General features: G+C 47.0%; 1 protein-coding gene across 1 annotated transcript; it reads left to right on the top strand.

Annotated features, from left to right (window-relative positions):
* Window positions 1–32946: 32946 nt before the first annotated feature.
* On the top strand, window positions 32947–99084 carry ZNF512B (zinc finger protein 512B). The gene is given in 18 exon segments (XM_038369805.2): window positions 32947–33193; window positions 45731–45856; window positions 54966–55045; window positions 56701–56767; window positions 56770–56828; window positions 60629–60801; window positions 60990–61243; window positions 62013–62084; window positions 64303–64437; window positions 70946–71070; window positions 72490–72582; window positions 73535–73633; window positions 74893–75063; window positions 76219–76410; window positions 84902–85003; window positions 86312–86374; window positions 91380–91478; window positions 92609–99084. Coding segments are annotated over 17 exon segments (2202 nt in total). The 5' UTR covers window positions 32947–33193; window positions 45731–45732; the 3' UTR covers window positions 92903–99084.
* Window positions 99085–106782: the final 7698 nt, after the last annotated feature.

Here is a 106782-nt window from a genome sequence, read left to right as displayed (position 1 = left end):
TGTGAACATAACAGAGACCATTTAAGTGTCACTGGAAAGCTGGAGATTCTCATGTTTAAGGAATTGAAAAAATTAAACCAGGTTTTGATGTTTTAGCCCAATATGGTGCCTACACCGCAGAGGTGCAGCCTGCAAGCCATCACAGCACTGCAGCTGGCAATATCAGGGGTATCACTGAGGTGCAGCTAGCAGCTGAGAATGTGTGCAAATACCCAACACCCATCTGCCACTTATGCACTCTCCCCAGAGCAGAAATATCATTGCAGACAATAGCATCGCAACAGCTGGGCAAATACTGCAATTTTAACTTCCGCTTGTTAAAATGTTTAAATTAATTTGCTTTGGCTGCGTTTGCCCCTTTTGTGTTTGCTCCCTGTGGATAGTCTAGCAAATGAGTTTACTGGCAGGAATGTTTGGGAATTTCAGCAAATGTTGTTGATTATTCAGAGATCGTGAGTTTCAGGCTCCTATTTACACCAGAAACTTGACCTTTCATTTATCCAGTCAGGGACCAGAAACATACCATGTGACCTGTGCCCAATCAAAACCACTCAGATCACTAGTACTCTCTGTTAACTGCTCAGGGGGCACTAGAGACAAAGAATTATTAGTGGAAATTCAGTGACTAATTCTGATTAACAAATAAGCTTGGGAAAATCACAATCTGTTTGTGGACAATTTGCAATGAGAAAAAGATGTGGAATTAATTATTTGTTATGAATTATTTGCCCAGCCCTAGTAACGACTGTGATCACTTAGAGAGCTCGTGCTTTGCACTCACTGAAGTCAATGATAAAGCTCCCATTGACTCACTCTGGTTTCTCTTCAGATCATATAAATCTTTAGAGGTGCAGTATCAGGGCTTGTGAACATGGAGGTCTAGCAGTGTGGTGTTAAAATACCATATGAAGTTGTCCCCAGTCGATGATGACACTCCGTGAAGCTATATGGTCCATCAAAGTTGGCCAAGAGAGCTGTCATATTTGCTAAAGTAATAGCAACAGCTCACAGAAATCAAAAGAGTCAGACAGCCTTTGAAGTCCCCATTACTCCATACCCACTAGCCATCGGTCAGAAAGGGGACTAACTAGTGATGGGTCCATTAGGAGTGAGGCATATTAATGTCCCCCAAATCCCAGCCAATTTTCAGCTTTACCTCTATTTGCCGTAGAATCCACCTTTTCCCCCTGCGTCTGGGGGAAATTCCATTCTTCACGATGCAATGAAGCCATGAAAAGCGGACTGCTTTGTATGCTCATAGTCATTCTATGAATGTTCACCAAACCCTCTTGCAATATGCAGCAAGGAGCAATCCTGCGTTGGCCAGCAGATGGATTAGACGATCCGACAGCTCCTTTCCAACCTCTAATTTCTGTGACGCTCTGCAGGGCTGTTAAAGAGAAATGCCAGTCAAAGGGCCCGATTCTCCTCTCACACTGGTGTAAATCAGGAGTAGCTCCATTGCAGCCTAATGGAAAGTGCTCAGATACTATGGTGATGGGCAGCAATATAAAACCTTAAGATAAGTTCCATGAGAGGAAAATTGGGCCCTGACCCCACCCTACTGAACAGGTGAGCTCCCTCCAAAAAGACATGGAAGATCTCCAAGCCCTGCATCTTCCCTGAGGTCTTCAGCATGTGAACAGTCAGATCTGTCTGTGCTTCTGCGTCTCTTTGTGTCAGTCACAGCACTGCTGCCCTGCGCAAGGCCAAGCGGAGGATGAAGGGTCTCGTGGAGAGAAAGGGCTTGGAAGCTGTAAGCTCTTTGGGGATATTGTCCATGCAATTTTAATCAAAACGTAGTATTTTTATGTTAATTTGTTAATTCCGTTCTACTCTTGGCTTACACCAGCTCAAGTGCATTGGCCGGTCGGCCGGCCTGGCAGGAAATGGACTGAAGTTTGGGACTTGGGATTTTGACAGGAACTCATGTGTGTGTGGGAGTGGGGAGAGGGCTGCAGGGGTTGATTAGGATCAAGAAGGGAAGCTGTGTGGGGCCGGGATGTGTGTCTCTAGTAGGAAGTACTGCAGGCCCCAGGCTCTTATTAATAATGCACAGAGCAGGATGGCTGGAGCTTCTTGCAGGTCCCAGGCTGATTTGCTTCAATTGCCTGGTTTACTTAGTCACATTAATATTAGCAGCTTCAACAGAATCTTTAGGGGAGCTCGTCTCCCTCTCTGCCCCCCACAGCCACCTGCCGTTGTCTCAGGTCATCCTCGAGGGATGGCAGCCCCCCCGGAGCAGCTGATGACTGCTATGGCTTAGAGATCCAGTACAGGGCATTTTGGTCTCTGCAGTTGACTCCGTACCCCTGCAGCTCAGGATGGAAAATCTGAGCATGGAAGCCGGGGTGCCGCTGCTGAGTCACAACGCCCAGGCATTCAAAGCCCAGAATGGGGAGCCATGCTCCAGCAAGGACTCGGGGTGCTGGGGATGCTCAGTGACCATAGTAAGGGCTCTCCTGGGTCAGCTGGCTGAGAGCCCACATTTGTGGTGTCAGCTGAGATCTAGCAATGCTCCTCAGCACAGTGCAGGTAAAATGGCCAATGAGCTGTTGGGCCAGAGGGGCTCCCCAGCTGCATGCATGGCCGATCTCCTCTGGAGGCAGGTCTTTCTCTCCCTGCCTGTATGGAAGAGATGGAGTGACCCTTCTGGAGCACTATAACCCCTCCCTTGCATGCCCCTCTTGAACCCAACAAGAGAACTAGCTGCCCATCCCTGCGCCATATTTGAATGCCATTTCCCGCTCTGTAAGTGAATGGAGGAGGCCTCCTGCTGCAATTTGAGTCCAACATCACAGGGACAAGAGAGGTTCACACTGAGAGAGCCAGGTGTAGGGAGTGCATCTCTCATACGACCTTTGTCCTGTCCCATGGCCCTACTCTTGCTGTCTCCTAAGTAATGCTGCACGTGATATAATGGCAATCATGGTCTTGGCTGAATGTACTTAAGAGAACCTGGTGAGAAGCAAGGTGCCTGCGAGTTTTCTCTCTTGCTTTGTGGTACCCGATCCTTTTCCTGGGCTTTGAATGTTGTGTGTAGGGTTTGTTAATTTGGTTTTGGTTTCAGCAGGGAGTCAGACTAAGAGATGGACAATAGCTGGAACACTTCTTTTTATACCTGACACAGAGATCAGGAATAAAAACTGGTTCTTACATTGAACAGCTTTGGTTTGGTTAATTGCTTTGCCAGATGGTGCTTCGATCTCAGAGGCAAAATTCTGCTCTCAGTTCCTCCAGGGTGACTCCAGTGATTTCTGTGTTACTCTTCTGTCACCAAGAGGCGTTTATCGTCCTTCAGCTTGGGAGTCGAAGGTCTTATGCTGCTCTGTAGGCAACTCAAGGCTCAGATCAAACCCTGCTCTTCCAACGTGGGGAAATTTGGATGCCGGTCCAAACCAAAACACCACATCCAGGCTCCCCTCTTTCTCAAATGTTGGTTGGGTCCTGATCCCACCCCAGGGGCTCAGTTACTTTCCATTTGTGTTTGATCACCTGCAGTGGGTTGATTGGAAGAAAACCGCCAGCCTCCATTTGTAGAGAGTGGCTTTTCTGCTTGGTTGCTGGCAAAAACAATCTGCAATCTGAATTTCCTTCTCTGCTTACTTTTGACCTTTTCAGAAATGCAGCTGATATTGGCTCCTGCCACCTCTCTAGCACTCCCCAAGGCAACAAGGCTGACTGGGTTGTATTTATTTATTTATTGGTATTCAGCTTCACTCTGTGCAGCCTGAAGATCTCAGCAGAACTTCTCACAGCTGCGGGAACTGTGTTTATTAACAAGCTGCTGGGCAGACACCACCTGAACAGCACACATGTTGCTCTGTGGTGCGTCAGGATCTAGCAGTCAGCAGCCAGCAATGTGCCCTTAGTCATCCCAAGAGACGTCAGTATTTCCTCACCGTGATCCTCGTTTTACAGAGATGAAATTGAGGTGCCTTGGGTCATGCAGGGAGTCAGTTCCCTGTTGTCTCTCTTTCTTCCCACATTGTAATTTATAAAAACCCAATGAAGCTTTTAAACTGAAGATCAAAGCTAAATAAAAACCAAAGCACTGAAATTCTGTGGACAAATGCCCGGGCTCCATTCCCTGTCCACTGGCTTTAGCCTCTAGCACTTTTTCTCATTCTAAATTTAGCTTTCAGCCCCCAAGAAAGCCTCTGGCAGAGGGGGCAGTTCTTTCCTCAAAGCACAGGCTTAGAGAGAGTGGGTTTCTAAGCTGCTCCAATACAGACCGTGGCCAAGCCAGCATCCGAAAGAGAGAAGCATAAAATTGCAGCTTCAGTGTGTGGATAAAGAGCTAACAAAACAAGCTAGAGCTCTGTGAAGTTAGAAAAACACCTCTGAGCTGGGGAATAAGCTGCAATGGAAGGTGTGGAGAGGAAGAGTGTGAAAACATTTCAGCTAAAGGAGTGCAGGGTGGGTGGTGGCAGCCCAGGAGAGTTCAGAGTGCAATTCCTTCTTGAGAACAGAATGGTTTTCCAAACAGAGAGCGCGAGTGATGGAGTTCATGGAGGAGATAAGTGCATAAAAAATTTCAAGTACGTAAAAGTGTGCTACAAGGAGGAGGGAGAAGAATTGTTCTTCTTATACTCTGAGGATAGGACAAGAAGCAACGGGCTTAAATTGCAGCAAGGGAGGTTTAGGTTGGACATTAGGAAAAACTCCCTAACTGTCAGAATGGTTAAGCACTGGAATAAATTGCCTAGAGAGATTGTGGAATCTCCATTATTGGAGATTTTTAACAGCAGGGTGGACAAACACCTGTAAGGGATGGTCTAGATCAGGGGCAAGCAAACTTTTTGGCGTAAGGGCCGCATCAGGTTTCAGAAATTGTATGGAGGGCCGGTTAGGGGAGGCTGTGCCTCCCCAAACAGCCAGGCGTGGCCTGGCCCCTGCCCCCTATCTCCCCCCACACTTCTTGCCCCTGATGCCCCCTCCCCCAGATTCTTGCCCCATCCAACCCCCCCTGTTCCCTGATGGCCCCACAGGGACCCCTACCCCATCCACCCACCCTGTCCCCTGACTGCCCCCATTCAACCCCCCTGCTCCCCGCCCTCTGACTGCTCTGACCCCTATCCACACTCCCACCCCCTGACTACCACCCCAAACTCCCCTGCCCTCTATTCAACGCTCCCTGCCCCCTTACCGTGCTGCCTATAGCACTGGTGGCTAGCAGCGCAGACAGGCTGGGCTCTGCAGCTGCACTGCTCCAGGAGCTCGCCACCCAGAGCATTGCGTGCATTGGCTGACGGTGCAGGGAGCTGAGGCTGCGGGGGAGGGGGAATAGCAGGGGAGGGGCCGGGGGCTAGCCTCCTGGGCCAGGAGTTCAGGGGCTGGGCAGGAGGGTCCCATGAGCCATAGTTTGCCCACCTCTGGTCTAGATAATACTTGGTCCTGCCATGAGTGCAGGGGACTGGACTAGATGACCTCTCGAGGTCCCATCAAGTCCTATGATTCTGCGATAACTGCAGTTCTTGGGCATGCAAGTAGATTTGCTGGACGATGGCCGCATTCTGGAAGAGAGGCCACCGAGGTCAATGTCAGGTGCTGTGTCTGTGCATCTATGCATGTTTGCGTGCACGCACATGGCCAGCAATCAGCAAAAGCAAAGCAAGCAGCTTCCTGTGCTCCTAATCTTTGGGAAAATCTGCCCCCATGTGAAAGCTCCGCAACGCACAGGTAGTCTTATTTCTGTGCCTGATTACCACGGTGATGGGCAACTTTATATCAATACCTAAAATAGATGGATTGATCAGATCTCCCTCTCCAGCATTGGAAGCAGATAACAGGAAGCAACTTGCCAGCAGAGCACAAACACATACATACACAGAGCAAAGGAGTGGAAGCAGGAAACAATTCATGGGCTGAGTTTTCAATCCTGCTGGTATTTAGGAACTTTGAACATTGTAAGGCTGACTGTATACACATGGGCACACAGGTATGTATCCTTGCAGTCCAGGCACCCTGAACTCCACGCAGATCCACGTTTTCCCCATGGTATTTAGCAGAAAAGTTCCCTGGGAAAACAATCACGTTCCCCAACTGCAAAGTGAATTAAATATATACGTTGAATAAAGAAACAGGCCTGCTCTGTCAGGGGTCCGAGTGATTTCTGATCTCTTCCACAGCGTCTCACTCATTCATTTTGAACTCTCTTGCACCCACGTGTGCGCATGCATACCCATACCCACCCTGCCTACTGTCATCTAGCCCCCCACCCCCATCTGGGTATTGCAGACAGACATTGGGAGCCTGGATTTGTCTTAGACACAGTAAACTCAGACACTTCTACACAAGCACCTAAGTCTAAGTCACATCACTTGAGCAATGTGACCATTATCCTATTTGTTTGATCGCTAACGCTACGCTCAGTGCTGTATGAGACAAAAATAAAAACAGTGTCTGCCCCAAAGAAGCTACTCCAGGAAATCCAGAGCGTAAATGACTTCAGGTTCTTTTCTTTTTGTGACTGTTACTGTTACTATGAACATGCAGCTGGTGGGCGTGGCAGAAGAAATGAGTTATTAACAGGGACCTGAATGAGAAGAGGGTGGCGTTTTTGTGAACCAGGCCTGGGAGGTCATTTTCTACCTTGGGGACAACATGGAGAGGGGAATGGAAGAGGGAAGTCCAGGCTGGCATAGTTGGAAGAGCATGGTGGGAAGGCAAATTGAAAAAACCATACAACAGGAGGATAGCATGAGTGGATAGAATCATAAGACTGGAAGGGACCTTAAGAGGTCATCTAGTCCGGTCCCCTGCACTCATGGCAGGACTAAGTACCATCACAGCTGGAGCTGTGAACATCAGACGTGGCTCAGTATTTTCAGCAGCCCAAGGTTTGGAGGGACATAGATCTAGGGGTTTGGGCTCATTACAGAGGTAGCTGGCCTATCCGAACACCACTCCATTCCCCAAAAGGAGTAGGGCTGCTCGGAGGGCTGGGGGCTGGGGGCTGGGATCTGAGAGAACAGCCAAACATTCTGGCAGAGGAAATGGCCAAGGCAGCCTCATGGGGCCTTCCCAAACCCATCTGGGGAGCTCCCGGTTCTGCAGACAGAAACAGCAATTGTGACTAGGTAGTTGTAGTGCTCCAATCAGCCTGCACTGTTTCCGTGATCTCTTGTAACTCTGGCTCAGACTCTTCCTACCCTCCTCCCCAGGGTAACTCCGCTGTGTTTTAATGCTCTGGGTCTCCCCCTGACTGCTGCCCTGGGTTTTTGGACGGCGACATTACCGCTGCGTCTGGCCCGTCTCTCGCTGTCGGTGAGCATTGTATCATTCGCGGGAGATGCTGCGCCTTGATTTGAGAGCTCCTCAGACAGAAAGAGGAGCGACTGCATCGTTGCTGGGTTTGGCTTCAGGCCGCGCTACCAGCTAATCTCAGTCAGTTACCCTCCAAACGCAACCGGGGCAGGTGGCTGCTTGTTTCAAAATGATGCTTTCCCCGTGCGGCCTCTGTGCCTGCGTTGTTTCAGTTTGTGACCCTGGGACAAAGAGCCCGTGGTCAGCACCAGCCAGCTGGAAGCTGGTAGGGAGCAGCGGGGAGACCAGCATGCCCTCCACTTCATGGCACATTGAAAGCTAATGGCCCAGCCCCACTAGGGGTCATTTAGAGACCAGCGTGTCTGTTCTATCCCCTAGGTGGCAGCAGTGCGCTTCCACTCCAGCCATCAGCCTCCGCCCCCACTGCCCTTTATTGCCCCGTGGCAAAGTAGGGTTACTAGATAGCAAGTGTGAAAAACGGGGATTGGGGGGCAATAGGGTCCTATACAAGACAAAGCCCCTGCCGTCGGGTCTCACCCTATGGCAAAGGGCCAGGGGCTTTAACTTCCCCAATCGGTGAGCACGGGGGGTGTGAGGGAGTTCGTTTTATCTGCTCTTGCCTGTAGTTTCTTCCCATCCCGCACCTGGCTGGGTGCATGGTGAGCGCTGTGTGTGTGTGCAGGGGGCGGGCCAGGAGCGCGACGCTGGAAGCCACGCTGGGGCGGGTAGACGCTCACCACGCCCTTAACACGTTCAGCACTGCTGCACCTGGCGGAAAGGTCCCAGTACTGAGGATCCAGGAGGAGCGCGCGGGAGCTAGTGGCTGGGACAGGGCAACTCTTCCCTGGGGCCAGGGGACACCAGGCTGCCTCCAAACAAACATTGACTCCACTCTGCTGTTCAAGCAGAACGCAGCTGGATCAGCCTGGCTGGGGATGTGGGGACAGCTGGCTGAGTTGTTGTGGGTCCATCCTGGCGTATAGTGGCCTGGGTCACCCCAGGTCACGGATCCAGCCAAAAACCAGAGAGATGCAAGGCGGACCAAACATGACCCAGTCACCGCTGAAGGGCAGGCATGTGGCCTTGCAGGACGCAGCACTTCCTGACAGGCAGAGAACTTGACACCAGCGATTTCCCTGCTCTTTCTGGCCTTGATCTTCTAGCACTGATGCCCTCAGGGCTGGGGCCTCCCCAGTGGAAATAAATCCCAGGGGTTTATGCTGGGTCAGCTTCCAAGCTGGCAAATGGTGGCCCTGAGGGAGTGCGATTGTAGCAGGCCCTGCAGGCTCTGCCTCCTGCCGTGCCCAGCTTGCAAAGGGGCTGATGCCCTTCCCCAGCTGGCCAGCACAGGCCATTGCCCCTGGACCTGCTCTGCTGTCCGGAATTAAAACACGCTGCCCCCAGCCCCTTTGAAGGCCGTGGCCAGGTTATAAAGCTCTGTCCCGACAAGCCAGCCGATTACTGGTCCCGAGCAATGAAATGCTATTGCAGGTAAAGCATGGGCCGAGCCTCTACCAGAGCCCTCACTGGGCTCTCTCTGCTCCTAAGGAAGAGTCTCAATACCGGCCCGCCCCAAAGGAGTAGCTGGCAGGTCCCCAGTGTGGCAATCCTGCCTCAGTGCTGGGGGCAGGCACCCCCATTAACAGCCAGGCTCCTTCCTTTTCTGGAGAAGGTGACTGTGGTTGGAACAGCTCTGGCGCCATCTAGAGTCCCCTGGTTTCTATGGCCCCTTGCCGGCTGCTTTCGGGCGTAGATACGGTGAAGGGCTCCTCTGGTCCCTCTGGTGGACCATCTTCTAACAACTGCCAGAGGTCGGGGGCCCATCATGACCCCATAGCACTATCAGCCACCTTTGAAACTGCTGACCACGAGCTGTGGGTCAGTTGACAGCAGAATGCTGGCAGGGTGCCACCCCGTGGCTTCATTCTTGGCTCTCTGGGGACCTCAGTGGGTGATGCTGGGCGATTGCCTGGTCACCGTATGAGGTCGGCGCATGGAGCGCTGCAGGGTTCTGGTCTGTCCATTCCCCATGCCCCCCAGGCACTGTGTGTGCGTGGCCATGCAGGGAGACTGCCAGGTATTCTGCCATGCCCAACGGTATGTCTTCTCTTCGGGCACAGTCTGTGCCACTTTGCTTCTGCCCCAGTGCCTGACTGAGAAGTGGAGATGAGCCTCTGGAGGATTTGATAGGGGCGGTGTCTGTCTGTCCTCTCTACAGAGGGTATTTGTCCATCCTTTTCAAAGAAGGTCTCCAGTTAGGGCCCCTCTGCATCCACACTTGTGGCTGGATTCCCAGGTGGAATCCGCACCCAGATGTCTTTTTCTCTGTCTGTTTGGCCCAGAGCTTATGACCTTCCCTCTCAGATGTGGATTGAAGCAGTTACTCATGGCTGTCACCTCAACATTGAAGCACTGCTCTGCCCTGTGCCTGATGCTACAAGAGATCCTGCATCAGGGCTGCTCAGCCCACACCCTAGATCCTCCCAGAAAACCACTCCCCCTCTTTTATCTCCTGAGGGGGTAACAAGTCAGCAGAACCCTCCTAACCCTCTCCGAGTAGAATCAATGCCTGATAACACAGTGGGCAGTTTCAGGCAAACACTGCCCACCTTGATGCCTGTTTCAAAGCTTCAGAGATACCACCATAGGGTCCTGAGGAGCAATTAGAAATATAACCCCTCACCAGCTATGGCAACTACTGTAACAGCATCATGAATGTAGAGACACTTTCTGCCCTGTTGAATGGCAAGTATATCAGCGCAGCCAGGCATAGACATGTATTCCCAAGGTCCCTGAATCCCCTCTGTGCAAATACTATGTGAATGGAGAGCATGTGCGCACACACACACCCTCCTTCCTTCCACCCCCAACTCCTCAAACCTTCTATATTCTTTTATTTTATATTTTTGGCATGATGCCTCTGCCATTTCTCAGCTTTCCCAGAGCAATAATAATGACTTATATTTATCTAGCGCTTATCTGCCAATAGCATTCCAGGCCCTGCACCAAAACCAACACACAAACCAATGAAAGGCAGATTAATAGGGCTCAAATTCATGCAAGATTAAAAACAGACAACAATTCAAATAAACATAAAGCAACAAAAATCAAATCAAATCAATGCCGTGCGAAGAAAGACTTTGGCAACAGAAAGGCTTTTTTGAAATAGAACATTTAAAGCTCAGCCTAAAGCAAACAGAACTGGAAATGGTAGATATTGGGGGCTGTTTGACTTTGCATTATATCTGATTGACTTTTTCCGCTTTCAGCTATTTTTTGTAATAAGCTGGAAAATGCACCATTGCATCAAATATAATGGCTATCATTTTTTTTTCCCTAAACAATAACAGTCTTGGTGACAACGCTCAGTTATAAATTGTAAAGCTCTCATGCTGGGTTTCTGAGCAAATAAAGCAATGCAATTGCATGTGCAAAATAAATGCCTAATTTGCACACATAGTTACCAAGATTGCCTGGGCAAATTGGGTATCTGCATGCCTTACTTGCCTGCAAATCTGGTTGATTATGTCTCAGATTCAGCAAACACTCACTAGCCAGCAAAACACTTAAGTACTTGCTTAACTTTAGGCACATGCTTCAGTTCCAGTCACTTCAGTGGAGTTTAAGCATGCTGAATGATTTGCTGAATAGGGATGGACATAAGTGTGTACTTAAGGGCTTTGCTGGATCAAGGTCTGTTGGTACCTGGAAGACATTCCCCAGAAGATTAGACACCAGATCAAATTTAAGGTTTGAATACCTAGACTTAAATTAAACAGGTGTTCACAGGAAATGACAACCCCATACTTTACCTAAACAAAACCATTTTCTTTTCATCTGTATTATCCTTCTTGTAAAGGAATTTGTACACATGCAAAAGCAGTGGGGAATGCAAGGCCGCAGGAAATAATATAACAAACTGACAGGCAAGAAACAGTAAAGTCAATATTACAGTATCACATGACAGAACAGGAGAGCCCTCCAATCCCCGCAATGCATAGCATGCATTTGTACCAGACAAGTAATTCTCTTTGGTGGTAAACATTTATATATAAGGAGAATCTTCTCTGGGGAAAAAGCCAATCCCTACTTGCAATCATTTTAAAGGTATTACTTATCAGATGGTGCACACACTGGAAAACCCAAAAGGCAGAAGCACGCATGAAACATGTGCAAATCCACCGTCACCAACAAAAATACTAAATGCAGATACTAAATGCAGATATTGATTTTCTTTAGAGTTCTTGAATACAAGGACAGCTGCAGTTGTGTATCTAAATAACCAGAGCATGGGGCAGGCTTTAATGCTTTTCACCCATAAGCTGATCTCAAAGCCCTTTACAAACTGAGTGAGCATCATTCTCACCATCTCACAGATGGGGGAACTGACAGGCCAGAGCTAGAGTTTGTGTGGAAAAGCTCCAGCTGTACTAATGATCCGATCCAAGTTACACAGTGAAGCACTCATTCCCCTGAAAAACAAAATGTATTCACAGAAGATACAGCATGGGCAGCAGAAGGGCTGGCTTCCCCCACATCACTTGCCAACGTAGGAGTAGGATCTGAAACGTAGGAGTATCCTCTACACTGATGTCTGAAAATGAACATGTGCAGGGTCAACCAAATTCACCAGCCAACATAGCAGAGCGTAGTCAAGTGGAGAGTCGAATACACTTTGCTACCACACAGCCAAACCTCAGTGGCCCCAGCCATAACAATGACAGAACCATATTCATAGATTCATAGATAATAAGGTCAGAAGGGACCATTCTGATCATCTAGTTCGACCTCCTGCACAGTGCAGGCCACAGAATCTCACCCACCCACTCCTATGAAAAACCTCACCTATGTCTGAGCTATTGAAGACCTTAAATCATGGTTTAAAGACTTCAAGGAGCAGAGAAGCCTCCCTCAAGTCAACCATGCCCCTTGCTACAGAGGAAGGCGAAAAACCTCCAGGGCCTCTCCAATCTGCCCTGGAGGAAAATTCCTTCCCAACTCCAAATATGGCGATCAGCTGAACCCTGAGCATATGGGCAAGATTCACCAGCCAGATACCCAGGAAAGAATTTTCTATAGTAACTCAGATCCCATCCATCTAATATCCCATCTCAGGGGATTAGTCCTATTTACCCTGAATATTTAAAGATCAATTACTTACCAAAATCCCATTATCCCATCATACCATCTCCTCCATAAACTTATCAAGTAGAATCTTAAAACCAGATAGATCTTTTGCCCCCACTGCTTCCCTGGGAAGGCTATTCCAAAACTTCACTCCTCTGATGGTTAAAAACCTTCGTCTGATTTCAAGTCTAAACTTCCTGGTGGCCAGTTTATACCCATTTGTTCTTGTGTCCACATTGGTGCTGAGCTGAAATAATTCCTCTCCCTCTCCTGTATTTATCCCTCTGATATATTTATAGAGAGCAATCATATCTCCCCTCAACCTTCTTTTAGTTAGGCTAAACAAGCCAAGCTCCTTAAGTCTCCTTTCATAAGACAAGTTTTCCATTCCTCGGATCATCCTAGTAGCCCTTCTCTGTACCTGCTCCAGTTTGAATTCATCCTTTTTGAACATGGGAGACCAGAACTGCACACAGTATTCTAGGTGAGGTCTCACCAGTGCCTTGTATAACAGTACTAAAACCTCCTTATCCCTATTGGAAATGCCTCTCCTGATGCATCCCAAAACCGCATTAGCTTTTTTCACAGCCATATCACATTGGCAGCTCATAGTCATCCTATGATCAAGCAATACTCCAAGGTCCTTCTCCTCTTCCGTTACTTCTAATTGATGCGTCCCCAACTTATAACTAAAATTCTTGTTATTAATCCCTAAATGCATAACCTTACACTTCTCACTATTAAATTTCATCCTATTACTATTACTCCAGTTTACAAGGTCATCCAGATCCTCCTGTATAATATCCCGATCCTTCTCCGAATTGGCAATACCTCCCAGCTTTGTATCATCTGCAAACTTTATTAGCTCACTCCCACTTTTTGTGCCAAGGTCAGTAATAAAAAGATTAAATAAGATTGGTCCCAAAACCGATCCCTGAGGAACTCCACTGGTAACCTCCCTCCAGCCTGCCAGTTCGCCTTTCAGTAGGACCCTTTGCAGTCTCCCCTTTAACCAATTCCTTATCCACCTTTTGATGTTCATATTGATCCCCATCTTCTCCAATTTAACTAATAATTCCCCATGTGGCACGGTATCAAATGCCTTACTGAAATCTAGGTAAATTAGATCCACTGCATTTCCTTTATCTAAAAAATCTGTTACTTTTTCAAAAAAGGAGATTAGGTTGGTTTGGCACGATCTACCTTTTGTAAAACCATGTTGTATTTTGTCCCATTTACCATTGACTTCAATGTCCTTAACTAATTTCTCCTTCAAAATTTTTTCCAGGACCTTGCATACTACAGATGTCAAACTAACTGGCCTGTAGTTACCCGGATCACTTTTTTTTCCTTTCTTAAATATAGGAACTATATTAGCAATTCTCCAATCATTTGGTACTACTCCTGAGTTTACAGATTCATTAAAAATTCTTGCTAATGGTCTTGCAATTTCAGGTGCCAATTCCTTTAATATTCTTGGATGAAGATTATCTGGGCCCCCCGATTTAGTCCCATTAAGCTGTTTCAGTTTCGCTTCTACCTCAGATATGGTAATGTCTACCTCCATATCCTCATTCCCATTTGTCATGCTACCATTATCCCTAAGATCCTCTTTAGCCTTATTAAAGACTGAGGCAAAGTATTTGTTTAGATACTGGGCCATGCCTAGATTATCTTTAACCTCCACTCCATCCTCAGTGTTAAGCGGCCCCACTTCTTCTTTCTTAGTTTTCTTCTTATTTATATGGCTATAGAACCTTTTACTATTGGTTTTAATTCCCTTTGCAAGGTCCAACTCTACTCGACTTTTAGCCTGTCTCACTTTACCCCTACATGTTCTGACCTCAATTAGGTAGCTTTCCTTGGTGATCCCTCCCATCTTCCACTCCCTGTATGCTTTCTGCTTCTTCTTAATCACCTCTCTAAGATGCTTGCTCATCCAGCTTGGTCTACAACTCCTTCCTATGAATTTTTTCCCCTTTCTTGGGATACAGGCTTCCGATAGCTTCTGCAGCTTTGATTTAAAGTAATCCCAGGCCTCCTCTACCTTTAGATCCATAAATTCTTCAGTCCAATCCACTTCCCTAACTAATTTCCTTAATTTTTGAAAGTCAGCCCTTTTGAAATCAAAAACCCTAGTTGCAGATTTATTTTTGTTAATCCTTCCATTTAGTTTGAACTGAATTAGCTCATGATCACTTGAGCCAAGATTGTCCCCTACAACCATTTCTTCTATGAGGTCCTTGCTACTTACCAAAATTAAATCTAAAATGGCATCCCCTCTAGTCGGTTCAGCAACTACTTGATGAAGGAATCCATCAGCTATCGCATCTAGGAAAATCTGAGCCCTATTATTATTACTAGCACTGGTCCTCCAGTCTATATCTGGGAAGTTAAAGTCTCCCATGATCACGCAGTTTCCATTAGTATTTACTTTATTAAAGACATTAAAAAGGGCTCTATCCATATCCAAATTAGGTCCCGGAGGTCTATAGCACACCCCAAGCACTATCGTAGGAGAGGCTTTACTAGTTTTCTTCCCCAATGTAATTTTTGCCAGACGGACTCTGTCTTATCCATTGCATCGCTTCTTATTTCTTTACATTCTACCTCATCATTGATATACAATGCTACTCCACCACCTTTACCTTTGTTTCTGTCTTTCCTAAACAGCACATACCCTTCAATACCTGTAGTCCAGTCATGACTATTATTCCACCATGTTTCTGTTATCCCTATAATATCTGGTTTCACTTCCTGCACCAGTAGCTGTAGTTCCTCCATTTTGTTACCTAGGCTCCTCGCATTGGTGTATAAACATCTTAATTTTTGCTGTTTGGCCTCGCTCACATTTTGTACCCTATTAGGCACAGTCATTCTACAGCCAGTATAACCTATTAGACTAGTATCCACACCGCCCTCGCTCCTTATATACATTCTCCTACCCATGGCTGTATCCTTTCTTACTTCGTCTTCTTCCCTCTCAATGCTAAAATCTGGCGTGGAGATTTCCTGGACATCTCCCAACCATCTCCCCATAATTCCTAGTTTAAAGCTCTCTTTATCAGTTGTGCCAGCCTTGATCCTAGAAGTCTATTTCCTTCCCTACTCAGATGAAGTCCATCCTGAGAGAACTGTCCTCTGTCCGTGAATGCCTCCTAGTGGCCATACATCCCAAAGCCCTCCTTATAGCACCACTGCCTAAGCCATCTGTTGACAGTCATAATCTTGTCACACCTTTGTTGCCCTTCTCTAGGAACAGGCAGGATCCCGCTAAAGATCACCTGAGCCTCAATTTCCTTAAGCGTCTTCCCCAGCCTAGCATAGTCTCCCTTAATACTTTCCAGCGAGAATCTAGCCGTATCGTTTGTTCCCACATGAAGGATAATTAGGGGATTCTTTCCCGCTCCCTTTAGGATCCTTTTCAACCTCAGCTCTACATCCCGTATCTTAGCACCCGGAAGACAGCATACCCTTCTATTCTCTGGATCAGCTCTAGTTACAGGCCTGTCTATTCTTCTCCATAAAGAGTCCCCGATCACATAGACCTGCCTTTTCCTGGTGACGGTGCTATTCTCCAGTCTCTCCCCTGTTCCCTCTGGCTGCAAGTTCTTTCCATTCCTATTTTCCCTTATAATCCTCTTCAACCCATCCTGTATCCTCCTGGGGCTCATATTTGGTGTAGTCTCCTTTGACTCTTCCGCTTTTCCTATAGGACTAGCCTCTCTTCTCTTCTTCCTTACCCTTCCACCTTCAACAAGTACCTGCTGAGCCCCTTCTTCATTTTTCAACTCTGCAAACCTATTCCTAAGCTCTATTTCTCCTTCACTAGCCCGTCTTTTCCTCTGCCTGGTTTTTTTAGTCACATTCTTCCACTGACCACTTTCCTCACCCAGTCTCCCCTCAAAATTCCCCAGCCCTGCTTCCATCCGTGAGTCTGAGCTTTTCCCTTCAGATACCTCATATCTTTGCTCCATCATCTGCTCAAACCCCTTCCTAAACTCAAATAACCACCACGCATGAGCTGTCAGCAAGGTTGGAATGTGGAATCTACTGCTTGAGCTAAAGGAATAATTCTGTTACCAGTAGCAGTAGTAGGCTGTCATCCTCCAGTACCGTAGCCACTGGAGACAGAAGTAGCACACATTTTGCTGATGCAATACACTCACTCTTAGGCATATGCATGCAGAGACTTTGGCTTTAACTTTAAACTTTAATAATGTGCCTGGCATCCAGTGCTCCTGGGCATGTTGGGTGCACACAGAATTGCCTATTCATGCTTTCATGCACATTATCTTTATTTATTTATTTATTTATTTATTTGCATCATGGTAGCACTGAGTGGCCTCAGTCCGGGGTTGGGTCCCACTGTGTGAGATCTCCACATACAGATACCAAGAGGGCTTGCAGTCACTTTCTGGTGGCCAACACAGCCATTTCTGTAATGCAGCCACTGCCTGACAGTGAATCCACTGAATGCATCCGATGAAAGCTTATGCTCAAATAAATTTGTTAGTCTCTAAGGTGCCACAAGTACTCCTTTTCTTTTTAGTGAGATCTCTGTCTCTCTTTTCTCTTCTTTCATGGCTGTGACTCTGGTGGTTCCATCCTGGTCCCTAGTGGGCATTTCTCCACATCACAGAACTGCCACCCAATTCTGCATACCCGGGGCCCTTCACCTAGATCCAGATTGGAGCATTACAACACTGGAGCAAGGGGATTGCTGCTGGAACTGCAGCAGGGCACCTCGCGTGGCTACAGCTCACGCTGTGCTGGGATCCTGTCAGTCGCATCTGTTCATCAGCAACAACCGTTCGAAGGATCAAGCTGCACCATCCTCCACCTCAGCAATGGGAGCAGTCGTGCCAGTTCAGTGCTGATAGGATGGCTCCATTCTCCTTTACTCATGGCACAACGGGAAGAGGCTTGATAGACATCCATAATGGAGACTAGCCTCCCCAGGGGATTTTACTGGCCTATCTGTCTTAGGGACATGAAACTCCTTGAAATGGATTTCACCGGAAGCCTTACAAGTTATAATGTCCTTGCTGGTATTTCCAGGCCTATCAATCTCAATTCCTTGCTAATGAACTCAGAACGGTGCTGGGATGGATCAGATGCCATTCAGGATGAGATTGATAATATCATTAAGACTTCCTCAAAGGTCCTTTCTTTTTTACCTTGTTAATTAAGCTGGTGCAGGGAGTCCACCACGCAGAATGCATAATGAGGCTTGGCCTGACGAAGGGGGACCCTGCTGTTAATGGGACACAGAGTGTCATCAAACTCATCAACCTGTCTGCGTGGAGGAGATAATAGGCAAGCCTCACCTGGGTGGCTGAATGGAATAGTTTTTTCACAAGGGTGGAGTGGAGTAGGATCTGAGAGGGGAATTGGCTGAAACTTTTGCTCTTTACACAATACAGCAACATGAAACAGCCACATGACACAGAACTGCATTTACTAAACAGATACAAACTTGAAAGGCCAGGTTACGTATGCACTGTTCTCTAGCTGCTTTCTGGAGGCCTCTAAAACCACAGAACCTGGTGAACTCCACTGGAGGGCTCACAAACTATTTAAAACAATACTACCCTATTCCTAGTCGCTGCAGAGGCACCCATAGGCGTCTTACTGTTCTTCTCACAGACCTTAGGCCAGGAGGAATCTTGCTTATCAATGGGGATTTCTCTCAGCCAGGATTAAATTATGCCTCACCTTGTGTGGTGGTGTAAGGATGGAAGTGGGTAAAGGAAGTTTGGCTCTTTGCTTTGCAGCGTTCTGGTTGGGCCCTACAGAATCTTGGCTCTTGCACTCCTGATGCACAAAAACAAAGGGAGTGAGGCCCTGATCCTGCGATGGGACCCAGGCAGCCAGAGCCCTGTGCAAAGCAGGACCCCCTGAATCATGATGCCACGCAGTGAAGAATGCAGTGTTGACTGCCCCTCACATGGCAGAGAGAGGACTGGCTGTAATAAACAAAAAGAGGGTTCTTTATCAAGGTCACTGACCGTGGGCAGGACCCTCTAGTTCCTTCTAGCTAGATTCCCCAAAGAGAAGGGTGGGAGCAGGGGCAAAGTGTTCACCCCCCTCCAACTCCCATGCACACCTTCACCAGCCAGTTTGGAAGGGTGGGCAATGGACTGCTAGCCCCTCAAGTCTTCCTTGGCTGCCATGCCTCTGGGAGCAGCAGCCAGCATACAGAGTAGCCTGATCTCCAACATGAACAAGTCCTAAACCCAGAGGGCTGAATCCTCTGTTGCGCTGAGCCAATGCACAGTGCAATTTAGTGGGTGAGAAATGGTGGTTTTGCTTCCTGTGCAGGCTAGAAAACAGCTACAAAACAGCCCATGCAAATCAGAGCTGCCTCAGGGTTGCTCTAGCTAAAGCCAGCTGAAACAATCCCTAGGATTGTTTTGCTGGTCCAGGATCACTGGAGCTACACAGTGGCTCTACCTCCTCCCACCCCGATGCACTTCCTTCCCACCCTCCCAACATGTGCCTATGGTAGTGTGGAGAGGGCGTGACATGAAATATTCCAAATTAGGATTCTCCCCCCCACTCCTCCCCACCAGTAGAATCTCAGCCACCTATTTAAGAATCTCTTTGCACTGCTCAAGTAGCCAAGGAACCAGCCCACAGTCTTGCAGGGGTAGGGGGGTGTTTTCAGAAGGGGTGTGGGCAAAATGAAGGAGCTCATAGAAATTAGGGACCAAGTGTTTGGGAGGTGTTAAGCTATCTTGATAGTTTTGGAATAAAAATTCCAGTAGATGTGGATGGTGAATTAATGGGCACTTAGTAAGGGGGAAAGTTTCCTTAATTGGAATGCATCGAAGCCGGGATAATTGTTTCATCGAGGTTGGGGTGGTTTTTTTTAAAGGATTTCCTTCAATGTTAGACTCTCATTTTCAGCTCCTAATTGACCATGCTGAGAGATTTCTCCTTTGAACCATTCTGATGAGACTCCCAGAAAGTTAGCAGGTTTGAAGAATGAAGTCGCATGAATAGAAATGAGAGGGGGTCAGGACCGGGAGAGCTCAGCATTCTAGCTAGAGATTTCCATCTAGGTAAAATATAATCAATACACACAGATCAAAACAGGCATCTTTGGGGAGATCCTGATTTCACTGGGATTGCTCACAGGGCAACATAGGGCTTACAGTGGGTCCGGGGGAAACTGAGGGGAATCTGGCATTTCATCTTTACCACCTGCCCTGAGAAATTTCATGGTCACTTAAAAAATGTAAAATAGGATCTGGAAGTCCAGTGGGAAGGACTTGAAATAAGTAATTCAAGTGGGTGGCCATTTATGGGGAGCGTGGTCTCAGCCCCACCTGTGACATGCCTAATTTGCCTTCCCAGATGGGGAAAATGGGTCATGTAGCTCTATCAGACATCTGGGATAACTGCTCGAGAAAGCTGCCAGAAGCAGAAGGCTCCTGCAGGACAACCCTGAGACACTGGGGGAGAAAAGATTTCAGCAGGTAGGACTGGGAGTAGCTTGAAAGACTCCAAGCAGGAGGTCATGGGAGGGGCTTGGTGAAGAGTGGGGTGGGATGAATATATGAACTTTGAGGACTTTATTATGAATGGTCTGTGATAATAAACCAGGGTATTATTGGCCAAGGAAAAAGCCTGTGTGGAGTTCTTAAGGAGCCTTGGGGAGAGGGAAACTGAGGCAAGGCTGCCTCAGGCTACAAGGGAGTACTCTGGCGGCAGGGATCCTGTTACATCAGTCTAGGAAGGACCTTTGTTTGGGGCAAATTCACCCTGTGCAGAGGGCCAACAGAAGACCTCTTCATCATTTAAGTTCCATTTAAGCCCTCATGATAGCATGTATTTTGCCTGTTAAAAGACTTAATCCTAGTTCTCCAGGAAAGCATCAAAGACATCCAGTCTCGTGAGGCTTTACTCATTGGGGGCGAGGGGGGGGCAGAGAAAGGGGCAGAAATTCACATAATTCCTCTCATTCTGGAGACAGGAATACTCCTGAATCAGTAAATGAGCCCTGCATCTGGCCCACAGGAAAGGAACAAACGGGCCGCTGATGACGTCAGGCTGCTGAGGACGAGAGAGAGAGAAAGCAATTCCATTTTACCTAGACTAATTCTAAACCAGGCTAGGAAGTCAAAGGTTCCATGGCCCCTTATGATGCCTGGCAGAGATAAGGGGACTGTGGTGAATGTGTCATCACGGGGCTATGCTATTTTAAGAGCTGTTTTTGATTTACAGTAAAACCTGAAATTTTCCTAGTGTAACTAGGTCAATGGCTCTCAGATAAGGGTAAAGAAAAGGGAAAAGAGGGGAGCTCTGTCTAGCACTTCCAACTAGCACAAGCCACTTGACTAGCACCCATTGATATTTATATTGCTTTTAGGATTATGATCTATAATCCACTGAATAAAAGGTGGGCCCAGGCCTGTATCCTTAACTGCCATAAAGAGATATGGCCACTTCACTCTGCTCTTTGTGGGAGGAGCTGGTTCATCTGGATACACTAGCCCCAAGAGAGGGTAAATATTGTTCTTTAAGACGCTGGATGTAAGTGGTCTATTCTTGGAGTTCATAGGGAATCTGAGGCCAGGTGCCTCCAGGGCCATCTCAGGCCATAAGGGGCTACACTGGGACAGTAGCTGCCTACACCCACATTCTCAGAATTGTTCACAACTGTATATGCAAACATACATGTGAATTTGCAGTCCAATATTTATATTCAGTTACTGATGTGCATACAACTGTAGCAAAGTTTTGCCTGAATAAATAGACACTGAGTTTAAGTCCCACTGAAAATTTGGCCGCTTTACGATTAATCTAAATGTTTTTTTGAGGAGTTCTGTGAAAAAGCAAATCCGTTGGTTGAGATGCAGCACCGTTGCCAGTAGTCCAAGAGGCTGTCGTATGCCAAAGGCACGCACTACGGTGGTGGGATGGGTGTGTATGTGAATGTGTGTATGTACCCAGATTCATGGTGTATATACCCAGTAAATAACACCCAGAGCTGTTTCAGAAATGCAGAGAGTGGCTTCTCCCATTCAGTCCCTGTCTCTGGGACTTACAGCCTCCAGTGAGCTTCTGCTGGCATTTTACTCTGTGAAGAAATTAGCTTTGCCTACCGGCCTGGGTGCTCCTGCTCCCTGCCCCGGTGCCTAACCAGAGCTCCAGAGGAGTAGCTGCTCCCAGTGTTCGGTTACTGGCAGGAACTCTCAGTGCATGCCACAGGACCTCCCAACTGTCACCAAAGATAATGGAGCGCTCGCCATGCAATTCCAATACGGACCTGCACCCTGCTGTTACTGCATGGGTTCATGGCAGGGCCAAGGCAGGCAGCAGACAGAGTGATGGAACTGCCTCCAACCTGTGAACCCTCCCCTCTCCAACCTGCCTGTAAGTTGTCATTCTAGCTACACTACAGCACACATCTTCTCAGCTGAACCACCATACCTGGAAGTGATCTTTTCAGCCAAGAGTGCCAGCCGCCAGACACCAGAGGGTGAAGTCTCAGTGGGAATCCACAGGTGTTCTACACAGTTTCCGGGGAAGGGGGGTAGAGGTGCAGCATGGGGGCACTTGCTAAAGTCAAGGGGAGATTTATTATTGGGAGGCAATGTGTCCTAGTGCCTAGAGTACTGAGACTTAGAAGACCTGGGTTCTATGCCTGGGTCTGCCACTGGTCTGCTGGATGACCTTAGACAAGTCACTTCCCTGCCCTGTGCCTCAGTTTCCCATCTGTAAAATGGGGGGGATAAATAATTTTGTTCAAATATTTCTATGACTTATTTACCTATTGTATTTGAGACAACATTTCTCGAGGAAATATTTTCAAAATATTTCATTTTATTTCAGTAGGGAAAAATAAAGTCAGCTCACTTTCACTTTTTTTTTAAAACTTTCCTCCCCTGGAAAAGGGGGAAGGAAAGTCTAGAAGTGAGGTTAAGGGGGATGTTTGTTTTGTTTCCCTCATCCAAGCCAAACAATTGTTCAGGGCAAGGGAGGGGAATCCAAATTTTTCTTTTTGAAAGATTGTCCAAAATTAAAAATAACTTCCAAGTGATTTTTTGTGTATGTGAAAATGTTCATTTTGGTCAAAAAGACAGTTTCCATTGGAAGACAAAAGTATTTTGGAACACTTTTGACCAGCGGTGGTAAAAACCTTCCCACCACTAAGAGAGAGAACTGCTTCCCCAGGGTAAGGGTGGAACTCTCTTGCTTGGGACCTTCATAATTCAACTGGACAAAGCACTAGGAACCATAGGAGACAAACCTGGAATGTCAGGCTGCTGGACAAGGTGTGGCATAGCAGATCAGTGCATTTCCATCTCCAAGCTCTGTGGCATGCACAGACATAAGAGAGTTTCTTGATGCCTTTGAAACTGGGCTAAATCTATTATGCGTTTAATGAGCACCGGGCAAAGATCACTGCATCATAAATCTTGATTAAACAACCGCACTTCCACCCACCCCCCTTAGAACAGTCAGCACTTGATTTACCGTGGCTGCCGGGAAGCTGTTGAAGGAAGCTCAACAGCACGAGCTTGGCAAACATAATTTATCCTAACAGCTTTGGCTTGATTCATTTATAGGAGAGAGACGGGGCCGTTCGTTTCCAAACAATTATCCAAGCAAAGGGCGGGACCAGCTAACCTTCCCACCAGCCCTCTATAAGTCAGCACTCCCCGACCCACATATCCACGCATGCTGACGCTTGGGTAGGCTAAAGACTCCTGGCCTGCAAGGTGGGCAGAACCCGCTGGGTCACAAGCCCGGAGGCACAGACAGACATTATGTGGCTGACCAAGAGGCTGAGTTTTGTGAGCAGAATCACAATCCTGGCTCCCCATGGACAATGAGGATGGAGCTCCTTGCAGACATGAAGTTTCTCAGGGAAGAGGTGTTTGTTGTTTTTTGGGAGGGGCAGGGAGAAGCTGAGGGAAAAAAAAGTAGCATCTTCAGCATCCCCTGCTGGGATGATGTTTCATATGTGAGTGTGTAAAAGGAAAGCTTAGAGCATCTGCCCCATTTGATAGACAGGTGCCTGTGTGCTAACTATAGGGAATTCCAGATCGCTGCATTCTGGCTCTGCTTCCACTGCCCACTCTCTTTATGCCTTTTGCTGCCGACTGTAGACTTCAGGTGATATTTTCAATGAGTTGTGGTGTGCACTTACTTGGCTTGTGTGGGTAACTGAGTATGCAGTCCCAGCAATTGTGCATGTCAAGTGGGTAACTCTGAGCAGAACCCAGGAACTGCATATGCAAATCAGGTAGCTGTGCATGCTATCGCAGCAATGATTTGTGTAAAACTGGTGGGCAATTGCATACCTATCTTATCTGAAATTCTGTCCCTTTATCATCTTTCATGCTCCCCATAAGCATAGAGCAGCCTCTCTTTTCATATTCATCAAGCTCCATCACTTCTTAGCTTTGTAAAAATGCCTCTAACCACATCTGTCCCACAAAGCATTCCAACTGTAATGCCATGTTCCCCCTTGGGTTTGTTCTGCATTGCACCTTATCATACCAGCTTTAGACTGTAGTTTCTTCAGGGCAAGGGTCTCTATGGATGGTCTATGTCACCTATCATACAGTGCACTGATAATGCCACATAAAGAATAAATAACACGGTGTTTTGATTTCTGGGGCCTCATTTCCCTCTTCAGAGACGAACATTCTCAATTAACCTTCCCCTCTTTTCACTTCTCTGTTTGCATCACAGCCATTTTACTTCCTCGCTCTATCTAAAATTAAATCTGCTCAGGTTTGGGGTTGAGGAGTTTTTTTTGCTTATATTTGCTGAGTGCATGCAGGCACAGGAAAACATCAGCATAATTCATACCACACACAATCATCTTGGCCTCGGTTTGCGATCAAAGGCACATGCTGAGAAATAAGTGCCTTTCATAAGGTCTGAAGATAGCCCGGGTGCTGTTTCACAAACCATTAGTGATTCTCTTTGTTCTGATATCGCACTGCCTCAGCCTAAACCATGAGCAACCTCAAATGTTTCTGAGCTGCTGCTACGACACTGCCAAGCTGCACTATGTTGATTTTTTTTTCTTAAGGATGATAGCAAAAAGTGACTGTTGTTGCTCCATTTGATCACTTGCTACCAGTCTCTCTAATCCCTGTGAACTGGGCTGTTGTGGTGAACAAACTATCATGAGGACTGTTGTGTGCAGGAAACACAAACTCCCTAGAACAAGAAAGTCTGATGTGAGGGACGTGGCTATATGCTTTATGATTGTGTCTGCGCTGTATTGGAGTCTATGCATAACGAAACACCCCAAAGTCCTGGCCTGGGGTAGGCAGCTATCATTAGCACTGGCCCTCTGGCCTGGCTGACGGAGAGAGACTTGGAAGCAGCCTGAACCCGCAGCATCACACAAAATCCGTTACACGGTTAGCGGCACCATTCCTTGAATGACCCATTAAACCAAGGTCCCATTTGTGGCTGTGCAGCCAGACGTTAACTGCTCTGTTACTATTCCCACAGCAGCCACCAAGTGCTGACATTCCAGTGATGTGCTTTAACCTCCAGGCAGGACCTGCCCCTGTTCCCATGAGCCCAATGGGATTTTTGTCATTGACTAAAATAGGAAGTAGGATCAGGGCCATCCTGGTACAGGGCAGCACTGGAGGAGTTGTTGCCTTCTTACGTAGCACTGAAGCAGCTGAAGGTCCTTTTGCACGGAGGAGAACAGATGGCCTCCTGCCCTCATCAGTGGTGTGCATGTCTGTGTGCGCACTTCACGGCCACTTTATTGCCTATCCAGTCCCTGCGCTCCTAGGAGTTATTGTTACTTTGTAAAGTGCCTTGAGAGTGCTGGGGTATGAAAGATGCTCTATAAATCTAAATTCTATTTGATTCCAACAGATTTAATGGGTCTGAAAGAGGCTGTTACAGCCTATTGGGTATTAATATGTGTTTTAAAATTATTCACCGTGTAACAACCTACTTACAGGATAGACGGGGCGGGGAAGGGGGAGAGGAACCGTTCCAGTTTAATGAAGAAATAATACACGTTCCAAAACTGGCTTAACACCTACTTGTGCATGTGAGTAGATTCTGAATTTTCAAAGATTCATCTCTGCATGTTATGAAATAGTTGTTCTGGGCTATTGGGGCATGTTTCAGACTCCAATATGAAAGATATTTCATTTGTTTTTAACTCTTACCCAAGTGTCTTGCCAAGTCAGTCTTGAACTAACTAGAGAAATCTGGAGTTACGGTAAAGACTTGGGGTGTTACTTTGTCCTTAATTCACCCAGTTGTGGAGGGTTGTGTCTTTCACCAGATATTGAGGGCCCAATGTTGTGAGTCATTAGAAGTGGATGGTTTCAGAGTAGCAGTTGTGTTAGTCTGTATTCGCAAAAAGAAAAGGAGTACTTGTGGCACCTTAGAGACTAACAAATGGATTAGAGCATAAGCTTTCGTGAGCTACAGCTCACTTCATCGGATGCATTTGGTGGAGGGTGCTTAGCAGCTGGCAGGAGGGGGTCCTAAGAATGGAATTTAATTTAGGGCGTGGGTGATATACCTCTTACTCTTTGCACAACAAAACGATACGAATAAACCACAGTGGCACAGCTGAGTCCCAAATAACCATGTTTAGTAAGTGCACACAAACATCGGAGGCCTTGCTACATCTGTGCTGCTGCTCTGACTCATTTCTAGTGGCTTCTTGAACACAGTGAGTATCATTAGAGGGCTCATAAACTTTTTAAAGAGATACTACCCTAATCCAGTTGGGGAGAGGGTGGAGTGAGAGAGCTGGATGGGAGAAAACAAAGAAGGGTGAAGTTTGGTGGAAGTTAGGCCATTAAATATGGAATTCATCCAATCCATGTATTTTCTACAATCTGCTATTGGGCTTGTTTTGTTGTGTGCACTTTGAGTTTAAGTAATAGTAAATATTTTTTGTTATGAAAAATAAAAATATAAATTATTTTCAAGATGCATAAAGCACCAGCGCAGAGTTCGGGACACATTTTCCAAAATTGCAGGAATTGAGCGCACCTGTGCAAAACCACCACATTCGTGATGCTGATCTAAAACTATGCATGCAAATTGGGTGCTTCTGGCTTTTTGCAAATTCAGCTACTTCCCTGTTGGCATGTGGAGTTCTCCAGTTTGCTTGGGCAGACACGGGCACTTATGAATTCTGCTTTCAGAGTTTGTGACCCTTTGTCCAGACCCTCACCTGCTGCACACCGGTTTCGCTCCATTTAAGTCAACACAGCTACACCAGCTTTCTCCAACTCAGGAGCTAGAGTCTGAACCCCCAAGTTATTTGTTACTTAAACAAGCAAAATCAATCGCTCTTTACAAAATAAATAAAATAGAGCCAGATCCTCAACTGGTGTAAATCAGCAGAGCTTCTTTATTGACTCACTGGAGCTACAAAAACAGGGTTTCAATGGTGAGTGAGCCCTCTAGTGGTGCACTCTATGTTCTGTGGGTTTTTCAGACGCTGCTAGAAATCAGTTGAGGATTTGGCCCGTATTTTTATAAATAGCTTGAATCAACTGCTGGCCAAAGATGCCAACTTGACAACCCTGGAGACTGGAGTCCTCTTTGTATCCAGAGAATAGCCGGGCAGTAGTGAGGCAAGCTTCCAGAGACTGCCCTGCCAGTGCGTCTCACTCCAGACCCAGCTTGGAGAGGGGAGTTCAGTCTCAGTGCTCCATTCAGTCCTTGGCCTCTCTACGACTACCAACAAGGGAGCAAATTAGCGCTGATGGTAGCAGTGTTCTTGTGACATGGATCTGAGACCCCTTGAGCCATCCACACAGGCCACCAGATGGGGACAGTTTATGGTCAATGCCATGGCAGGCTGCACTGTGCCAAACCTTGCAGGTGGTTTTGTGATGTGAAGCAGAAAGGGCTGGTCTGAGATCACCAAACTTCTTGACACTTGCGAGCTAGAAAGGAATCTCAACTCATCTCCAGCGCTAGCAGAAGGATAGGACTTGAATCAGGGAGGTACTGAGCATTTTATGGGGGGTAATGAGCACTCTCCACTCCGACTGAGTGCTCAACACCTTGCAAGATTGAGTTTGTAGGGCACTGTCCTTCAGAGCCGTGGAGATCCCTCCACTGGGACAAGCCAGGAGTGAGAAAAGCATTCAGAGACATGGGTGTGAAGAGGCATTTGTCCCATATGATGCCTTTTCAGGTCACATAGTTTTAGCTCTCAGCAAAATCCTCCCTTGCCAACAGTTAATAAATGATGAACTGAATGCCCGTGGAACAGCAGGGTTACTAGCTGTTGGCAAAGGTTATCTTTAATATCACTTTAATTTTCCTTTGCCTCGAGATGATAGTGGCTGTTTGTTTTGCCCCTCTCTGACTAATGCCCTTTTCCCTCTTCAAGATCATCAGCATCACTTCTCCATCCTGCCTGGAAATGCAGGAGAGCCACTGCAAGAGGAAGGGAAGTAACCACAGATGTATTTTAGGAGAGAAGAGGATGTGTAAAAATGAAAAGGCTTAAACAGAGCATGGTAAGATGGTCTCTGTGCAAATATTTATCTGATCCTGGCCACGTAATTGCTTTCCTCTTTCCTCGTCGCAGGGTCTGCAAATCAATTTAATTTACATCCTTTGACTGCTTCATCCTCCACTGCGTTGCACCTTCTGTAATCATCTCCTTCTGCCTGAAAAAATGGGTGCAAATTGCCACCATTCTAAATTGGCTGCTTCTCTCACCCAATTTTCATGCAGTGTAAATGGTGACACAAGGTGCAAAGCACTGGAGAATCAGATCCTCTATGTTATGGGCCAGATTTCCCCACTCCAGTTTTATGCAAAAGTAAATCAGGCATGAACCTAGAGTAAGAGGGACTGACTTTTTCTTCTTCTGTATTTATACTCTTAGGCACTAGAATAATACAAATAATAAGAAGAGGCCAAACTCTGATCTTAATCACACAGTGTAAATCCAGAGTAGCTGTTGATTTCAGTGGCGTCACCTCAAACTTACACTCATGCAATGGATCAGAATCTGGGCTGCAGTTCTCACAGCTGATCTCTAACAATGAAGCTGCGAAGCGCCTTCTCCTCCCCCTGGCTGTGCAGGGTGATTTGCCTCGATGAAATCCCCCATGCTGTGTGGCTCTGTTTTTATGTGCATAGGTTATATGCCAATACTCTTTTTTACAAATCCAAGGAGAGGGGGAAGCTAAGCAGTTCCTCGTGGCTCATTCCCCTTTCAGACCTCTAGCGCTCCTCGAGCACCACGTAATTGCTCCATACAGGACCTCCGAGGTTTCCTTCCCTATGGCTCCTGCCGCCCCTCCTGGAAGGCTATTGCACCTGATTACAATTCTCTGCCTGCACACAGCTTCCCAACATCTGTTCTAAATTTGCTGGGGGGATTTCCAAGTTAATTTCTTGCCCTGCTTCCCCTTGTCCCAGCATGGTCTGAAAATAGTATAATATAAAGTCCATCATGGTTACTATTTAAGAGTTAGGTGCCTCAGTCAAACCTGCTGTTTGCTGCTACGAATGCTGTTCTAGGTGGTTGGGCTACCGTGTGCTCATCGCTCAGACGTAGAAAATGTGGAGAGCAAACTTCACGGCACTGAGCAAGGGCTCCACTACATCATGTCTGTAAGGCAATGATGAGGAAGGAGAGCCCATTCCAGCTGGGAGGTACATTCTGTTTCCCTTAGACCTCCAGGCTCCGGCTCTGCAGCCCAGTCGACGGGTGTGTATTTCTCAGGACGGGTGCGCATGGTAGGCCTAGCTGGCAGTGGAGGAACGGGTGGGATAGGAGCGTTTAAGGAGGCAATCTGCACTCGGTTTGCGGCCTTGTCCTGAGGAGGAGTCTCTGAACGTGGTCAAAATGATCCACAGTCCCACTGGGAGCATGAAACTGTCTGACTGTAACAACTTTCCCAGCTTTCCTGACTGAGGCAGCTTCATGCCTCTCTTCACATCCGGCTGCTTGGCTGGGAAGTAAGCTGCCCAAGATATGCCTCATATTATAGCAGGAAGGTGAGCTGGTCCTTCACTTATTGCCCTCTGCTCTAATTATTAGGTATTATTATTATAATACAGTTATATGCTCTGCACAGATGTTAATTAAGCTCTTTCATTAGGATGGAGACAAGAAGGAAACCCACTAGCAGACTCCTGACATGGGATTCCTTAGGTAGGGCTCTCCTCTGCACTTTCCACCTGAAAATGGTGACAGCCCGCCTACTGTAGCCTTGCCCAAAATGAGAACGAAAACTTAACAAATCAAAGATTGTTTTGGTGCCCTTTAAGAGACTATTCACTATGCTGGCATCTGTGTTTTACTGTGATCTTGATGGCCGGCTCCAAGCCAGTCTTAATGCATTATGAGTGGGGCCCTACCAAATTCATGGCCATGAAAAACATGTCACGGACTGTGAAATCTGGTCTTCCCTGTAAAATTTGGTCCTTTGTGTGGTTTTACCCTATACTATATAGATTTCAAAGGGGAGACCAGCGTTTCTCAAATTGGGAGTCCTGACCCAAAAGGGAGTTGCAGGGAAGTCCCAAGGTTATTTTAGGGGGAGATCGCGGTATTGCCACCTTTACTTCTGTGCTGCCTTCAGAGCTGGACAGCTGGAGAGCGGTGGCTGCTGGCCAGGCACAAGCTCAGAAGGCAGCACCCTGCCAGCAGTATCGCAGAAGTAAGGGTGGCAATACCACAACCCCCCCAATCACTTTGCAACCCCCCACAGCTCCTTTTTGGGTCAGGACCCCTACAATACAACACTGTGACATTTCAGATTTAAATAGCTGAAATCATTAAATTTAATGATTTTTAAACTCCTATGACCGTGAAATTGAACAAAATGGACTGTGAATTTGGTAGGGCCCTAATTATGCAAGGTTCTGTTACCTTGCTCAGAAAGTTGCAAGGGCTCAGCTCATACATCTAATTTCCCCACTAACTGGGTTAGGAAAGCAGCTCTTGTTTTAGCTTTCGTGTCATTAACACCCCACTGGCCCATTTCATCTCTGTCATAACTCCACTGGCATCCATGAAGTAGATGCCAGGGATGAATCTGGCTCTAAGTTTTAACACACAGCTGCAGAGTATCTTCTGAGATCTCAGACGGCTCTTCCTACTCGCAGTTGTTAATTTCCACTGCCACCATCAAAAGGCAATGTTGGGGGGGGAGGGTAAGTTAGCTATTCATCTGCACGCCACATTGTGCCAACTTCCCCCAGCGAATGAAAATCCCTCCCTGTCCCGCCCCCCCACCCCACCATCCCCCTGCTGTAAGCTGAGCCTGAGCAATCTTGTCAGGGCCATGAACCATGCAGGAACTTTTCTGAGGCTTTTTTACTTCCAAGGCTTTTTGCAGCAGAAATTGCTAAATTTGGATCCCCTTCCCCATGTGTGCTGCTTGCAGCAAGAGGTGGTGGAAGCGTCTTTATAGAGCCCATGGCTGGGGTAGGTTAGGGTTAGGACACAGGACTCAGAGTCCTGAGTTCTGTTACTGGCTTTGCTAACCTGGAGTTGGGGCAGTCCTTATGAGCATGCGCACACATATGACTTTACTCACGTGAGCAGTTCCTATAAGTATTTTTAGGGTTGGGCCTTATTTTAATCACACGGCGCTGTGCCTCAGTTTCCCCATCTGTAAAATGGGGGTAATAATACTTCTCTCCCTCAGATGGGTGGCATGTGGCTTAATCCACAAATGTTCCTAAATCATGTTGAGAGCCAGGCATGAAGGTTCAGGTATAAATGCAAGGTGTGTGGTACTACCTGGACTGTGACAAAAGGTACTTAAAGGATGGGGTCTGGGACACCGAATGCCTGGGGAAAATCTACCAACCCTTCTGCCAGTCTGCGAGAAAGCTCTTGTCTTAAATGCTAGCCACAAATGCCAATGGCATTTATCCTAAGGAGGAACGAGACTGGAGATTCCCAAATGACAGCTCTCAGATTCTGGGTACAGCTGTAATTTCTATTAATTATCTTTACAGTAACAATCTTTGGCACTTATACAGCACCTGGTATACAGATGGGGAAATCAAGGCACAGTGTACAGATGGGGAAATCAAGGCACAGTATACAGATGGGGAAATCAAGGTAACACATGTTCAAGGTCTGAAGTTTCTTAACTCCCCCTTCCCTGCTCCCTAATCACTTGATATCCCGTTACGCACAGAGAGGTCCTGGGCCTCACCGACCAACCTACCTTCTGACTCCCTTCTAATTAACCCCATCTGTGGGTGACTCTCTCTTTTCAGTACTTGACACTCGGTGAGAAGGAGGACTTTTTTTTCCTCCCCAGAAAATAATCTCAGTTTTGGATGCCAACAGCTGAGCTTGATTTAGCCCTTGCGTGCATTTGCACTAGCAATAATAATCATTGATACCAGCAACATGCTGGCTTGGTTCCATCTTCTTCTGTTCAGAGTTTCGCTGCACTCTTTTCCCACCCCCGCCTCGGGTCAGCTCATGAAGATCTGCTTGCAAGTAATCTGCTCCTGGAGGGCATGATCCTGCACAATGTCCCTGCTGTCCTACTCCAATTGAAGTCAATGAGGCCCTTAGACTTTGAACTCTTTGGAAGAGTGATTCTCCACTGCAGAGCACCTGGCCTACTGACAGTTGGGCAAGGCGGCTGTGAAGGGTTACCCTTCTGATGTGGTGGTATCAGTGGGCACTCCCTTTCCATAGTGTTGTATGAGGCCACAAGCTTCCTGATAGAGAACAATCCAGATCATTGTTTTATATGCTTGCAAAGCACTCTGCGCACACAGGCCCCCCTCCTGCAAATTCTTATCCGTGTGCTTAACTTCCCTCCTTGGGTGCCAGAGAAATACTTGGGACACTATGCCCAGGGGCTGTTTCTCTTTTATTCCTGATATAGAAATTGCCCTTTCATATCTTGCTTATTTAATCCAGATTCCTGGGAGCATATCCCGATTGCTAGAGCTACGTAACGGGTGCGTATGTACCAGGGAGTCCACTTCTGCTGAGGTGGGACCATAAGTGCTGAAACTGGGGGTGCTGTTGCACCCCCCGGCTTGAAGTGGTTTCCATTAAATACAGGGTTTACAGTTTGGTTCAGTGGCTCTCAGCACCCCTGCTATAAAAATGATTTCCGCCCCCCTGGGAGGGACATCCTTAGAATTAACCAGGGTCGGGCACAGCCCCTCTGGGTCTAGCCTCACTAGAGGGAAAAACTATGGGGAGCCACGGTCTGTTTGCACACACACAAGACACACCCCCCGTTGTAAATTAAACCCGGAGTCTGGGAGGACCAGCGTCCCCTTTGCTCCGGGTGGAGGCTGGACTATCCCTTTGATCCAAGGGGACCTGGGTAGAGCCTCCCTCTGCCAGCCGGCACCAGTCCCCTGCGCCCTCGGGCGCCCAGGCAGCGGGTGCCTTGCCCCTCTGCCCCCACGTTTGCAAGAAGAGGGCCCCGAGCGCTGGCCACTTCCCACCTTTGGCCGTTTCCAAGCGCGCTGCTCCGGGGCGCACCTGCCTCCTGCGCCCTGGGCGCATCGCAGGGTGCCCGCGCTCGCCTCTCCAAGCCCCCCCCGTCTCCACCCAGGCGCCCGGGGTGGAGCGGGGGGGACGGGACGAGCCCACTGTCTCCGAGCGGAGGCTTGTTGCAGTATTAAAATAATAACGCGAGAGTTGCAAGTTGCTTCCCTCTTCCCCGACCGTAAAACTGTCAAAGGTAGCCGGGAAGGGGGGCGCGGGGGATCGCGCATGAGCCAGCGCCGCCTCGCCCGCTCCAAGCGCGCGTGTGTGTGTATGTGCGTGCGGGGCCCTGGAGAGCTCGCCACAAGCACCGAGGTAAGGAGGCCCCCCCTTGGCAACCCTCCTCCCCTCCCCCACCCTCCCCCGGCCCTTTTCCACCCTTGGCCCTGCTTTTACTCCGCCCGGTCGCCCCCTCCCCGGGCCCGATCGCCCCCTCCCGAGGATTTTGCTGCTTCCTTTCGCGGCGCGCCTGGGATGCCTCCCCCCCCCTTCTCTCTCCCTCTCCCTCTCTCCTCCTTCTACATAAAAAAGTCGCCTTTTGCTTCACTGCCTTTTCCTCCTCCCCTAATTATTTTTTCCCATGCACAAGAAATAAAAATAGTTTTTTGCCCCCTCCCTTTTGCCAAAAACAAACAAAAAAACCCAACAACCCCACCCCACCCCACCTCCCTTTTTTTTAATGGAGGGTGGACAATACACCCAGGGGCGGAGGAGACGATCGGGGGGGGGGGCTGGGAGTTGCAAGGGGGTATTTCTTTCTGTCTTTATTTGCAGCGTTGGCACTTTCAAGAAGGGGGCTTGGAAGTTGCTCCCCTGCGTCTGACTGCAGCCTCCCCCAACGGGGCTGCGCTCCTTGCCCCACGCGGTGCCAGGTGACATTGACATGGGGCTGCCCACACCTTTGCCTGGGGGAGGGGCCTGCGGCCAGCTAAGCTTCGAAGAATGGGGGGAGTACAGGCAGGTGAGCTCAGCTCACACCTGGGCAGGTCACATGGCAGCCAAGTGGGCAGGGGGAGGGATAGGGCAAGGACACTAAGGGCAGCAGGGCACAGCCGGAGCAAGGCAGGCCAAGGTCATGTGAGCCATGTGACCGCTGGATGGGGAGCCAGGGGGAAGACAGCCAGGTGGGCACTGGGAGGGATAGGTCATGCAAAGGGCAAAGCATGCAGGCAGGTATTGACATGGACAGACAGCAACATGACAGCTAGCTGGGCCTCCCCATAAGGATGGAGCAGATCAGAGACAGTACATCCAGCTGGGCACTCCATGGGCCAGACCAGGGATGTTATATGCACATGGACATTGACATGGGCTGGGCAAGGCGGGGACTTTTCAGCCGGTGGAGCACTCCCAGCAGGGACATGGCAGCTGGCTGGATGTTTTCATAGGACGGGCTCGGTCAGAGACATTACAGCTAAAAAGAAAGGAGTACTTGTGGCACCTTAGAGACTAACCAATTTATTTGAGCATATGCCTTTCGTGAGCTACAGCTTACTTCATCGGATGAACCAATGAAGTAAGCTGTAGCTCACGAAAGCCTATGCTCAAATAAATTGGTTAGTCTCTAAGGTGCCACAAGTACTTCTTTTCTTTTTTGCGAATACAGACTAACACGGCTGCTACTTTGAAACCTGTTATTACAGCTAAATTGTCCCTTCTCTAAAGCCAGCCCAGAGACGTTCTCTCCAGGTTGTCATTGTCGTGGGCAGGCTAGGTCAGATCTGGGATGTTACAGCTTCATGAGGCTGGGGCATAGACTTCTATGCCAGGTGGGCAGTTGGCTAGGGAGGCCAGACATGGCTGTGAATCCCATAAATCAGATTAGGTTAATTCTGTTTAATGTCTTTTAGGTTTCATGCTTTGCCATCAGCTTTGGTGCCAGGGGGCAGGAAGCAATATGTTTGAAACAGAAACTTTAAACCATCAGAAGCTTTTGTGTGCGTGCATGTGCACACATACTCATTGTGATGAAAGACGGGCACATTTATACCCATTTTAACCTGGTTTTAGGTCTGTCCTTTCAAACTGCAGTACTGAATGGTACAAATGTAAAAACTACCAGCCCTTAATTCCAGTGCAGCTTTTGTGTAGCTGTGTTGTTCCTCCACTGCTCGAGGAAAGAAGGGAATTAGTCTGTTAAGTGCCGTGTGCCTATAGAAAGCGTAGGGATATCTGTGTAATACACAGAACGTTTACTGTAAGAAAGTTACCAAAAAGTGGATCAGCACATGATTTGGAGAGAGACTAACAGAAATTGCTGTGGAACTAGTGAACTGCTCAGTCGATTCATCAGAGTGTTGCCCTGGTTCCCATCTAAAGCCAGAAGAAACGATAATCAATACTGATGTGAAAGTGAATTGTCAGAAACTCACAAGAACAACAAACATCAGTTTCGCCCATTGGTTTCTGCTAGCTATTGTTTCTGACTCTCTCCTCGTGCCATTAGCTTCTATATCTCCAGGGCAGGGATCTGTGACCTTTTTGGCACTGTCCTGCCCCTGAGCAACTCCCTGAACATTTGCAGCAGTTATAAACTATTAATAATAAGTAAAGCAAGTGGATATCAGTCTGCTGCACATCAGGCATCTCCTTTGCACCATGGTTAGCACTTTACCTGAGGTTTTGCTGGTATGTCAGGGGAGAGGATTTATTAAATACCTACAGGCCATTAGCATGTGGACTTAATGGGGACTGTTAGGTCGTGGCAGTTAGTAGCTAGTGGGGATCAAGCCAGGAAATGGGGTTAGATAGTAAGGGCCAAATTCAGGTGGCAGTGGATGTAACTACATTAACTTGACCCAGTGTATTTAGTGATGAGCAGAAACTGATGGGTTTTTATGCAGGGCACTGTGTTTCCCTTTTACAGTTAGGTCAAATAAACTCAAATAGCCATAGATTTCCAAGGAGCAACATGCCAACTTCCTAATTGCTACCTTGAAATGCCAATATCTATGTGTCAGCACTGGTCCCCGTGGACCCCAGTGACCTCTACGGCCCCCTACACCAGATCAGTTCACAAGACAGAGAAAAAATTGCCTGAAAAGTTAAGTAACTGTGGGGAACAGGTTTACCTGTGTAAAACACGACGACTTTAATAGGGCATGTGCCAGCTTATGCTAGGGCTGAATATGTCCTCATTAGGAGAGATGCTCTCCAAGCCCCACTTCATGCTGTTGAGAAGGGCTATGGAAGCAATTCATGCTAGCCAGACACTTTTGCATGAAGCCAGTTTGAAAAATATATGTAGATTTTGTCACCTTATACGATTAGATTTTTCAGAGCCCTCTTGTAAATAGTCTCTCCCTCATTTGCTTTCTCCTCACTTCCATCATTGGTTTCTGCATTATCTGAACTCCCCATCCTTCTGAGCTTTTTGAACCTTTGCTCTCCTCTTGTTCCACCTCATTTGGCCATTGTGTTGGTGAGAGATGGTTCATTTTGGAGAAAAATGCATTGCTTTCTCCAGGATAGAATGTGCTCTTTAAAAGCCTTGCTGGCAACTCCTGGCCCAAGCTGCTCAGGAGAGAGCTGGAAACTTGAACTCAGATTCCCTGTGTAGCAGTTCCCTGTGATATCTCTAAATCACAAGGCTGGTCCATCTCTTCTACACTGCAGGGAATCAGCTGGATCAATTTCTTTGTTCCAATGTCATAAACATAACTCCTAGCACTGCTATATTTAAGATCTGTCGATTTTCTCCTCTTCCCCCACATTGTGAATCACAACAGGGTTTCAGCCAAAAGTTAAGGAAAGGATGGAAAGAGGTTGGAAGTAATTGATCAACCTGGTTCCAGCATGTGTCATAAAAGAGCGAGAAGTTTGGTTAAAATATGATGGGCTGATTTCTGCTGTTACCCTGGTGTGGACTCCACTAAATCCATCAAGTTGTACCAGATTTGGTCCCCACGTATATATAAATTGATTGTTATTATTGTAGGCTAAATTAAAAGTAGGAGGAAAGGTTTCAAAAAGCAATTAGGTGGAACATAAATATGCTGGAGAGTTTCTAAGATCCCCCCCTGCCCCTAAACAAGAAAAGTTTGTTTTAAAAGAGCGTGTGCATTAAATGGAGGGAACAAAGTGGCTGGTTTGGTGTACGGGTTAATTTTTTGTTTAAAACCTGTGGTTTAATTTTTGGAAGTGAAGTTTTTCGTGGCATCAATACTCAAACTTCCCCAGGCTCTCATAGTTTAACTGATATTATTATTAGGCGTTTGTTTAAAGCGCCTGATTTTCAAAGGTGCCAAGTACCCACAATTCCTATTGAAGTCAATGGGAGTTTTCAGGTGCTCTTCATCTAAGACCCCCAAATGCCTGGGGGTTGTCCTTGCGTGTTCGTAGTTGCTTCACGTGTCTGGGGGTGAAGCGCCCGCTCTGGCATTCACACCTCACATCTGCAGCCTGACAGGAGACCAGGTGGTTGCAACCTTGGTCCATCTGAGGCTGATGCCTGGAGAATCTTTCATGGGTCCTCCATTTCTTGGGTGAATTTCACTATATGTGCATGATGGGGCTAAGGGTAGAACCAAGGGAGTTCCTGAGTCCCTGGACATAGGCTCAGCCCAAATTTTCTTTACCCCTCTCTTGCGTCTGTGTCCTTACATAGCATGTGTCATTTGAGGCAACAAAGTTCACACAGTGAGAGAACAGAGAAAAGAGCCCAGGAGTTCTGACTCCCAGTCTCCCAATCTAACCACTAGATCACACTGTCTGCCATGTAATGGTTTCAAAGGAAATGTTGCTATCAAGTAAATAATAGACTCTTCACTAAATATTGTCTAAGTATGCACTCGATTTATGCAACAAACACAGGTATTGCATGTCTCATTAAAACGTAATACTGTGGTATACCTGAGCTATCCTAGTCTGGTAAGGAATGTGCAATTTTATGGTTTATCATGTTAGCAGGTTGAGCATAGCCATGTCAGGTTGTCTTCTGCTGGATCTTTGTCGGTACAGTTATTAATAGTAGTATTTATTATTTTGTATTGTTGTAGTGCCTAGAACCCTAGTCGTGATCCAGGACCCCATTGTGTTAGGCTTTGTTCAAATAGAACATACTATTCTGTGTGCATGTATATGTATGTGCAGCCAAATCAATTCAATCACAAAGCAGTTATATATAGACAATGTTCCGGGTTTGATCTGAACTGCGCTGGGTGAATATCTCCACATTCTCTCTTCGTATTTTGAATTTTCTTCCTTTGGTGTTTGCATTTCTGCGTATGAATTTACTGGAAGGAAATTTTCAAGGGAATAGCAGATATTAGAAAATATTTGTGGAATGGAAACTTTTAAATTATTAACATGAGCATTTGCTCTAGAAATGGGATTCTAGCTGTTACGTTCATCGGGTCAAGGAACGGGAACAATATTATGTAACCTATGGGCCCAATCAAAGCTAATCAACATGCTTGAAAGTAGAATATTGAATGCATTGCGTGCAAGAAGTCACTGGGCATACTTTGTGGATCAATTATTTATTAAATCTCTGTGAATAATTATCTCTAATAACCAATACATTTCAGAATAGCAAGCTGCTCACAGACAAGGATGCTCTTTGGTTAAGGCACTGGACTTGGGATCTCTGGTAAATTCCCAGCTCTGCCACAGTCATTCCCCGTTCCTCAGTTTCTCCTCTGTAAAATGAAGATAACAAGGCTTCCTTTCTCCCACCATTTGTCAGTCCTGTCTGCCTGGACTGTAAGATCTTTGGAGAAAGGACTGCCTCAGGGTGTGTGTGCAGTGCCTAGCACCATAAGGCCTTGATGTGGGTTGGGGCCTCCGGACACTGCTGGGCTACAAATAATAACAATTAAGAAATACATCTCAAACAGACAAAGAGGCTAAATGAGCTGAACGAATGATTCCTTCTGTTCAGCTCCAAATGCCAGAGATTTCAGAGTCAAGGCTGCAATTCCTCCTTTTATCTGGAAACTGATTAACCCTGGTGTCTGTGCTCCCGATCAAGCTTTCATCACCAAACACCACACACTGGAGAGTCTCGGCATGTTACCACATCTCCCAGAACAAACCACATGCGCTGCCCTGACCCACACCGGGAATCCCATGAAAGTCACATCGCAGCCTCTTAAAATCCTGCATGACGTCTCTGTGCCTGGGAGTCCTTGCCTAGACTTCAATGGCAAGTCCATGCGTGGAGAGCTTGCAGGAGCAGGTTGATTTGCAGTTGATTTTACAGCCCAGCATCTTTGGAGGCAGAACTCCTGAAATGTCTCCTGCTTTCCAGAATGACACTGCAGTAGAATGTCATGCTGTATCTAGTACATTGGGCAGCACTCCGGGAATGTTTTCTGGTATAATGCGCATGGCACAATATGATGATAATAATCCCAAGCTCTTCCATAGTGCTTTTTACCGGTAGATCTCAAAGCCCTGGATAAAGAAGGCCATTATCATTGTCATCTTTGGAGAAAGAAACACACAATGAGGGAAAGTGACTTACCCAGGGTCACCCAGCAGGCCAATAGCAGAGTTGGGAATAGACCTCGTGAATTCCAGTCTCATGCTCTCGCCACGAGGCCATGCAGCAGCAAGGTCAGGTGCCTATGTGCAAGCTGAATTTCAAATGATTCTGTTCCCTAGACCTTTGCCGTTACTTGGGATGGGACTTGGGTTGAGTCCTTACCACATGATGAGCAATCCAATGAAAATTCTTTTCGCATAACTGCGGGGGAGTTGTGGCAGCTCAGATGGGCCAGTTGCTGAGCTGTGTGTCTTTTGGTGTCTATTTAGGGACAGTGTTGTGTTGATTCTTGTTAATTGAGTTAAGGCAAACGGATACAAAAAAAGAAAAGGAGGACTTGTGGCACCTTAGAGACTAACAAATTTATTTGAGCATAAGCTTTCGTAAGCTACAGCTCACTTCATCGGATGCATTCAGTGGAAAATATAGTGGGGAGATTTATATACACAGAGAACATGAAACATTGGGTGTTACCCTACAGACTGTAACCAGAGTGATCACTTAAGGTGAGCTATTACCAGCAGGAGAGCGGGGGGGGGGGGAACCTTTTCTAGTGATAATCAAGGTGGGCCATTTCCAGCAGTTGAAAAGAACAGTGGGGGGGAATAAACTGAGGAACAGTGTGGGGGGGGAGGGAATAAACATGGGGAAATAGTTTTACTTTGTGTACTGACCCATCCACTCCCAGTCTCTATCCCAGTCCCTAAATTAATTGTATCCAGTTTGCAAATTAATTCCAATTCAGCAGTCTCTCGTTGGAGTCTGTTTTTGAAGTTTTTTTGTTGAAGTATTGCCACTTTTAGGTCTGTAATCGAGTGACCAGAGAGATTGAAGTGTTCCCCAACTGGTTTTTAAATGTTATAATTCTTGACATCTGATTTGTGTCCATTTATTCTTTTATGTAGAGACTGTCCAGTTTGACCAATGTACATGGTAGAGGGGCATTGCTGGCACATGATGGCATATATCACGACAGATGTGCAGGTGAACGAGCCTCTGATGGTGTGGCTGATGTGATTAGGCCCTCTGATGGTGTCCCCTGAATAGATATGTGGACAGAGTTGGCAACGGGCTTTGTTGCAAGGATAGGTTCCTGGGTGTAGTTGTGTGTGTGTGTGGTTGCCGGTGAGTATTTGCTTCAGCTTGGGGGGCTGTCTGTAAGCAAGGACTGGCCTGTCTCCCAAGATCTGTGAGAGTGATGGGTCGTCGTCCTTCAGGATAGGTTGTAGATCCTTGATGATGCGTTGGAGAGGTTTTAGTTGGGGGCTGAAGGTGATGGCTATTGGCGTTCTGTTATTTTCTTTGTTGGGCCTGTCCTGTAATAGGTGAATACTGGATACTCTTCTGGCTCTGTCAATCTGTTTCTTCACTTCAGCAGGTGGATATTGTAGTTGTTGTAAGAATGCTTGATAGATACACAAAAAGGAATTTTGTAGGAAGTTCTGATGTGAAACATCTGATCTGTGATTTTTAATGTTAAATTGTTTGGGGTTTAACTGGAGAACAAACCAGAACTGATTTTGCAGTTCCTTAGCTGTGCCGCTGGTCTGAATGGATGAGCGTAATTGGGTGCACCTTTAACACATGCACGGTCATAGATTCATAGATCTTAAGGCCACCGGGGACCATTATGGTCATCTAGTCTGACCTCCTGCAGGCTTCAGGCCAGGCTGTTGAAACCGGGGCTCCAGGAACGACACGCCAGGGTGAAAGAGTCGTCCACGGCTGTTCAGGTCAGCAAAGCTGCAGGGTTGTCTGGGCCGAGGAGGGGAAGCGGTATCTTTTGGGGAGTCTAGTGCTGATAAAGACGTGGGATTCAGTCCTAACCCAAGGCCACGTCCTGCTCAGAGAGGAATCCTGCAGAGGATGGGAAACTGAGCGTCGCTGCTACATGGGAACGCTTTGTCAGAGGGAATTATGGGGCACTTGAGTCTACCCAGCAGCCTCCCTCCCTCCCTGTCCCGCAGGTGTGTGAAAGCTCCGAGGCTGTGGGGACATGGCTAGGTGGGCTCAGGGAGAGGGCTGCTGTCTTTGGCATCTGGCCCCCTTCATAGCCAGGGGGTTTCCTCACATCAGGTAACGCTGAGCCTGTGACCTTCTCCTCCCTGCTCTGAACCTCTCCCTCCCACCGGGAGGGGGCCACTCAGAAAGGGACCCTGGGAGACAGGCTCTGATGGAAGCCTTGCTGCTACAGAATAAGGGGGAATATGGCACCTCCCCACAAATGCCCCGCTCCTCACAAGTGCCCCAGCTTCTACAGGCTGGTTGGGGGCCAGAGCAGGCAGCAGGCAGCAGCTAGGCATGGAGGGGTGTTGAGTATTTAGAGATGAGGTGGGAGACTGGTGTCAGGGGGCAAGACACAGGGGTGTGTGTTTGGGGATCACTGAGCATTCCTTCCTCTCCTGAACATGCACCCCATCTTTGGCTTGGCCTGTTTGGACTGTAAGCTCTGGGGGGCAGGGAGCATGTGTTCTGTAAAGCACCATGTGCATTTACAGGGCTATAATTTACAGGGCTATAATTTAACTGCAACGCAGACTTGCAGAGTATGAATAATAACCGCAAAGAGCATGTCTGAATTTTTAGGTCCTTGTAACTAAAGGTCTCTCAGCAAGAGTGTGGCTAGTGGATAGAACACTGGACTGAGACTCAGAAGTGATGTGCGTTCTAGTCCTGGCAGTGCAGCTGGCCTGCTGGGTACCTTAGGCAAATCACGTCATCCTTCTGTGCCTCAGTTTCCCCATCTGTAAAATGGGGCTAATGATGCCTCCTTTGTAAAGATCTTTGAAATCTACTGAAGATAAGAGCTAGGTGTTGTTGTTTACAAAACTGCAGCATGCACAGTGGGTCTGATTCTGGTATCACTCCAGTGACTTCAGTGGACTCCTGATGTAAACGTGTGTAACTGAGGGCAGAGTTGGGCCCAGTAAGTACAAAGGGGCCGCTTACCCAAATAAACCCAAGAGCAAACAAACACCTAAGCATAAGTAAATAGTCAATACAAACAAGCAATCCTACAATAAACAACACAAACAAGGAAACGTTTGAAGCGTGATGTCCATCCAGAGAACAAAATATTTGCCCACTAGCTGATGGCACAGAATCACAGTGTCCATTCGTTGTGCCTTGCCTCAATGTCTGTTAATTGTTTGGCAGCATGGCTCTTACGGGCTAGCTGAGAGTGTCTGTATCTAGGTGTGTGTGTGGTGGGATAACATTATATCTGCCTTAAAAATGGCAAAGCCGTTGTGATCCATGCGTGTCAGCTCTGTGAGACATCAAAAGAACACACACATGCACCCCCTGAGAGAGAAAAGTATAAAGTTGTTGATGTTTATATGCCATTAACTTTTATATGCACTGAAGGATCTGTGCTCATGTGAAGACCCCTGTTAGAGACACAGTAGCTTTTGGTAGAGGTTTCTGGACCTGGGCTATTTCTTCTCCTACTTTCAAACGCACATATACACACACACACACCTCTTCATCAGAGCTCTCTACAAATATTAGCAAAAAGAAAAGGAGTACTTGTGGCACCTTAGAGACTAACAAATTTATTAGAGCATAAGCTTTCGTGAGCTACAGCTCACTTCATTTGATGCTAATCAGTCCTCCCCCTGCCCCTGGATAGTGGGTAAATATTATCATCCTTGTCTTGTGACTTGGGAAATTGAGAGGTTAAATTACTTTCCCGTGGCCACACAGTAGGGATGAGTTGGCCACAGAGCCAGGCAGGTTGGGCTCTGTCCGTAGGACTATTTTGCCCCATGTATAAATGTTCATCCTTCAGCCAAGAAAAATAACTAGCTGGGACTCTTCAGAGCCCCTCCTGCTGTTTCTGTGCTCTTCCCATTGAAGTCAATGGTGAAAACTTCTCTGTAGGGCTTAAACTGGAACACGAGGCATCCCTCACAAACTGAGTGTGTGAGCCAAGGAGAGACTGGCCCAGGACAGGGAATTGAACCAGGGTCTGAGGACAATATTGGGAGATATTGTTCAAATCAGTATTTTAAACCTGGGGGTTCTGGAGTCTACCTGTATTACCCATAGTCAGCCTTTTCAAAACTCTTTGTAGCTATGAATTGTCCTGTACTGTATAGTCAAAAGGTGACATGGGGAGGTTTATTGTACTCTGCAAATTTTGCTTTATTTCAGAGTGGAGGCCTGCAAATCTGCATCAGGGCTTCTTGAGGTGCTGGACTGCGTCTGCTTCTGCTGTTTCCTCTTGTTCATTTGCTGCACATATTGTTAGTCTTTTACCCTCAATAAAAAGTGAAAATCTGCAAGACGTTCATGCAGACTACAGACTTGTCCTAGTGGGCAGAGAAGTGGATTGGGAACTGGATGCTAATCCCAGATCTGACTCTAATTCACTGTGAGATCAGGGCCAAGTCAATCACTTTGTCCCTCAGTTTCTCCCATTTGCAAAATGGATATAGTGACCTCCCTGGTTAACGAGTGTAGGCTCACAACTATGCAATGTCGGTTGAGTGTTTAGCGATCCTCAAATGACAGGACTAGGGAAATGCAAAGTGCACAATGTATATAGGTGATTTGGGTAATAGGAAGGGAGAAGGAGACAATCATACACACTGAAGTGCTCTATTGACCCTGCAAGGCATTGTGTCTGGACACCTATTCCTCCAGGGGTGTGAGTTACAGCAGTGGTTCTCAGCCAGGGCTACATGTACCCCGGGGGGATGCAGAGGTCTCCTAAGGAGTACATCAATTCATCCAGATATTTGCCTAGTTTTAGAACAGGCTACATAAAAAACACTAGTGAAGTCGGTACAAACTAAAATTTCATACAGACAGTGACTGGTTTATACTGCTTTATATACGATACACTGAAATGTAAGTACAATATTTATATTCCAATCGATTTATTTATAATTATATGGTAAAAAAGAAAAAGTCAGCAATTGTTCAGTACTAGTGTGGCTGTGACACTTTTTTGTATTTTTATGTCTGTTTTTGTAAGCAAGTAGTTTTAAAATGAGATGAAACTTGGGGGTATGCAAGACAAATCAGACTCCTGGAAGGGGGACCAGAATCTGGAAAGGTTGAGAGCCCCTGAGTTACTGCATTTGGCCATGTCCGGGTGTTATGGAATTGCCGTTTTAACCCTGCACTGCCCATTTATTTGAACTGAGGACCAATCATGCAACCTTTATTCACCTGAGTAAAAGAGGTAGGGTCAAGCCCTTGGGTCCGAGAGATTAATCGGGCATTCTCACTTAGATCCCAGTTGGAAATTGACTTGTGCGTCAGAGGAACAAACTGCCAATGTAAACAGATGAACCAAATTCATCCCTCATTCAGCCCCATTGATTTCAGTTGAATGACATCAGGGATGGGTTTGGCATAGTCTGTTTAATCATCCTTTACAACAGAGGCCGGGCTAATGGGAAAGAGCTATGCTACAATTGACTCCCATCTACTTTGTCTCCACAATGCAGCTAATTATAGAGACGCTGCTTGCCTCTCCAGTCCAGCCTTTAGAGACACCTGCCCCATGCTGCCCTAAAATCACCAGTTACTCAACACTAGCAGATTCATTACATACCTTAAGAGGCTTCCAAGCTATAAAAGCAATAAGGACCTCTGCAGTTAATGACTTCTGGAGGACCCTGTCATCTCTGCTGCGTGGGTGGCCTAGTACACCATGTGTTCCTGCCACTTGTTTTAACCCTCCCTCCCTCTCTCCATTCATTTTATTGTGATGGTTTTACAGTGCGTTTGAAAATACTCCCACTTGGGCTGGAATTGTAACAACCAGCAATTCAAGGACTCATCCTGCTGCCGTTGAAATTGATAGAGTTTCGCTGTCGGCTTCTATGGAAGCAAAATCGGGCTTCTCATGACCATTTTTGATGTTCATTTTTACAGAGAAGCCAAACTGAATTATTAATCTGTGGGATCTAGATAACATTCACAATTCTCAGTTTAGATGGGTTTGCCATTCAAAACAAAAATTGGAAATTTATCGTGGGATCTGTTCATTAAAACTCGCTTTTTTTCCCTTTTGTTGTCTTCTAATGAAGCGGAGAAATAAACAAAGAAAAAAAGCTGTTTGTTCGTTGTTTCTTTGTATGAATCCAGCCCATCATTTCTAATAAAGTCTTTGCTCTTGTATGCGAAGAGGAAACAGGTTTATAATGAAAGCAGCTCCTCAACCATGTCTATAGTATACCTCAACCATAAAACAAATATTTGCAAATGCACCCCGCTTCTTTTTTTAAATGAGAACATTTAGTCCTGTTTCATATTTTTTCCACTCTAGATGCCATTCTTGCTTGCAGTGTATGCTTTCTCTGTGGCAGAGGGTTTGTGTGTTTTTAACATGTGTCTTCTGCTCATTCTAGAGATGGCGGATTCATATTCCTTCAGAGGTGGAAGGAGAGCTGCAGGGTCCAGTAAAACCAGTGCAAGCAAAGAAGGCAGCAGGACAGAGATGAGGGTAAATCCGACTCCTGAGCCCCCCAAGCTGGGTAAGGAATTGTGTTTTCTTTTCTCAAAGCTAAGCGGGTGGAGGAGACGGAGCATGTGGTAGGTCTTGGAACTGCCACTTTCCAAACCAAGGGGAAGGGGACTTGCTTCTCAGCCTGTCAAAACCTGAGTGTGAGGCAAAGATCCAGACTGAGGGACACGCATTTTACATGCAGACCTGGGAAAATTCTGGAGGATTCGCTTAGGTAGCGTGACACTTTCTGCTGCCTCAGTTTCATCTCTATTGCTGATGTAAATGCTTTTCCGCAGTAAAAGCGAGGGGTCCCTAGATCTGTATAGAACGTAGAGAAATTGGGGACGGAAGTGAATGATGTTGCTTGAAATGAGGGACAGTTGAGAGATAGGGAAGAGGACCTCCTGAATGTTGTTTGTCTAACTAGTCTATTGCACCCGAGGTCTCATTTGTCACACGCACACAGCCCAGAATGCTGGGTTTGGAAACATGTGAGGCCAGTGGGATTTTTTTGCTAAGGGTTGTCATTCCGGTGAAAGCTGGGTTTTTTTATCCAGGGATCTATAAACCTGCCATAAGTTTGGGTTACTGTCCTGCAGCTTGCCATCTTGGGGTAAATGCCCTGGCTGTGCAAGACCCAGTCAGGAAGCTCAGCCTCCCCATTAAGTGACCTTTCATCAGCACTGCGTGACTCACATGGCCTCCGCCATCCCATCACCATAAGGGAAGTCTCTGTCATCCCCACAGTGCAGCTCATTCAGACGGCCAAGACCGTGCCCCTAGGCTGTCTGGATACAGCACTCTCGTTTATGTGAATTCTTGGTCCTGATGGCGTGTAATTCTTTTTATGATTATTTATTTATTTGTAATGAGATTTGTCACATGGATAGTTTGTGCCAGTCCACAGAAGAGCCTGAAACTCTCCTCCCCCGGCTGGCAGAATGGAGCGGTGCATTCTCTGATGTCCCCATCTCTTTCCAGGAAAGGCTATTAAAAAGTTCAGTCAACTAGGTGATCTACTGGGCTGAAGTTTCTTGGTGCTTTCGCTCCACATTAAGAATGCAGGCACCTGAAGATAGCTCTTTTCCAAGCAGAAGTCGTTGTTGGCTAATCCAATTTTGGCCCATGGGCCATGATTGCGATGCACAGAATGGGGACTTTGCCTATGCTGATGGCTGGTGGAGGCCACATGAATCATGTGGCAATGATGAACAGTTACTCATTGAGGAAGTTCCCTCTGGGGCACCTGGCATTGGCCACTGTCGGAAGACAGGATGCTAGATGGACCTTTGGTCTGACCCAGGATGGCCATTCTTATGTTGTAAAACTGGCTGCTTACATGGAGCTGGGTGTTTCCAGTGATTTTAGGTGCCCAATTTGAGACACTTTAAAGGGCCCTAGGATGGGTACTCAGCACATTATGAAAATCAGGCCCCCTTAAGATGTCTCAAGTTGGGCCCCCAAAATCAATGGTCACTTGGTAAAATCTTGGCCTAAGTATTACTTTTCCATGTAGGCAATTGCCGTAGTTGCTACAGGGATGTTATTCAATTGCCGGTGGGACGGGAGGTGACGTGCAGGGGAGTGTTCACGAGACACACTCTGGATTAAACAGTGGTCCAGGCGCTGAAAAAGTTTGAGAACTCTTCTTAAACTGAGATGAAAGTCACCCTTGGGGGTAAAGAATGAGACATTCCATTCCACAGGTCAGCGTCCATCCCACCCCAAAACTAGGTGTCAGAGATGCTCTGATGGGCAGCCCAATTGCCTGAGCACTCACAAGTGCATGTAGCTGCAGTGAGGTAGAAAATAATTAATTATGGACATATAATTGCTATCTGAGTGGTGTTACTCCGAGTTAAGTAGACTGAACTAAATCTGTCTAAAGGCTTGTTTGGTTTTTGCTGTATCAGCTCTTGGCAATGTCTTTAAAATAAAATAAAAACACCTTCCATTTTTAATTCCTCCACTTCCTGGTTTAAATGAATGTGATGGAGCGAAAACTTGTAATTACTCCCACTGTGGGAGAGTTCTGTGGGGTGTTAGCTCCTAACAAGGTTAACTTCACAGGTGTGAAATTAAGCTTTGTGCAGATCCAGGGAGAAGTTGCCTCCGCAGTAGTAGCTTTGCTGGCCCTCTCTGGCTTGCTGTCTTTCCAAAGCCCTGTGCCCAGCCTGTCTGTTCTGTGATCCATTTCAAGGAGAGCATGGTTTTCATGCCGTGGGTTTGGTCTTGACCATGAGGGGCTTTGGATACCTACAGAATCTGCACAGAATTCCATGTGCCTTAAAGATACAGTGTTTGACCCTGTCTCTCAGCTTGTTTTAGAAGCTGTACACGGCGTTTCTCTTCACAGCTGCAGGAAAGGAAGAGCAAGGCACTTGCCACAACCTGGATCAGGCAAGCTTGTTATAGCAGCCTCCCTTTTACATGACTATAAACAACCTGGGTTTAACACCCGCAGCGTTGTGCTGCACACTGCATGCCAATAAAGTACATCATCCCGCCACACTAACCACAGCTGGCTTCCCTGCAGCTGTGCTGTGGAGCTGGCAGGTGGTGCAGATGGGTAGCTGTGAGTCCAGATGTTGGCGAAATAAGCAATATATTTTCTTTTCCTCTGGAATAGGCCTCCAATTGCTCCCTCTTCTTGATGAAGAAGCAGTTTGCATCTCTGCCAGTGCTGGATATAGATGAACAAAGATTTAAATAAATAAAAAAGTTTTTAATGTCTTTAAAAGTTTTTAAAAATATAGAGAGGATGAAGTGTCACCAGCCATTCCAAACATGCCAGGCCCCCAACTGGCCTGCTTCTTTTCTTGGGAAACTACAGAGAAAAATGGGGGGGGGGCACACAGTTCTAACTGCTTTGGAATATTTTGAACTGGCAGAGTGTTTTGGAAAAGTAACAGATATTTTTCAAAAAGGACTATCCCTCCTGACAGGGGAGAACAGTGAAGTTGCAGGGTTGCCCGCTTTTGCTGTTTTACAGTGAAACTTGCAATATTAGGTGTTTGGTCTTAAAGTCCCAGCTCCTGGAGTCATGTGATTATGTGAGACTCTCAGCTTTCACTTACAATAAAGTAAAGTTTCAGCCCTCATGGCTGCATAGAAAAGCTTGAGAATATTACCTGTGTGCACCTTACAGTCTCAGAATCCAGAAGGCAAAGAAAAACATGTAACCAACAAACAGCATTTCTAATAAGTGGAAAACTCTTAACAGAACTTTGGTAAGGGTTTTGAAAGGGGACCTGCAAACCTTACTTCAGAACTAAGATGATTTCAAAGCAACCATGCAAAATTCTATTAACCCACTTAATCAGGGCTAGTAATTGTTTTTGATGGGCAAGTGCATAGCATTCATTTTTTTTTCATTATGCTCAATCATCCTGGCAGGGGAAGGGCAGGCAGAGTTTCCATCAGCATGGGTGTGTTTTCATGACAGTTTTGCGAGGTTGTTTATAAAGTTTGGGGCTGAATGGGATAAACAGCAGCAAATACATGGTTGTGAAGTAATCTGGTTTAATGGGTTTCGGTCCCTACTGTCACACCAGCTGGCTCCTGATTGCTCTGACCACTAGACTGCATCATTCTGTTATATTGTAGCTATGGGAGCTGTGCTGGAGCAATGAGGTTATCTTACGGGAGGGGCGGGGGGTCAGATATGTGGCTTTATAAGGCAGAGAGCTCAGCTTTCAGCAGTTATTTTATAGTCCGTAAGGGTTATAACTGTGCCAGAGACTAAAAGCCACATATTATACACACACATCGTTATGGATCAGCGGAACGATGGGTTCATGGCTATCAATGCCAAGCAGAACAGCTGGTATGACTTTAAGGAACTAGAACTAAAATACTAAACAGTCCTATTTTCTAGATGCCTCTTTGCCCCAGGGTATTTGGGGCATACAGCATAAAACTTGAGAGTTAGCTTATTCTGGGGGAAAGTTGTGTAAACTTTTGTAAACGGGTAGCCTTTCATTTAACTGGTAACAGTTGTTCCAAAAAAAGGGAAAAAAAACCCACAACCCACAGATCTAGCTTGTAAATTAGAGCCAGATTTTGAGCCGGAATCTTTGAATTCTCTAGCAGTGCAGAATGTGAGTTTGCAGAGTTTATTCTTAGGTTGTTTTTTCTGTTGATGGTTTTTTGTAGATGTAAATTGTTCTCCACAAGCTGTTTTGTTTACCCTTCAGATGGAGCATTTACTAGCAGGTTTTTTTCCCCTCTCTTTTAATTAAACCCTCTGCATCTAAGCCTGAATCTTCATTTTACTGCTTCTGCTGGCTATTCTGGATATTGCAGAGGGACATCTTTTAGCATAGAAGCCCATAGAATCTCAGGGTTGGAAGGGACCTCAGGAGGTCATCTAGTCCAACCCCCTGCTCAAAGCAGGGCCAATCCCCAATTTTTGGCCCAGATCCCTAAATGGCCCCCTCAAGGATTGAACTCGCAACCCTGGGTTTAGAAGGCCATTGCTCAAACCACTGAGCTATCCCTCCTGCTTTTCAACCTGCCTTTGGGTTAAATTCACTCTGTGCACCACTTAAGTTGCAATTAAGCCCTCAAAGAAATGCTTAAATGGGACAGGCTTTGTCCTGGCCCTCTGGAGGGGGGATGGTTCACTTCTCGGGCATGTACACTTTTTTGCACACTCCCACTAGCTGATACAAATGATAAGATAGACATGCTCAAAACCCATTTGTGTTTGGCTTGGAGTTGGTACGTGTCGTCTAGTTCTTAGTTTAGCAAGTGTGCCAAAAATTGTGCATGCAAGTGGTTATTCAGGCAGAGTTGCGCATGCACACAAAGAGGCCCGGTTTTGACAATTGGGTCCCAAAGTCTTTCGAAGTTTTTATATCATGATTGCAGATATTTGCACCTTTACAGTACAGCTGCAAATAAGGTTTAATTTAGTTATGGAAAATGTTAAGAATTTGTTTTCACTCTTCATGTTTTTTCTGCTGTACACTGGGGCCTGCATTTTCAAAAGTGGCTTCTAATTTTGGATGTTTCCATTGTGGTTGCCAAATTTTTAAAAACCTGGCGGCTGGCTTTTCAGAAGTGCTGAGCACCCTCATCTTACAATGAAACCCATATAAGCATGTGCCAAGCAATATGGATCATATCTAGTATCATATTTTAGTACAACTCTCACAGTATTTTTCTTAGAGCCCCATCTCCTGAGTCATGTTATTAAATGAGAATTGCATTTAAAAATCAAAAGTAAGATTTAGACTTCATGGTTATGGACAAACATGACTCTTTAAGGCTCAGACACCAGAAAGCAAATAACCCCCACTCCCAGCCCCCAAATGTATTATTTTTAAAGTCGGTCTCACGACTTTGGGGGCCCTGATTTATGATTTTTGAATGCTTGCCTTAAACTATACCCTGAGTAGAGGAAGAAGCAGGAATAGAGGGAGAATGCTAGCAGTCAAAGAAATGGGCACATGGAAAATGTAATAAATATCACTAAAATGTCCTTTAATATAACAGAAAAACAGGCATTTGCCATTTTTTGTCACTCTTAGTTGCTTTTGCCATCTTGCACTAGACCAGTGATTCCCAAACTGGGGTTCGTGAACCTGGGGGTTTGCAGAACGTTACAGGGGGTTCGCCAGAAAAATTTCACTAATGGCGGCCAGAGGACCCCGGGCATTGGAGGCAGCAGGTGGGATCTGGTGGCACGGCAGACAGCCCGAGCCCCAGGGAGAGCAGGGCAGGGCAGTTGGGTCTGGCAGCCTGAGCCCCGACGGTCAGCAGGACCTGCAGACCAAGCTCAGTGGAGCTCAGTTAACCGGAGCAGTCAGTGGGGTCCAGCAGCAGGAGCCCCATGGAGTGCGGAGGAAATTTAAACTTAAATTCCTTGAAATATTCATTTTTAGGAAGGGGTTCACAAGATTTCACAATTTAGTGAAAGGGGTTCATGGGCTGTTAAAGTTTGGGAACCACTGCACTGGACCATTCCTGTACCTGACGCTATATTAAATGAAACAAAACAATGTTTTTAACTGGAGGTTCCTGAACTGGAAGTTAGAGAGATATATTGCAATACCAGAAGGGCACAATCAGGACATGTTTTGTGGTGCATTCGTACCCACTACCTCTGGCACAAGGCCAAAGCCTCTAAGGTACATATTTAAGGCCCCCTAAAACTCACTCCGCTGTGTCAGCAACTGCATTGATAACAAAACCAATAGCCAGTGGTTTTGTGGGTGCAGTAGCTCACCCTGATTCACACAGCCTGTTCTATGATGAAGTGAAGGAAACTCGACTGTGGCTTTCGAGTGTGACGGGAGGCTCTTCTGATTCCTTGCCAGTAAATAAATACTTCAATCGACTACAAAAGCTCCTGTTTGCAAAATAAGCAGCACTGTCCACAGATTGGAAGGATGTCAGCAAAACTGTCTCCCTTGCCGTCTTTCGCAGAGCCAGGCCTCTTCATCCTAGAGGAGGTTCCTGGTGTGTCCTGTGTTAGGAACCCAAGATCCTCAGAGGCAGGCAAGGAGGAGAAGGAAACTGCCCCCCTCCTCTGGCAAGGAACTCACATCTGTGCTGTTAACTAATGCGATAGGCTGGGAGAACAGCAGTGGGAAGTCTTGTCTGAGTGTTCATGAGGAATTTAAGTAATTGCCCCATCCGTGGGGTGTGGAGTAGACCCCTGAAAAATCTTTGCTGCACCAAGAGCCCAACCGGGACACTGACAATCGGCAGTGGAGGAGGAAGGGCAGAGCTCCACCCTGCTGTGGTGATGCTGATTCTCTGTGGCACTATTCCTGTCTTCTCCTAGAGTGGCTCCATTGATTTCAGTGTAAAACTGGAGTAGTGCTGGGCAGGCCCCCAGGCTGCTAGCTGGAGACCATACTGTTATGACATAAGCAGTTAGATAGTGCTCAGCCCTGCAATACGTAAATACACATTGCCATTCTCTGACCATTCAGAAGGGTTCTGAGCTGGTTCTGGCAGGCCCATGACAATAATGAAAACTCTGCTGCTCATTAGGGTTAAGCCAAACCGGAGCTTTGTTTTGTTTTCAAGGGGGGTTGTGTGAAATTAGAAAGGAGAGTGCCAGTCCTACTTGAAATGATAGGAAGTTACATTGGGGCACTGGTGCAGGAGTTGGCAGAACAACCCAGGTCATTGGGTTGAGCTCGACCTAACGGAATTTTCAAAGGATTAGCTCTGTTGTTGAAGGTTATATTTTAAGGGTCCGTTATGCTGGCTGTAATGCAGGTGGATCTTATGAAAATACAGTCCTGTGGGACATCAGCTTGGCCAGATGGACTCTGCAAACCAGGGTCATTTGGATAGGTACCTTGCTGCTGTTGATGCATTCAGCAAGTCTGATAGCAGAAAAACTGTGATAATCCAATCTTAATTCACATGGGATGAGTTTTAGAACTGGGTGAAATTTTTCAGACAAATAATTTATTTTGTAAAAAAAAAAAAAATGCAAGTTTTGGGCTGACCAAAACTATTCACGAATTTGGGTCGAATGCAATGAATAATTTTAGCTGCAAAAATGACTTTTCATGTCGATATTTTCAAAATGAAAATGTCAACTTTTCCGTTCAGAACAACGTTTTGTTTAGAAATGTAGCTCGATTTTTTTTAAAAAACGAAAAAGGGGAAAATAACATAGAAAACTATCCTAAAAAAATGCAGGGGGGTAGGATTGTTTTGGTTGACAGAACCAAACCATCAACTGTTCATTCAGCTCCAGAGCAGTTCATCCCTGGACAATGGAGCCAGAACAAGAGCTAGACATCATGATAGTCCCACTTAGGCCTGTGCTGGAACATGCCCTGTCTGGCTGCGCGTTACTGCATTTGGGCAGTGCCCATTTGGCACACTCACAAAATGTGCTCCCAGCCCCATGGAGAAGTGGAGCTTACGACGGGGGGACTGGCCACAGAAAGGGCGGTGTTCCCCAGGGATTGCTAGTGAGCTCCAGTAACAAGGGGAGCACAGCCTAGGGCAGTTGCTAACCTTTTCCTTCAGCCCCCCTGCTTGAGGCAGACTGGTCCTACAAGCTAGATGTGAGCGAAAGCCCTGGAGGGCTGCTTCCAGCCAGTGACTTGGGGTGGGTCTTGAGAAGTGCCGCCAGGAGCTAGAGACGAGGTCACTGTAAACAGGGCTCTGAAAAGACCCAAGAGTGAGCTGAACTCCCGCTGGGACCAGTAGGGATTGCCCGGGAGTGAGGGCTCCTGTAGGGAACCCAGGGGCAAGAGGCTCAAAGCTGCTACGCCTTGAGACCAGACTGAGGGTGGGCCGAGTACAAAGCCCTCAGGATAGGATGTAAGCAGTTTACAGGCTGCATGCTGGCCCCCTGCAGAGGGGTTAACCCCCCCTAAACAGCCTCACGGAGATGATATGCGGCAGGTAGTCTCTCTTAGGCCCCATCCTTTTTCTTCATCGTCTGTTCTTTCTTCCTGGCCTTACTGCCTCACCTCCAGTCTCTGCAACTCCCCATGATCAGCTCCATAGCCATAACTCATCACTCTCCTCTACCCGTCCCATCTCCTCCTACCGCTCACCTCCTCTGCCATAACCCTTCCATTCTAAGCACACCTGTAATTGCCACGTTGCTGGGGGCGATTTTGTACAGGCAGAGTGGAAGTGCAATGGAACTCAAATGCATTAAGGTGGAGCTGGGCGATCCCTATGTTTTCCAGCCTGGCTCGGGCTACTCGGTCCCCTTGTTGGATCTTTGCCCATGGTTCCCTTCATTGGGCATCAGTGTTTGGCCCCTTTTTCCAGCCCAAGTCTGTTTATTGTTGAAGACAAAAAGAAAAGGACAAGTAGGGCAGGGATTTCAGGAGCACTCCGCTTTAGCCCAGCTCTGCTCCCGCTGAAGTCGGTGGGTTAAATGGGAGCAGAGCTTGCCCAGAGCTGAGCGTTTTGAAATTCCCGCTCTGGGAGTTCGGCTGCTGGCGTGCACTGGATTAGATACAGGCTGAATCGTGGTGGTGCGAAGCTTGGACAGTCACAGCACAGTCAGGAGGGAGGGTTAGGAAATGGTGGGCTACCTGTGCCGGATAATAGGCAGGAGAAGTCTAGTGCAACAACAGAAATCAAGGTCTCGAATTGCTGGCTGGGTAGCTGTGGGCCACATGTTCTGTGTTTGTTTGCAGGAAATGCAACCAGCGACAAAACAGAAGGCAAGAAGAAAGGGAGACCTAAGGCAGAAAACCAGGTGCTGAAAGACATTCCTGTAAGAATCCAAATCCATTGGTACCCTGATTTCCCCGCTGCCCTCGTCTCTCTCTCTCGCTGTGATTCTCTCCTTCCCTTTCTCTCTTCCTCATCCTGTCCAGCCCCCTGCAAATTAGCTAGTAAAAAGCCCAACCCCAACCCCTAAGGGTCTGAGATGGGGCAGGGCCAGCACCAGGTACCCAGGTGGTGTTCCTGATCAGCCAGTTTTAATTCCACTGACTGTGAAAGAATCTGGGGGAGATGCTGTTACAGAGCCTGTGTGTGCATCTGCCAGAAAAAAGGAGAGCTACAACCACCAGCCTAATTCAAAGCAACTCCCCCTTCCAGCATGAGGCTGCTTTGCAGTCTGGGTTAGCGGTGCAGGCGCCAGTCTGAGTCCTTCCAGCAGCCCTTCGAGATAGATGAGATGTCACTAAGTGAGACATCACTCTTTGATCATGGACGGTGCAATGTGGGACTGACCTGCTGGGTGCCCACTGGACTCCGCACCTCGCAGGAGCAGGATCTAGGGATGCTGCTTTTAAAAACCGGACAGCGCAAGTGTTTGTTCATGCAGTTATCACGGTTGCACATGCAAATGGGACATCGGCAGACACAGATGTCAGCCATCTCGCTGCCCCTTGGGAAGCATTTTTGCTCAGGCTGGCCCTGCTGTTGCATGTGCTAATGAAGCTGTGTTTGCACACACGTCTGTCTGCACGGCTGGGTGCGTCCCCTTTGAACAATTTAACGCCAAGTGTGATGTGCTTATGGGAGCGACGTGGGCGACAGGATGACGTGAGCTATAGTTTATTTATGGGGATTATATATAAAGTACGGCTTAACAACTGGCATGATCCACACTGTGGTTTCTTCAGTAGGGTGGCCAAAGAGAGGGGTGTTTGATGCATGGGATTGGAATTACTTATTGGCATAACGTGAAAAATAGACGCAGTCCAGATTCCAAGAAGTGACTGGCAGGTTGGATGCCACACTTGAGACACCTGTGCAGTTACTCAGCACTTTCTGAGAACTGGACCTCTTCCCGGTGTCTCCAGTTGGACACTCAGCATCGCGAGTCACTTGAAAAGGCTTTGGCATGTAAAGACAGTGCTTTCCATTAGGCAGGTTAGAGATCTGACATATTCATCGTGGGGGTGTCAGAGCTGGTTTAATTATCGGGTGGCACTTAGTAAGGTGTGAGTTATTCCCTGGGGAATTGTACAATTTAATTTCAGCCCTGTAGCATGGACAACGTATGGAGCAGGTTGTCATTAGACTAGGGTGCGGTGTGATTGCTGACCAGATGAAATGTGGGGCGGTTAAATCACTGAGGCGACTTTTGGTGAGATTTATGGGGCTGGGCTAGAATGTATTTTAGTCATCTGGGAAACACAGTGAGAGATGGGCTGCTTCCCTTTTGCAGATGCAATGTATGAGTGCATGATTGCATCCCCAGTTGAAGCAAACCTGAGTGCATGTACCTGACTGAGGGTAGAAAGCAGGCAGTGACAGGTACAAGTAGTTCATTTTGAAGGTGCACATTTTGAGTACATGCTGAGCCTGCATACTCTGCCCCAGCCCTTCTGAAATGTTCGCCCTAGCGTGTGTTGTGTTCATGGGATGCTGGAAGGTATTTATTCAGCTGCGGGCCACCATGTCTCCCTTTCTCAGCTGCCCCTGATGAACCAGTGGAAAGATGAGTTCAAGGCCCATTCCAGGGTGAAGTGCCCCAATTCAGCGGCTGGCTGGAGTTCCCCAGTATTTACGGCCTGAAGTACCATTATCAGCGCTGCCAAGGGGTAAGGAGGATGGGAGTATCGGGGTGTTTCTTTGGTTGGTGGGGGGGAGGTTCTTGTGTGTTTCATTGAGTGATCGTCTTGTGTGTGTAATTTTCAGTGTTCCCCTTTGCTTCTAGCACAACACTCAAGTCTGGACGATTTCTCAGCAGTAGGGCTAAATTGCCTGGGTCTCTCAAGTTTTCGCAGGCACCTTCATACTGAGTCAATATTTTATCCCCACCCCTCCCCTAACCATCTGCCCATGTGCAGTGCTATCCTAACATCTGGCCTTTGGCTGGAAGGGAAAGCTGAGCAGTTCCTGTCTTGGCCTACTGCACCTCTTCCCCTCATTCATCACATGCTCTGTCAGCTATGGGAATGGGTTTCTCCAGGTTGCTTTCCATTTGGTGGTGTGATGTTCGTGAGTGCCAGCCTTTTGCATGCCAGTGGTTTCATGGCCACCAAAGTTGTGTAACTGGCTGGCTTGTATTATTGGGCAGATCTCAAGAAGAACACAGAGTTGTCTCCATTAGGCACTTGAAGTTGTGGCTTGGGCTGGAGCGCGGGCTCTGAAGGTAGGGACGAGGATGGGCTTCACAGCCTGGACTCTAGCCTGAGCTGCGGCTTCAGAGCGCTGTCTGCACAGCTATTGTTAGAGCGCAAATGCAAGCCCACTAAGCCTTGTCTGTCGACCCCCCCCCCGCTCACTGTGTAGACATAGCCTAGCGACACATCCGCTAGCAGTGCTCTAGCTAGCTTGCTCAAATTATCGGTGAGGGTGCAGCGAGGCGGGCTACACCAGGAGGTAGCAATGCGAGTACGCACCCGGGGAACTGGGGGACTTACGCAGTTAAGTTTGATCTGAACGTAACCTTTTTCCTAGTGTATGTGCAAGGTAACGCCTTTAGACTGATTTAGCGGCTTGAGCTATAGCCTAATCAGGGCTACCACTTGATCTGTTAAATCACACACATAGGTGCTGGGACTAGGGGTGCTGTTGCACCCCCTGGTTTGAAGTGCTTTCCATCATATGCAGGGTTTACAGTTTGGTTCAATGGCTCTCAGCATCCCCACTGTACACACTGTTCCAGCACCCCGACCTTGCATGTACACTAGGAAAAAGCTCACGATTGAGGTGAGGCATAGTTAGCCTATGTTAACTAAGCCTGACCTACACTCCACCACTTTTCCCCGTTAAGACAAAGCTCTCTTGTTCCTCAGAATATTGACGTCTTGAATATTCCTTGAAAATCTATGGAAAGGTCAAAATGCCTGGGTTGGTTCAGTTCAATCATAGAAGTGCAGGACGAACTCAACAGGTCATCTAGGCCAGTCCCCTGCACTCAAGGTTGGCAATGAATGGCAGGGGCAAGACAATCGAAATGAGCTGGACCTTTTAAACCATTAAAAAATCCAAAACATCCCCAGTGGAGCTACTCTTTGAGCTATTGGGGGAAAAAATATGGTTGTGGTTAGTTCGAATGACTCAGCTGTTTAAAAAGGAAATGAAAACTTAATTTAATTAGGCTCTTCCTTATCCAGGAAGATGCAAATTTTGTTTGCGGTTGTCTTTTGTGCAAGTATCTGTGTGTGCATGTGCAGGTACATGCCTATCTGCGGAGCATGGTGCAGAAATACGTGACCTCCCCTCTAAAAAGAAAACCACATTCCCCACAGATGCCCTTTACAAATAGAGGGTGGCACAATCCCTGCACTGTGCAGCTCAAAACAGGAAACAGGCTAGAGGAGGAAATATGTTGTCCTTTTTTTTTTTTTAATTGATTCACACCCCCCCCTCCAGAATTTCCCCCGCCCCCCCCCCATTTCTATCTGAGCAGTTGGGATTGTGCAGAATTTCTGGGCAGGCTCCAAACAGGTGAATTTGTTGAGATTCGAAGGCAACGGAAACTGAGCCGTGATGTGTTTGCAGAAATCTTTCTGTAATCTGCAATCTCCCCTCACTTTTCTGCCCCACTTTTATGGCATTGAGGGTTGCTGTTTATTTCAGTCTCTAATAGCGGCTGTTCTGTAGTTTATTAAGAGGCGGTGTGGGATATACACATGGGGGTAGGTTTGCTTTACCTGGCATGGCATGGGTAGCTCAGAGGACGGGCAGAGAACATTTTGAAATATGGAATACACACTCCCTGAAATGGGATTGTCAAATGTATTAGCCTCTCCAGCTGTCGTGTTCCCTTCAGGTCAGATTGTGCAAGTGGAGGAATTTTGCGTGATCCTGTGCAAAGCTACATTAGTACCGGCTAAGTGCAAATCAACAGGAAACTCCACTCACTGAGGGCCCAGGCCAGTATCCAGCCCTTAGCACAGCTGATTGGACTGTGTGCTGGGGACGTGCGAGGGAAGAAAGCCACTCTGTGGCTGGTACTCCAGCCTGAGGGCTACAGAAACCCCTTTGGCTGCTGCACTGCCTGCCTGTGGTGAAGGACAGTGGGTGGATCTGCAGTGATGTGCATTTGCTCCCTCACCCCAATGCATTGCTGTGCTGGAGCACAGGGAGCCCTGGCATGCATTCCCCACAGGCTGCGCTGCCTTCTCCCACCCCATGCCAAGGAGCTGCGTTGGTTCTGCTGAACCTAAGGCCCTCTGTTGCTCATGGAGGTGGGCAATAGATTTTCCCCAAATGCAGGAGACAGGCCAGAGCCTGCTGTTGCCCTGTTTGAATGTACAGTGGAGGAGTCAGGGGAGGCAGTGCACGGGGTTCTGATTTCCCAGGAGGGACGTTGGCATATAAAGAGGCAGATCTAATCACGCATTCCTTGACACGTCCCAGTATACATGTGAGGTGAAACCCTGGCCCTGTTGGAGTTGATGAGCGTTTTGCCCTTACTTTCAACAGGGCCAGCGTTTCACACATAATCTCTTGAATCTAATGCTCAGCTCCTGTCCAGACGGGCTGGACTAATGCTGCATCCCCTGATGCTTCCCTTGCCTGCACATGCCTCTCGGTGCCAAGGGTCAGCCCTTTCCTTTAACCCAACAGAGTCCTTCCATAGGCAACCCCACCCCTGCTCCCATCCCCCTGGATTCCCATTGCCTGGAGAAAGACTGATTGAGAACTTCAGGGTTTTTCCCTAGCAAAATGATCCAAGCCCCACATGGCCTAGTCCCCCCGTCAGAATTGTAAAGCAAGTTGAGAGCTAAGGCCCCTCGGCAGGGTTTTGCCTAAGAATTAAATTGACGGGGAGCCCAGATTGCATTGATGGGGGGAGTGAAAAGCGAGTGGGAAAGGAAATCACACTGCAGGATTCACCCTCCAGTTCAAAGCTGCAACTTGAAATAAACTGGCCCCGTTCTCAAACAGCAGCCATCTGAATTGTGCACAAAACTCCAACTTTTTAGCAACCTTGCAATTGCACGTCTCTGTGCCTGTTTGCATGTGCAAATGCATGATTTGTGCTTGCAGTTTAGGCGGCTGTTTGCATTAGGATCTCTGTTATGCTTTATTTTAAAAACAGTATTCTCTTTTCATCCCCACGAAGGATCAGATTCCCCTTTTGATGCACCAGGGTATGTGTATCTCACCAAAGCACACCCTGACTCCCTTTAAAATGCTAGCTGGAATTTCCAGTGGAGCCAAAGAGAAATAACCCTCCAGTTCCCATTGAAAGTCAATGGGGGTCATGTAGCTATGGCCCTTGCGCCTTTGAATAGCTCACCGGCTGTGGCCTGTTGCTGATGGTGCTCGTGGGAAGGGATTCTTCTACCTCCCAGTCTTGGCAGTGTGAGTTTGCAGGGAGGTTCTTGCACTTGCAGGGGAAGGGTTGGTCCTTTCCCTCTCCCACCTCTCTGCTGTCTTGCAGGGGGCGATCTCGGAGAAGCTGACTTACCCTTGCTCTTACTGCGAAGCTGCCTTCACATCCAAAACCCAGCTGGAAAAGCACAGGCTCTGGAACCACTTGGATAGGCCAGTACCATCTAGCAAAGCAGAAAACAAAGTGCAGAAAGCCGTGGGCAAAGCCAGTGGCAAGAAAAGGTACCAGCGCATGGCTTAGCTGGTGGCAGTGGTTTGGGGAAGGCTGGGAAGAGAGAAAGGGGAAACTCCCAATTCTCTTCCCACTGGCCACTGTGGTGCAAGCCGGGTTGGCCGTTGGGTTGGAAGAGGTGTCAACAGCGTTGGTTTCTTGACTCCGTTTTAAATGAGCCCTCTATGCTTTGTCCTAGAGCTGCTGAGAGTTCAGATTCCCCCACCATCCATCCCAAACAGGCAAAGGTGGAGAAGACTGTGGTCCAGGGGCTCCCCGAGAATGGAGAGTGCCTGGTGGAAAGCAGGAAGAACAAAGTATTTCATATCACGGCAGTGGAGGCAGTAGCAGCAGCTACCCCGATGGCCAAGTCTTTGAGCTGCAAGGATCCCAAACAGCAAGGGGGCATGCAGGCTTCCCTCCAGGAGGAGGACCCAGAGAGGATGAAGCATAGTAAGATTAGAGCCTGGGGCTACGCTGGTTCAGGAGGCTGGAGAGGGTGGTGTCCCAGGGCAAAGGCCGGTCTCCAGTACAGCAACGTGATGGAGGGTGACTCCATTGAAAGCAATAGTATCGCTCTCCATTTACATTCATGCATCTGGCTCCCAGGCAGCAGGACACAGTGAAGCTGCACAGCACCCCTCCCACCCCCCCGTGTTGGCCCCAGCCACAGTCAGAAATCAAAGCCACGTGCACAGAGCGGTCGGTCGGAGGGGAGAGTGCATGAGACTGACATGGGTCATGGCTGCATTGGGGATGGAAAATGATTCTGTGGAGTTCCGCTCCCAAAGCACTTAATGAGCCATGAGCTAAGGAGACCGTACATGCAGAAACCACGTAGGGGGTAGGGGAGCCATTAGTCACGCGACGCCAGGTTGTTCAACAGCCTTCAGCAGTCAGATCTGCCTTATGAAGATAACCCTCGGATACTAGGGTTAGGTAGTTTTAGTTTAGGGTTAGGTAATAGACCTTTTAGCTGCCATGGGATCTGGATCTAATGCTGTACGAGGATGTTAGACTGAGGGTCCCATCCATAGCTGCTTCATTTCAGGGCAGTAAAGCCCCTTGAGGGTGGGAGGGTAAAGTGAGGTTGGATCCCTTACTGCTCACCTCCTGATCCAGAGTTCATCCAGGTTCCTTTGCACCGTGTATATTTAAAGCCACGCTTGCAGTGCAGTTATTTGACCAAATTTTTATCTCTGTTTTCTCTCTCTCGAGTCAGGAAGGAAACAGAAAACTCCTAAGAAATTTACCGGGGAGCAACCGTCCATCTCGGGGACATTTGGATTGAAAGGTAACAGGCAGCCCTGTTTCAATTCCACAGCCTATAGCTTCCCCCTATGTGTTCCCAGAATACTGCTTCACCTACCTGCTCCTGTGAAGGCAGGTATCTGTGATCTGTTCATTACCCAGGGCACCCCTAGCAGAGCCTCCAACAGAGGCATTGGTTAGACTCTGTTTCCAAGATGGGACCTAAAACTTCACCTGTGAATGGCTTATGACTGAGGGCTTGGCTACGCTTATATTTTATAGCGCTCTCACTTGCTGGCTCTGGGGTGTGAAAAATCACCCCTGAGCGCAGCAAGTCAGAGCTCTTCAAAGCGCTAGTGTAGACAGGCTCCGAGCACTGGGAGCCGCGCACCGGGCGCTCAGAGTTAATCCCCTCATGGAGGCGGATAACCAGGAGCGCTGGGAGAGCTCTCTCCCGGCGCTCGCACGCGACCGCACTTGCACTTCAAAGTGCTGCCACAGGAGCGCTCCCGCGAGAGCGCTTTGAAGTTTCCAGCGTAGCCATGCCCTGAGGTTATCCCCTCTGACTTGCCACCCAAAAAAGGAGGGATGGGGCAGCACCAGAAGTATGGCTGCATCATACTGCCTCTGATTTAATATTCGCCCCGCAGCTCCACTCCGAGTATGCTCCAGCATCCTCATCTCCTTCCCCATCTCAGATGTCAGCAACTGGTTACAGGATCCCTAGTGCCCTTAACAGCCAGTTGGGGCATGGAGTTCGCTGAACATTTTTGCATCATTTTTGCATGTGCGGTTCCTGCCGTGGCCTGAGCAAATCAGACGTCTGTGCTCACAAATACGTATCTTGTACTCTTACTTGCAAATGCTCAGTTTTCACATGTAACTCCTCCCGTGCGGGCATGTGCAGAAAGAGCATGAAACAGATGCCTAAAAATGCACATGGCTCTTGGGACTCGCATTCTAAAATTCCAGTCTGCGGGAATTGCACCAAAAAGTGATTCTGGGCAAACAGGTCTTGCTGCAACCCATATCTGCCCCTGTTGGCCAGATTTTCAAAAGTGGCCTTTAAAACTGTATCTTCCATTTCTTGCACACACCCAGGTGGGTAACCTTCCTGTTAACTGCCCATACAAGGTGGGGTCGTGCGTGTGCAGAGCAGAGGGGCATCAGACAGAGTTGTTATTATTACTATTTATTTGTTGGTCCGTCGGCTGCTTGCCTGGCACTATACAGTACATAGGGGAAGACACGATCCTGGCCCCTTTCCTCGGTGGATTGTCGCCAGAAAGAATCACCTAAGAAGCGTGTCTTGAGGGACCAGAATGAAAAGAGAGTAATCACTTGTTCCAAGCACGGAACAAGATGTAAAGATGAGGTAGGAGAAAGGACACAAAGGCATGATTAAGCAGGGAAACTGGACTGAGTGCAGTTGGCTCTGTGTGTATATAACTCTGCTAATCCCTTTTCCACCAAGAGCAAATTTGTTTGCCTTTGCAGTCAGACTTGGCAATGCGGCAGCTCACTTAGCAGTGCAGGTGGCAGCAGCCTGGTGTCCCAAAGGGATTTCTGTTCCCACAGGTGCCTGGCACTCAGTCTTACACTAGCCCTCCTCTCTGCTCTCCTATTCCCATGAGTTTCACACCGTCTGACAACACGGCATGTTTAATGAAGTCCCAGGATTCACGATGGCAAATTTTTAAGGCTGTGGGGAGTAAAGGACCCATTTGAGATCCCAGAACTGAGTTATTTCATAGTAGGGACCCTGGATTCCTTTTGCGAGCAGCTCCCCAAAGCTGTACCCTGCACGCGTCTCTTAGCGGAAACAGCCCTTTAATATTCCAGTGTCTCGGAAGCGGATCATCTTTCAAATTCCTCCATCAGGCATCAGGCAGAAATCCCTCCCAGCTTGTTCCCCTCGCCCTCCATCCCTTAGCTGAAGTGATGACCTGTGCGCTGTCTTGGCTTGGAATTTCCCACACTGTAAACTCTTTGGGAACAGGAAAAGTGTCTTGCTTTCTGTTTGCAAAATTCTAGGTGCATGCGTGACTTGGCATATCAGAGTCATGGGTCAAATCCTGCCATTGCTGCTTAGGCAAAACTGCCATGGACTTCAATAGCCATTGTGCCTAAAGGACTGCAGGATTTTTGCCTAATGAATCAGTTAGATAACGTTCACCGGAAGAGCATCCATCAAATCTCTTTATCTTAAGGCCCCGGTTTCATGGTGTATGTCTTTAATAAAGGTTGCTCTATTTCTACAGGCCTGGCAAAAGCAGAGGACAAGGCAAAGGCCCATCGAGCCAAGAAACTGGAGGTGACCAGCAGCACGGATGAGCTGAAAAAGAAGCCGCCAGGAGCCAGTGTGAAAAGGGAGGCCGTCGCGCATTTATCCTCAGGTGAGGCGTGAGGATTCCCCCAGCCTGCTGAGAACTGGATCACTTGGTAGTAACCGCCCAAGAGTGAGGGAGGAGAAACAAAGCCACAGTTTGGTTAATGGAGCTAGGATAATAAGAGACCAAAGTCATTTTGCTGGCGTGAGGAATGACTAGTGGTTAAGAAAAGGTTTCGACACTTGTCTCAGTGCTTGGAGCACTCAGACGTAGCTTATTTTTGAACCTTCCCATCACTATAGACTCGGTTCTCAGCGGGGACTTTGGGGTCTGAGTCACGTTGAGGACCAGATCTCAAGCCGAGGCTGAAGAGTGCTTGGCAGAGCTCAGGAGAGGGTGGCTGAGAAGATTATGTCGCTGTTTCACACACGTGATCCTGGGCTGGTCTCTTTGTTCCAGTTCCCCATGAAAATTTAGAGCAGCCATAGGCTGCTCTGCATTACCCCAGTTGCACATGGCTCTAAGGGGCCATTTTAGCAGCAGGCCATTCAGCAGAGGGGTGAGGTGTCCTTGCCACAACCCCTTTCTCTTGGCATTTTCCCCTGCACCAGCCACAGGGAGGGAGGTGGGATAGGAGGCACTACAGCAGCTCCCAGTGATCCTGCTGCACAGGAGAGATTGCCCAGTGGCCAGTGAAGATGGCATTAGGGCATCTTTGTGCCGGGAAAGCATCACAAAACTTCCCCAAGGCAGCCTAGAATCTGCCCTGTGGCTTCAAGTAATGACACTATAAGCAATGGGAAATGACATAGACCCAAATCTGCCCTTCGTGCATGAAGTCGCTAGCCAAAACTCTCACTGTCTTCAGTGGGACCAGCGTCTGGGCTATCGCTGGGCTTTGTGCACAGTTCTTCCACTACTAACTGAATGAACATACCGACCATTTAAATCTGGATCCTGCGTTTCGGAGTTCTTCCTCAGGCGGCACTTGCTTCGCTGGCAGTCTTGACAGCGAGAGGCATGCAGGAGGCGCAGAATAAACACAGCTGCAGTGCTTTTCACTGATTGCACATGCAAATAAGTGGCTCTCTGAGCTCATCAAATGCAGAGATGTTCAAATAAACAAGCTCAATGGGTCACATGCTGACCATACTTCCCTGGTGTAAAAGCAGAGGTCACCCTATCTGAGTCAACGGAGAGAACTCCAGATTTACATAGTCTGAGATCAGAATCTGGTCTCCTGTGGGGGATTTTTAAAATCTCATATCACACATTTAAATAAACACACATTGGAAACTTGGCATGCAGACAGTAGCTGCCTATGTTTGTGCAGGTGGCCGAGATACTAGTTACAGAGCTTATATGCCCACAGTCGGTTCGGAAGCCTGACGTTGATGTTTATGTTTCATTCCTTCTCTGAGTTTCTCTTAGGGGAGGTTCCAGAGTAGCAGCCGTGTTAGTCTATATTCTCAAAAAGAAAAGGAGTACTTGTGGCACCTTAGAGACTAACAAATTTATTAGAGCGTAAGCTTTCGTGAGCTACAGCTCACTTCATCGGATGCATTTGGTGGAAAAAACAGAGGGGAGATTGATATACACACACAGAAAACATGAAACAATGGGTTTATCATACACACTGTAAGGAGAGTGATCTCTTAAGATAAGCCATCACCAGCAGCAGGGCGGGGAAAGGAGGAAACCTTTCATGGTGACAAGCAAGGTAGGCTATTTCCAGCAGTTAACAAGAACATCTGAGGAACAGTGGGGGGTGGGGTGGGGTGGGGGGGAGAAATAACATGGGGAAATAGTTTTACTTTGTGTAATGACTCATCCATTCCCAGTCTCTATTCAAGCCTAAATTAATTGTATCCAGTTTGCAAATTAATTCCAATTCAGCAGTCTCTCCTTGGAGTCTGGTTTTGAAGCTTTTTTGTTGAAGGATAGCCACCCTCTGGTCTGTAATCGAGTGACCGGAGAGATTGAAGTGTTCTCCAACTGGTTTTTGAATGTTATAATTCTTGACGTCTGATTTGTGTCCATTCATTCTTTTATGTAGAGACTGTCCAGTTTGACCAATGTACATGGTAGAGGGGCATTGCTGTTACATGATGGCATATATCACATTGGTAGATGCGCAGATGAACGAGCCTCTGATAGTGTGGCTGATGTGATTAGGCCCTGTGATGGTATCCCCTGAATAGATATGTGGACAGAGTTGGCAACGGGCTTTGTTGCAAGGATAGGTTCCTGGGTTGGTGGTTCTGTTGTGTGGTGTGTGGTTGCTGGTGAGTATTTGCTTCAGCTTGGGGGGCTGTCTGTAAGCAAGGACTGGCCTGTCTCCCAAGATCTGTGAGAGTGATGGGTCGTCCTTCAGGATAGGTTGTAGATCCTTGATGATGCGTTGGAGAGGTTTTAGTTGGAGGCTGAAGGTGATGGCTAGTGGCGTTCTGTTATTTTCTTTGTTGGGCCTGTCCTGTAGTAGGAAATCTACTAGAGTGGAAATCTGTCAACTTCATGAAAAACTTGTACAGATACAGACAGACATCATCTTCCTCTCCAAATGCAAACAGATGGACATCATACCGAAAGGAATCTGGAAATAGCCTACCTTGCTTGTCACCATGAAAGGTTTTCCTCCTTTCCCCGCCCTGCTGCTGGTGATGGCTTATCTTAAGAGATCACTCTCCTTACAGTGTGTATGATAAACCCATTGTTTCATGTTCTCTGTGTGTGTATATCAATCTCCCCTCTGTTTTTTCCACCAAATGCATCCGATGAAGTGAGCTGTAGCTCATGAAAGCTTATGCTCTATAAAATTGTTAGTCTCTAAGGTGCCACAGTACTCCTTTTCTCTTAGGGGAGATGAGTTGCTGGGGGGGAGGAAGGAGCACTCTCAGCCGCTCTAGGGGCCGTCTATCTAGTGGCCCCAGCTTTCCCCTAATGGCCTGTTAAACTCTATTATACCAAAAAGAAAAGGAGGACTTGTGACAACCTTAGAGACTAACAATTTATTAGAGCATAAGCTTTCGTGAGCTACAGCTCACTTCATCCGTTACTCTGAAACCTGTCTATTATACTATTCAGCCACTAGGTGGCATTGTGTGTAAAATACCTTCTTTAAATGAACCTCAGCCACGCCTGGCAGAACATTAAAGGATCTTATACACACCAGGTGTGATCATCATAAGCAAGCTCTGACGCCAGGCCGTATCTGGTACAAGGGACATGACATGGTATCAGGAGTAACTAAGATCAGAGACAGAGAAACAGAGCAACAAAGATTGCACAGGTTGCAGAAATAGCTTATTTTCGAACCTTCCCATTCACTATAGTCTCAGTTCTCAACATGGACTTTAGAGTCTTAGTGAGCAAGAAAGGTTGCAAGATCTCATCAACATGCCACTCTTCAGTGCTCCCAGAGAGCTTTGATAGGCCTTCCCAGTGGACAGACTGGAAGCAGTGTTTTGCGAGATTTCAAACTGCAAACAAACTCCACAAAGAAACTGGAGATATACAGGTATCTTCTTTAATTTATGCTATGGGGAAGCAGGCAGAGCATATTTTTAAACCCTTTGACTTTACTGAGACAGTCACAAAGATGTCTATGGAAAGGTTTCTGCCTATATTTGACACAGATGTGTTCACCAGAAAATTCAAGAACCAAGGGGAAATGTTGAATGTTTTATAAGAGCTCTGCATACATTGGCTGAAAACTGTAATTTTGAGCATGCAAAACATGAGAATATCAGAGAGAGACTAGTTATTGAGTTAACAGATAAAAACCTTTCACAGCAGCTACAGTTGAAGAGAGATTTAAACTTAGCTACAGCTATTCTGATAGTAAAGCAGTCAGAATTAGTGAAACAACAGAACAAAAGGCACGAGCAGTCCAAAAAAACTGAAACTAGCTTAGAAGCTATGAACAGACACTTGAGAGTTAAAAGTCATTATCATACAACTCCTGAAGGAAGGTGAGAGAACTCCCAGGCTAAGAGGGACAAATTCCAGCCTACATGCACAAGGTGTGGGAAAAGTCATATCCCAGGAGATGATGCATGGCCAGCCAGAGACACATGGTGTAATACATGCACAAAATATGGACAATTATTAAATATTGCGGCTGTTTGCTGCACCGAAGCAGTCGGAGTTGACTCAAATTACAGACAATCAAGAGGCATTGTTTCTGGGATCTGTCACTTGGGATGACACAGAGCCTGCCTGGAAAGTGAAATTGAATATTCATGGCAGAACTATTGACTTTAAAATTGACTCAGGAACTGATGTCACAGTCATCTCAGAAAGGACTTAGAATCATCTTCAGTTCATCCCGGGCCAGAGCTGAAGTCACCTGACTCAGCTCTGAGTAGCCCTACAGGGATTCTGAACTACATGGGCCAGTTCATCACAGAAATAATTTACAAAGACAAAAGCTTTGCATTCGGAGCGTGTGTGATCAAAGGATCAAGGACCAACAACCTTCTCAGCCGAAAGGTGGCAGCCATGATGGGCCTAGTAAGAAAGGTGGAAGTCAGAAGAAATCTATAGAGGATTTGTTGATACTGAACTTTTGAAAGGAGATCCAGTTCAAATCAACGTAAGAGACAATGTGCAGACACCGCTTCCTGAGAGACCTAGGAAGAGATTTGCTGCAGATTTATGCAGATTCAGAGGACATAATTACCTGGTGCTTGTGGACTTTTTCCAGTTATACCAAAATAATGTACTTGAAAGACATAACAGGTTGCAGTGTTATTGAGATACTGAAGTGCACTTTAGTTCACTTCAATATTTGAGAACAACTAATGACGGACAGTGGACCACAGTTCATTGCGGCAGAATTTAAGTAAGTCCAAACAACACATGATTTTGATGCTATTACTAGGAGCCCACATTACCCACAAGCAAATGGAGAGGTGAGAGAGCTGGACAGATAGCCAGGAAAATCCTACAGCAGGGAGATCCATTCTTGCTCTTCTGAGTTCAGATCGACATCGGTAGCGGCTACTGGATATAGTCCAGCACAACTCCTGACAGAAAGATATCACAGAAGTATTCTTCCAGCTTTGGAAAAAAACCTATCTCCAAAGTGGCCAGACATGAAGAGAGTAGCCAAATCAGGTAAAAAAGCTAAAAGAGCTTATGAATACTTCTACACTCAGAGAATGGCCATATCGAGAACCTGGTGACCATGTTCATGTCAAATTGGATGTAGAAAAAGGATGGGCAACTCCAGCTGTCTCAAAGGAAAGCTCGATCATATGTGATCAAGACCAACAGTGAAGAGTTCGACAGAAACGGCTGATGTCTCCAGTTTGCACCTCAAAGAACAACACAGAGCAACACTACAGATGACAGATGCAGAACAAGAAGAAGAATCCAGGATTCCAAACCAACCACACCCAGTCATTGCAACCGATGGACAACCAGATGAACAAGTTGTTACGCTTTTGGGTCGTGTAATTAGAAAACCAGTATGATCCTGCAACACGTAACAGATTGATCTGTACTGAACCACAAAGGTAGCATGATAATGTAACTATGGGAAATGGTAGGCGTGTAGAACTTTAAGGGTGAGAAGGAATGGAATGCTAAACTGTATTGTACTAGTTTCAGAGTAGCAGCCATGTTAGTCTGTGTCCCCAAAAAGAACAGGAGTACTTGTGGCACCTTAGAGACTAACAAATTGTACTGTTCAGCCACTGGGTAGCGCTGTGTGTAAACTACCTTATTTAACCAAGTCTGAGCCATACCTGGCAGAGCATTAAAAGGATCTGATGATGATCACACCTGGTGTGTATACGCAAGCTCTGTTGCCAGTCCACATCTAGGGAACATGATACTGGTCTCCCCCTGTTCATCTCAACCTGAAATGAGTCAGTCAGCTCTTAAACTCCAGGGCTTGCAGTCTTCCTTTGTCTCCCTCTCAGTTTCTTAGAGGCAGCCTGGCACAGGGCTGTTACCTTCAGCTATCCCAGTCCTTTCGGCCTCCCTATCTTTCTCTGTTCTGCTTCCTTTTTAGCTGGGCTTGTTTTCCTTATTGGTCCCAGGTGAGGGTGCATGCCTCCATGATCGACAAGTCTGCAGCTGTGCTGGGCTGTGGTCAGCCTGGTCTCCTCTCCTTTCTGCCGGTGCTCAGTATGGGATTTGTAAACCCCATTGCAATCACATGGCCTAGCAGCCTGACTCTGTGCATGAAACAGAAATATCCTGGTGCATGAATTACCCAAGTGCAGAAACTTCCCAAAAAGACCAGATACTGGAAATATGTATTTTTCCCCATTGCGCACAAAAAATGGGCATGCAAATCAAATTACTCTGTGCAAATGGCTCCATTTGCCCAAGCTGTTGCAATAATTTGAGGTGCAAATTAGGCACCCAACTGCATTTTTGCACCTATAATTTTGGGAATGTGGTCTGCAATTTGGGGTTTTTTCTATGAATGATTTGTTGCATTTGACCATTTCAATGGCTTCCAACCTTTTGAACCTTGATGTTTCTCTTATTCATGAATCCTGGAAATGGCTTTATTTTAGCACCAACAGTTTACCTGTTTTGCCTTTCTTCCCCCCTCTAGCAAACCCAGAGGATCAATGGCAGCGGGAGATCAATGAGAAAGGAGAAGTTGCCTGTCCTACATGTGGCATTATAACCAGGAAAACCATTGTTGGGCTCAAAAAGCACATGGAAGTCTGTCAAAAAGTAGGTGTTTGCAATCAGTGTTCAAATTTAGCTAATTTATTCTGTTGGGAAAGAAATTTGCACACCCTAGAATGAAATTATTGATAATAATAAATACCTACCACTTATATAGCACACTTCATTGGTAGACCTCAGAACGTTTCACAATTGTTAATGGATTTATCCTCATGACACCCCTGAGAGATAAGATGATGCTATTGTCCCCATTGTACAGATGGGGAACTGAAGCACGGAAAAGCTCAGGGACTTGCCCAGGGTCACATACAAAGTCTGTGGAAGGGCAGGGAATTGGACCTGGGGCTCTCAGGTCTTAGGCAGGTGCCCTAACCACTGGGCCATTCTTGCTCTTGTTTATTAATTACTAATTAATTAATCATCTTTAACTGATATTGGTGCTCGCTAAACCTCAACCTGTCTCCAGAGAGCTGACTCAGCGCTTCAAGCTGGCTTCTCCGCCTTCATTTCCAGCTGTTAAATTAATAGATTTTTAAGGCCAGACATGCCCACTGTGATCATCTAATCTGACCTCCTGCATAACAAGGAGTTTCACCATAGGACATTCGCGCACTGAGCCCAATAACTTGTGGTTGTGGTCGTGCACATCTCTCAGAAAAACACCCCGTCTGGATTTAAATTATATTTAAAATAAGGTAAACACACATTCAGTACCTCTATACTAGTACTTTCCCACGTGGGATATTGCGGCCTCCGGAGACCTTTGGCATTGTCAATGGGCGGAGGTGGTCTCTGGATAACGAATGCAAATGTTCTTAATCGCTTTGTAAATTCTGCTTGTCCATCAGCAGGTTAGCAGTTGCAATGCAGAGTAGTTCATTTTCATTGCATTTTTTAACAGGCCACATGGAATGTAGAGTCAGGGGTCATATGGCAGAGTAATAGAATAGCAGGAAACTATTCTGCTGATGAAATCTCGGTGACATTTTCAAACAGTTCTTCAGTTTTGGATAGTCCAGTAGCAGAGGGGAGTGTATCACCTTCCAGGACTCATCATGATTACAGATGTCTGCAGAGTGCAGTCTCTACGAGACCAGTAGATCTACATTCTGTATCCCTCTAATGAGCTGAACTGAGACCCCAGGTCCAAGTGCACCGAAGCCTGGAGGGGGTTGAAAATCCAGGCCTGAAATCAAAATTCTCCAAAGTTTGGGGCATGAGGGTTAGAAATCCATATTTGGTGGTGCATTGGAGAGAGAGGATCAAGCTGCCAGCTCAGACTGGGTCTCAGGGCTGGAGGTTCTGATCTAAGGTTCTGGTTCAGGTCCAGTGCCATTCAGTAGCCTTCAGTATCATCTTATGGGGCCTACATCAAGTGTTCCCTGTTGCGTTGAGGCAGAATGCACGCTTTGGGAAATCAAAAATGAAATGGCCGGCTTGGTGACTCTCCTTTAATCTATTCAGCTGCAGGATGCCTTGAAATGTCAACACTGCAAAAAGCAGTTTAAGTCCAAAGCTGGGCTCAACTATCACACCATGGCTGAGCATGTCAACAAGGTAAGGGCTCCTGGAGCAGGCACTGATCTCCAGCTTTCATTCTCTCTCTCTCTCTCCCTCCCCAGAAGATGCAGGCGAAGAAGAATAAACAAACAATTCTTTTTTTTTTCAAATGGTGAATTTGGTGCTTATGCAAACAAAGGACTGGAAGCACTGGCTTTCCACCATCCCACACACAGCTCCCAACGTGTACCTCAGTCCAGATCTGCAACATGCCCTGTTTTCCCCTGTCCTGAGCACTGTCCATCCTTAACACACAGCGTATATCCACTTATACAGCATGGACACCCACTGGACTCCGCATGTAATAGCATGACCAGAAAAGACTAACATTGGGGAGGCAAATTTTCAAAGTGCCTAAACTCTGCCTCCAAAATAGGGCTTGCAAAACCATGGGAAATGGGTAGTTACTTACAGGAATCACATAATTGGGCATTTAACCTCCCACTGGGCATGAAACAAAGTCTACCTAGGATGTGCAAATGTGGGGTTTGCACCAGAACTTATCTGTGCTCACAAAAGCTGGCCGGCACAAACTTTTTGAGGCCGCTCTTAAAAATCTGGTCCTGTATATTTCTGGGAGACCAGGGCAAGGCATAACCGTATTTTCTGTATGTCCTGAATTTACCAATTCCATCTTGCCTTTTTGTTGTGAATCGGTCTCCGGTGGTCTATTGTAAAAGCAAATTTTTTTACTTATGAGTTGCATATGGATTTTCAAATTAGCCGTTTGCATGTGAACACATGCTCACTGTATGGGCAAATTAAGCAAGCGGTTTCAAGGGCATTGAAACTATGGAAAATCCAGCCCATGATTTTTAACCCGAGACTCTCCTCTAAGAGTTCAGAGAGAGTAATTCCTTGTGAGGGTGAAGTTTGCGACAACACTCAGGGTACAGAGGACACAAGTGAATGGCTGACTCTGTTGCTTCTGTTACTTCCTTATTTCCAGCCTGGTCCCGTGGAAACCACTGGAGTTGGTGAACAGGAAGAGCGGGAAAGGCTGAGGAAAGTGCTAAAGCAGATGGGGAAACTGAAATGCCCCAACGAGGTATAAGAACAATTCCTATTTATCATTCTGCAAAAGGATGAAAGGAATTAAGAGCCCAGATACAGAGGCGGACAGAGACTGTAGCACAAAGTCACTTTGTTTGTAGGTGTTTTAAAATGAATTCACCGCAGCTCGGTTCTCCCTGGGGTGTGTGCACTCTGTGTCAGTTCCTGGCAGGAATGGTAAAGGAAACAGGGAGGTTGAGGAATATTCACAGAAGGGGAATTCCCAACTGGTAAACTCAAGTATCTGCCCCAGAAAGCTGAGTCTCCTCCAATCAGGGAACAGAAATTTAACACACGTGGGCCAGCATGTCCAATCGGATCTAACCCATCCAGTGGGAATTTTGAATACTTCCAACCAACGAACTGTTCTCAAGCAAGCTCCAGGGCAAGAATTATTCACTGAAGTTCTTCAGTGAATAGCTGCAAGTAACATGTACCGTGAGCTATTTGCAGGCACGTTGGGAAGAGGTAAAGGGGCAAAATAATTGGCTGTGAATGGTTTGCCAGGTTGATCCCACATGCAGCAGTTCTTTCCTCCCCAAGATGTACACTTTACACTTTGTCTGTCATACGCGTTTCTGAGAATCCTTGCACCTGGGTCTGAAGTGCTGCAGGTGGCACAAGTCAAGCCCAAATTGGTATCCTCTCTCTATTTCTCCTTGTCTGAGGTTAAATGTAATTTTTTTGAGGATGTTTTGGAATGAAGGTGTCCATTGGGCAGGCCAGGGGCAGGTGCCATTGGCTGCTTTCCATTTAATTGTGTGTGCTCTAAACAAGTGGAGAGCTCGGGTTGCTCTGAACCCAAGTCTCAGAATTGTTGCTTGGGCAGGTTTGGTGGATGGTACAAAATTGTATGGGAGGTGGAGCACGCCAGCTGGCAGAGCTGAGATCTTAGGGACGTAAACTAAGACAGATTCCCCAGAAAGTGAGGAACGTCTGCTCCATTCCCAGGGCAATAAGCAGAATGGGTTTGGGGCACAACATCCTTGCACAAAATGAAGGACGTGATAAGAAACCTCCCAGACTAGTTAGAGAGAGGTTGCGGGGATGGTGCAACTGCCCTGTGGTTCGCAGCACCCACAGGAGTTACATGGGGAAGTCCAGGGTCATTGCTGTGGAAGTGCAGAACAGCGTGGTAGATGGTATTGTTCCTCCTTGAAATGTTGGAGTGATGGTGCTATGATTCTTTCAACCTGTTTGCATGCATGTGCAGTGAATGCACCATCTAACCCTCTCTTGTTCCCATCTCCATAGGGCTGCACAGCCAACTTCTCCAGTCTGATGGGGTACCAGTACCACCAAAAATGGTGTGGGAAGCATCCCTCTGAAGTGGAGAAGCCCATATTCACCTGCCCACATTGCAGGAAGAAGTATAAATCCAAGGCGGGACATGACTACCACGTGCGGTCAGAGCACACTTCTTTGGTGAGACTTAAGAGCAAGGCTGAATGTTAAACCTTGTGTCTCTGTTCACTTAAGCAAATAGTGCGGTAGGTGCAGCAAACCCCCACAGCCCATGTTATGTTCATAGGGCAGCAGGAAACTCTCATTACAATGGGGCCAAACTGTCCCTGACTTCTTTAAACACTATCTTGGAGTTTTTAGACAGATGAGAAAAGTTTCTGAGTGGAACAACCAGGGTCAAATGAAGCCTCAGTTCTCTGTTGTTGTGTACACATGTCTCACCACTCATTTAAATGTTCAGCTGGGTGTGTAATTTGAACGTGAAACTATCCTCTGATAGGGCATGAAACCACCTCATCACAAACCCAAAGAGAGTCCCCACTGGAGGCTATTCTTGTGAGTGACTGCTGCTCAGTGTCAGTAAGGCTGGTAGAACTGACTTCTGAGGGATACATCTATACTGGAGGTGTAACTTCCATCTTAGCTTAACATACACGTGCTATCAGTGAGCAAGCTAGTGTGCAAAAAGTAGAAGTGTGACTGCAGCGGCATGGGTTAGCTAGGGTCCCGGGCAGGATTGTGCTCGCGGTGGCCAGCCCATCCCATCGCCGGCACCAATGTATCTACATGGCCATTTTTTAGCGCGCTGGCTTGATGAGATCCACGTGAGCTAGAAATTACACCTCCAGCTCCAGTGTAGGTGTAGCCTTAGTCAGCGTTTCATACATTTTGTTAAACTCTACTGATGGACAGTCACTTACTGCTGTAACTTGCTCAGACTGAGACATTAATATACGTGGGAACATGGCTAGGGTTAAAAGACCATCTCACAAAATAAGTTAGCCTTCTAGCTCTGTTATGAAGGAAGCTTTACTCCAGTTGGAGGGCCAGATTTGCAGCCTCCAGCCTCTAACTTTGCATGTTTGCGGGGAAGGCCTGGGAAAGGGCTCTTAGCGTTTTGTAAGCCCAAAACTTACCTGTGTGTGACAGATTATTTGCAACCTGCCGTGCAAGTAGCGGTGTGTGCAAAAGCTGGTGTGCAAATACGCAGGCCCTGAAAGCTTCCAAAGGCAAGATCTGAAGTTCCCTCACCAGTGATAAGACTTTCCTTTTCTCATAGGTCTTTCCTCTCACAGCTGTTAGCCATTCTCTTTCCTAACCCTTTCCATATTTCAGCCTCCCGAAGAGCCAGAGGTGAAGCCAGAGGCCACCCCAGTAGAAGATTTTGAAAGGACTCCTAGTGGTAGAATCCGGCGCACATCAGCCCAAGTAGCGGTCTTCCACCTGCAGGAGATAGCTGAGGATGAACTGGCCAAGGACTGGACCAAACGAAGGATGAAGGACGACCTGGTACCTGAAACTAAGCGAGTAAGAACTCCTGATTTTTCCTGCCATTACGCTAGGTGTGAATGGAGAGACTGGGGTGCCACACATCTCTACATGTCAGGGAACCGGTCTGACAGCTGGGGTGGATCATTTCTCCTTTATTAAATGAAATAATAGTGCTGGTGTGTGAGCATCTGGGGAGCCATCGCTCTACGCAGATGCACACTCGCCGAGCCTCGTCTCCCCCTCACCAGCTCCAATCCAAGGCAGGATGCATCTCCATGCTTGGCTGAGAGGAAGTGGGATTGGAGGGAGCTGGCGATTCAGGGTGTGTCTACACAGCATGTTAAAACCGGGCTCTGACTCAGATTTGAGCTCAAGGCCCTTTTCCATCCCCACACACTTCAGTCTGACTTGGATCAGCAAGTACTCAGGACCCAGGCCCTAGGACTCTGCCAGGGGGGTGGGTCAGAGCCCAAGTCCTGCTGTGACTCGCGTCCAAGCCCTGTCATTTTGCAGTGTGGAAGCAGCTCAAGCCGCAGTCGGATGGTCTACGCAGTGCAATATGGACGCGTTGGCATGGCAGCGAGGCCCAGGTCCTGCAACTGTGAGCCCAGGTTTACGATGCAGGACGGACACTCAAGCACGGGCTTGGAAGCACCGAGTCCACAAGCTTGGTTCTTACAGGGTTGTAAACGTACTCTAATAAGGACATGGTGATTGGGGATCAGGTCTTGCAGTTCCATCCTCCTCCTCATTGTGCTGCCAAAGGGCATGAAAGTCTCAGATACGATCCACTTCCTTCCAGTTCTCTTCCCTTGGCCACTGGGAGAAGCTTCTTTCCCAGAATCCTTGAAGACTGAAAGGATTATATATACCCAGCTCTGAGCTAGCGCAGCGCCGCTTGCAGTTTGCATGAAAAACCTGGCCATTTTCATCTCTCAGGACTGAAGCACAGAACCCTCTCGCCGATGACAAGAATTTTTCCCAGGGCTGCAGGATCTGACCGTGCACTGGAGTTCCCGGGCTGCTTTGCGGTACTCCACAAAATTAAAAGTCACATGCAATTAAATCAAACATCCTGTGCCAGATCCCTGGGGATACAATACCTGCGAAAGCTGCCAGATGTCCCTCCCCGGGAGAGACTCTTCCCTCATCCTGAGCCACAGCAGGCAGTTACTCGAATCAAATTGTAAAGCACATTTAAGAACAAAGAGAAGAAAAGGGGCTCTTCGGTCTTTCGGTTTGGTGGCCCAGCAGTCTCAGGGGTACTCAGCACAGCCAGTCCACGTGCCCTTCTGCCAGCGGTGAACCTGCTTCCTGAGTAAAGAGCTAAGCAAGGCAGGTGTCCTTGCAGTTCGACTCTGGCCTTCCTAGCTTGCTTGATGGGCTTGCACGTTTTATCTAACGCTCTTAAATCCATCCCTTTGCAGAAGCATACGCGCCATTCCAGCCCTGTTTTGAGGGCTTAGGTGGGAGTTGTTTAGGCCTGTGCTAGCCCACTGCATGGGTGAATTCTCCCAAAGTGGGCTTCTGCTCTGAAAAGTGTCTCTGAAAATGGTTCGCTCTTGTCATCCTGTTAACAATAGTGCCTCATAAGGTTTTCTTCCTGTTCAGCATTGTGGAGCTGATACAGCGACAGCAGAGTGAGTGGGATTCTGGTCATTATGATTTTGATTACAGTAGCCTCAAGGCCCCTCCGTGCTCTTCACTGTACATATATATAGTGAGACACTCCCTGTCCCAAAGTCCTTATCATCTAAATAGAAAAGATGGACAAACGACAGACAAAAGACGGGGAGAAACAGACACACAGAGCGGTGAAGTGGCCGGACTGAGGAATGTGAGTGACACGGCTGGCAATAAAAGCCTCCTGAATCCAGTGTCCTTTCAGTAGACTCTGCCTGTCTATTCTGGCTCTCATGTTTTCAACAGAATTGTTCAGTAAGTTCTGACTGCAGAATGTATCAGCATTTGCGATGCATAAGCCCCAGCCTGATTCTCAGATCCCAGCCTGCGTGGGCAGAGTGGGCGGTTAGAAGAAAAATCTTCCTTCTCGCTCTCTGAGCAGGTGACATCTGGGCATCGCCGAGAGGCAATGAACAATGCAGCATAATGCCTTTTGTTTTCACAGTCCGTTTTAGAGCCGAGCTGTGCCATAAGCCTGATTGCTAGAACTGGTTGAAATCTTTTGTTGTTGAAAAATTCCATTTTGGGAAAGTAGTTTGACTTCAACTACATTTTTCAACCAAAGAAAAATTTTTGAAACAAACGTTCTGTTTTGTTTCAAATATTTTCACTGAAAACTGAATTTTTTTTTTTGCTGAAATTAAAAATGGATTTTTTTTTTTTGCCAGCTCCATTTCTGACCATTGCTTGAATTAGCTGGCGAAAGAGCCATTCGGCTCGCTGTGAATCACTGCTCACATGTGGGCTTTCACATTCTGTAAGGAGCTTGCTAGCAATCGTTTGTCTCTGCCACCCAGCTGAGTTTCCCTGCTCTCCTTGGATTGCTTTGCTTTGACTCGTGATGATGATGATGATTTGTGTTGCCATAGAACCTTGGAGTCCCAGTCATGGACCAAGACTTCAGTGTGCTAGGTTCTGTACAAACAAATATTAAGAATGGGAGGAACTTGCCCTAGAAATAATGTTCCTTTTTTTTTTAAGACATTTTCATTTGTTTAGATTTTATTAATATTTTTCCCTTGTCTGATTGTAACCAGGGACACGAGTCACAGCCCTCTATTAAGATACCAAACTGATTTTTCAACGAGCCTCGAAGGGGAAAGGGCATTTAGTGGTACATTTAAAGCGATAGTTAGAACCTCCTCCTGTGAAATGCTGAGTATCCCCAGCTCCCTTAGATGTCAGTGGAAAGGGATGGCTCTTAGTGCCACATAGACGGTGCTCAGCCGCTAGCATTATCAGACCCCTTTTCCACAAGAAATGGGTTTGAATCTGGATTGAGGCTTTCCCAGAGTTTGGGGATCAGGAGCCTGGAGGGGGTTCATCATTGCGTCCATGGACCAGCTGTCAAATTCAGATCTGGGTTTGAATTCTGAAGGTGTTCCATTGGGCCCCTCTCCACCATATTCCTGCCAGAGTCCCAGTCCCTCTTTGGTGGTTTTTTGTTTTGTATTTTGGGGTGGGGGGAGTGTGTTTTATTTTATATACAGGGCCCTGGGCCTTTTACCAGGCTGCAGCTCTGTGAAATCCTTTTCTGATTGCTCTGAATTTCAGTCTCTGAGTGATATGATTTCTAAAAGAGATGTCATTCCCAGGAATGCGTGAAGGCTGAGTATTCCCCATAAAGAGGCGTTACATCTTCCCCCATGTTCTTAGCCCAAAACACTGATGTCAGTCTCTTGTGGGAAAGTCACTTCTAGTTAATACTTTGTCTAAAAAATATGATTAAAGGGCCTTAATCCAGATTCTGGGCTCCAAAGAAGGGTCCTTGATCTCAAGAAGTCTGACTACAAGCTGACGTATCCAGGGGATTGTTATGGGCGAATCGCTCCTTGACTTTTAGGTAGGGTCGAGATCACAAAGATGAATTTTTTCTCAGAAAGCCTTGAGTGTGTTGCAAACAGGGCCTTGTTGCCTTGACAACTCATCTTTTCAAAAAGTAAATTCATCATACGCCCTATTCATTTGCAAAATATACAGCCACGAAAGAGGCAGGAGGGTCTTCGCTGGGCTGCCGATAGGCGTTTTGCTGACTTTAAAATACACTGCTAGGCTCTGCATTGCTTTGCTTGCTTTTCTTTTCTTTTTTCTTTCTTTCTTCCTTTCAGAATTGCCTTTTCTCCCACCAAACTGGCTCGCTTCACTCAGCCCTGGTCTAAACTTAAAAAGTTTTGCTGGCATTGCTAAGTCAGTCAGGAGGGTGAAGAAATCCCTTAACTGATATAGCTGTGCTGGCAAAAGCCCTAGGGTAGGCACATTCATACCGGCAAAAAAAAGTCCCTTTGCTCATGTAGCTTATTTTGTTTGGGAAAGTGGTCTGAGCTGTCCTGGGGGATAAACTGCATCTCCACTGGGGAAGGGTTGCTGTAGCTACAACAGTAAATCCTCTCTAGTGTAGACAAGGCTGCCATTTTCAAGGGTTATAAGGGAATTAGGTGCCCCCCTATTTTCGGTGCCTAAGGCCTTATGCTCTTTCGTAAAGGCCAACACCAGATACTTGCCATCTACTTTAGAAAGTGACCCCCTCAGTCCTCGGCCCCTCAGAATTCCCAGTCTATTAGCCACCACTTTCACAGCATTTGGAGGAAAAATGCCCATGAAAAAGGGAACACCTCCCATCTCTACCCCTTTCAGGGCAGCGTTGATAGTCCTGGGAACAAAGTTTAAATCCTGGGAGTAGTTTGGTACGTCACAATTGCAAAATAACTCACTGCAGCCTCTATATCCCTTAGAGGAACAATTCAGTTCTGTCAATTCCCCCAGCTGACAATTTGTTAGCTGCAAGCCCCAGTGGAAAGTTTCTTAAATGGATGTACCTCTCTTTACATTCATAACCCAGGTCTATTGCTTGCTCAGTGTGTGCCACATTCCCTTCTAGTGACTGGACCCCCCACAGAAGATAACGAACTTCTACAACTACCAGCTGATTGAAGTTCTCCTGTAGCTCAAGTAGCGGCGAGCTACTATAGAGCTGAGACCCTAAATTCAGATCTTGTAGATGGGGGTTGTTATAATGGCTCTGAGACAATTTAACAAGCTCCTCATAACCCAGGCTCTACGGCACTAGAGAAAAACGATTCCTCCAAAATTAATGCACTTTAACAACATGTTCCTCTCTGTGCTAAGCAAACCCATGTTTCTAAATATCGACTGGAACCTTATTTTCTTGACCACAATCTTTATATGACTCTGGTTAAACTGAAACAGATGACATGTTCCCTGCTAGGTGGCTGCTGGATATGTCACACTTTGAGGGCACGTTCTGGGAAAGGCCAAGGAAGACACTGTACAGATTTCTCCTTGAACCTCCTCTGACATTACTGGGACTTAATGAATCTAACATATCCAGGACGGGACATCACTCAGATCTCAGACTTCGTTCGCTCCAGCTCCAGGCTCTGGAGTGATGTGTGCACGTACCTCAATGCTTTGGAGGAAAGAAATCGCACAGTGCTACCTCTCTGGAGCACAAGGACACACTTCTAAGAGGCAAGGTGACAGAAGATCTGTTTCATGGTTTGGTGCCCTCCCTCTGTGGACCAGTTTTATTTGGAGAAGCAATTATCTGTGCAGGAAGCCCAGAGCGACTCCCCTGTCCTAGATTTAATGTGCCTTATCTCAGGCAGGGATTCTGCCATCCTAGCCCTGTTTTTCTCAGGTCTCTGTTGTGGTCTTTTGGGAGCTAAACTGTGATTTGCTTTTGTGGTTTTGCTAGATGCGCCTGCAAAGAAATGTCTGAGTGCTATGGCCTGTTCTGGTGAGCGCTTTCTGGCTGCATCAATGTCTTGATTGATTAGTTATTATAAAGATTGTGGCTTTCAAGCGGGGGTGGGTAGCCTACCAAGGGGTGCTAATTTTGGTTGGACGTATTCCTGGAGGTTTTATCCCATGACATAATTATTAATTAAAGATTAATCTTTAATTCCTGGAGACTCCCAGACAATCCTGGAGCATTGGCAACCCTAGGCCTAGCGTTCGGTGAATAAGCCCTGTTCACTCCTGGAACTGGAGGCTCAAATCCTAGCTTAGGTCACATGTGTAATGAGGTGGTTGGTGTTGCCCTAGCCTCTTGTGAGCATCTATCCGCACCCATTGGCAATCTCTTTGGAGGACTGCGGGTGACGTTTTCGCACTGATTGAGGCTGAAATGCACTAGAAAGCTGCTGGTGTAAAGGAGGAAACACGCCTCAAGACCCCTCAGTGCATCCACCAATAGGCAGCAGCCGAGTTCCAGTTCTGGCTTTTGGCTGAACGAAGAACTATGACAAGTTTAGACCTGGGCTCAAGCTGTAAAATCCAGACCGGGATCTAGATTTCCAACACGTCCAAAATCAGGCTGGGTTAGATAGGACATTTGTCTTGGCCTATTATAAAGCAAGGGATCAAAATTCAAATCTGGGTTTGGATTTTCCAACAAACCCAAGGTGGAAGCAGGAATGAGTTTAGGACATAGGATGCTGGTTCCAGCCCATCTCAAAAAACAGGGTTCTGTGCTCTGCACAAAAGTCTATTAATTAATGATCTATGCTGAGACTCACAAATTCATTACGCTTGTAACCCAAACTAGCTTTGAACCTACATCTCCAAAGGTGAATTGCCAAGTAACTATTTCCTCTTCCTCCCAGAGTTTTTGCTCTAGAGAGACAGCATGTGATCAGAGAACAGTGTCTTATGCTAAGAACCTCTCTGACTCATAAAGCCGGCTTGATTTGCAGTTTACTGGCTCTAGCTTGGGCAGTAAGTGTGGTTTTGATTTACTATGGGGTATTTAGGGAAGGAGAGCTGTCTAGAGGGAGAGGATTGAAATATGAAAGCTAATTAAATACAACTGTCAGTCAAAATGCCTTCCCACCCCACTCCATCCTCCCACCCCCAGCTATTCTCCTGAAATGATGATGGGCCTTAGCCAAATACAGTTGTAGCTGTTTAATGATTTGGCCATGAAGATTTTTATTTACAGGCCGTTTGAGAAAATAAATGGAAAAAATAAAATATTCCATGCCTGAGGCTCCTTCTTAATACAGACATAAAGATGATGCTGACGTCTCTGGAACCACAGTGCTCTGGGGAGACATGGGCTTAGCTAGTTATTGTGACACTGATTCCTCTCTGGAGCTGGGAAGCTGGAGTGAGGAGAGATGCTGGAATCTCAGCATCCCTTGTGAGGCTGTGGGGATGGGCAGTTGCTGGCTCCGTATCCAGTTGCTATTAGTGTTTGTTTGTGTTATTTATTGATTTTATTTTTAAGTTTTAATTAAAGGGGGTGGGACCTTTGCTGCCCAGCTGTAGGCACCAATGACTGAAAGGATTTCAAGGGCAGTGGGCATTGCTTTGTGTGCTCCTCCCCACTCAGGTCTGGCATCCCCACACAGCTCCAAGCAAAGATTCCTGTCAGGAATCTTTGTTGGCTCATCTAGCCGCCAGTGATTGCGTTTTCAAAAGCACCATGTTTCTCCTGGACAGAGCTGAGCGCGTGGAGGTTGCTCAGTGGTCTGTTCTGAGATGTGGCTCTTTCATTTTTCAGTTACATTTGATTGGCAATGAAAGCCCTGTGTTTGAGGACAGACCTCTTGGGTCATTAAAGTCATCTGACCTTGGTGGGACACTGGCATCCCCTTTCTCAGAGAGTGCCATGTTTCAGAGCAGACTGCCGGAAGGGAAGCGTGTCGCCCCATCCCAGGTAGAAGAAGGCAAGAAGGCAAATTCAGCATGTTCAGAAAAGTCACAGATGGGAAAGAAATGTAGCTGTCAACTCCCAATTCTATGGAAAAACGTGATCTTGAAATCCTTTGGGGAACACTTTCAAAACAAGTCCTGTTCTCTTGCAAGCACAGTTAATTTATGCATTATCACTTGTGAGCACAGATGGTAGAATTCACACATACAAAATCCATCAGTCTAAATTTTCAGAAAACTGTCTGCAGTTCCACACACAAAAATACATGCACAAATCCAACAGCAGTAGCTGCATAAGCAGCTAGCCAGTTAGACTATGTCAGTGCCCATTTATGCATGCAATTACCCCACACAGCGTGCAAAGTAAGCATGCAGTTGCGTGTACATTTTCCTGAAAACGTAAGCCAACAGATACACGTGCAAGAGTACAGCACAGAAATTGCCCATGGACGTGATTGTATGTGCAGTGCTGCGCATACAGAAATGAGTCCACAGTGAGGTCTATTTGAAGGTTTGGTCTCTTACACGAAGCTCCAGAGTTACTAACAAAGCTGTAATTAAAAGCACTTGGAATAAGAGCCCAAGCCAAAAAGAGAGCGGACAGAGACACAGAGTCTTTCATTGTTTAATGGAATAGTCCTGTTAATCAGTGGATGGAAGCCATATAGGTTGTTGAAAGTTAGACATCACACCATCTGCCAACAACAGAATGTTGTTTGTTAATTGGTTAGGAAGTGCAGCAATTGCTATAGGGGCATCTTTAGCACAAAGCAGTGGAAATGTTGGGCCCAGTACTGCCCCCACTGAAGTCAATGGGAGATCCGACTCCAGGACAGCTAAGTTTCTGTCTTCAGAAAACAGCTGCTTCAGATAGCACTGGCTGGCACCAGTTGTAGTGTAGGCAGTTTCTCCCATGCTACTCTGTCACATACCTTAACCAGCCTCACTTTCATTCCCAATCCCTGGCCACTCCAGACCAGAGACCGACTCGCACGCTGGATTGCGTTCTGTATGTTCCGTGGTGAGGCTGACGTAGCTATGAAAGCCTTGGCTGAAACCTCCAAACTCATTGTTCAGCACTGATTCATCTCTTCATGGGGGGGAACCCATTCAAAGGCCAGAGGGCTGGTGCGCACAGCTCTGCTAATAATGTTCCATTGTTTGGCAGCTAAATTATACCCGGCCGGGGCTTCCGAAGTTAAATCCGAGGCTGTTGGAAACCTGGAAAAATGAAGTGAAGGAGAAAGGATACATCAACTGCCCCAATAACGTAAGGAGGTTCTCTGTATATATCACGGCTGTAATTTTCAAAAGAAAACACACAGCTGGAATCTTCAGTAGACGGAGGGAATTCTCAGTGGGAAAACCCCTGAACTGAACACTGAGATGCTTGCTCAGGTTTTTTATTCAGCCCGTGCTTAGGTAACACTCCCAGGGAAGTTAATGGAGCATGGCCTGAATAAAGACTTCAGGATTTGGCCCATTGATATTTCTTTGTTCTGGTTTTCCTGTTAGTTGCCTTGATGACGATTTGAAGCATGTCCAATCACTGTGCACTCCTGGGGTACTCACTATAATACTGATGGACATAATTACCAGCAAGAGGCTAGAAAGCAGAACTGGGAATCTGGGGCTCATTGTTCTAGGGGGGAGCTCTGCTTGTTGAGCTAAAGAAGCGGCTTGGAGGGACCTTCCTAAGGACTGCAGGATCTGGGTTATGGGAGCTGCTTTTTGAAGTCATGGGGAGTTTTGCCTAAATAAAGACTGCAGGTTTTGATCCAGGGAGTCTCTTTTTGTACAGGACCCACATTTCCCTAGACTGTCTGTTATTAAAGCAAGTCAGGGTCTGATTTTTACTCTGTTAGATGTGACTATAGTAACTGATTGTGCAACTCAAGTAACTAAGTGTGCAAAGAGCAAAGATTAGCTGTTTGCACGCAAAAATACCCTACTGTGCATGCATGGCCACTGTAATTTCCCCTGTAGATTAGGTGCGTGCATTTTCTGGGTGCACTTCTGCATCTAACCTCTTTTGAAACTCAGGCTTTGCCTGACCTTCTTCTGGATGTGAACTGCACCCATCTCACTGGGCCGTTGATTTATAACCCGGAACAAAGCCTTGCTAATGGGAATTTTAAAACCAGGATGTTAGCAGGGTGAGACATGTTAGCTAATTAATGTCATATACACGCACTTCGAAAAGACGTTGCTCAGAAACTGATTATGCTATTGCCTGAGTAATTAGCCTTTCTGCCTGGATCTTCTGCTGCTGCTGTAAGAACTCCGGGTGCTCTGCAGGGCTTTCCAATGGCTAGAAAAGATACATTTTTCACAGAGACATTTAGGGATAAATTTTTCAGCCCTGGTGCAGAGGAACGTAGCCACATGACTCCCATTAGCACTAATAGGAAACGTGTGGCTTGATCCCTGTGCATCGCACAGAAAATTAACCTCATGCTGATTATCCAGGGCTGGCAATCAAAGACAGCCTCCTGGGTATGGTGGGCTGCAGTCATGAAATATAGAAAGACAGGAAGCAAGTTGCTAGCCCTCTCTGCCTCTTCGTTTCTTTCTGCAGAGCTGTGAAGCCATCTACTCCAGCGTTTCTGGCCTGAAAGCCCACCTGACTAACTGCAACAAGGTAAGTTCATCTGAAAATGTGTCTAGGCTTTCTGCTGCTATTTATGTTTAGGGCAGGCAGTCTTCTCTCTCCTTCTCCTCCCGCTCGTTAGGGGGAAATGGGCCAGATGCCCCTGATAGAAAGTAATTCAGAGGGTTTTTTAAAAACTATTTATCGCATTGGGTCCTTGGGAAAGGTTGATGCCACTGGGAGCCCAAACCCTCTGCTCAGCTCCCATGCAGGCTGTGCTAATGCAAATATTTCAACGCTGTCCCACGCACTCGCTTTAACACAGCTCTCAAGGAGCCACTTCTAGGGGTGAGGAGAGGCATGTCCGTCTCATGCTGACTGAAATCAGGGCCTTGTTTGCCAGGTAGAGCTGGCTGGGTGAAGGTCATCCTGTGCAGTGGTCCAGCAGGAGGCCAGGCACTCCCTGTATCCCGGATGGGCCCACAGCCCTTGTACAGGACTAGTGCAGGGGGAATTGCACCCATTCTTGGGTGCAAGTTCCTGTATTGTCACCTGCCATCTGTGAGCTGGATGGAGAGCACCAACTCCTTTCACACAGGCCACCTTGTGATGCTGGCCGCTTTCAGTGGCTCCCAGCCTCCGCTAGATTGGAACAGGAAGTAAAAAGCTCCACGTCTCACTTACCAAGTCCCCTGGACCGTACCCACTGCCCAGAGATGGCAGCAGTCTATTCGTTAACCCTTTCATCCAAGTGTGCTGGGGATGGGAAGCCAAAATTCACCGGCTGAGTTGGGACAGAGTCTGGGACTGGCATAGCCTACTCCCGCCTCGGGGATGTACTTGCAGCCCCAGCAAAGGGTCTGATCTGCCGCTTGCCCCTGGCATTCCTGCCTGGCCACTGAATTCATGCAGTCATGATCCCTCCCCTAGCCTGCTACTACGTCATCGTCATCATGGCAAGTCCCAAAGGGGCATGGCCTCCTTGGAGATTGAACCCCACCCAGCTCGATCTCTGGCAAGGGGCTTAAGGCGGTCGAGTTGTATATTCAGTTTGTGTGCATCACGAACTATCTTGTCACCCCACCAAAGCCTTGGACGTCCATATGATCACTGGCCGCGTAGCAGCATCCCTTAGTACGCATGCCTTGGAATTGGTTGGTCTTCCATTTTAATAATACATCCATACCAGGCGAGCTGCCAAAACCAAGCCAGTGCTGATGGAGGCAGTTGCTGGGTTCACCTTTCTGATCTTGTCCTGCCACTTAATATGAAGCAGCTGACAAAGCGGACGAGAATTGAAAACATCAATCTGGTGTTCATCAGCTTCCCTCCGCACCCTCGTTTCACTTCGCTTCAACTGAGCTGGGGTCACTGTGTTCTGTAGAGCGGCGGCTGTGTAGCAAACATGATGTCACCACGCCCCCACAGAGGCTGCCGAAGGACCTGAAAGCCGGCAGCAGCTGCTGCTGGAAACATATCCGCATCTTTTGAGCATCTTCCAGCATGGCCTACGAGGCTGCCCAAGTATTTGACAGCTGCCACCAGTTCGATATACTGGCCGCACAGGTTAATATTGAGCTGGTTGCAATCTGGAGTTGGACACTGCTTGATGGTAGTGGCCTGGCACTTATCTGGCTTAATAACCAGACCAGCATGTGTTGCTTCTTGCCCAGTTAGACCAGCCCTCAGCTGCAGCTATTCACCAAACTGAGCCAATAAGACAATGTCCTTGGCATACTGAAGATCTCAAAACAGAACAGGGTTCAGTTCAACAACAGCTGCCTTCACAAGCTTATCCATCAACCAGTCAGTACTGATGCCGAACAGCCATGGTGACAGAACACAGCCCTGCCACACACCCATGGAGATGGGAAACACTGCTGTGTATCTGCCATGTATCGAGCCTGATACAGCGCATGCTCGATGCCATCTGCCATGCCGCCTTATTCAGGCGGGTACAGACCCCACCCTCATGGTCAGCAGGGAGTAGAGAGAAATCCTTAACATGCTAGCTAGTTTGTCAAGCACCGGGCTTAAAGGCCTCTGGTGTCCTCACTTAGGCCCCTCCTTAGACAGCGTGATTCTCATCCTAACCGTCTAGCAGGGTTCTGACACTTAACACACAGTACAGTAAATACAAAGTAACCCGTCCAGTGCCAAAGAGGAAGGTGCTAAGGGAATTAGACACCTAACTCCTATTGACTTGAGCGCCTAACTCCACTCATCCACTTTGGAAATCCCAGCCTATAGAAATACGGTGTGTCATATAAAGAATAGAACCAAGGGCAGGAAAATGGCCACATAGTCACATTATCTATCTAGGTAAGTATCTGACCTCCACTGTAGTGAAACGTGAGGGCTATTACACCTGATAGATACAGCAATAGTGCTTTCAGTTTAAATTAACTCCAGGAACATTGGCCCACAGCAAGAGAGGGCGACTCAGTGCAGAACCATTGAATTGGAACCGAGAAAGAACTTGTAAAACTTTATCTCCTGAAATCCTTCCAGCTCTAAATCACAGTGAATGTAGTAGATTCCAGAAGGCAACTCTTCAGTTCCTGTGGGCCAAATTCATACCTGCTGATTAGTGAAAACATACACAGCCCTCTCCCCACTAGCCTTAACTAGAACACTAATGAGAGAATTTAGAAAATCATATGCAGAAATCCTGCTCAAAAAGCAGAGTTTTCACAAAATAAAATGGCATACGCATGAGATTTTAACTGTTGTTTGGATGGATTACAAAATCACCCTGCTTGCCAGAAAAAGAGGCCCCTTCATAGCAAAGCCAAGAGACTCCTCCAGACCATGCAGGCCCTGCATTTGCAAAATATATGTATGCAGTTGCACCTTTAATTGTAGATGGAATTACCATGGCAGTGCACAGGCAACAAATGCACTAATGATCTCTTACATCCCTAGCTGGTCATTTCAGTGCACAGCTGTGGTAACTGCACTCACAAATCAGCCGAGCAACTCCCCATGTATTTTTCTAAATGCACAAATTCATGTGCCTTATTCTGCAACATGTAGACTGTGCTAGACAGCAATCTACAGGCTTGCCTCCAGCATCCAGGGTACAGATCAAATCATGTAATCCTGATTCAGGAGCCACCCCTGGTCTCCAACTTGTGCAGGGAAGGACACAGACTCAGTGCAGTTCCGTGGCATGGGGAATTCCCGTGCAATCAGCCTGCAGGTGTCCTCTGCCACTGTGTGGAGATGTAGTTTGGGAGCCGGATGTGGGACAGGCAGGGCAGGGGACATGTGGCTCCCACACACAGACTAGTGGCCATGGGACAGCTCTGGAGGATAGTTGGAGGATACTATGCCCCATGGCTGCTATAGAACTCAAAACACACAAGGTAGCACTAGTGTGAGGAACTGGGCCTCAGCTCTTACTCTAGCATTGACTTCAGAGGGAGTTTTGCTGGAAAAAAGATTGCAGGATTTAAACCTACAGTAATCCCCTCTACTAATCAGTGGAGCGGGGGGCGGGTGTCTGGCAGACACCAACAGTAATTCTTATGAAACCTAAGGAGATGGACTGAATTCTATTTTTCATGCAATCCCAGTGGAGCATTTAGAATATATTTATTGCTCATTAAGAAGGGTCAAACTGATGCAGAATCATTGCACTGGGGTCAATATGGATCAATGATCTGTGATTTTTGCATGATCATTTCTGGGTTATGTGCTAAGTGGGAGTCTGGGCTGGCCAGGCCTGCCTGTATTCAGACACAGCTAGGAAATGAAAGACCTGTCTGCCATAACATTTACAACATGAACCCAATTATGAAGAAATTCCCACAGAGCCCATACATCGACCAGAGGGCCTAATATATAATTCCCTGGTCAATGGAGAACGCATTATCTCCTCCATGCCAATGGACCGAGGCTGAGTCAAAAAATCATTCATTTTCACATTTTTCACTCTAATAATGAAAATTCAGCAATTTAATGGCCTGTTCAAGAGTATAAAGGCAAAATTAGGAAAGACCCATCAATCATAAATTAGAAGTTTCTCTCCCAGTAGGTGTTCTTAATGATCCTTGAATTTGCTGACAGTAAAGAAATGGTGTAGCTAGCAATATTAAATGAAAAAATAAGTCTGTTAATGTAATATTACAGTCGAGATTTTAAATGCGAAATTCACATTTTCGCTTCCACAGAAACCATCATTCATTCCCCTTAGGGTGCATATGTGGTATTTTGTATTATTGTAGAAGGGATTACTTTTATGCCTTGATACATAGGTACAATTACAGTTGCTGTGGGAACTGTAGCTTTGAATTTCCTGGCTTTCAGGCAATTAAAATCCACACCGTTACGGAGGAAAATGTGCCTCTGTTTCTATGTGAAAGCTCCCCTCTCTCCTTTGCTTCCCCAGGGAATAAGTCTTATGCATCGTGTTCCCTGATGCTTTTCATGGGTGTTCCAGGGAGTAGGCCCAGGTTTTCAGGTACATGTGCAAAGCAGGTGCACAGATGCACACATGTTGTGTAGTTAATTGCATGCACAAATGTCTCATTGAGCAGGATAATGTTCGCAGCTTTACCATGGTTGCATGCACTCTTGCAGTAATTGCCCACACAAGTCAGATATGCAAATGTGCATGCGTCTGCACACATGCCCAAAATTTGTCCTCCATTTGTATCAAAGGAAGCTTCTCTTCCTTTTGGATCCTTCTGAGGAGAAGGAGCCCCCTCACTGTAACAGATAAAGGGCCGGATTACATGGTAAGCTCCTGGCCTACAGCTCCAGGAGCACTGGCGTGTCCACATAACCGTGGCTGCAGTATTTTAGGAATACATCTACTCTTTTACCTTGAAGACACAGTCTTTGAGCTCTGGATGCTGAGGGGGCATTTGTGGCCTTCGAGTGGCCCTGGACCCATCATCATGGGCCCAAACATCAGGATATTTTCTGCAGACAATGCCTAGAGATTTCCAAGGGGCTTCTGGATTGTGAGGAGAGAGGGAGGCTGTATTCTCACCTGAAGCGCATGTTTGAACCTGCTTTGGAATACAGGAGGCTGCTCTTTGCCTTTCAGGGAGACCACTCTGTTGGGAAGTACCGGTGCCTTCTCTGCCAGAAGGAGTTTAGCTCAGAAAGTGGAGTCAAGTACCATATCATCAAGACTCACTCAGAGGTAAGGAAGTGGGTGGGGTGCAATGGGGCTCTGGGGCAGGGTTGAGGCTGTTTCCTGCTAAGGTTCTTCTGTATCCACTAGAAGCTCCCTTTGGAGCTCGGAGAGTTTAGGCAGAGGTGGGGGGTGAGCTTATGCCTCTTTGCTTTTCTGGCCATCCCTCCTTGTCCCACCTGTTTGACCTTCATCTGAGGCCCTAGAGCATCTGGTCTAGTCTCTGGCACGTCCAGAGACACGGCACTCCTATGGCCTTGTTTTGCACACTTGGTATTCAGGATGGGCATTGGCAAACTCATTCAACCTCACTTCCAATCCCACCCCCAGGCTGAAAAGCTTGACTCTGATTTGAAGGTTGTTGGGTTCCCGTTCTGCTTAGGAGAGACTGAGAGAAAGGGAAGAGAGAGAACTGAAAACATGGGGGTGGGCGGAAAGTGGAGCAGAGCCTGGGATGTGAGGAAAAGTAGAGAGAAACGGGGGATGCTGGGGGAGAAGAGGAGAGAAATGTTAAAGTGAAGAGAGATCCAATCCAAACCTGTATAGCACATACAAAGGGCACCATTCCTTCTGTCCTTAATACACTATACAGATTTTTTTCCCTTTTGACAGAAAAATGGTTTAAGCTATAGGAGGAAGAGCTTTGCAGCTCAGGGCCCTGTTATGAGAGGCAGTGTGTTCTAGTGGGTAGGCACCGGGCTGAGTCAGGACACCCAAAATTAATTTGTGGCATTTGCAAAATTTAAGCTTCCACAAAGATTCCCCCCTTCCCCCGCTTCCATCATTACATGTCAGTGCCTCTGTGGACAGATGCTAAGAGAAGTATTCAGGCTGTGGCAGGAGGTGTACTGAATCATGGCACAGCACCCCATTGGCAAGTTGAAATTGGAGGAATAGGGGCAGGAGGGTGGAATAAATGGGATTTCCCAGTGAGAGGTAAGAGAGGGAAATCTGGGGGGTTTCCCAGGTGTGTAGGGAATACAGGAGTTTTCCCCGATGCGAGTGAGGCCAGGAGGGAAAATAGGGGTTTTCTATAACAAGAAATGGGGGTGAGGTGTAAATGCCGTGGCTGGGACAGTGCTCACCGGCCTGGGAGGGTCTCTAACCACCAGTCCTGTTCTTTTCCCCTTTGGACACAGAACTGGTTCCGAACCTCTTCAGAGGCTGCCCGGAAAAAAAAGAAGAGGGACCAGATTTCCTCCAGCCAGGAGGAGAAAACGAAAAGCACAAGTGGGAAGAAAAGGGGGAGAAAACCCAAGGAAAGGCCCCCGGAAACATCTCTGAAAGGCAAAGAGAGCACGGCAACAAAGACTAATCTTAAGAAAGCCACAGAGCACTGGGAAGGGTCCAACTGCAGCCCCGAAGGGAGAGAGAGAGGCACCAAGCTGCCCACCAACAGGAAAGGGGGAGCCAGTAAGATGCCTGAGAAATAAGAGGTTCAGAGACTCTCTGAGGATTAGTTTACAGCCCAGGGTAATGGGGTGGGCCCCCCCTCTCCCCAGTTTTCTCTTCCCCATCCCCTACTCATCCGTTTTGTTTTAAAAACAAAAACCACTTTAAGCAAAATCACAGACCGTGTTTCACACTGGAAAAAAAGAAAATTCTGCAATTGTCCATCCATCACCCCCGTGCACATGCCCGTACCCCTGGAATCCCTTACACACACACACACACACACACACACACACGTGCACTTGTGTGTTCACTCGGGCTGCACAGCTTTTCTGCTGACATGTCACATAATGCAGCCAAACCCCTGCAAAGCGGGACCCACCCGCCTCCCCGCTGACTGTTTCCTTCAGATTCTGTGCGCTGAACCGGTGATGCTTGAGCAAGAGGAAAGTGCAATAGAGGCAGGGTGTAAAGGCTTTTTATTTGGGATTGCTTGTCGGATTGCAATGCCAGCATAGGAACCTGATTGGTTTCTTTTTGGGTGGGACTGGGGAGGGAGGAAAATGATCTTTTAGACACTGTCTGTACCACACCCACAAACAGTGCTACAGCCGGTGGCTTGTTAGTTTTGATGAACTAGGGTTGGAGTTGAAGAGGTGTCTCCAGTGAATAGGCTTTGGCTACCTGTTGCAGTAGCTGGTGAGGCTTAGAAAATGTCAATCCCGAAGCCAGATGCAGAACATGGTTATAGCCAGGATCCAAAGCATAGCGCCCTTAGGAAAGATTTGGGGTTTGTAAGGCAAGCTGGTGCACCCACCCGGAAGAGCCGAAGTTAAGTCCATTTTGTTTCTATGAATGATGCTACTGTTGGATTCCCAAAGGGAGAGCTGTAGCTCAGAAGCCCACCTGTCGCTTCCAAAAGATGTCGTGGATCCGAGCATTTAACCCATGTTCTGTTGGTTTCATGGCCTGGCCAATGTATTGGGCGTGGTTTCTTCTCCACCATTAGGATAGGCAGGTGTGGTGACCGTAGGTAGCGGTGAGTTTGCCGTAGCACAAGGCATTTGTCTGTTTTGGCTGTTGTCGTTCACAAGTAGCAAAGAACGCACAGCGAGGCAAAAAACATGCCTGTGGGGCATGAGAAAAAGATCATGACTGTCAGAGGTGCAGCGCACTTGTGACTCCAGCGAACGTTCACTGAAGCGCAGGTGCTCAGCACCTCTGGAAATCAGGCTCAGTGAAACCAGTCCCAAGGAAGAGTTTTTATATGGGGGGGAGGAGGGGCATTTGTTTTATTTTTTTAACTGAAGGCCGGGCAGTTGCAAAATTATCTGAGCTCCATTGCCAGATTGAAGGGGAGAAAAACCCTCTGGATTCTGAGAACTTTTCCAGACTTCTTTTTTAAAATGTACATCAATATAAAATTACTGTATCAAATTGATACTGAGCTATTGGTACAAATAGCCCGTTAGCAACAGAGCTGGGTGATTGCTGCAGAAAATATGCATGGACATTTCTTTGAATTCCCCCTTTCTGTGCTCACTTTCTGCTGGCAGGAATGTTCACTACAAGAGCAAATTCTGTGGAGGATTGGCAGAAAGAGACTTTCAAATTCATAATCATGAGCCTTCACCCCAGACAGCTGATTCTAAGAGTGAGGCTCATTCAGTCACGGGTCAGAAACAAACCACATGACCTATCTGTCAGATCAAATCAGCTCCACGTTTGAATATTGAAGACTCGCAAAGACACAAGAGGGTGAAGAACTTCTGATAACTAATCCATTTGAGAACATTGTGAGATGTTCACGGACAGAGAAAGAGGCAAAATTCATCCAAGTGCTCTATGAATTAGTCACCCAGTTCTGTTCACTAGGCCAATGAGATCTCTCCAGCCTGAATTTGGTGCACTGGATTGGCACCAAGTGACAATCACAGGTCATGCTTTATAGTCACACCTCCGTGGCTTGATGGATGCACTCCTCTCTTGGCTTGTTCTCAGCTCCCTCCCTTTGGGAGGAACATGCTGCAGCCCTGGGGAGCAGCCTCTGATCCCCTGAAACTCATACTGACCTCAGTTCATCTTCCCAATTTGTCATTACTGGGAGTCCCTTTTAAACAAACACACTTGTTTTGCATTCATATTTCCCTGAGCTGAAATTCTCAGAACACCTCACTCTGGGCTGGAGGAGAAACTTCCCCAGATCAAAGTCCATCGGCTTCTAGACAAAAACCAGGCTACCTCGCTTCTTGATAAATACATGGGGCATGCTGCAGTTCATATCACAAGGAGGCTTACCAGAGCATTTTTGTAACACATTTTTCACTTACAAGTGGAACAAAGCCCAAGGAGCTTTTCCCTCATTTGTTCCCAATTGCGGATTTTGGAAGGTTACGTTCAGGGGGGAAAAAATCTGCTTATTTAGTCAATTAAAACCTTGACCTTCACTTTGCTTCACTGCATTTCACAGCCTGTCCTCCATCCCCTCGATTCTTAGTATTTTTTCATGCTCTGAGGAGCCATTCAGTAATAATTAACGTCCTTCTCTGGTGACACATTATTACCTCCGCAGAGATAGAACCGTCTACTCCTGATGTCATGTCAACTCCGCTGGAGAATCCTTGCTTAAGTGCCCACCATATATCTTGACAGCTGAATTAAAATGTGTGCATTTCCCCTGGTAGCACTACTAAGGAAGTGTGGCTAAAGCCTCCGCTACTTGCCCCTGAAAACTGTGGCCTAAAGATAAAATCCCTCCCTTGCATTTGGCCGTTGTTTACGGAACAGCCGCATTTTAAAGCAATTAGTGAACAAATTTAATTAACCGGCACATCTGGTCCTGTTTGCCTTTTGGGTGTCATCTGTTCTGTTGTTTATCTTGTTGTCAGTAGCGCAAAGTACAGACCTTATCCCCCAGAGGAAGAGAATGCTTCTTAGTAGCCAAAAGGCCTGCGAATCCCTAGCCTTTGCTACAGGATAAACTGGAGCTAAATTTCCTCAACTTTTCAGTGCATTACAAAGAAAGTAGGAAAAAGATGAGTAGTTGAAATTTTGCAATCGTTTTGGTGATATTCTAGCCAGACAGAGCTCAACGGTAGGGCTGCCTGTTTCAAACGGAGTCATCAAAGCAGTAATTACCAGAAAACCATTTGCATTGAGGGTTATTATTCCCAGAGTGGCGAAACGCTGTTAAGCTGTATCCCGCAGGGAGGCGCCATCCTGTCATTGTTCCATGCTACTATTGCCACTTGCTAAAAGGTCCTGGAGTAGCAGTCGCATTCTGCCGTGCCCTTGCAGGAATGGAACGCAACGCAACGTGAGAAGGGCTGTGAGAAGTAACAGGGCCTCGCGTTTTCAAAAAGAGCACATCCAGTTATGCTTCTAAATCCGTACATAGGCTCCTAAATAAAGTGACCTGATTTCTCAACCGTGCTGAGCACCCAGCTCCCGTTGACGTCGGTGGACGCTGCTGGATGCTCAGCAGGTTTGAGAAATTGGGTCACTTTATTTCGGAGCCTAAATCTGGACTTTAGCAGCTTGATTTCAGGCACCCGCTTTTCATAATCTCAGTGAGAATTGTTTGAATAGTTACAGATTAAACACCAGCTGGAAGATGTTCAGATAAGGATGCTGACACAGCAGAAAGCATGGCTGAAAGGAACAGAGGAAAGGAAAGAGGCAAGGAGAACGCCTACCGCATGGTGGCACATACAGTACAAATAGCAAGATTACACTTTAAACACAATTGGTATTGTGTAGGCCCAGACCTTGAAAAACATGGGTCCCAATGCACCCTTGCTGCACCCTCAAACCCCGCAGGTCTGATTGTGCACATTGGCTGTCACACAGCATGATTGCGTATCTTGTGCATGCTTCTGTACACATGCTTTTGCAAGGGCACCCACAGCCACCTCCTTTAAAGAAGTGAGCCCATAGGCCCAAAATCTTCCCCTCAGCCCAAGTAAACGGGCCAGGCATCGAGGACTCTTCAAGGAGGAGTGCTCTTCTCATCGCACCTGAGCAGCTACTCAAGGCTAATGGCTCTTGGCTCCAAATCCACAGTGTCCTGCTCTTCTAGGAGACTTCACCGATCTGGGCTGTGCAGCATGTCTGGGGTTCCAATGGTTGGGCTTCCCTTTGCACGGGGTTCTGTGCACCCCATGGAAGAGGAGGCAGGACTGGCTCCTTAGTATTGGAAACACCTTGACCTTAATTTTTAATGACAGTCGCACGTTTTTCATTAATAGAATTGCAGGAGGACACTTCAGTTTTGTGATGTCGCAGATTTACAAACTAAAGCAGCTTTTGTCAGATACTCTCAACATGAGGGGAAACGCCAGCGCCACTTCGGGGGTCTCGCCCAGCTGTTTGCAATTCAAAATGGGATCTTCTGTATAGCCACTGACGAGGGAGCTCCTCTCATACGGTCCGGTACAGTCTCTCCTTAGGCCTTTCTCGAGTATGGAATGGGTTGTGATTAGACAGGGGGCATTGCAGTTGTTTATATCTATGACATGGGCATGTCTGAAATAGGCCTGAGCCACAGAATCTGGATCTGAAGCCAGGTCTCCAAGGCTTCTGTGTCTGGGGGTCCCATTTGCATCTGGGGGCTCCATATGGTCTGTTAGAGAGTGGAAATTTAGAACCGAGTTCCAACTGGGAACTTTCCTAAAGTTTGGGGGCTATTTGGATCTAAGTTTTGGCTTCTGCCCATTTCTGATTGCACAGTATATGTAAGTGACATACATCCGCCCCAGCTGTGTGAGCATCACCCAGCTAAGGCCTGAAAACGTAGATCAGCACTATTCTCAGTGACAGCTGATGGGGGAGGGGGGTTTCTCCTTAAGCTCAAATAGTAGAGCAGCTGCTGCTACTGCTTTTAGATCTCACATTCCTCAGTTTAACTAGAGGGGAATTCTGGGGTTACCCTATGCATGGAGGATTAGCAAGACAGCCTCTAGTTCATTTCATTCCTGGTCACAGCTGCGTAGATTACAGTCAGTGGCCTTTGACCTCCATCATCTCTATCCAAAATCTCATGGGTTACATTTAGGCTGCCTGATCAGACCACTTGAAGCATCATCTGCCCACCCTTAAAAAAAAAAATCTTATTAATCTCCCTTCCCAAGCCAGGACACTTTCATTTGCCCTTCTCTTTATTTTGCCGCAGTTTCACCACCAGTCCTGAGAAAGGAAAGGAAAGTCCGAAATATTTTCTGTCCCAGGTGTGGGAAGGCTGTGGCTGTAGAGAATGGAAAGACTACAAATCAGTGGAGTGTCCTTAGCCCACCAGTGCAGAAGGTGTATGGTAAACAGAGATTGTTGAAGTACTTGATTCCCTTCCTTTATAAATCCCACTTCCCAGAGGAATGTGGTTTAGGACTAATGTCCCAGGCCTTGCTCCAACTTGCAGAATGCCTAAGCAGCTGCAGCTCTAGTCTTCTCAGCGTGCAAACAGTGTTGAGACTTGCCTTAAGAATAGCTTTTCATTGCCCTTCACCCTTTCTGGTTTCACAGCACAAACAGCTGCAGAGCAAAGGAAGCAGCCAAAGACAAAGCCTAGGAAAATGCACATCAGCAAAATGAATGTGAGCATAAGATTCAGTGCCGAGTTTCAGATGTATTAGGTGTGTGTGCACCTGCATGTCTAATTTGCATGCACTGGTCCTGCCATTGTGTGCGCACACTGAGTGATTGCATATGCAAATTCACCTGATTAGCGACTTGTGCACACAGGTTCCATGATCGCCCATGCAGCAGCCGTCACTGTGCATACAAGTTAGGCCCTCATTTGCACACTGGGCCATGTAACCTCCAGAGTCATCTATACACTGGGGAGAAGGACATAAGAAATTTCTGGAGCAGAAAAAGACCCTCTGGCCCAATGTGGCAGCCATGTTAACAGTTCTCGTACTGCCCCGGTCTCAGTGGCCTTTCCATTCCTTTTCTCTCTCCAGAAGCAAAGTTTGGCGTCTCTTGAGCTCATTTCTGCTATCATTGCTGTTCCCTACAGTTTGCTCTATGTGTTCATCACACCCACATCTGATAGTCCTGCCAGGGTTCCACATATATTCCTAGTTTCCCACTTTCTAGATTCTTGGTAATGAACTGAAGCCTGACGGCCAAGAATTCCCAGGACTGCCCTTTCTCCAGCGCAATGATAGCCAAGTGTTAGGCCTCTGATCTGATTGATAGTTTAATGGTCAGTGACGTATTTTTCATAGTAGTTCATTCCCTTCTTCCACTTTCCATTTCTGTTCAGTGCTGACTCTCTCTCTCTCTCCCTTCCGATTTTCAGCTCTCGAGCTCTGGCTGAGCAGGGCTGGAGAGAATTTTCTCCAGAGCCCATCAGTGTCATTCAGTCCATGGGAGCTTTCTGTATAGCAATGTGAGGCTTATGTTCCTTGCCCCTTCTGCCCTACTCAGTTCTCAGGTATCTAAGTGCGGTGCTAGTGCCTGGCCACCGTGCTCATTACAGAAATATCCATCTGTCCATCTTAGACATTTTGAATGCCTTAGTACCCGGGTACCAATATCACTGGTGGCTGGAGACTGAGGGCCATGTGCTGGCCACCGCTACAGCCCTTTTGCATTGCTCTGACCTGGCAAAGGGGCCATAAAACTGCCCTGATTGCTTCGGATTGCCCAGATATGGGGGAATCTTTGGATGGCAGAGATCCAGCATAGTCCCCCTAACAGATCTCCTGCCTCAGTTCCTACACTGAGAGCTTGCCCGGACCCAATTGATTGGGGCCCAAACATTGCAAATGCTTGCTGGTAGCCAAAAGCAATGAAATATATTCCTAAGTCATTTTATATTTGCTATTGGTAGCTTCAGTGACTGTTAGAAAACATTTGGTCCTTCTGCATGCATGTGGGGCTGTGTGAGTATTACACACCAGAGTCTTATCTCATCAGGGCCTGATCTGTTCCTGCTAGGCAAACACTATTCCAGTCGACTGCAATGGGAGTTTTTCTTAACTAAAGACGTGCCAGACTGAAATCTCCAGTGGGAGCGCAGGTCAGTGTGGGGGTGGTAGTTAAGAAATAAACAGAAGAAAGACATTTTCCGTAGCACTGCAGTCAAATCCATTAAATACAAAGGTAGAGATCCTCAGCTGGTGGAAATCGGTGTAGTTCCATAGTTGTGAACAGCTGCACTGATCTACATCAGGAAGATCACAGTAGCACTTATTCTCTGTACGGTTAGATACCAGGGTTACTGCAAGTTCCCGCATATTGGGAATGTGCGTGTAATGGCGTCCACTGAGTGCAGAGTGGATTTGATTGGGTGTTGCCCGTATTAGATTGTTTTGTATGTGTTTTTCTGTTTTACTGCACTTTGATACACATATGGAGCAGGTAGTCTGTGCATTTGCCTATCCAAACTGGGTAACTGTGCCCACAAATGGCTGCTGGTGCATGCAATTACCTGTGCATATGTATGAACTTGTGTGTTCCCAGTGGTTGATTTTGTGTGCATGCACCAGAGTACACATGACCTAAGCAACGTGGAAAGTTTGCCTCCAAGTCCACTGTCTCCCTGTGGGAGTAAAACATTTTGTCCCTGATGCTCATTATCACAAAGGCCCCTTTACCCCACTCTGGCAGTTTAAAAAGGGGCCTTTAATGCAAATGACATCAGGCCCTTTGAGATCAGCAACCCCCTATGATCCGAAGTGCTGTCTGCAGCTCCAGGTTGGTAGCAATGCCAGCAGGGTGTTGGCCACTTCTCCAGATACAGCAGCTTTGCAGCACATCTATTTAATACCAGGAAGCTTTTGAAATTGACATTTTGGCCCAGATTCAGTGAGTAGGAGATGCAGGCAACTCCTACTCACTGAATCTTGCCATATAAACCTTTGTGACATGCCTTTCGATTGGATATCTGGTTTTGCTCCTTGGCTGCTTCCGTTAAAACCCGAAGTGTTAACTGCAAAAGCCGTTTTTAAAATATTACATTTACCTAACAACTTGGTAATAATCAAAGGCTGAAACACTTACCGCAGAGCTCTGGGGCGGGGGGACGAGGGGGAGGGTTGTGTCCTTTCTATTTATCAGTCATTTCTATATTTCATGTGCAGTTTCCATGCAGAAGACAAGGCAGCAGGGTGTCGTTATGACCTTTATCTTCACGAGCAAGGGGAGTGACAGCTTGTACCTGTTCTATAGCTATGATTAGTTCATGGAAAGAGTTATAGAAAGAGAGGTCAGGAGCAGGAACTGGAAATAACCCAAACAAAGGTCCAGATCCTCAGCTGATGTCAATCCCTGAAGCTTCATTGAAGTCAATGCCAGTATACGCTGGCGAAGAACTGAATGAGTTCTGTTCAGAGTTCTTTAGGGGTCATCTCTCCTCTCCGCTCCTTCCCGCTCCCAGGGCCTTCATTAAAGAGTTCCCATCTCTCCTCTGAGTGGGAGTCAGCTGATACCTGCAAACTGTATTGGGGGTACATCTTCCAGTTAGATGTTGCCGCCCTTTGTATCTTGCATATCTGATGGGAGAAGGCCTCAGAAACTTGCATGAGCTGCCACAGATCAGTCAGCCCAGGAGCAGCCAGAAAACAGAAAAAATCGGTTATAAAATTGTGGGCCAGAACCTAAGCTGGTGTACATGAACCTACCTCCATTAGCTTCAAAGGAGCTGCACTGATTTACCCCTGCTGAGGATCTAGCCCTGTATCACTGGCAGCTATTTCAACACCTGCGTTGCAGGGATGAGAGTGGAAATGCTGTAAGGCTAGTTATAAAACTTGGCCAGGAGAGGAGGATATTCTAATTCAGAGAGTCAATGTGGCCAAGTGGGTAATGCACTGAATGGGACTTGGGAGACCTGGAGTTCTAGGCCTGCTTTACTGCTGGGTGGCACTTGGGCCAGTCATGTCCCTGCTCTGTGCCTCAGTTTTCCCATCTGTAAAGAGGGGGTAATGGTACTGACTCCTTTTGTAAAGTGCTTTGAGATCTACAGATGAAAAGAGCTAGTTATAATAGGAATTTCTCACTGTAGCTTTTATCACTGCTGTTTTTTCAGAGCTTCACCGACTGCAATAGATTATATGAATTTTGATGTTTACCATCCTGGTGTATGTGTCTTTGCTATCTGTGAAATTTCCAATTGCTAGTTGTGACTAGTGGGGCATATTTTATACCCTGATTATACTCTTTATTGTCATAAATACTGGACTCTCTGGTGGTAAGATTTTCCATCAGGGTTAGAGTTTTGGATTTAAATCTCTTTGAGCCTTTAATTGAGCAGAAAGGTTTTAAAGTTGGTTGCAAGAGGGTTGGTTTATTGTTCTTGCTGGGGGGGGTTTCCCTGGGGCTGAAGTCTGCGTTGGTTGCTCCACCATCTTGGTTTCATTCTCAGCAAGGAAGTGTTTTATTGTTGGAAGAAGTTCAGAAAGTAGATGGAAGAACATACTGTAAACATTGAGAGAGTATATAAATCTGGATCCCATCCTGCTTCTGTTGAAGCCGATAGCAGCACTGCCATTGGCTTTACTGGGATGAGGAAAATCATGTCCAGCTTCCACTCATTAAAAGTCAATTCTCATGAAAAAGGAAACAAAAGGGAGCTTGTTCTGCAGCTAGGGGGGCCCCATTGATTTCAAAGGGAGGGTCATTCATGGAATGACTTAGGGTTAGCAATGACACTGGAGTATATTATTCGTCTTGCAGCCAGCCGTGGTTATCCATGTATCAACAGAAACAGTGTCATCACTTGCACTCATCAGGGTTTTAACTGCTTTTCTACTGGGTTCTGCTAGATCATCAGCTGGACCTAGCTCCAGGATTGCTGTATCTGTACTGAATGCACAGGGCAATGCTGGCATATGTACTCCCTTCACGACCCTGATATATTAGAGTCCGATCCAGTTCCATTAAAGTTAATAGATGTTAGATCATGTCCTCAGCCAGCATGGAAGCTGGGGAAAAAACCCCACTTCTTAGGAGATGGCTGCCCTGGAAACATCAAAACACTGTCGCGGGAACACTCCCGCGGCAGCGCTTTGAAGTGTGAGTGTAGTTGCGCACAAGCACTGGGAGAGAGCTCTCCCAGCACGCCTGGTACTCCACCTCCACGAGGGGATTAGCTCCGAGCGCTCGGAGCCTGTCTACACTAGCACTTTAAAGCGCTCAGACTTGCTATGCTTGGGGGGGTAATTTTTTACACCCATGAGCCAGCAAATTAGAGCGCTATAAAATGTAAGCGTAGACAAGCCCTTAGAAACTTTGGTTTCAATAGGAGCTAGGTGCCTAAATATCATCAGGCCGCCCCCCCCCATAATCTGTCCTCTGTAATCATGACTATTTATAACAGCACAGGTGTTATAACAACACAGTGAGGGTGGCATGGTACTTTAGAGTGGGAACAGCTAGGGCTTTTTGAGACATCCTATCGGATGCATGTACTAAAATCCTAATACCTGAATCCCTACTCTGTGGAGACGATCATGAGTAGGGCCCTACCAAATTCACGGCCATGAAAAACATGTCACGGACCATGAAAGCTGGCCTCCCACATTGAAATCTGGCTATTGTAAGGGAGAGCAGATTTCACAGAGCTGAGTGGCCTGAGAGCGGCGGCTGCTGACCGGGAGCCCAGCTCTGGAGGCAGCGCTGCCTTCAGAGCTGGGTGCCCAGCCAGCAGCTGCCCTCAGGCCACCTAGCTCTGAAGGCAGCAGCGCAGAAGTAATGGTGGCAAGACTGCGACCCGGTTACAACACCGTGAAATTTATGATTTTAAATATCTGACACCATGAAATGTACAACTTTTAAAATAAGATGATCGTGAAAGTGACCAAAATGGACCGTGAATTTGGTAGGGTCCTATACATGAGCCTGCAACTATGTACGAGGTGAGCATGTAGATACAGGCCTAGAACAGATTGGCGGCAGAGGATAGCAGGGAGATAATTTAATTAGGAGGGCCCTGGGGAGGCTGTAACCAGGGCAGAACTCTAATACTTCGGGCCCCAGAATCCCCCAGATTTGGGGGCCCCATTTGAAGTTCTTCATCTAGCCTGGAGCTGATTCCAAATTTGTAATCAAAACTTTTTTTAAAAGGGAAAATTTTAATGAAAGGAAAAATGTTATGAGAAAATGTCTGGTTTCATCAGCATTTTTTGTATTTTCACAAAAAAACAAACAGGGGAGGGGAAGTTAATGTTCAGCTGTCATAAATCGGCGGGGGGGGGTGCTTTGGGGAGGTTGTTTTGTTTTTTTTTACCAAAAACTCAAAATTCCATGAAAAACAATGGAAGAAAAAAAATTAACTTTTTTCAAAACACTTTAGTGGAAAATCGATGGCATTTTCCAGCCAGGTCTGCTCTGTGGGTGCAAATCACATTCTCATTGAAGCCACAGGGGACTTGGCGTCACTCAGGAGAGGACCCCTGTTAGCTGCACATCTCCCAGAGCCAGAGAGACAGGAGAGGAGAAACCCCCGTGTGGCTACGGCTGAAGTGCTGAACCTGATGTGACTTTCGAGGGACTGACTTGTCCCATCCTGCCCCTGTAAGACAGAAGGAGGCAGAATGACTATGGGAAGCTAGTTGAAGTGGGCTCCGAGCAGCAAGTACTGTGCCCGTCGCCCCCTTCAGCACTGACCTCCCCTCAGGTACATGGAAGCAAGCCCTCCTCCCCTCATCACATGCACCTGTAGGATGTTCCTTGCCGGCAGTGCCTCTAGACCTGTGCTCAGCTGCAGCATTGTAGCTGCCTCATTCTTCGGTGGCATGCTGTGGAGGGGCTCCCCTGCTACTTCCCCTGCTGATGACGCTGGGCATAGCAGCTTCTCTCAAGGGAGAGTCCTCCATCCCCTGCATCCTCCCAAGTCTGTTTCAAGGCCCTCCTTTCCCCTAGGCTGTGTCAGGGATCTGCCCTGGGGCGGCTCTCTTTCAGGCTCTGAATTCCAAAGGCCATCACAGCTCAGGGGCCGTGCCTTCAGCCAGGTTTGCATCTGCGTGGGTCAGGCTAAGCATTTTGGCTCTTGCTCAGAATGAGACTGAGCCGAAGTGGGCGTTGGGGATGGGGTGATAGTGGGGAACCTCTTGCCAGAATGCAAGGAAGGGGTAGGGACAGGTCATTCTCTGTTGTTAATTTCCCAAAGCCATCCCTCCCACTCCCCACCAACCTTCACCAGGGAGCTGGCCAAATAACCCAGCCTGGCGTCAGACAGGTATCGCTGATGTCCAGGACACATGCTTCCTTCCACATTCTCTCTAGGCTTGATGATAAGATGCTGAAAGGCTGTTTGAGGCATTTGCTTTCAGTCACTCACAGATGTGAGGATGTGCAATGGCTCCCCTTCCTGGAAAGGCCAGTTCTATAGCCAACCTTGAAAACAATCAGGAATTCTTGTTAAACAGCAGCGAGGCCACCTGACAATTCCTCCCCCCAACACAGGCTAAGCCAATACAAGCCCCTACCCCCCAAAGAAGTGTTTCTGATCATAGTGGAGAATAGTGCCTTTAGGGGAAGCCTGCAAACCTGTTCTTTCTTGCTAGGTCATTTCTACTTTGGGCTCCTCAGATGAGAAACCCCAACCTTGGATACTCAAAAATGGGCTTAAGTGAGTCTCTGCCTTTGAGAAATGCTGATGGAGGTAAAAAGCTAGATACAAGCCCCAGATGGAAGGTTCAAAGCCAGACTTCCCAAAGCTGGGGTGTGTTTGGATCCAGGGGTTTGGTTTGGGGAGTTCTCTCTCTGTTATGCTTCTTGCTATCTTAAGCAGCAGAAAAATAGTAGCAAGGCAGAGTAAATGCCATCTTTACTCAATATCGTGAGAAACCAGCAGAATTTGGTTAAGGATTAAAACCAGTGTGCAGACCTCTCTGAACCTAGCAGTCAGTTATACCTTGCAGCCTGGAGCAATTACAGCAGCAGAATGGGAAGCAGAGAGAAAGAGGGAATTATTTTTTTAGCACATCATGGAAAAGAATAAAGTTCTGTACCTGAGACCCAAGAGGCGTCGAGTCAAGTTCACTTCTTCCCTGGACATGGCAGGGAGTAGGGCAGTCATCATCTGCATTGCTTGTTATCATAACAGCTTAATTGCAGTAAATTGCCTTGTCTTCAGTTGTGACGCTTCTTTTAAAGTAATGAAATTCACCGTTTTTCTGGGATATTCAGAAAAGCCACCCAGACCCGGCTCCTTTCGAGCCCTTTTAATTCTTTGCTGGAATTGCATAACCAGCTCAGGGGTTTAAAGGAAAATGGCTAATTTATTTGCAGTGCAAAGAAGGCAGATACTGGTCAGTTTCACTTGTGTAAGTCCTGAGTGGCTGTGAGCAGGAATTCAGCCCAAGGCTTTGCTGAGCTGCAAGAGCAGATTTTAAGTGGGGAGAAAGTTCAGAAGACTTTTTTTAATCACCTGAAAAATAATAACTGCATAATAAATCTTTTATTTAAGAAAATATTATCTACCGTGGCTCACGTTTTCAACAGACACCTGAGCAGACCTCTTACTACCAGATTTGTGCATGCAAATCTCCATTTGCTTGCATAATTGCAGCTAGTTAAATAGACAACTAGAGGCCAGCTGAAAATTTGAGCCAATTTCTTTCCATCCAGCACAGCCCTCCCCATATGTAGCTAGCCCTAGAAAACAATTTACAGGGTATGGAATAAGTAAGGACCACATTTTCAGAATTTGGCCCCCACAATATAGGTGAAGGAGCATCCATTTGTGCGTTCAAATGAGATAAATGCACTGCAGGGATGACTAATTAGATGCACAGGTACTCAGTGGGCATACATCTATAGGTGCATCCTTTTGTAGGCCACTTTTGAAATTGTGCCTCTCAATGTCAGTGCTGGATACACCGGTCCTAGTGTCTGGTGTTGTTGTTAGCTTCCTGTGGTTACTTTAGCACTTTACTCTGCTTCAGGAAGGGGATCTGCTTGGATCAAATAGCAA

The sequence above is a fragment of the Dermochelys coriacea genome, chromosome 13 (assembly GCF_009764565.3).
Source record: "Dermochelys coriacea isolate rDerCor1 chromosome 13, rDerCor1.pri.v4, whole genome shotgun sequence".
NCBI classification, from domain to species: Eukaryota; Metazoa; Chordata; order Testudines; family Dermochelyidae; genus Dermochelys; species Dermochelys coriacea.
The sequence above is the reverse complement of the archived record's forward strand: the minus strand, read 5'-3'. Positions and strand labels throughout refer to the sequence as shown.